The sequence below is a fragment of the Callorhinchus milii genome, unplaced genomic scaffold, assembly GCF_018977255.1.
Source record: "Callorhinchus milii isolate IMCB2004 unplaced genomic scaffold, IMCB_Cmil_1.0 Scaffold1, whole genome shotgun sequence".
Lineage (NCBI taxonomy): Eukaryota > Metazoa > Chordata > Chondrichthyes > Chimaeriformes > Callorhinchidae > Callorhinchus > Callorhinchus milii.
The window spans coordinates 122,838,825-122,983,003 of record NW_024704742.1 but is presented as its reverse complement, the minus strand read 5'-3'; the positions used below and the strand labels follow the sequence as shown (position 1 = coordinate 122,983,003).

The 144,179-nt window shown below is 40.7% G+C and overlaps 3 protein-coding genes across 6 annotated transcripts; 2 read left to right on the top strand and 1 right to left on the bottom strand.

The window, feature by feature from the left end:
- Positions 1–5,555: 5,555 nt before the first annotated feature.
- mier3a (mesoderm induction early response 1, family member 3 a) lies at positions 5,556–33,385 on the bottom strand. Of its 3 annotated transcripts, XM_042335215.1 has the most exons (13): positions 33,334–33,353; positions 32,243–32,267; positions 28,518–28,663; positions 26,961–27,095; positions 26,734–26,854; positions 18,768–18,841; positions 16,126–16,198; positions 15,573–15,724; positions 13,606–13,687; positions 13,391–13,485; positions 12,031–12,158; positions 10,851–11,005; positions 5,556–9,598 (listed from the first exon to the last, which is right to left on the bottom strand). In XM_042335215.1, exons 1-13 carry the CDS (start codon positions 33,340–33,342, stop codon positions 9,138–9,140), a joined length of 1,656 nt encoding a protein of 551 aa, XP_042191149.1. In that variant the 5' UTR covers positions 33,343–33,353; the 3' UTR covers positions 5,556–9,137. The 3 variants fall into 3 exon arrangements, with proteins under 3 accessions (XP_042191149.1, XP_042191158.1, XP_007890358.2); XM_042335224.1 differs by lacking the exon at positions 32,243–32,267 and having other exon boundaries at positions 33,334–33,385; XM_007892167.2 differs by lacking the exon at positions 33,334–33,353 and having other exon boundaries at positions 32,243–32,384.
- Positions 33,386–51,437: 18,052 nt separating this feature from the next.
- On the top strand, positions 51,438–83,800 carry LOC103177814 (vasculin). 2 transcript variants are annotated; one of them, XM_007892164.2, is made up of 12 exons: positions 51,438–51,500; positions 56,524–56,693; positions 56,866–56,984; positions 62,141–62,264; positions 64,166–64,386; positions 65,674–65,737; positions 67,206–67,387; positions 69,893–70,012; positions 71,303–71,470; positions 73,913–74,100; positions 79,449–79,551; positions 83,313–83,800. In XM_007892164.2, exons 3-12 carry the CDS (start codon positions 56,922–56,924, stop codon positions 83,466–83,468), a joined length of 1,389 nt encoding a protein of 462 aa, XP_007890355.1. In that variant the 5' UTR covers positions 51,438–51,500; positions 56,524–56,693; positions 56,866–56,921; the 3' UTR covers positions 83,469–83,800. The 2 variants fall into 2 exon arrangements, with proteins under 2 accessions (XP_007890355.1, XP_007890356.1); XM_007892165.2 differs by lacking the exon at positions 56,524–56,693.
- A 6,566-nt stretch (positions 83,801–90,366) lies between these two features.
- Positions 90,367–120,961, top strand: LOC103177813. Its single transcript, XM_007892163.2, has 6 exons — positions 90,367–90,476; positions 94,653–94,806; positions 98,908–99,020; positions 100,533–100,635; positions 111,186–111,299; positions 119,917–120,961. The coding sequence occupies exons 1-6, from the start codon at positions 90,374–90,376 to the stop codon at positions 119,972–119,974; spliced, it is 645 nt and encodes a 214-aa protein (XP_007890354.1). The 5' UTR covers positions 90,367–90,373; the 3' UTR covers positions 119,975–120,961.
- Positions 120,962–144,179: the final 23,218 nt, after the last annotated feature.

Genomic DNA, 144,179 nt, shown 5'->3' with positions numbered 1-144,179 from the left:
GGCCGACAAGCAGTGAGTTTGCATAGTTGAGCCTCGATGTAATGAAGGCATGTATGAGGGTTTCGGCGGCCTGCGATGTGAGACAGTGTCAGACCCGGGTGATGTTGCGGAGGTGGGGGAAGGCAGAGCGGGTCATGGTGCAGATGTGGGGTAGAAAGGATAGTTGAGGGTCGCACAAGACCCCAAGGTCCCGACTGGCTTAGCAAGGTGGGTGTGCAACCATGGATGGTGATGCTGTCAGCGACTGAGGTGAGGAGGCGCTGACAGGAGCCAATCAGGAGAGCCTCGGTCTTGATGATGTTCAACTGAAGAAAGTTAACTCTCATCAAGCAATATACAAGCCGTTGTTGAAGAACCATAGAAGTGTGTGACACAGCATAAAGCCATTTGGCACATTTTGTGTGTTGGTGTTTGCTTCTCCAAGAAGCCATTCGTCCTAATCCCAATTCCCTGCTCTTTCCATAACTTCTAACACTATATCTGCTTGTGCTTGTCTGTGTTTTTTAAATGCCGTACTGACTTGCTCTAACAGCCACTCAGCAAACAGTTTCATAACTTCACAACTTTCTGCGAGAAGAGGTTCTTCTTCCAAATCTATTTATTCCACCTGATCACAATCCTTTAAGATTTCAAGTGTTCTGTGAAGAGAATGAAAGCCTCCACTGGGAGAACATACTTAGTATGAATGTGCTCAGTGAACAGATCCACTTTATTCTAGCCTCTGCCAATTTGACTGGTGCTCTCATTACTTTATGAAAGGTTCTATACGCCTTTTACTTGTTTTGGTCCCACATGTGTCTCTTATTCCAATTATAGGTGGGGATTTTAATCAAATTCTTACCTCTTGGATGTGGAGTCCTGTAGCTCAGTGGTTAAAGCACTCGCCTCGCAAGTAAGACCTGGGTTTGTTCCCGGTAGGGCAAAACCTTGGGCAAGTTTCCTTACTCCACACGCCTGATAATAATCCCTTAAGAAAAAAAACAATAATGATTTGGTCACTCTATCCACAACTGTTTGTGAGGCACTGCTGTGCGCAATTGGCTGCCGCGTTTCAACAACAACTTGGATTTATATAGTGCCCTCCACGCCGGATGGCATCTCAGAGCGCTTCACAGTAATGGATCCTGGGATCGAGCCAGGGGGAGGAAGGTGCGGTCGAAAAGAAAGGTCTTCAGCCGAGACCTGAAAATAGGAAGAGAGGGAGAAACGAAGGGAGTGAGGAAGGGAGTTCCAGAGCCTCGGAGCTTAGTGGCTGAAGGCACGGCTGCCGAGGGTGGAGCGGAGGACTTGGGACGAGGAGGAGGCCAGACCCAGTGGAACGAAGGCAACGGGCACTGTTTTGAGGAGAGAGGAGGTCAGAGAGGTAGGGGGTGCAGAGGAGTGGAGGGATTTGAATGCAAGGATGAGGATCTTGAAGTCAATCCTCTCTGGGACAGGGAGCCAGTGCAGTCTGGCAAGGACGGGTAATTGGGGAGCGGAGTTTGGTGCAGGTGAGAATGTGGGCGGCAGAGTTTTGTATAATCTGGATTTTATGGATGGTAGTGGAAGGGAGGCTGGCGAGGAGGGCGTTAGAGTAGTCCAGCCAAGAGGTGACAAAGGCATGGACCAGGGTTTCAGCGGCTTTCGGAGGGAGGTATTAGCGGAGAGGGGCGATGCGTCGGAGGTGGAAGAAGTTTTGCCCACAAATATACAGTCAATTCACTTTACAGTATATTCTGTGAAGCGCTTTGAGACGTCTAGAAGACATGCAAAACGCTATATCAAATGCAAGGATTATTATTTATTTATTATATAAGCTGCCAACATTTGTGCTTTCCACCACATTTCTCTTGAGTGTCGCTCACCCCGTACCTTAGATGTGAGGAGATTATTCCCAAAGGCTTTCATCAAAATGTTTCTAATGTCCTGAAGAACATTTTAACTGCAGGCTGAATGACTATCTTAAAAACATACTTTTTGGAAGTAAAGAACCCCAAAACACAGCTATTCTTGCTGCATCTAGAATATAAGACAAGCATTTTGACTTTTGGGGGGCATTTTTCAGTAATAGGCATTTCTCAAGAATAACTAATATTAATAATAATATTATTAATAATAATTAATATTATTGAAACCAAGACTAGATCAACGAGGGGGGCAAGGTCTTGGGGACTAATTATAACAGAGCTCCCTACCCATTTTGTTCAGGCAACAATTCCTTACAGATGGGATTTCATACTCACATTTGCAGTTCACTAAGAAAATTAGTAAATTAATTAAGTCTCAACCTCTTAATGCCATCAAGAGAAGTAAATAATCCATTGGGAGAATCCCAAACATTGATGATGGAGGCCTTAATCTTGATCAAGAAGTAAATTCTCTAGGGGAGGGAGCGAGCAAATTTCACTGTACTTCATCAGATCCAGCTCAGAAAACAACTATCAAACAAAAGTCTGGCGTCCTGTCTCTCACAAGCGAAAGACCTGGGTTCGATTCTCGGCACGGCAAAACCTTGGGCAAGTTTCCTTACTCCACATGCCTGATAAAAATCCCTCAAGAAAAAAATAATAATTTGGTCACTCAACTCAATCCACGACTGTTTGTGGGACACTGCTGTGTGCGTTTGGCTTCCACGTTTTGCCCACAAAAATACAGTCAATTCACTTTACAGTATATTCTCTGAAGCACTTTGAGACATCTAGAAGATGCAAAAAGTGTTGTATCAAATGCAAGGAATATTATAATTAAAAGGAACAACTATAGATAAGGGCGACATTTTCAATTCAAAAAGGAGTAAAAGATCAAAAGTTATCAAACGACAAAACAGAAACCTCCATAGGTTCGCTCACAAAAATACAGTCACTGCAGTAAATTCTCTAAAACACTTTGAGACTCTTCCTGATGTGAAAGGTGCTATATTAAATGCAAAGACGGGCTCGTATGATTGGGAAGACTGCTGCCACCCAGTGGCTGTCTAGAGTTGATGTTTAATATTAATCTTGACTTGTATTTCTATAGTAACTTTTAAGCAAACAAATATAGTATTTCAAAGGACTTTACAAATACAATTGCTTGGAAATAAAATGAATATTACATAGGCAAACACAGCGGATAAGCATGTGTCAGGCATGTCCATAATGTCACGAGGCACTTAATCTGAAATTCAGGAGTAACTTGGATGAGGAGGGGAATATAAAACAAGTTAACTCCGCACAATTAGAGTCTCCGCACATGTCTTGCAAAACAGAAAATGGAATAAAAATGAGGAAAAATAAAATGAAAGATAGAGAGATGGGATCAGATCCAGGGTGCCAGCCAACATATACATGGAGAGAAATAGAGCACTGGATCAGGCAGTTATTTTGCTTTCTGGGACTCTTGGCTGGTACGGAGATGATTACTTGGGTTGATTAAGCTGTGTTCCCTCTGCAATCTTCATTGTCCTTTAGGTGAGATAAAGCAGTGCGCATTTGTGATTACACTCGCTCCACGCTGGGACTTGGATCTCATGTAATCTAAACAGACACAAGGCTTTGCTGCTCTGTTGGAGATGCCATCCATTGACAGAATTCAAAAAGAGATAGGAAGCCTCTCCCGATCTGGGCCAAGAATCCCCTGAATAAAATTGGTCATTCTTTTCATTGGACATTGCTGTGTGCAAATTGGCTGCTGCATTCACCTGTGAAACTCCACTTTACAATACATTATATCCTGTAAAGCACTTTGGAATGTCTTCCTGACATGAAAGGCACTATACCAAATGCAAGGAATATTATCATGAATGTTAAGATCTACTCTTGGATGGATGCGATATAAACTAACCTTAAAACAGCAGAAAAGGATGCTTGGATTCTGAATTTGAAAGTCAGTATCTTGGGGATTTTCATTTTGAAATGGTAACTGTTCCTAATGACCGCAATCTCTAATATTTTTAACAGCAGTTGATTTTTTTTTAAAAAAACTCCTAGTTTCTTAATGATGACTAAGTGCTGCATGAATTAAGGAATATATCTGCTTTCAACCCCTCTCGATATGTTAATAAAACCAATAGGATTTATTACAAAGAAAAGTCTCCACAGAAACAGGAATTGTTTGCTTTAAACATATGGGGAAACTAGTATTTTTAAGGGAAACTCCCTCGCCACCATTAAGACCCACCTCAAGACCCTCCTCTTCGACCATGCTTTTGATCTCCCTGCTTGCTCACCCCGCCTTGGGATGTCCTCCCGACGTGAAAGGCGGTATACAAATGTAATTTTGTTGTTGTTATAGTATAGAATCGGCTCCAATGCTTTTGGGACTATCCTTTCGATTCTACTATCGATACCCTGGACATACTTGGTTTGTAGAGGAATTAAGAGATCTGAATGAATTTCACTGCTCCCATACCTATATGGAATGTTGCAGTTTACAGGAAAAAGTACTTTTTTTGCTAAATTAGGGATTGTCCATTTCTAGAATATAAAATATTGTGAGCTGTGCGATGACAATAACGCCTGGCTTAGCAGTAACAGGAGTTCAGGAAAATTTAGCCCCTGACCCAAACTCCCCCACCCCCAAAAATGTCCCTGCTTCAACTCCCTTCTCCACTAATCCCACCCACATCTGCCCCTCCCTTCCCACCCTTTCTCCCTCCTGGTCCAATTTACCTCCTCTCTATTCCAATCTGGCCATCCTCTGCTGGATTTTTCATTGCACTGATCGATGGCTGTCCCAGAACAGCAAACCCAACCCAAAGAGCAAACCTGCCCCAATTCCAACTTTCCTCTCCTTTCTCCCGTAAACTCCATTGCTGCCCTGCTCCCCACAAACCACTCTACACCCTCCCTCCCCACCACTGCTTCAATCCCTCTTCCTTGCCAGTCTTCAGATGTCACCTTCTACTTCAAGAATAACTATGGTCACCTACCTTTGCTCCCTGGCTTGGTGTGAAGCTCTGCCACTTTTAAACACTCCGAGACTCTACCCCAAATGAAGGGCGCTATATAAATGCAAGTTGTTGGGGGAAGGAATTCTTCTCACTTTAGCTCCCGCTAACCCTGCAAGCCAAAGTCCTATCAAGTAGGGTGATCCCTGCAAAAAGACCACCAGGAAGGTTTGCCAGTGTTTTCAAAGGCAGGTTATGCAGTGTTAGATGGTTCATTCCAATAGTTTGGGGTGCCTAACCCTTGGTTCTTGAATGTTTAATACTCTCTGGAATTAAGTAAGCAGGATCCCTCCATCCAGAGAAAGTGCACATTCCATTCAATACATGGGAATTTCGGTTTTAGGTAGAATTCTGTTTGGTTTGGACGCTCTTAAACATGGGGATGAATTTCCGCACGTCAATCACCCAGTTGAAAGAAAGAGTCCTAGGCTCTCTTATTCTAATCAGCAACTCTTTTCCTTCTGTAAGACCACTCAATTGGTATAACCACAGCAGTGACCATCATAATAGATAGCAATTGTGACCTATAACAAATGGTCTAGATAGATTCACAATTTTTATTTCATTGTAACTGCTATGTCACCAATGGTCTTTGATTTATAGAAAGTCTCATTAATAACAACTGAATTACACTTAATCAGAATAAAAGTGAGATTTCCAGACTTTTATTTCTGGAATGGTGTACACCACATATCAAGGTACAACAGAAGTACAAAATAATGCTGAACAAAACCTTCAGTGTTTATATACAAATATTAAAACCAAATGCAACATTAGAGATTTCCCCATGAATATCTTCAAAAACTAAATGCTGTCTTGATTGTCACTAATTGGGCCATTTTAGTCACAGACAGTTCTATTACTAATCCAGCAACAATACAGTAAAGAGGAGCTGTAGTACTATTTTATCAGAACTGTTTTGTCAGTGGTTTATTCTTTTATGTAAAACATTTACTCTGTATTGATTACCAGTACCAGGTTGCTTTGAGTTTTCACATTGTACAAAACTTCCTTTTCTGTTCAGACCCTTCAACCGTTCAAACCTCTGTGGACAACTTGCCACAGTAAAGAGTGCCAACTAGCCACCATTTTGCTTTCAATAAGAGCAATTTAAATTCATAACTACAGACTTTAGTTAAAAATAAATATTACTAAGTTTGACAAATGAGGTTTTTTGCAATACAGGTCTTTACCTCCAGCCAATAAGGAAAAATTGCACAATTTTAAATGACCTAATCGTATGCACTTCGATATTCTTTAGCCATATACAACCTTCAAGTAAATGGAACAGTTTACATTAGGATGCTATCATTTATGCTAATGTGCAAGCATGGTCTCATCTTGGGTAAAGTATTGCTATATCCACTGCAGCACCAGTTACACTTCTGAATGAATTAGTATATAGAACTGACTTCTCAACATGGAAATGGAAAACAAGAGTCATCTTTGGCCAGCATTTTAAACAAAGCTAGACATTGAACAGCAAGGTATTCTAAATCCCAGTGGTTTAAATGGTAAGATTCTGGTTTAGAAAAAAAATCAAGCATCATTTCATGACACTTCCAAAAACTGAAAAAAATCTACTATATGCAGAAATTCTACATAATTACATTCTGTCAAATTATTGCGCTGTTTAATATGAACACAAAAAATAAGGACATTTACAAAATTCTACAATACCAGTTTCCAATCAGCATTTGGTATTAGTTTTGGTTATCGGTATCATACACATCTCAATGATCTTGGTTTAGCATTTTTGCCACCGAGCTTCAGGCTCCGTATGCCAAACCCAATTCAGAAAAAATAACAAATTATGTCAAATTGATAGCAAGTAACCAATACTAAAAATAACCAAAAATTCTAATATGTGGGAGACACACACCGTTTCCCCCCGTGGCTGCTTTCTCCATCTGTTGCGTTTTAAAATCACAGGCAAATCCATTCTATGAAAATTTTAATTAAACCCTGTAATAATAAAACTACACTTCTGTTTGCCAAGGGAACTCACAAAGTCTGAATGCATAGTTAAATTCTGTATTTGTAATGCACTAGGAATGGTTTTCAAAAATTTCTCAAAAAAGTGCAACCAATGTACAGACTAGCCTTTGCAAATCCAGTTATGCTCAAATATACTAATGAACAGATATGTATAGCATTTCCACGAGTACATTTCTAGGAGCAGTTAACATCAAAAAGAAAAAAAAGAGACAAATGCATAGATCAGCACATAAACACAGCTACAAGAAGCTAATGACTTGGGTTACAATTCCACGCAATACTGGCAAGAGCCGAGGCTACCCGTTACTTCTGTATCATGTACCTTTATGTCTTTATTTACTGTTTTAGAACCCATAGCTTTGTCTATCGTACAAGATTCCTGTATATTAACTGAAAGACCACCACACATTATGGCTGTACAGTCATGCTCATCTATACAGAAAATCAAACCAGCTTCTCAAACCACCTTTGCTGCATTTAATTCCACTAGGGCCAAACCTGGTGTAGAGATTCACCTTTTCAGGTGATTGTGAGAGATGTTCTTTTCAAATACAATAAATATAAAATTTACAAAACAGTATACCAAAGCAGTTCATTATGTTGCCTATACCACCCTCTTCACACTTCAAGTAACTTACACTATCAGCAAATTATTCTCAAACATAATACAGTAAAACCTTCTCAAAATTATTACAAAGGAAAAGGCAGCTTTCTCGATTGGTTTTGGTATTTTGTACCACCTTCATACATATTTTAATGCACTGAAAACAATTTTAATTATCTATGTTAATGGAAGAAAAAATATGCAGATATATTTGAAGAATTAGAGCGTGAAACCCAGAATACTTCTTGCACCATAAACATATAAAATGTATGTATTTTTAGGATATTCAGAAATTTTCCATAAACATCAGATAAATGAGCAATTCCTAAAGGTACCTTACTAATGGATAATTTTCAGCTATTGTTAAAAACAATCACTTGCAAATACTATTTGATTTTCAAAAAGGCTGCCTTTTAAAAAAAGGTGATAGGTATACAAGGTAAGAAAGTCAGTAATCTAAAGCTCAATATTTAATCCTCAATTTAATTATTTATTCCAAAATCTTTAAACTGACACTGTGACCAATTTTTAAAAAATGGAATGCATTAGAAAGGTGTTAAATTAAATCTTGTTTGTCAAGGTTCTACTGTATTATATTTGCTAGGATATAGACACAGCATTCAATACAAAACACGATGAACTGCTGCAAGAGGCTTGGATAGACTGTCAAACAGAATTGTGTCTTAAGTGGCAAGTCCTAAGTTGTGTCAAGACTATTTCAGCTGCCCCAGGAAATCTCATAAGATATACAATGCATTGTGTAGTTTGAGATACACTATAATACAATCTTTAAAGTCTTTTAAAAAAAAATAAACATCAATATACAATATCACAAAATTCAATATTTAATCCAATCAATAAAAGCTTGAAGAGTTTTCTTTTTAAAGTACACAGAAATCTGGCAGTAGTTCCAACCCGTTCACAGATGGCAGCCATACCCAATTCTTGCTAGACACATGCATGCCTGCAGGTTTCCCTCTTTTATTCCATCCATCGATTTTCTTCCAAAAGATGCACTCACGGCTCTGTAAACTGAAGTGCTCTGCTTTGTGTCAATTCAATGGATGAGAGAAGGCGTTGTTTATGCAGGTCTTTGCACTGACGTCCTCCCAAAGTGAAAGGCGTTGTATAAATGCAATTTCTTGTTGTTTGTTGAAGTGCTGCAGTTCATTTCTGAAATGCTACATTAGCCAGGGACAAGGCTAGGTACCTGTAAACATTAATATTCCTCTGTACCAACTACTGAGATAGTAGAGCTGAGGCAGCCATTTTCATTGTTTCCATTGTTCCCCACTGTTGGTATCAGAAGGTGAAATGACTCCTTTGTCTACTGGCTACAAAGGTGGTGCAAAGGCTTGAGTGTTCAAGACTGCACCATGAAGGTTCAAATGAAGTCCCAAACTCTGCTGTACGAACATAATCTCTGAAATTTCTATGTTATCAGGGACTGAAAATAAATGGCTATTTAAACTCTTGAGAAATCAAGATTAGGTTCTATAAGAAAAAGACATCACTGACGTCATAGTAAAAAAATTCAAACTTCCAGTGAATGACCTAAACTCGATGGCTCCCCACCAAGTTCATTGTTACTGCATAACCACTATTTTGTGAGAAGTTTCAATGCAGGAGTCACTCTGATTGGAGAGCTGTGTGCTGATGTAGTGTGTGGGAACTAATGAAGCCATTTGCTTCACTACCAGATAAGTTGCTAAAATCCGCAACTGATACGGACATTTTGGCACTAGTGATATGATGCGTGTGGTTCTCAAAATCCACACCCAGGTTATTTACAGAAACGTCATTGATAAAAGATTCTGGAACCGAGATCCCCATTTTCAATCGCTTTGCAGGTCTTTCTGAGTCTTCATTGCACATGCTGATCTGGTTTAATTCGGAATGGTAGAATCCAGTCTCAAACAAATTTAGACAGTCTGTATCACCATTTGTAGGCAAACCAAGTGACTCTTCTATTAAAACAGGCACATGTGTAGTTGGTCCTTTTGTGTGCAAACTGTCCAATGGAGGAAAATTATATGAATCCAAGCAGCTTACATCTGTAACGTTGCATGCTGTACCAACACTGGTCAATGCTGGAAAAGAAAAATATTAAGATTTAAAATTTTGAGATGTTCTGTAACATTTTTAAGATTAATTTGGAATCAAACAGATAATTCAAAACAACTTCTCAAAGTCCAGCACTGCTTCGCAATGCCAAAATGGTCAATTATTTGCTGCATTCTGCAAATTTAATAATAATCCCTGCACTTGATATAGCGCATCATCAAGACCTCTCAAAAGTGCTTCACGGGATATTCTGTAAAATGGATTGACTGTATATTTTGTCGACAAAATAAGGTAGTCAGTTGTGCAAATTTAGTATCAATTATGTATATAAGATAACAGTTGAAGTTTGCTGGGAATCAGATAAATTCCAAATACTTAGGGTGCCACGTCTCATCTCATATATACCAAGCAGTAATTACACTACTCAGGGTGAATTGGTCCACGTCTATTTAGAAGTATTTTATTTGTAGAATCTGTACAAGAAACACTAGGGACCTTCTGATATGTTAAGCTGGAAAAAATGCCCACATGATTCAACAGTACTATATGTACCAGAGCACTTTGTTGATACATTAGTATAATTGGTGCTGCTTCACAGCAACAGCCTGCTTAATTACATAAGAGCTTGTCCTAATTATGTAATTAAATATTAGTCTCAGTTCACAGATCTGTTAAACATTTTGATGAATAAATTAACAGATGCAGAGCAGCTTTCTGAACATATGAAAATTTCCATTAAACTTGAGGTTATAAGTATCTTTTCCCTAATTGTGTTGTACAGTTTAAAAAGCTAATACAAGCCATCCTGTTGTCCTAAGAACCATTTATTATATAAATGGATCACATACAGTTGTCAGTAGCATTAATCTTAAGATCATTTTCACAAGAGACATTTTGGTTTACTTTCACCTCAACTATGCTGACCATTAGTAAAGTTTTTTTGGTGATCTGACTCACTCAGCTTTCCTCCACCTCTGTAACATTGCCCCCTTCCACCACTGCATCTCCGTTCAGGACCCTGAGAACCTAATCCATGCAATCATCATGTCCAGGCTTGACTACACCAACTTTACTCACCAGACTATCCAGAACTCCTACCCACCCCACCTCAGATGCAAAGCCCGGACATTCCAGTGTCTTGGAACATCCTCCTGATGTGAAGGGCACTATAGATATGTAAATGCGATATTGTGGTTGTTTCTACAGGTTACATATTTAGACCTGATAAAAAAAATTGTAACAGCTATCAATGGACATCTGTCAGTAGCGACTTCTTACCAGAAAACTCACTTCCAATCACAGAGCTCATAAGATTGTGCTGTTGGTCAGAAATTATTTCTGATCTATTGGTAGGAAGATACATGGATGGAGAATTTGCTACTCTATTCAACATTCCCATTTCAGCTTCATCCACTAGGCGATCCATATAATCCCTAAAAACACAAAATACCAAATTAATTCATTGTGCAACAAAATTAACATAAATGACATTCTATAACATCTCATTCACATACGTTTTGATTTTTATACCAGACTCACAAGATACTCTTCTATTTGGCAAAATGCATTTAAACAGAACGCCAATCCAAGAAAGCATTTTCGCTTATTACATCTTTCTAATGTGTTTCAGGAAATCTACCCACAAGAGGAAATGCAAGATATGATACAATTTACACTTATGGAGCATCTTTCATGGTGGGAGGAACATCCCAAATTGGTTAACAATTCTGGCCCAGCACCAGAGCAGACCGGAATGAGGAAGGGAAATATGTCCGAAAGCACTGTCAGAGATACCTTTTGAAGCATACCCTGAAAGAGGGAAGGAAGGAGCAAATTGGAGGGACCAAGGAATAGAGTTCCAGAGAACAGACATCAAGTAGCAGAAAGCCTGCCCATTGACAATGGGGCAGATAGAGCTGGGGACATGAATTGGCCTGTGTTGGCTGAGCGAAGGTATGGTCTGGTTGGCAAGGGTGAGGAAGTTCTTTAGGTAGGGTGAGGCGAGACCATGGAGTAATTTAATTCAATCCATTGGGAGATGGGGAGCCAGTTGAGTCGAGTAAGGATGGGGGTGGGGGGGCAGGATAGGCTCACAAGGCCTGGTACAGGAGAGGACATGGATAGTCTGCAACTTGTACAGTGGAGAGTTGGTGAATCTGGCAAGCAGAGTGTTGGCATATATATGTTATAAAGGCATATCAAAGATACATGTGCGAAACTTCAGGAGACAATATTAGTTCAGTTCAAAGGATCAATATTGTCACTCAAGTAATCTTACCTGAGTGTTTCAATACAAGAAAAAGACTGATTGTTTTCCCAGTGGAACCACTTGTTCCATTCACTGGAAATAAAATGCTCCATCTGTTTGATATGGTTTAGATCTCCCTGTGGTATGATACAGTTTAGTTTTACCATTTCAATCAATATTTTCCCTGAATGGAGTCAATTATCAACTTACGTAACTCCAGGATGAAGATTGTATTTCTTCTTTCCAAATCTGGTTTGTTGGGCAAAGTAGTCATATCGTTCAGATTTCTTCCACATATAATAGAAAGCTACACATTCCCCTACAGAGCGAGTTTGGACCTAGAAACAAAAAAATTAAAAGGATAAGAGCAATGTATGTCGTCAGCTATATTTATATTTTGAAAAAACATCTTTGATCAAATGCAAACATTTAGAAAGTCGCATTCCCTTCTATGGAAGCTGCTATTATATGCCTCCAGACCCAATCAAATCAACTTGGTGTGGGTTATGGGCTCATATGGAGCTTAAAGAAAAACTCACTAAAAACAGAGGATGATATTTTATGTAAGCCCCATCTGAAACGGTTCTCAGTGGAAGAGAAGATGATTTCTGAAACCATAATTTTCTGTACTGGGGTGCAGATTTAAAAAAAATTTAGAATGGCATTCTATGCACTAAACACAGACATCATCTTTAAACAACATTTGTGAGGTCTTCAAAGCTTCGAGGCTGGTTCTTTAGTTCACATTGTGGTCAATTTAACAACGCATTTGATGCTTTTTACATTAAATGTACTGTAGGCAAAGATTTACCTCTCTTCTCTTCCCCTCCACCCACCTACCACCAACCATTTCCACCATTTATCCAGTGAACGTTTACTAAAGAGAGTAATTCTGAACAATGAAAATTCAATAGGACAAAAGATTCACAGGCTTCTATATTGAATCTATTTCAGCAGTATAGTTTCTGCCAAACCACGGCTTCACCGAATTAGGACCACATTCTGATCACGTTATCTACTTCGTACACTTGTCATAAAATCTATAGGAACTTTTCACGTATTAAATATATTATTAAAATCAACACCAATTATCTGATAATTTGGGAGAACACTTTCCTCCACCCCATTATAGCTTATAGCAATCCTGCTTATTTGCAGTAATACATGAAAAAGGAGCCGAACAAGTTTGCGCTTCTTGCTCACAACAAAGGTTTTGTTTTCTAAATTGAGTCGAACAGCATTTAGATTTTGTTTTTGAGTCATACAACTGGTTCTGTAATATAAAAAGATTCAAATTTAAACTTTAGTATGTTTTCAATTCAACTGCATTGCAAATCCCTGAAGTAATGAATCAATTTGATTCCTGAAATCATTTTCTTAAGAGGTTGGGAACCGAGTATCAAAATAAAAAAACAATGCCATTAAACCCAAATATGTACGGCAATTTGTGTTCACTTGAATGACGAGCATTAAATCAACACAGGTGGTACAGCAAACAAGACAAACATAATGAACATTCTGAAGAATTTAAAATGTACAGAAGTATCATCAGCTTGAATTTATATCTCACCTTATTTGCTTGTATAAGGTGAAAATCTTTACCATAGAGTCGAAGGCCAAGTTCAAAGTTTCTGCATTCCTCTTCTGTCCAAGCAGACTGATCATCTACAGATTATAGAAAATGGATTATAATAGAAGAATGGAAATTGAACTGTAGTTCAATTTTTGAATTTTTATTCAAATATTTATTCAAATATTTTAAGATAGATTTAGTAAAAATCTTACCCCGTGCAGCCTTCACATTTAAGTGGTAACTTCTGAGTGCTTCTTTAACAATGTAGTTACATTTTACGAGTTCATATAGTGCCTGAATAATACAGAAAGTATACAATATCAGTGCTAAATGAGCAAAATCATAATATAATAATATTTGCATTTGATGTAGTGCCTAATCCATTCACTCCCGACCAATCCACAATTCGGTGCCTCTGCTCGTCTGGCCCCGGCCTCCTGCTCATCCTTTGCACCCTCTGCCTCACCATCGGAGGTCGTACTTTCAGCCACTATGCCCCAACACTCTGGAACACTCTCCCTCAATCCCCCCGCCTTGCCCCTCTCAAGTCCCGCCTGAAGACTTTCCTGTTCAACCATGTTTACGGCTACATCTCCTCTCCCCCCGGCTCAGAGTCAGGCTCCGCCACTGTTAAGCACTCTGAGACATTATCCTGCGTGGAGAGCCCTATAGAAGTGGAAGTTGTTGTTGTAATCACGTTCTCACGATATCACAAAGAACTTCAACAACAATTTGTATTTATATAGAGCCCCCTTCATGCAAGGTAGCATCCCAAAGTGCTTAACAGTGGCATAGTCTGACCCCAAGCCAAGGGGAGACGGAAGTGACCCCAAGCACGATCAAAATGGAAGGTCTTTAGGCAGGATTTGAAAGTGGGGAGGGAGCAGGCAAGGTGGAGGAATTGGAGGCGAGTTCCAGAGCTTTGGTGTGTAGTGACCGAAAGCATGGGCGCCAATGGTGGAGGGATGAACAGGAGACCGGAGCCGGCCGAGAGGAGATAGCAGATGGTGGAGTGGGGGGTGAGCAAGTTGGAAAGGTAGTGAGGCGTGAGGGGTATGAAGGGATTTGAAAATGAGAGAGGATCTTGAAGTCGATCCATTCAGAAATTGGGAGCCAGTGCAACCCAGCAAGGACTGGTGGGATGGAGGACTAGAGTTTTGTGCTGGTTAATATCTGGGCAGAGGAGTTCTGAATTAATTGTTTTTTATGCACGGTGGAATTGAGGAGTCCAACAAGGAGGGCATTTGAAAAGTCCAGCTGGGTAGTGACAAAGGCTTGAATGAGGGTTTAGGCTGCTGTGGGTGGAAGCTACGGATGGAGGTGGGCAATGTAGCGGGAGGTGGAAAAAAGCAGTCCTGGTCAGGGAACGGATGTGGGCGGAGAAAAGCTGGGGATCGAACCTGACGCCTAGACTCTGCACCGGTTCAATGAGTCTGAGGGTATACTGTGAAGTGGTGTGACTGTGTGTATTTTGTGGGCAAACTTTGCAATCAATTTGTGCACGTAATATTCCACAAACAGCCATGAAGTGAGTAATTAATTTTATTTGGGGGAATTGCAGAACAAGATAAACTCTTCTCTTTTTGAATAGTGCTATTGGATCCTGAAGGTCCACATTTATTGCCAGACAGGACATTGGTTAAGTGTTTCATCTGAAGGACAGCACCTATGACAACCCAACATATCCCAGCACGGCATTGAAGTATCAGCATAAACTATATGGATTCCAAGTCCTGCCATAGGGCATGGTAGTTACAATTTGAATCCAATACAGTATTGGATTGTGCTGTCCTTTAGACAAAAATGTTAAAACTACCTCTTTTCTGCCTGTTTTCAGATGGACATTAAAGATCCCACGAAACTATTCGAAAAAGGAAGAGTTTCTCACTGTTTCCTGCCAACAACCATCTTGATTAATTCGGCATTCACTCGTGGCTTTTTGTAGAATCTTGCCAGTAAACATATTCGCTCTGTTTGCCAACAACAATAATCACCACATTTAACAATAATTATTTGTGAATCACTTTTGACACATTTTAATGTGATAAAGTGCTATAAAAATGCAAGTCCTTTTTTTAAATATGCTTCTAGATGGTCCATAACAAAATCCTATGCACTTGATTGCTTGTTGCCATTCTCTACTAACATCTCATTATTATATTCTACATTAACTACTCACCTGTTCATTATCTCTCACATGCACCCCTTCAGGTATACCACCCACACCTTTCTCATCTCCAGATTTCTCTGCTGCTTCATGCAGGAATTCTTTCACTGTACTTTCAGAAAGGAAATAAGGAGTCCAAAGTAACTGGTCCTCATTTTCATAGACTATGTAAAAAAAAAAGAAAAGGTTATTGTTTTCTTCTTCCATTTTATTGTTTCCAAGTTATTATTTCCAATTGATACATAATATATGCAATACAAAATTGTTTTGGATTAACACAGGTATTTGCCCAATTTAAAACCCTAGAAATTTACAGCAAAGTGACTGGGAATCTCTGCTAGTCTCTTAATAATTATTTGGTGCAAGAAGGCATACCAAAAGAGGTTGACATTATCCCAATGCAACCTGAATATCAGTGTACCCAAGATTCTAAGATAATGTGAAATAGACAGCCATTACAAAAAACTATCAATAAGAGTCAGTGAAGACCTACAAGTATTTAACTAAATAGTCCTTCTTTGCCTCATAGGCACAGAATTTTAAAACAATTAAGCACATGCCTTACCCTTTTCATTATCTTTGTATTTGCAGAGACTGGACGGAATTTGAGCTTGATACTGAGACCCCACCATTATTTCCTAAACAAAACAAAAAAAAATCTATATTCACAACAGTCACATAGGTGACAATACAGTTTTATAAAACACACAACAAAAAACATCTTCTCAAGACGAAATAACTTTTGTTGATCTTTTCATTTCTGTAGCTCATTCCAGTATCAGTCTTGTTGCTCTCCTTTGACCTGTCTCTAGGTCCTGAAAGAATCTCTAACATTGGGGCAAATGGTAGTGTGCACAGTACTCTAAGTGATGACTGACCACAGCACAATACCATTCGAGGACTGGGAATCTGAATTTGTCCAATTGACAATGTAGTCTGGAATTCTAATTACACTGTTTATCGTTTCCTCACACTGTTTGAATGAGTGAGCAATGTCAATTAATATTCTGAAGTCTACATCAATATCTCAATTAGTAACTTTTATTACATCCTTTTACTTCTATTACCTTGCATTTGTGCATAATGGGACTTTTCCCCTTACTCTTCGCCCGATTCCCCATTGCCTTGGTGTATAGTACATGGGACTTTTCATTTGATACCATTAATAATAATTTGGTCACTCAATCCATGACTGTTTGTGTAACATTGCTGTGCACAATTGGCTGCTGCGTTTCACCCACAAAATATACAGTTTACAGTATATTCTGTGAGGCGCTTTGAGATGTCTCAAAGATGTGATAAAGCGCTATATCAAATGCAAGGATTACTACTATAGATGCATTAACTAGATATCCCCAAGGACCATGCCTAAGTGGCATTTTTTCCTCATTCGATTCTTTACAGGGAGTCCTGAAAGGCTATTCAACTCTGGGGGCACCACACCCAGCTCACCTGTCATTCCCACTTGCCTTTCAGTATTCAAACGATCCCCATTTTAGTTGAGGCACATTAATTAATATGTGGCCCATTAATAATCATGGTGACAAACATCTGAACTATTTATAAACATTTGTGATTGATAAGTTGATCACCGAAATTAAGTCAAGATAAGTGTGAAGATACTACGAAGTGACTGAACAAATCAGTGCATTTAAAAGTAGTTGATTGTACCATTCCATGACATTTTCCCAGCAAAAATAACCTTTTTTAAATCATGCACTGTGTTCATGTAGGTAAATTCCAATATCCAACAACTAGAGGACTACAAAGTGTATCCTTAATACAATGGCAGCTTGCACGTCTTTCACATAGGAAAACATCTCAAAAGTGATTCACAAAGATGGATTGGGAAGCTGAGCAAAGTGGAAGATGTGGGAGGGAGGGTGGGTGACCAAAGCAACAGTCAGAGGTAGATTTGCTTAAAGAAGGGTTTGAAAGCAGAGGAAGAAGATCATAAATGTGGGACGGTAGGATGCGGGGGGGGGGGGGAGGCGGGGTAGAAAGAACACAGATCTTGGAATCAATCTGCTGAAGAATAGGAAGCCACTGAAGACTCAAACAACGTGATGGGGTCTCAGAGCATAGTGCGGGAAAAGCTACAGGCTGTCGGTTTCTGGATAGTCTGGAACTGAAGGATTGAGCTTGAAGGCCAGCAAGGAGAACATTACATAAAAAGTTTGCAGGTGACAAAGGTGTGAGTGATAGTGTTGGCTGCATTGAGAATGAGGTAGGCAATATTTTAAAGTTTCAGATAAGCAGACTTTGTCAGGGACTGGATGAAAGGAGGATGGCGGGTCAACAAAATCCCAAGGTTGCACACTGGTTCCATGAGGTACAATGAGAAGGTAGAAAGTTCATGCAATCAGAGTCCAAGATGAAATGCTGAATGGAAGCTTCAGTTTTGTCAACATTCAGTTGGAGAAGTTATGGCTGATCTTGATGTCCGATCAGCCCTGTTATCTGACAGGCAGTCTGTTATGACAGCAGTCGTTCTGGAAACAAGGGTGAAGGTATTGTTGGATGTTATCCGCATAAATATTGAACTGGACCACATGCTTGCATGTATCACAAAGAGGGGGGCAGATCACTGAAAAGAAGGTAAAGAGGAACTGAGAATAGATCCCTGGGAAACACCGCAAATGACCATGCAGTAGCAGGAAAAGAACCAAGTAGAGGAGACATATAGTGATCATGTTGGGACATTTAAGAATGAAACCAGTAAAGGCCAATGTTCCAGGATGAAGCAGGTAAAATGCTATGCTCGACAGTAATCATAGGCTGTGGAGAGGTCAGGCACAAAGAATGCTGGTCGCAAACTAAGAGGATGTCATTGGGGACATTTATCAGAGCAGTCTCAGTGCTATGAACGAGATAGAAACCATATTGGAGGGAGAGTCATACAGGAAATAGTGGAAGAGGTAGAAGTGTAATTGAGGCAACAGATTCCGGTATCTTGGAGAGGAAGAACAAGCTGGAGATGAGGCAACAGCTAGAGTTTGGAGGGGTCAGTGGTGTTTCTTTTTGAGAAGGGAAATGATGACAGTAGTTTTGAGGGATTTTGACAATTTAATAGTTACCACACAAATTATTGCCACATCATATAGTCAGAATATTTTGTGTTTGATTAAGTAGATGTATTAAATGTTCTAATTTGGACTGTTAATTTTGGAACCTTTAATACCATATTGCATAAGATAAATATCATACCTTTTTCAAGTCTTCAGGTGGAGCACAATCTTCTTCATCCTCAGATTCTTTATCACCATCAAAGGTAGTACTTGCTAGATGGAAAAAAAAGTCATGAAAGTTATTTACTCAAACCCTATTTTCATTATGTATAGCTTGAGGGAGATTTCATTCTTGACTAATAGTATAAGCACATAATAATTGCTGATCAAATTTAGAATTTGCACTGAGCATTATTAACACTTAAAGGGTGTTTTGAATTTTTAAAATCACCCACCTTTGAACCGTTCACAACACATTTGCTCGCCACATACCAGAGAACAGGTAAATATACAAAAACTTATGATAAGCCACTGTGGAAGCATCTGAAAAGAGCCAAGGGGCACTCTTGTTGAATCATGCCATTTGTGAATTTTGAGGAGTTTGAAGCTGCCCCCAACTACTCTGTGGTAAAGTAGTACTGTTCAACATGCTGCTAAACTGTTTGGGGTTTAATATTCTTTCAGAAATATTAGGAACACAAGTCAGAAAAATAGCAGGACCCATTTAGTTGTTTTCTTTTGCCCATACAATACAGTATGGAGTCCTGTAGCTCAGTGGTTAGAGCACTCGCTTTGCAAGCGAGAGACCTGAGTTCAATTCCAGGCAGGGCGAAACCTTGGGCAAGTTTCCTTACTCCACACAGAGCCTAATAATAATCCCTCCAAAACCAAAAAACCATAATAAATTGGTCATTTTCAATCTACGACTGTTTGTGGGACATTGCTGTGCGCAATTGGCTGCCGCGTTCGCCCACAAATATACAGTCAATTTACTTTACAGTGTGTTCTGTAAAGCGCTTTGGGACGTCCTCCCGACGTGCAAAGCGCCATATCAAATGCAAGGATTATTATTATTACTATTATTATTATAAATTCTTTTTATAGTATATCTTGTGAAGCGGTTTGAGGTGCTATATCAAATGCAAGGATTAATATTGTTTTGCTTTAATTAGCCACTTTGATTTGTCTGAGTTTTACATTGCTATATCATGACTGCTAAAATAAAAACCTGATAATACAGAAATACCCAACGGGATAACATGTTATAATGACTTTTTAAAAAGTCATCATTATTGTAAATCAAAAAATATTCCATTGATTGGCAATGAATCTTCATTTTTGAAGTTTTTTTCGGAGATACAAGGAAAATTAGTAGTGGATTTAATCATTTTCTGAAGTAACAAGCTAAAACTCAAACACTGCAATTGTTAAGGGAAAATATAAACTCTAAATTAAGCAGGTTCAGAGAGGATACAAGCTGTACATGGGGCTAATGAAGCCAGGAAAGTGAAAACGTCTGTGCAAGTCCTGACAAGCTAGCAGAGGTTATGTCCAATTTTATATTTAAATGGAGAACATAAGGCAACTTTTCAATTAGCTTAGATTGAAGAACTAAAAAAGTAAATGACAAAAAGATCTTTAGTTACAGGAATCAAAGATGGTTTATTGAACTTATTGGTATCTTTCAATAAACATTTTCTTCATCATTCAGATTTCACCAATTGTTCCGTGTACCACAGGAGTCCAAGAAAGAAAGTCAACTCTCTACAAAAACTGTTATTCTATAAATAATCATTGATGAATCTGATTGCTTCATGGATGATCCAACACTATAATGGTTTAGAATTTGCAGAATCTGGATGACTTCAAGTTCATAATTTAAACCCTTAGTATGGAATACCATGTTAGTATAATACTCTGTATGAACCAAACTTTCTGGTTTATGAACCAATCTAATATTGTCAAGATAATAAGAAAGTTCAAAGGCATATCTGTATAAATCAAATCTGCACAATGGAATTAGCACTGTAATTATGATTCACATGATCATACATAATATGGATATTTCTGGCTGCTAAAATAAACTTAGTTAAGCAAATAGGATATGAATCCCTTGTTGTCATATTAAAGTATTGCTGATTGAATTCACTGCAGCAATTTGCTGAACTAAAACCAAGCAATCCTTCTTCTAATTAATATCAGCTCAAAAAAAAGGTTGCATTTTGCTATATAAGCACCAAATTCAAAGCTTAACCAAGCTTATTCAAAGCTCACCCCCTCTGCTCCACCATCAGCAGCCGTGCTTTCAGCTATTATGGCCCAGAACTCTAGAACTCTCTGCCTCACTCCCTCCGCCTTGCTCCCTCCTTGCCCATCTTCAGATTGCATCTGAAGACTTTCCTCTTTGATCGTGCTTATGGTCACCTCCCCTCGCTCCCCAGTTTGGCGTCAAGCTCTGCCACTCCATGAAGTGCTCAGAGATGTTGCCACTGTGAAGGGTGCTATATAAATACAAGTTGTTGTGACTTAGTGGGAGAGTGGACAAAAACTGGTAGATATTGATTCCTAAAATAATTTCATAAAATATGCTAGTAGGGGTGTGCCCCAAGCAAACTTCTTAAGAATGTATAAAAATCTAATCAACAGTTAAGACAATCCAAAGTTAAAATGGTTCCACAACATAAGAAGCAAGGAATTTGCATACACACTAGATGAATACTTTTTTCACAGCTCAGCATAATTTTTGAAAATTATCCACTTGTAGGTAAGAAGCTCTTACTCCCACTTTCATTAATTCAAAAAGTATTGTAACTAGATACGAAAAACTCAAAAAATTGAAATGATAGCCTGTTCTGTGAAAAAGTAATATCAGTTTACTATTGTTGAATGACAATATCAAGAAGATAGGTTTGAGGCCAGTTATAGCTAAAGATTAGCACTGCATGCTCCATCTTTAAGATCACAACAGACTGTTGCATATCCATGTTATCCTGCAACTGTTCCTGGTATAGAACTTGGGAGGGCTTTTTGTTCAAGGGTGCAAACAGTATAGAACTTGGGAGTTTCTTTAAAATAATACTTTCTTTTGATATAGTGTATTTCCCACCAGGAGGATATCTCAAAATGCTTCACTGGATTTACTGGTAAGTGTAGTGGCTGTATTTTGTAAGCAAACATATGCCAACCAATTAACACACAGCTATATCCCATAAACAGCCATGAAGTGAAATATTAATTCTACCTAAGGGATTGTTAACATCAGGAGAAGTTCGTGATCTTAACGTCCAACAGAACAGTTTAACATCTCATCTGAAGGTTGATGGTTCAAAGTTGTTTGGTTCAATGGTGCAAATAGTACCGATCCTTAACAATCCCCAAGTCTTAAGAAAAACTGAAACATTCTCTTATCAACAGCTATTTACTTGGCCAAGAGGATGACCAACTGTTTGGCACCAGCAGCAAAAGTAAAGATCAAGGAGATGATTGTTTTAACTCTCTTTATGTTTATATATAATATAGAGCAGTAACAATGACTGTCTGTAGGTACACAGATTGATTGTGGACCAGAACCATCCAGGGTACCAAAAGATTTGAAGCTTATGTCTAATTTGAGGCAATAGGAGTCCAGTAAATGCATCCTATACAAGGTCAAGTCATTAAACTTGTTCCCATGTTGGATATTATAATGGAGTCTAGCAGAACAATGTTTGGTTCTGTGCCTAAAGCCAAAGCAAAGATTGGTGGTTTTAAATAGCCTTGCACATGGCAATGAAAATATGGCCCCAGCATGAGATGTAGAAAAATGTTCTACCTATGAACTTTGTCCCTTCTGAAAGAGCACACCAACCAAACCGATGGATGGTTGCAGGAAATTGGAAAATTCACATTGCAACTCAAGACAGCTCTGTTCTGCATCCAGCTGCAAATGTTTGTCTGGGAGTGTGTAATGGCAACACTGAATCCCACATCAAAGGGAGAGGCAGACTCTATTCCCCTGTATAGATATCTTACACATGAATATAAAATTCACTTCCACACAATCTCCCAGAAATTTCGAGAGGAGCCATTATGCATGCCTAGTCCCTAAGGATGCTTCAGCTGGTTGTCTACATTGCTCAAATTGAAATATCTTCAAGTTGATGAGAAAGCCTAACACTCTTGAAACTTCAAGGAAGTTGCAAGAGCTATCTTTAGTCTCGAGAGGAAGCTCTAATGAGACAATGAAAATGGATATGCAAACTCTTTAGCCACATAAACGCATTCGAGAACATTCTCAGGTCAGAGGTGAGGCTGGAAGTTTCTCTGCTGAATTAAATCCCTCACTTATTTCTTGTGGTAGAACTACCCAAATACAAACAAATATTTCTGAAGCCAATTAGTTAGCCAATCCTTTCGGCAATCTTCAAAGAACTAGGCCAACACCACCAGGCAGTGAAGGCGGGTTCTCCACAGAATGCCAACTTTATTCTCTCTCCGGACAAAGTGAGAAAGTCCTTATTACTCAACCAAGTATCAATCACAGAAGCAGAGGGAAACATTGTCTTTCTTGTCTCCAACACGTTCCATAGAATGATACAGCATGAAAGCAGGCAATTCAGTCCAACTAGATCATGAGACTCCACCTCTTCTATTCCCCTCCATTTCCTTCTCCCTAATGTATGCATCAAGTTTCCTCCTACTTGTTGATGCTCTTTGCTTCAACCATATCTTCCAACACTTCCAAAGTGTTGCCTGATTTACCCTGTGAAAATGACGCTTGGACAGGATTAGGCTCCTTGAACCTACTTTAGCACGAGAAAACTTTGGTAAAACATGACAGAAGCATTTTTTCCTATAGCAATATTAACGTCTTACATTGAGTGTGAGCGAGTTTACAAAGGAAGATTATCTCCCACCACCGGAGCATTTACTTGCCTTCCTAAAATATTTAAAAGCAATTCAGCTGATTTTACCAGTGATACTGCAAGTAAGAATTGAGAACTGATAAAGTGCTGTATAATCAATCCAATATTCATGCTTGGGGAAAGTGAACAAGCTTGGAATGATCCTGCACTGTAATGACTCCTCAAACGGGCCAGTGCAAAGGAAGTTGAACCAGTGCAGGAGTGATGAAAAGAGGAGGAACCATGCTTTATCACCAGTGCCCAGGTTTGCAATGGTTGGTCAGTGCTTACACCCCCAACTTACCTGGTTCCAAACCTCACTCCTGCAATGGATCCTTCTTGAAGGATTGTTGTAGGCAGCCCCGCTTGGTACGGGAGAGGTCCAAGTGTATGACACACAACGCCAGATTGCGTTTCAAACACAATTGCAAGAACCTGAAGTGACATCAGCCACTGTGAAGACCCTGTTAGATTTTGAACATTGATTAAAATCAGAAGACATCTTGCTTGAAGATTAATGATCTTTCCAAGCTGGAAAACAAGAGTACGAAGACCTCAAAACCACATGACACAATAGTGAAGAGTGACCATATTGGTGCGATGGGATAAGCAACAATATGTCAGTCTGAGAAGTGCCTTTAAATGAATGGGGCGGAGGGAAGGAAAACTAAATGGATGCCACTACAATAACCAAAATGATTTTAGAGGGACAAGATGGATTCAAAACTATTTACCTGAATCAAACTTGTCCTATCCAACAATGATAAATGGATAGTGATCAGACAGACATCTTGAACGATTTCGCTTCCCCAGCCTGAATCATTTGAGACAAATTGTAAAACTCTACTGCTGTCCCAGCTGAGATCAGCCAACTCAGTAGACTGAAATAAAAACTGAGACCTGTATAGTTCCATTACACAATACCCAGTGGCTTTACCAACTCAGGCACAACGACAAAGAACAGTTTATACAGGTATTTTATTAATACAAACTTAATTGTTTATAATTAATGGTATACATACTTGGTATATTTTCACAAGCGCCATACCATGCAGAACATAGAAATCAGACAACCTATCCCCTTGTTTATTTTGTACAAAATTACAAAAATAAACATCTCTGCAGTTTAAAGAAGACACATGCTTAATATTTAAACATTCTATGGTGGATATTGTGATTTCTATGGTTTGCATGTCTACAACAACTGGTGAGAAGGACAAACATCAAGTAACAATACCACAGAATTAAGTTTGCATTAATTACCTGAAACTGAAAAATAGATGATTTGCATAGATTTTACCAATCTTCAGCACCTAATTTCAGTGTTTGTAAAAGAGGCAAACTACATATTTTTGGAGTTAACATGTGATGGTAAGGATCAAATTCTTGGTTTATCAGCAAAGTGAAAAGTAAAAATTATCTCATACCCTTTTCATGTACCTTTTTTATATGAAAGAACAAATACAATGAACAGGAGAGTAAAATGATTGCTGCCTCTAATACCCCAGTTCCAATCTATCCAAAGTAAGTCTCCTCTACACCTGCAAAAGTTCTATTTCAAATTAGTTTTGGGTGTTTTAATACAATCATTAGGCGGAATAATTGGACAGGACAAAAAATGCCTCATAAATTCATCACCAATTGCCACTAGTACCTTATTTCTGTTGAAGGATCACCTGAAATGTTAACTTATCTTTCTGTTTCAGCTGTTGTTCAAACTGCTTTGTCCTGAGTGTTCAATAAAACTGCGGCAAAGAGCACAAAACCACTCCCAAAATAGCTCCTCATTTAGATGAACATAAAAGTTAAAAACAAAGCAAGAAACGTCTAGCGTTAAGTTCATAGGTACAACTATTTACAATTTGCAACTTGAGCATAATTCGCAATTCTGCATTCATAGTAATTAGCTTTATACTATCTCAGACAAAATAGTGTTACAGATCAGAGTGTTTATCTCAGTATCAAATGAATAGCCGCTAGACCGGGGGTGGAAGAAGGGCATGGCAAATAAGTAGGCAATTAAGGAACCAATAGCAAGTTTACCAATTTGTACATTTTAAAAAAAATATTGAAAATATAAAAAATATTTGCTTGCAAATTTTGATAAGAAATAAAAGGTTAGCTTCCTACACAAGTTTGATACAAAGTAATTCCTTGTTTTTCTTTTTTCCTTCTTCTCTCCCACCACCCCCACAAACCAAAGAATTTTATTGGTAAAATATAGCAGTAATTTAGCTAAACCTGAAAAATTCTACGCTTGCCCCAATATTTTCCAACATTATTTAAGGTGAAGGAAAGCAAGGATAGGAAAAAAGAGAAAGTTTTTTTCTGTTCAAAACACACTAGCAACTTGAACTAATATTCTATTGTTTTGCACAGAATCAAGTTTGTTTCCATGTTAGATGTATTCTATTCTTGGTCGTTCCAATCAAGTCATCGATGGCAAAGATTCACACATGTCCTGGCTAGGCGCATTAACATCATTAAACAGATATTTCAGTAGGCTTGGAAACTTTCTGAAGTACCTTGACTTTGGAAAAATAAGAATGACCCAGCTGGAATAGTAGCAGGTGTCAACCTAGCTCAGATGGTAGCATGTTCTTTCTCCTCGTGAGTCAGAAGGTGAAGGTCCAAGCCCCATGCTGGGACTGTGAGCTCACTGTCTCGCTGACACTCCAAAGCAGTGCTGGAGGTATGCTGTATTTCTATGAAACATTAAGCTGAGGTCCCATTTGCCTTTTTAGGTGGACAATAAAGATCACATGGAACTATTTGAAAAGAGAAGAGAGCTTTTCCCGGTATCCTCGCCAGTAAATCCCGAAATAAAATTGGCCATTCACTTCATGGCTGCTGATGGAACATTGCTGGGCACAAAACAGTCACTATACTTACAGTAAATCCTATGAAGCGATCTGAGATGTTAAGAAGCTATACCAAATGCAAAGATCATTACTTATTATACTACTAAGTTTTTCTGAGACTGCTGGGAATCTTCCTAAAATGTCACCCTCTCAACTGAAAGAGTACAACAAATTACATTTGTATAACGCCTTTCACATCAGGTAGACCTACTCTAGGAGATTTACAGGTCTTCCCTGTCAATGTTACCTGAACAGCCTAGGAGTGTCAGATACCCAAAATTGTAGTCTCTACGATTTGACAATTGAAATTATTTACATGATCAAAAATGTATGATATTGTTAAAAATTTTCAGATAGAGCTGTAAGGAGTTTGAAAAGAATGCATTCGTCTTGGACTTTTGTTTCAGGTTCATCAACTTACATCTTAAGTGGCGTGGAAACAAATCTGTTGTTTCATGAGAAGTGACAGATGGTGTCAGGTCATCAGCAGAAGACTGTGTTTCTTCATCATCACCGGATAGTAGGTCTTTTGCTATTTCTTCCTGTTAACCCCAGACAAAAAGATTTGTTACTCCCCAGGTTTCTTAGATGCAAACCATTAATTCACTTTTAATCAAATACATTATAAAATCTCATTTTGGGCACTACCTTATCAAGGGTCATATCAGGTAGTTCATCAGCGAGCTCACTCGGTGAACTTCCTGGATTCTCATTTTCAATCACAGGACCAGAGGGTTCATACCCATAAAGTGCCAGCAAATCATCCAGCGGCATGTTGCTCTCCTGTTAAGCACAAACAACTGTAACCTTTGAATACATTCAACTTAATTAGCTAAGATGACTTTTACAAAGTGTTCAATCTATTATAATATCTACCATTTCAACAATTACAACAACAACTTGGGATTTATATAGCGCCCTCCACGTCGGACGGCATCTCAGAGCGCCTCACAGCAACAGATCCCAGGGCCAAGCCAGGGGGAGGGGGAGGAAGGGGACCAAAGGCATGGTTGAAAAGAAAAGTCTTCAGTAGGAACCTGAAAGTAGGGAGAGAGGGAGCGAGGCGAAGGGAATTCCAGAGCCTTGGGGCATAGTGGCTGAAGACACGGCCGCCGAGGGTGGAGCGGGGGACGAGGAGGAGGCCAGACCCGGAGGAAGGAAGGCAAAGGGTACGGGTACCGGCGCGGAGGGCACTATATAGATCCAAGTTGTTGTTTGCAAAATACATGAGGAAAAAACAAGGTACTGGCTTCAGACTCCGCATCTCATCATTGTATTATGGCTTAGGTAGGGAATGCACCATGCAGGGAATGCACTGCAATCATTATGTACTCCACCACCAGCTGTTTCACCTGCAGTGTTTTTTAAGTAAAGATGGAATTTTTGTGCCAAAATCAATTACATTTTCCCAATAGAAGAAAAAATAACTTCAAAAGGATTTTTGAATGAGAGACTATTCATTTAGTATATTATCGTAACTTCATAATAATAATCTTTACATTTGATATAGCGCCTTATCACATCTGCAAGCCAGTCTCAAAGTGTTTCACAGAATATACTGTAAAGTGAATTTTGTGGGTGAAATGCGGCAGCCAATTGTGCATAGTAGTGTCCCACAAACAGTAGTGGATTGTCTGACTAAATTATTATTATTTTTATTTATTTATTTTCTGAAGGGATTATTAACCCCAGAAAAGCAATCCGACGATCAACTAACAATCAGATTCCTACTTACTGGTAGGTAAATAGAGGCGTGTGGAATAAGAAAACTTGCCCAACTTTTCGCCCTGCCCGGGAATCAAATCTAGGTCCTCTCTTGCGAGGCGAGTGCTCTAACCACCAAGCTACAGAACTCCACTTGTTAGTTTTAATTTTCTAAGTGCAACAAAAAAGCACAAAAACACCCAAAATTGAGGAGAGTAGGTTCTGGAATCTTATGAGGTTAGCAGCTAATAACCCTTTATTATTTGCGAAAATAGATATATGAATATAAATGCGACATTTAACTTTCTCCTTTTTTTCCTGTTCAGATGATTGGGGAGAGAGAGGAACACATGCTATGCTATTTTCCCATAACCTCCTAAATTTGCAAACACTCTTAAAATATTTTTTAAAAATAAACAAATTTTATAATATCAAACATTAAACTTTTTAATTTTGAACTGCTGAAGTTGAGCATTTCTACAAAAAAAAATCTTGACATACCCTTTCCAAATCTTCAATTTCAGAAGTGAAATTCTTCCCTCCCTCTAACATTTCTTCTTCTTCAAGGGTTCGCTCATCATCATAATCATGCACTAGCATTTCTACTGTAGGGTTGAAATCATGATCCTCAGAAGACAACGAGCCAACTACAAAGAAAAAAAAAGAAATGTATGTTGAACATGGGCTGTACAATTACATTTTTTGCTCAAGTATACCACCACTGAAAAATGGAAATACATTCACTCTTACGGATTGGCAATCGATCTAGAGAAAAATCTTTAACCAGTTTCAGACGATTTCATCGATTAACATTGAATCTTAATGTTAAAGCTTCTCCAATGTCAAGAGTAGCTTTATTAATGAAGTAAGATATGTACAAAAGTAAAATATTATTTTAGATCAATATTATAATTCTACAATTTTTTCTACTATTCATCCTCTATTCTTTGTCCTGTTTAAATTGAGATTGTTCTCTATTAAATTAATTTTCTCTCTCTTTTCACTTTCAAAAAAAGTTTAATACCATGTCCTTTTTTTTCCTCGCAGCTCCCACTGCTCATATCAAAGGTGGAAGCAAAAATGGAAAAAATTGCATTTCAGCACTGTTTTTTCAGTCACTTGAAGGCCAAGAAATTGATATCTGGTATAGTTTCCTTTCGACATTGGGAAAGAGGCTGCAGAAACATTTCTCATCAGCCTGTAAAGCTCAATAACATCCAACAAGTACTCATCCACAGCACCAATCTCATTCGACTGCACAAAAGTGTAGAATTTGAACAACTACTTTCTAATTGTATTTAATCTACATTTTAAATGCATATATGTACAGTTTTTTTTAAATGTTTCAATGGGCCACTTATAGTTTAAAATCAGTAAATCAACAGATGGGTTAGAGAAAAATAAAACTCAAACCCATATAGTACATCACAAAATGATGCATCATAATAAATCAGCTACTCCTTTATCAATATTGTTACACCAAGGGAGCATTTCGTCATTATCTGAATCTAGATATCACGGGTCTTCGCTTACTCTATTTATCACACAATATCTTAAAATATACGTAGCTTAATTTTTACTCATGCATCTTGCCAATTCCTTATAAGAACATAAGAATTTGCTTGGCGAAAGTAGACAAAGGTTCATCTAGTTCACTTTCCACCATCCTGGTAGTCACTTAACATGTCGTGTCCCGATCTATATACTGTATCCTGAGATATTATTTTCTAGCAGAAATCTATCTAATTTGTTCTTGAAACTGACAACAGCAAATGACTGTTTGTGGGACACTGCTGTGACCAATTGGTTGCCGTGTTTCGCCCACAAGATAGTCAATCTACTTTACAATATATTCTGTGAAGTTCTGAGATGTCTCAACGATGTGATATGGCACTATATCAAATGCAAGGATTATTATGTTAAGAAAATGTAACTTACTTATTTCATTGAAATGACCATGAATTATTTTAAAAAGAGCTTTAAAACGTCTTGTAACTAAACATGGAAAACAAAAACGGGGGGGGGGGGGGGGGGGGGGGGATTCTTCACACTCACTCCTGTTAACACTGCAAGCCAACAAAGCCCGAATGGGTACTGGTCCTATCTGGACAAGCAACTGGATGTTTTGTTTACGGTGCAATAGTAATTTATGCGGTTTTAACTTATTAATCTCCAGAAACACCCCAACACACACACACAAGCTTTGATCTTGCAAACCTGCTCCTAATACTTTCCAGCACTGGGTAAGCAGGATGCGTCCTCCAGCTCGTGTGTGCATTCCATTCCAGACACAGGGAAATTTCGATGCTTAGGTGCCATGCATATGCAGACCTTCTTAAGTTGTTTGGGTACTCTGGCTGACCCAATAATAATCTTTAGTACTGATGTTTACATTTTATAGCGTTTTTTTGACACTCAAAAGAAAACCAAATCTACAAAGAGTATGAATAATGCTAGTTGATTATAATAGCATTACTGGACCCCATACTGTAAAATACACTGTACCTTGCTGCAATACATATTCACAAATTGAAGGCTTTAATTTCTTTATTCTCATTCTTGATCTATTTTAATTGCACATTTGTTATACTGTATATTCAAGATTAGTTTCAACAGCAATTAAGTGCAAAGCAGCAAACGGTTCAGACATTTAACAAGCTAAACTCCGTTTCAAATGTAAAATGATTGAAAATATTTCCATCTGTAAGTTTTTACTTGTACACCTAGAATTTCTGTCTTCCTTGTATAATAGCTTTCAAAATTAAATATAAACTGCTGGTAAGTAGTACATTAGATTTATTTAAAAAAAATTAGACCCATTCACCCAGATTAATAGCTCAATGGAATCTAATTTGCAAGTTGTGTTAAACATGTATAAACAATATGTACAAAGGGAATTACAAGTTCTTTTAATTATGTAATAATTTTTATTGGTTAATTACTTAATTAAGGACTATCCTGGGGGGGGTGGAGGGAGAGAGAATAGGATTCCTTGAGCTGCCTTCAAGGTGGCATGCTTGGTAATAGAATGATATAATAATAATCCTTGCATTTGATATAGCACTTTGCACGTCGGGAGGACGTCCCAAAGCTTCACAGAATATACTGTAAAGTGAATTGACTATATATTTGTGGGCAAAACGCGGCAGCCAATTGTGCACAGCAATGTCCCACAAACAGTCGTGGATTGAAAATGACCAATTTATTATTGTTTTTTGTTTTGGAGGGATTATGATTAGGCTCTGTGTGGAGTAAGGAACTTGCCCAAGGTTTCGCTCTGCCTGGAATTGAACTCGCGTCTCTCACTTGCAAAGCGAGTGCTCTAACCACTGAGCTACAGGACTCCTATAGATATAGTGCCTTATCACATCTTTGAGATGTCTCAAAGCACTTCACAGAATATACTGTAAAGTGAAAGGACTGTAGTCTATGGGCGAAAGGTGGCAGCCAAACATTCATGGATATTAATTTTTTTAGGGGATTATTACCGCCAGAAAAGTGATCCACCAATTGACTAACAACCGGGTTCCTACTTAGTGCTAGGTAAACAGAGGCGTGTGGAATAAGGAAACTTGCCCAATGTCTCTCCCTGTCCTGGAATCGAACCCAGATCAACTAGCGTGATGCAAACATATTTTGGGTGCTGAAAAGTTGGGAGAATTTGTTTTTTTTTGGAGAAATTTGTTTCTCACCAATCAGCTACTTTATATGATCATATACATATACAGATGGGTATTGATGCGTTCTTAGTAATATATTATGGAGCAAGTCATCCGCATTTGTTACAGGGGATGTAAACATCACAGAAGAATCATAGAGCTATTTTAAACTATACGGGGGAAAATTATGGTGTTCCCAGAGCCTTATTTTTTTGTTTTTGGGAAAAATTATGGTGTTCTCGGACTACCTTTAATGTAGGTAGAAAGTGCAATCAGTTACAGATTTCTACCAATTTTCAATACTGTCACATTTTCACGTGAAAACTCGACCACAAAAAAGTCCAAAAGTTCCCAGGTTTTTATTTTGTGGATTAAAAATGACTTCAATGGTTCTTACTCACAGTTCAGTTTCCAAGAATCTCTGGCATACATTTTTCTTTCAATATCTTTTCAATAAAGTAACTTTTTAAAACCACAATATTGTGTGCAATTAAAAGACCACACCCAAACACCTCGAATCGATTTCCTGCTGAAATCTGGGGGAAAGGGAGCCAGATCACCACGTACCTGGGCTCGAACTTCCATAGGAAGCCTGAAATTGAATTTTTAAGTGTAAATTGATAATAAGTAAACACACGTAACACTTACAACTGCACACAGACACACACATTTGGGTGCAAGTCCAACCACGACCTTCTCTCTCTCCCCCCACCCCGGACAGTTTGTGATCTCTCTATCTCTCTCTACCCGTCTCCTGTCAGTCTCTAATCTCTCCCCCCCCTCTCCCCTCCGTTTACTATATAAGCGCTCCCGGGCCCACTACTGTGCGTAAAGAGCGCTGTACAAATGCAAGTTGTTGAAGTTGTTCTAAAATCTCTCTCTCTCCCCTTCCACTGGTCGGTTTAAAATCCCCCCCCCCCCCCGGTCAGTTTATTATCGCTAACTTTATAACGTGGCCCCTTCCCCCCCTGTGACCAGGTTATAACCCCCCTCCCCTCCCCCACGCCCTCGTTATGATCTCCCCCTCTATCCCCCACTCCCCCCCCAGTCGGTTCATGATCTCCCCCTCTCTCCCCCACTCCTCCTCTGGATGGTTCGGTCTCCCTCTGATCGAGCTTCCTCCATCCCACCAACTAAGTTCCTGGCGGGGGCTCTCCCCTGACCCCCCCACCACCACCACCATCAGCTGAGCCGCCGCCAAGGCCCCCAACCCCCCACCACCACCCGAGAGGCGCGGCCGCCCAACCCCCGCGCCCCCCCGGTCAGTCCCAGCGACTCCCGTTATTCGGTAACGGGGGGGGAAAAAAAAACCCCCGCGCGCAGACACACAGCGCCGCGGGAGAGAGAGAGAGAGAGGGGGGAGAGGGGGAGAGGGAGCGGCGACACCGGGGCCTAGACCCAGAGCCGCCCCCTCCTCCTCCTCCTCCTCCTCAACCCCCAGGAACCCGCTCCGGCGTCTCTCCCTCTCCCCCCTCCCTCCCTCCTCCCTCTCTCCGCCTCTTCCCCCAACCCCGGACACACGGCGAAAAAAAAATAACGAGACGACGCCACTGCTTTTGGTGGGTCTCGCAACCACCCTGTGTGGGCTCGGCCCCGGGGGTCCCTGTCCCGGGCTGTCCCCCCCGCGGCGCCCCCCTGTCCCCGCTCCGCTCTCTCACCTCCGCCATGTTGTTGCCTCTCCCGGAGTGAGCGCTCAGCCCGGGCGGCCGGGACCCGGATGGAAGCGGAGTGCGCGAGCGATTCCCGAGCTCCGCTGTGATTGGTGCAGCCCGAACCCCCCCCCTCCCCCCCCCCCACACACACCACACACACAGCACTACACCTGAACTACACACACACACAGCACTACACCTGAACTACACACACAGCACTACACCTGAACTACACACACACAGCACTACACCTGAACTACACACACACACAGCACTACACCTGAACTACACACACACACAGCACTACACCTGAACTACACACACAGCACTACACCTGAACTACACACACACAGCACTACACCTGAACTACACACACACACAGCACTACACCTGAACTACACACACACACGCACTACACCTGAACTACACACACACACAGCACTACACCTGAACTACACCACACACAGCACTACACCTGAACTACACACACACACAGCACTACACCTGAACTACACACACACAGCACTACACCTGAACTACACACACACACAGCACTACACCTGAACTACACACACACACAGCACTACACCTGAACTACACACACACAGCACTACACCTGAACTACACACAGCACTACACCTGAACTACACACACACACAGCACTACACCTGAACTACACACACACACAGCACTACACCTGAACTACACACAGCACTACACCTGAACTACACACACAGCACTACACCTGAACTACACACACACAGCACTACACCTGAACAACACACACACACAACTATACCTGAACTACACACACACACACACACAGCACTACACCTGAACTACACACACACACACACAGCACTACACCTGAACTACACACAGCTCCACTACACCTGAACTACACACACACACACAGCACTACACCTGAACTACACACACACACACACAGCACTACACCTGAACTACACACACACACACACACAGCACTACACCTGAACTACACACACACAGCACTACACCTGAACTACACACACACAGCACTACACCTGAACTACACACACACACACAGCACTACACCTGAACTACACACACACACAGCACTACACCTGAACTACACACACACAGCACTACACCTGAACTACACACACACACAGCACTACACCTGAACTACACACACACAGCACTACACCTGAACTACACACACACAGCACTACACCTGAACTACACACACACACACAGCACTACACCTGAACTACACACACACACAGCACTACACCTGAACTACACACACACACACAGCACTACACCTGAACTACACACACACACACAGCACTACACCTGAACTACACACACATACACCAACACTACACCTGAACTACACACACACACAGCACTACACCTGAACTACACACACACAGCACTACACCTGAACTACACACACACAGCACTACACCTGAACTACACACACACAGCACTACACCTGAACTACACACACACAGCACTACACCTGAACTACACACACACACAGCACTACACCTGAACTACACACACACACACAGCACTACACCTGAACTACACACAGCTCCACTACACCTGAACTACACACACACAGCACTACACCTGAACTACACACACACACAGCACTACACCTGAACTACACACACACAGCACTACACCTGAACTACACACACACACAGCACTACACCTGAACTACACACACACACAGCACTACACCTGAACTACACACAGCACTACACCTGAACTACACACACAGTACTACACCTGAACTACACACACACACACAGCACTACACCTGAACTACACACACACAGCACTACACCTGAACTACACACACACAGCACTACACCTGAACTACACACACACAGCACTACACCTGAACTACACACACACAGCACTACACCTGAACTACACACACACACACAGCACTACACCTGAACTACACACACACACACAGCACTACACCTGAACTACACACAGCTCCACTACACCTGAACTACACACACACAGCACTACACCTGAACTACACACAGCTCCACTACACCTGAACTACACACACACAGCACTACACCTGAACTACACACACACACACACAGCACTACACCTGAACTACACACACACAGCACTACACCTGAACTACACACACACAGCACTACACCTGAACTACACACACACACAGCACTACACCTGAACTACACACAGCACTACACCTGAACTACACACACAGCACTACACCTGAACTACACACACACACACAGCACTACACCTGAACTACACACACACAGCACTACACCTGAACTACACACACACAGCACTACACCTAACTACACACACACAGCACTACACCTGAACTACACACACACAGCACTACACCTGAACTACACACACACACACAGCACTACACCTGAACTACACACACACACAGCACTACACCTGAACTACACACAGCTCCACTACACCTGAACTACACACACACAGCACTACACCTGAACTACACACACACACACAGCACTACACCTGAACTACACACAGCTCCACTACACCTGAACTACACACACACAGCACTACACCTGAACTACACACACACACACAGCACTACACCTGAACTACACACACACACACAGCACTACACCTGAACTACACACACAGCACTACACCTGAACTACACACACACACAGCACTACACCTGAACTACACACACAGCACTACACCTGAACTACACACACACAGCACTACACCTGAACTACACACACACAGCACTACACCTGAACTACACACAGCTCCACTACACCTGAACTACACACACACACAGCACTACACCTGAACTACACACACACAGCACTACACCTGAACTACACACACAGCACTACACCTGAACTACACACACAAGCACTACACCTGAACTACACACACAGCACTACACCTGAACTACACACACACACAGCACTACACCTGAACTACACACACACACACAGCACTACACCTGAACACACACACACACAGCACTACACCTGAACTACACACACACAGCACTACACCTGAACTACACACACACACACAGCACTACACCTGAACTACACACACACACAGCACTACACCTGAACTACACACACAGCACTACACCTGAACTACACACACACACACAGCACTACACCTGAACTACACACACCACACACAGCTCCACTACACCTGAACTACACACACACACAGCACTACACCTGAACTACACACACACACAGCACTACACCTGAACTACACACACACACAGCACTACACCTGAACTACACACACACAGCACTACACCTGAACTACACACACACACACAGCACTACACCTGAACTACACACACACACACAGCACTACACCTGAACTACACACACACACAGCACTACACCTGAACTACACGCACACACAGCACTTCACCTGAACTACACACACACACACACAGCACTACACCTGAACTACACACACAGCACTACACCTGAACTACACACACACAGCACTACACCTGAACTACACACACACAGCACTACACCTGTACTACACACAGCACTACACCTGAACTACACACAGCACTACACCTGAACTACACACACACAGCACTACACCTGAACTACACACACACAGCACTACACCTGAACTACACACACACAGCTACACTACACCTGAACTACACACACAGCTACACTACACCTGAACTACACACACAGCTACACTACACCTGAACTACACACACAGCTCCACTACACCTGAACTACACACACACACAGCTCCACTACACCTGAACTACACACACAGATCCACACTACACTTGAACTTCACACACACACATCCACACTCCACTACACCTGAAATACACACACACAGCTCCACACTGCATTACACCTGAACTACACAACACAGCTCCACACTACACTGCACCTGAACTACACACACAGCTCCACACTCCACAACACCTGAACTACACACACAGCTCCACACTCCACTACACCTGAACTACACACACAGCTCCACACTCCACTACACCTGAACTACACACACAGCTCCACACTCCACTACACCTGTACACACACACAGCTCCACACTCCACTACACCTGAACTACACACACACAGCACTACACCTGAACTACACACACACACACACACAGCACTACACCTGAACTACACACACACACACAGCACTACACCTGAACTACACACACACAGCACTACACCTGAACTACACACAGCACTACACCTGAACTACACACACACAGCACTACACCTGAACTACACACACACAGCACTACACCTGAACTACACACACACAGCACTACACCTGAACTACACACACAGCACTACACCTGAACTACACACACACAGCTCCACTACACCTGAACTACACACACAGCACTACACCTGAACTACACACACAGCTACACTACACCTGAACTACACACACAGCTCCACTACACCTGAACTACACACACACACAGCTCCACTACACCTGAACTACACACACAGCTCCACTACACCTGAACTACACACACAGCACTACACCTGAACTACACACACAGCTACACTACACCTGAACTACACACACAGCTCCACTACACCTGAACTACACACACACACAGCTCCACTACACCTGAACTACACACACAGCTCCACTACACCTGAACTACACACACAGATCCACACTACACTTGAACTTCACGCACACACATCCACACTCCACTACACCTGAAATACACACACACAGCTCCACACTGCATTACACCTGAACTACACAACACAGCTCCACACTACACTACACCTGAACTACACACACAGCTCCACACTCCACAACACCTGAACTACACACACAGCTCCACACTCCACTACACCTGAACTACACACACAGCTCCACACTCCACTACACCTGAACTACACACACAGCTCCACACTCCACTACACCTGAACTACACACACAGCTCCACACTCCACTACACCTGAACTACACACACAGCTCCACACTCCACAACACCTGAACTACACACACAGCTCCACACTCCACTACACCTGAACTACACACACAGCTCCACACTCCACTACACCTGAACTACACACACAGCTCCACACTCCACTACACCTGAACTAGACACACAGCTCCACTGAACCTGTACACACACACAGCTCCACACTCCACTACACCTAAACTACACACAAACAGAGATCCACACTCCACTACAGCTGAACTACACACACAGCTCCACACTCCACTACATCTGAGCTACATACACACAGCTCCACACTCCATTATTCCTGAACTACACACACAACACACACATCTCCACTATACCTGAACTACGCAAACAACACACACACAGTTCCACCCTCCACTACACCTGAACTGCACACACAGCTCCACACTCCACAACACCTGAACTACACACACAGCTCCACACTCCACTACACCTGAACTACACACACAGCTCCACACTCCACTACACCTGAACTACACACACAGCTCCACACTCCACTACACCTGAACTAGACACACAGCTCCACTGAACCTGTACACACACACAGCTCCACACTCCACTACACCTAAACTACACACAAACAGAGATCCACACTCCACTACAGCTGAACTACACACACAGCTCCACACTCCACTACATCTGAGCTACATACACACAGCTCCACACTCCATTATTCCTGAACTACACACACAACACACACATCTCCACTATACCTGAACTACGCAAACAACACACACACACAGTTCCACCCTCCACTACACCTGAACTGCACACACACACAGCTCCACACTCTGCTACACCTGAACAAAACACACACTGATCCACACTCCACTACACATGAACTACACACACACAGATCCACACTAGACTTGAACTATACACAAACAGATTCACAATCAAATACACCTGAACTACACACACACAGCTCCACACTACATTACACCTGAACGACACACGCTCAACCCACACTCCACTACAGCTGAACTACACACATACAGCTCCACAATCCACTACAACTGAACACACGCTCAACTCCACAACACCTGAACTACACACACACATAGCTTCACTACACCCGAACTACACACACATTCCTCTACACCTGAACTACACACACATACAGCTCCAATTCACCTGAACTACACACAGCTCTACACTCCACCTGAACTACACACAAAGCTCCACTACACCTGAACTACACACTCACAGCTCCACTACACCTGAAATACACACACGCAGCTATAAACTTCACGAAAGCTGAACTACATACACAGGTCCACGCTCCACTACACCTGAACTACACACACAGCTCCACACTCCATTATACCTGAACTACACACACTCCACTACACCTGAACAACAAACACACAGTTCCACAGTCCATAACAACTGAACTACACACACACAGCTCCACACTCCACTACACCTGAACTACACACATACACACAGCGCCACTACACCTGAACTACACACACAGCTCAACAGTCCGTTACTCCTGAACTACACGCACAACACACACACATCTCCACTATACCTGAACTACGCAAACAACACACACACAGTTCCACCCTCTACTACACCTGAACTACACACACACAGATCCACACTAAACTTGAACTACGCACACACAGCTCCACACTGCACTACGTTTGAACTGCACACACACAGCTATACATTCCACTACACCTGAACTACACACACAGCTCGAATACACCTGAACTACACACAGCTCTACACTCCACCTGAACTACACACACACACACAGCTCCATTACCCTTGAACTACAAACACGCACAGCTTCACACTCCACTACACACATACAGCTCCACACTCCACTACAGCTGAACTACACACACGGCTCCACACACCACCTGAACGATACACACAGCTCCACACTCCACTACTCCTGAAATGCACACACTCCACTACACCTGAACAAAACACACACCGCTCTACACTCCACTACACCTGAACTACACACACACAGCTCCACACTACACTTGAACTTCACACACGCACATCCACACTCCACTACACCTGAACTACACACACACAGATCCACACTCCACTACACCTGAACTACATATGCACAGCTCCACACTCCACTACACCTGAACTACACACACAGCTCGAATACACCTGAACTACACACAGCTCTACACTCCACCTGAACTACACACACACACAGCTCCATTACCCCTGAACTACAAACACACACAGCTTCACACTCCACTACACACACAGCTCCACACTCCACTACACCTGAACTACACACACGGCTCCACACACCACCTGAACGATACACACAGCTCCACACTCCACTACATCTGAAATACACACACTCCACTACAACTGAACAAAACACACACCGCTCTACACTCCACTACACCTGAACAAAACACACACCGCTCTACACTCCACTACACCTGAACTACACACACACAGATCCACACTACACTTGAACTTCACACACGCACATCCACACTCCACTACACCTGAACTACACACACACAGATCCACACTACACCTGAACTACCCACACACAGATCCACACTCCAACACACCTGAACTACACACACACAGCTCAACACTCCACTACACCTGAACTAAACAGGCACAGCTCCACCTGAACTAGACACACACAGCTCCACACTACACCTGACCTACACACACACAGCTCCGCACTCCACAACACCTAAATTACACACACGAAGCTCTACACTCCACTACACCTGAACTACACACACTTCTATACTACACAAACACAGCTCTTCACTACACCTGAACTACACACACACAGCTCTACACTACACTACACCTGAACTACACACACACAGCACTACATTACACCTGAACTACACACACACTGCTCTACACTCCACTACACCTGAACTACACACGCACAGCTCTACACTGCACTCCAATACATTACACCTGAAATACACATATTCGTCACCTCAAGGCTCGACTACGGAAACTCCCTCCTTGTCGGCCTCCCCAACTCTTCCCTCCACAAGCTGCAGATCATCCAGATCTCAGCAGCTCGTGTCCTCTCTCGCACCAGGCTCCGTGACCCCATCATCCCCACCCTCACCCAACCCCACTGGCCCCCCATCCCTCAGAGAATAGAATGCAAAATCCTCGTCCTCACTTTCAAGGCGCTTCATGGCCTTGCCCCCTCCTACATATTTGTTTTTGTAAAAATAAATCCCCCCACCCAAACAAAAAAATGTTTTCCGTACACAGTCACTCCACTTCATAGTAAATCCTGAGAAGCACTTTGGGATGTCCTCCCACCTTGAAAGGCCCAATACCAAATGCAAGAATCATTTAGTACTGTTGGGTAGCGGGGTGGGGGTGGGGTGAGTAAAGAGTGCCAGAGAGAAAAATAGTGGAGCCTTGCAACGAGCCTTGCCATGCTGCTCATCTGAATTTCCACACACCTTGCACAAGCAAAACACCACCAACTTCGTGCAGACTTATTTTTTTGCAAAGCGAACAATTCCATTCCAAACACATTCCATTCCAGATACAGATACATTTTTATGTGTATGTTGTCCGCATATCTGGTTTGGAAACTCTTAAATATGGTGATGGGTTTCCGCATGTGTCAGACATCTGGTTGACCAAAAGACAGAAGAAAATTTAGATAGTATGTGATTCATTATCACTTTTGATATTCAGTTCACTAAATTTACCACACACATGTACGTATAAACAGAAACATCCTGAAGCCAATTTCTTTATATATTTGGGATTGGTTATTTCAGGTATAGAAACAGTTATAGTTAGATGTTTCAGCTTTACTCTTTGACTTTTGGGGTTTATTCTGAAAGTAGTTTGCTTTTACTATTTTCAGCAAATTGGGACAACCTTCCGATGTGAAAGGCGCTATATAAATAAAATTTGTTGTTGTTTTAGATATATGGCTGAAACTTCTTATTGTATTGTGACGGTTCTCACCCCTTGTACTTGCAAATTTTAGTAACGCTTATGTACTAAGTGGCTGCTGCTCTTTCCTAAACCTGTCAGTGTGAATCCTTGCTCAAAGGTATCTCAACAGAGCTAGAATCAGTCACTCAGAAAGGTAGTCCCAGATAACTCCAATGCCCGGTAATTGGGATGTCAAATCACACTGCCAGAACTCTGATGTTGGCAGCTACTCTCTGAGTGCTTTTTAAGTGCTTTATTCATTTTCTTGTTTTGGAGTATTACAGGCACTCGAGGATACATTTGGTAGAAACAACTTCTCTTTATGAAGACTTAGCAACCCTGCATATAAGAAATACAACAATTTAAGATATAAAAAAGGATCAAATATAACGAACATACATAACTATAACGACTAGCAGCACAATACTACGTTAGTATAAGGTAATTAAACCAAGCTGATATGTTGGACTCGGTGGACAAGAAGGAGGCCAGACCTGGTGGAACGAAAGCAATGGGCACTGTTGTGAGGAGAGAGGAGGTCAGAGAGGTGGGGGGTGCAGAGGAATGGAGGGATTTGAAGACAAGGGTGAGGATTTTGAAGTCGATCCTCTCTGGTATAGGGAGCCAGTGCAGTCTGACAAGGACTGGGGTAATCGGGGAGCAGAGTTTGGTGTGGGTGAGAATGCGGGCGGCAGAGTTTTGAATGATCTGGATTTTATGGATGATAGTGGAGGGGAGACCAGCGAGGAGGGCGTTTGAATAGTCGAGAGGTGACAAAGGCATGGACTAGGGTTTCAGTGGCTTTTGAAGTGAGGTATTGGCGGAGACGGGCGATGCGTCGGAGGTGGAAGAAAGCGGTGCTGGTGAGGGACTGGATGTGGGGGAGGAAGGATATTTGGGAATCGAACCTGATGCCTAGGTTGTGTATGGGTTCGGAGAGTTTTAGGGGGAGGTCGGGTAGGTGGAGGAGGTGAGAACCATGTGATTTTAGACGTTGACGAGAGTCAAAGAGTATGGTTTCCGTCTTGTCAAAGTTCAGCTGAAGGAAATTTGAGCTCATCCAGCTCCTGAGGTCTGACAGGCAAGCTGACAGAACATCAGGGGGACTGGGGCTCGCAAAATAAGGTGGAAAAATAGAGTTGGGTGTCATCCGCATACATGTGGAAGTGTACCTCATCCCCCAAAAGGGAGCATATAGATCAGAAAGAGGAGGTGGCCAAAGATGGATCCTTGGGGTACCCCGCAGGTAACCAGGTGAGAGCGGGAGGAGAAGCCGTTTGTGCAGATGGTACTGCTGGTGGTTCGTGAGGTAGGACTCGAACCAGGCGACCTCAAATCAAACCTGACCCAAACCTGTCTTTTTGTAAAATATAGCTAACTGGCAGAAAGAAAAGAAAGGAATTAAGTTTAACTTACCATGTCCTCAGAACCCCAAGATTCAATCAATATCTGTCATTTAGTTTTTGTTCCTTACAGCATACACAATTTTGTTTTAGTTATTCTGTCTGGCTCTTTATCAGGGCCTGTGTGTGTAAAGCTACAGATAAATTAGCTGTGCAAAGTGAACATTCTTTGGTGGTATTCTCTATCCAGTGATACATGAAACTGACTTCACATGCTGTATGGGTGCACAACATTTTGCTTTCTTACTGCTTTTGTTAATTATATTGCAATCAGAAGATAAAAGCAGTTCAAAATAATGAAGATAAAATGGTAATGAAGATAAGTGATGATGGATCTAAAGCTATGTAACATGATATAATTATTTAATATGTATAACATGATATAATTAGCTTAATAGGCACAATACAGTAAAATATAGGATCAAGTATATGTTAAAATGGAAAAGGTCATTTATTTATATTCTAATAGCACAATTTGTTTACTTTCAGCCTGGATCATATCCAATTGATACAGAAGAGGATATACTTTATTGCTTTGGTACAGGAACAGTTTTTTTAAAAATTGTGTTGTGTGTTATCAGTAGATAATACAGATTATTTCCAATATTTTCAATTCATTTGTAGATGGCAAATCTGCCAGGTATCTGGTGTGCCCGCTTTTTGGAACTCTGTTCGGACACCTATCTCCTGTTGGAGTTCCAGAGCTTCCTTTGACCACAATCCCGTTTCACAGAGGTTGAAAATGATTTTTGATATCTGAACAGCAATCTAATGGGTCAGCCTGAGAACATGCCAGGTACCTGCGAGATTCAATTTCTTGCAAATCCTGTATTGTAGACCCTAGCAACGCAGAATAGGACAAACCATGTTTTCTGTATAAGTTGTGGAAGCATTGTAGAGGGGAAATATGATCTTGGATGTGTTGCCAAAGGGATAGAACATAAATTACTTGAAGTAACAATGAACTTATACAGAGCATTGGTCTGCCCACCACACTCCACCACCCACACCCCCAAACTCCCCACGGTATTGTGGACAATTATGGTTGTCATATCACAATAGGAAAATCTTGGCACTGGAAAGGATACAATGCAAACCATGAAATTAATAGCTGAAATTAAGCACATTTTAAAGGTGCTTAATTCTAGAACAAAGGGTTATAGTTTCACACTGAGAAGAGAGAAAGTGAACAGATTGCCTACAAAATACAATCACAACAATTTAGAGTAAATCCTGTGACATGCTTTGAGATTACATGAATATCAAATATAAGGATTATTATTATACAGAAAAGGAAGGGAATGGCCTCTATACTGTAAATTTCTATGGTTCTATTAGATTAAAATAAATTATACAGGATTGGTATATATGCAGCTTGGTAAGGGCTAAGTGTCAATAGAAAAAAATCCTTCCTTTGCCAAAGATCTGTTGCACTTTTGGCATTAAATCTATTATTTTAAATGTTATATTTTTTATTGATTTCTTAATATTGTGATCATCAGGGAAGAGATCTCAGTACCTGGAACAAAATGTTTGACACATTAGCAACCAATGTTAGCATTATGACCTCCCAGAGCAAAAATAGCATATCTATAATCAGAAATCTGAGAATCCCTACTGCACCAACATCATTTTTCCTACATCGAACACCAAGCACCTATTCGGTCTGCTGAACTCAGATTGCCAACATGCACACCAAAATCCTTACAGCTTGCAAAAAAGAAAATCTTTATCCCATCAATATTGGCTAGAATCAAACTCGGGTCCTAGATGTGAAAAGACTGTTAACCCACTGCGTCATCCAATCCCCTCAGGGCTTATCATTTCAATGCTCACATTAATGCTAGGATTATTCTCCTTGGAGCAGAGAAGGTTAAGATTTAATAGAAGTTTTCAAAATTATGAGGGGATTCGATAAGGTGAACAAAGAGAAACTATTTCCACTGGCGGGTGGGTCGGTAACCCGAGGACACCGATTTAAAATAGTTGTTAAAAGAAACAGAGTGGCGGTGAGGAGAAATTTTTTCACACAGCGAGTTTTTTCGGATCTGGAATGCATTGCCTGAAAGGGTGGCAGAAGCAGATTCGATTACAACTTTTAAGAGAGAAGTAGATAATTATTTGGGGAGGACAAGTTTGCAGGGCTATGGGGAGAGAGCGGGGGAGTGCAATTGAATTGGATAACTCTTTTGAAGAGCCGGCACAGATACGATGGGCCGCATCGCATGGCTTCCTTCTGTGCTGTATAATTCTATGATTCTATGATATACTTACTGCTGATATTCAGCCGTTTAAACAGCTCAGATGGTGAATACCAACAGCTTAAAGTAAAACAAGGTTCAGCCAACCAATCTAGATTGGATGAAGCAGCTCAATATTTTTAAATCACTCTGCCAGGAAAACAGATGGTTGGAATCCTGCCCTACCTAGGGCATGGTTTCAGCTCTGTCCATGACAGAAAAAAATCATATTACAAGGATGTGCTGAAATAGTAATGTTTTTCTTCTAAAATATATACCCAAATATGAATTCCTGAGGACTCTTGACAACTTTTAAAGACACTCACTACATAAGTCATTTTATATGCAACATTCTGTAAATCTCATCACTTTAATCATCTGCAATCTCACACTTTGGATTTGGTGCTGTGATCTGGTGGCTGCTGAAGAAATTAATGCTGCACCGTACATATCCCCCCTCTGAAGGGGGAATGTAAAGTATATTATCTGGCAGAAAGGAATCCTGTTGTACAGTGGTTAGAACATTCACCTCACAAATGATAGGAACCTGGGTTCGATTCCAGGACAGGGCAAAACCCAAGGCAAGTTTCCTTACTCCACACGTCTCTGTTACCTAGTAGAAAGGAGGAACCCTGGTGATAGTCGATTGGTGGATCACGTTCTGGGGTTAATAACTCCTCTAAGATAAATAAATACAAATAATTTGGTCATTCAATCCACAACTCTTTGTGGTACACTGCTTTGAGCAATTGGCTACTGCGTTTTGCCCACAGTCAATTCACTTGACAGTATACATATTTAGTGAAGCGCTTTGAGACGCTTTGACCAGGTGAAAAGGTGTTATATATATGCAAGGATTATTTAAAGATCATTATCTTGATTAGCTACGGGAGGCAGGGTACCTCCTCCTCTACCTTATTCCTCATCCGTGCCCCCATCCTGAGTGTTCTGATTTTCTAACTTTTTATTTTTTGTCATTCAGGGAGTGAGCAAAGTTTCTTTTGTTTGATTTTTTCTTCTTGGATGAATCTTTAGGTGAGTGGCAAACTTCGCACTCTCTCCATTCCAGAAAATTTAACTTCATAATGAAGTTTAGGACAATCCAAGATTATTATAAATTATAACAAAGGTCGCTTTGTTATCATTTATAATAACCTTGGATTTTATATAGTGTCTTATCATGTCATTGAGGCATTTAAAAAGTGCTTCACCCCCCAAAAAAAACACAATTTATCTGACAGATAGTTCTAAACACAATTTTTAAAACTTTTAAAAATAAAATATAGCAAGTTACGGAAGTCTTTGTGAATCATAGAACAAAAAGGAGAGTGTAATATAAATGAAAATAGATCCATAAATGAAAAGGAGTAATGAATACTCTACAAGCGGTGGTTCAAATCTGGTTCCAATGAGTCTCTCCAAGATAAACAACTGTGAACAACTGTACACAAATATGACACTTTGTGAAGAAGAAAAAACAATTTTAAGGAATGAAACTGTGGATGAAAAACATAATTGGACACATAATAATAAATAAATAATAATAATCCTTGCATTTGATATAGTGCTTTTCACGTCGGGAGGACGTCCCAAAGCGCTTCACAGAACACACTGTAAAGTGAATTGACTGTATATTTGTGGGCGAACGCGGCAGCCAATTGCGCACAGAAATGTCCCACAAACAGTCGTGGATTGAAAGTGACCAATTTATTATTGTTTTTGGTTTTTGGAGGGATTATTATTAGGTGTGTGGAGTAAGGAAACTTGCCCAAGGTTTCGCTCTGCCGGGAATTGAACTCAGGTCTCTCACTTGCAAAGCGAGTGCTCTAACCACTGAGCTACAGGACTCCACATGTGGCATAACCATAAGGTTTCAGGGGATGAGTGGGGCTGGTGGGGGGGTTGGAGCCAGACATGTTAGAATTTCTGTGTTTTAAGTTTTGATCTGCATATCATTTTTTTTAACTGCCATACATCCCAAGATGGTTGCAGCCAGCCATTTAAGTTTGGTGATGTCGTATGTTTCCACAGCTGCAGTGTGCTTCTTCTGGCAATTAAAAATGCTATTTGTGCCGGTTTTCTCATAGTTTTGGGAGCGTGTAAATCAAAGATCAGAGCTAGAAGAAAATGGAAAACTAATCTTATTAAATGCAAGAATTCTTATTATGAGCAAGATAGTTGCTTACTACCAATATCCCCAGTAGGGATACTACAAATATCACCTGCTGATTTGAGCAAATGACAACAATCGTGCTTCAATCCCATTTTAGTCATAACTAAGTACTGTTATAACATTATTCATAAAATATTCTATGATACACATAACAATATTTAGCTGTCTTGTAAATCCTCAGGCATAATGTCCTCTATGCCCTGTGTCTATAACTGGCTGGTTTGCCCGGAGTACACAAAGCATTGTGTGCTACACTGCCCAATTCAACAGTACTTATTGAAAGAGAATCTCCAATTCATGCAGTCCAAAGTCCCACATTTGAAAATAGTCCATTATGACTTGACAAGCGATGCCTCAAATCTGGTTCCAATGAGTCTCTCCTTGTTGAAAGCAAAGAAGGTGATGACAAATCTGAGGAGGGGATTTATACATAATTTAGAAGTCACATGGTTCACTTTATTAAGTCAATGGTCAGAAGATTTCAAGCCGTTAAATAAAACAATTCAGCATGGGAACAGGCCATCGACCCAACTAGTCTGTGCCAATGTTATACACAACCTGAGCCTCCACCCCTCCTAGACTCCTCTTCCATACCCTTCAATTCCAGTCTCAAAAACAACAATAAAAAAAATTACATTTGTATAGCACCTTTTACTTAAGGCGTTGGACAATCAGTGTTTCGGACCTAAGCTGGGGATTGGGATCGAGGAGGGCAGAGTGCAGGGGGTGAGGGAGGGTGATAGTTGAAGAGGAGGGTCTTGAGACAGGTCTTGAAGGGAGGGGGCAAGGTGGTGGGACTATGGGATGGAGTTCCAGAGGGTGGGGGTAGAGTTGTTGAAGGCCCGCCCGCCAATAATGGGACAGTGTACTTCATTCCCCTTTTAGAGGACTGTATTTGTTTGATCTCCCTTTGATGGTAGGTATGTGGTATTGCATCCCATATTGTTTATTTTATTGCCTTTAATCAATATTGGTTTCCATAAGAAATAGAATGAATAGAATGATAAAATGACATTTATTCTAATAATTAAGCCTAGTCTCTCCAGAGTCCAGACAAAACCCATTCCACCATAGATTTCACTCAATCCACTCCAACCACTTGGAGAAACAATTTCTCAAAAAAAACTGCCAGATAGTGAGCCACACGCGCGGAAGGACAGGAGAGGGCCGTTCCCGCTGCCAAATAGTAAGCCGCGTGGCTGATTGAGAGAGGGGCATAGAGAGAACCTCCCTCGGCTCTCACCCGCAGCTAAGGTGCCCAGTCAGCAGTGTCAAGAGCTTTGAGACGCCCTTCCTGAGTGAAAAAGGCGCTGTGTAAATGTTATATTTCGGGCAGGGAAACATGATATTTACGGACGTTTCTCAAACAGGGCATCCGGCCCTCAATAGCAAAACGGTTGGACCACCTTGCTCTTAAGTGATGGTGACGGGTTTCTGAATGTGTCAGGACACCCAGTTGACCAGAATGAAATCTGTGTGTCTCTTTAGGTCTGTTTGTGTGTGTCTCTCCCTCTTTGCCTCTTCCTCTCTACGTCTCTCTCTCTACGTCTCTGTCTCTCTTTTGCTGTGTCTCTACGTATGTGTCTATATCTCTCTGTGTCTCTGTATATGTGTCTATACCTCTGTTTCTCTATGTAGGTATCTGTATCTCCGTGTGTGTCTCGATGTATGCGTCTGTATCTCTTTGTTTCTGTGTCCCTATGTATGTGTCTGTAACTATCTGTGTCTCTATGTATGTGTCTGGATCTCTGTCTTCAGAGCCTTCAGCTCCCCTCTCGACTCTCTTCCCCCTCCTCGCTCCCTCCCTTCCCTCCCCTCACCCTGACCATTTCCCCCCTCCTCGCTCCCTCCCTTCCCTCCCCTCACCCTGACCATTTCCCCCTCCTCGCTCCCTCCCTTCCCTCCCCCTGACCATTTCCCCCCTCCTCTCTCCCTCCCTTCCCTCCCCTCACGCTGACCATTTCCCCCCTGCTCGGGTCATGACCCAACTGTGCAGCGCCTTGGGACGTCCTCCTGACGTGAAAGGCGCTTTATAAATGGAATCTTGTTGTTGTTGTCTCTATCTCTGCGTGTCTGTATCTGTCTCTGTGTGTGTCTGTCTCTCTGTGTGTGTCTGTATCTGTCGCTGTGTGTGTCTGTATCTGTGTGTGTGTATCTATCTCTGCGTCTGTATGTGTGTATCTATATGTGTGTGTGTGTCTATATCTGTGTGTATCTATCTCTGTGTGTATGTATCTATCTCTGTGTATGTCTCTCTGTGTGTATCTATCTCTGTGTGTATCTCTGTGTGTGTGTATCTATCTGTGTGTGTGTATCTATCTGTGAGTGTGTCTCTGTGTGTGTGTATCTATCTGTGTGTGTCTCTGTGTGTGTGGGTGTATGTGTGTATCTATCTCTGTATCTATCTATCTGTGTGTGTGTATCTATCTCTGTATCTGTGTGTGTGTGTCCCTCTGTCTCAGGGTTTGACTGGAAGAGGCTGCTCTCGCGAGGGTTGGCGTGCGGGGCTGCGACAGAGCCGCTTTCCAATTGGCTGACCCCGGGCTGACGTCAGCGCTCGGCGAAAGGTCAGCTGGTGACCGCTTTTCCTCTTTTAATTCATTGCAAACACTAAACACGAGAAGCGGGGGCCCGGCGGCCGTGAGGAGGAGCGGAGGGGCGTGAGGCGAGGCGCGCGGCGAGGCGCGCGCGTGTGTGTGTGAGTGAGTGAGTGAGTGTCCTCGCCGTGTGCCTCCCTCCCTTCTTCGCATCCCCTGACGTCAGCGAAAGCGACCGGGGCGCCGTGTCGTCATCAAACGTCGCCCGAGGTCGCTCAACTTCACCGCACAATCCGGAGGCAGAGCCCGAGTTTCAGGTTTTAATTCAGAATAAAGAAAGGAATCGCCCACTATCCTCCTCCCCCCCTCCCTCCCCCCCACCACCACCACCGACCCCACTCCCCGCACTCCCCGCACTCCCCGCCCGCCCGCCCGCCCCGCACTCCCCGCACTCCCCGCCCGCGCCGCATCTCCACCTCCACCCACGGCTGCGTTTGAATCTACCGGTCATGAAGTCCCGTCCCCCGCCTTGTGCTTGCGCGGCGTTTTAGCTCTCGGACTTGGTCGATCTGCCCGATTCCTTCCATTCATTCCCCTTTCCCAAATGTTTTGACGATGCGGGACGTTTCCGAGGCCTAATTTGTCAAGTGCTGAGAAAGAAGGCTCCACAGTTGCCTCTCCCTCCCCTCCCTCCACACCACCGATTGCTGCCAACACCGTCACCCCCTCTGGGGGCTCTCGGGCTCTTGTCGGGAACTTCCTTTGTGTTGATGGTCCTGGAGGTTTCTGGATTTGCCACTCGTTTACATCATATGTTGCATGAGGTCACTCAACTCCACTGTTATGCCACGGGTTAGCCCCAACGGTGAGTACACTTTGCGATAAGTTTCCAGCAGCAGAATTCAATGAGTAAATGCTGCCTTCGAATTTTGCAGTCGCACTTTTATAACTATAATAAATGACTCGATTGGGTCAATGTGCATCAGAGTGCACTTGTGGTTCAGACTTTGTAACTTTAGGTGCTCCTTATGTTCGCAAACTCATTTCGCTCGAGGTATTTTGCATGTGAAATGGATCTGCCTACTTACTCCCCCCCCCCCCCCAATGGAGTTATTGTTTAGGACTTCAGTGAAATTCCAACGCTATTACTGCTATGAGTTGAATTACTGTCACACACACCATGAGGAATAATTTGGGGAATGAGAGATTAGAGATGGGAAAAATCAGTTTTAGTTGTGTGAGGATTGTTAATTGTGGGTTTACAGTCTTGGAACTCAAGTTGCAAAAATTGTAACTGTGTGCAAATTCACATGTAATTAGCCAACCTGAATCGGCCCAACTTTTACATGAATCATTTGGAGACTGCATTGATTTGGGGGTCAGGCATATGACCTGAATATAACAATGTAAATTCTAAATGGATATTCCTGAATAGGCCCACAGCTTGTTTTTTCGATGGTTAGGAAGGGGGATGAAAATCAAAAGTCTGATCCGGTGACAGGAATACCTGTTGTTCCCTTTTTTTTCACAAAAACTTGAGATGGCACGGTGGGAATTTGTCTTTTCCTTAGATTCAAATCCTTTTAGACATAATAACTATCATGTGAAATGAGCTTGGTTAGTCACAACCCAATATCTAATGGATAAGATTAAGCAGAAGCAGAAACTTTTCTTAATTTATTTAAGAAAATGGCAATCTGACAGACTCCAAGAATGGTTACCATGGGAAATGGAAAGTTCAAATATTTGTATTGAGGGAGAGTATTGGGATAGAGAATAGAAAGCTTTCACTACATCTGCTCATGTTATGGTTTACCTGGGAGTCTTAGTATTAACAATAGATACTTTTAGGTGAGTGGAAAATGTTCTTGGCACTGAAATTCCGCATCTTGATTACATCACAAAATTTCACACATCCACAATTGCTCTAGCTGCATAATACAATTCTTTGCATTTTTGTTCAGCCAATATACAACACATTTTGTGAGTTGCATTGAAACATTTCTTTCATATCTGGTATGAGGAGAGATGGTAGTGAGAGGAGAGTATCATGGATCAGATTTTTTTGTTGTTGAGATATTCGTCTCCAACAAGAATCAGGCAACATGATTACTGTGGAGGAAGGAAAGAGTGGGATTGTGGAGTGCATCCAAATTCCTTGTTGGCCTATCATAAATTACTCCAGCGTAGCTGTACCTGTTGCAACCGAAGGATCCAATATGGAATGTAGATTTCAGTGATACCACTCACAAACCATTTAACATGCCATAAACACTGTGTACACTTTGTGATGAGCCTATTTAGGTCACAGGAGATCCCCTCCAAAAAACAATTGGTGGACAGACACATGTAGTGTGAGCTGCGTGTGGATCTCTCTCTCGTCTCCTAGTACTTAGTCAGTCTGAGCAGGCCTCAGACTTCACTTTAACCTGCTATGCTCCCTCCCTCCTGACACATCACTAAGTCTCCCACCTCCTCACTATTACCCTCGAGAGATTATGGGACTCAGCATATTTTTTGGGGGGGTGGGAAGGAGCGGAGGAGATTTAATTTTAAAAATGTAGCATTGAATTTTTTTCACCACTCTCTTCACTCCTTCCCTCGCTCTGCCCCTCTCCCGATGTATCTCTCTAGAAGGGTGTGTGTTTTCCTCTGTTGCTTGATAGATTTTTGGTAGGTCAGGGTTATAAAGGATATGGGGAGAAAGCAGGAAATTGGAATTGAAAGGATTAGTTGAGGTACAGATCAGCCAGGATCTAATTAAATGGCGGAACAGACTCGAAGGGCTGAATGGCCTCCTCCTGTTCTTATGTTCCAACTCTACTTTGTTGCAGAATACCATGCGTCGGGTACAGCTAGTACCTCTTTTTTAAAAAAATAGCTCATCAACGGTAATTTGGCCATGACAATCCCCCATGCAAGACCTTTCCGATGAAGTATAAATGGTGTTTCTACGTCAATTGGTTATTGCGTTCTTGGCGGACAGACACACACACATAAACACACACACAAACAAACAGGCACACAGATTTTTTTTATTAGTATAGATATACGTATCTCTCTAGAAGGGTGTATGAACTCTGTTGCCATTTTATTGCAGAATACCATGCATACTTTTTGAGGGCTGTAATTAAAGCATTATTAAATATTTTTTATTATCAATGATAGAAGATCCCTGAAAAAAATATGCCCATCACACTTCCCCTTGCAAGACTTTTCCGATAAGATATAATTCATGTCTCTATAACCCCCCAAAAAATTGGTTATTGTGTTCTTAGCTGACAGACACACAACTCACATTTATTAGTATAGCTGGTGGATGAGGGAATGGCCCAAATCCTGTTTATCACCAGTTTTAACTGCAGTTTTTACATATTAATTTCATCATCCTCAACAAATATATCCCATTATGCCATTATGTTGCAGAGATGCAGCTATTTTGCAATGAACCCACTGAAATGAGATAGATATTCCTTTCCCTGTTTAATTTATTGGAAAGTGATCATATTCCCTTGAAATTAATCGACACCAACCATACATGCTTACAATTATGAAATTGTTAGAAACATTGCTTTTGCAGTGGTTATGGAAAGAAGTAAGTTGTTACAATTTGAGACCTAAACAAAGTTGGTTTTATTTGTCTTTATTTAATGAGGCAAAACCGACATTAACTGTACCAGGATCACAAAACATCTTCCTCACACTGTTGCCCTTTGAGGTTGGATTGAGCAAAAAGCCACTATCATCTGCCTTTTTTCCCCGAAATATCTGGAAATCACTAATCTACTCACTTTTAATAAAAAAATCTTAACACAACATGATACAACATCATTCATGTCTGAAGTACTTCTCAAAGCACTTCAGGAATTTACTATAAAGTGTAATGACCGAGTACTTGTGGGCAAACTGGTTCTGAGCGGATTTCAAAAATATAGGATAAATAGTTTTTTTTATTGATATTTATTTTGTTAATTCAAGGACAATTTGAATTTAACATTTTTTTGAGAAAACCTCAAATTCTTGCATTGATTATTGTAATGCTGTACACTGTCCAGCGCCTTGGGACGTCCTCCTGACGTGAAAGGCGCTACACAAATGTAATCTTGTTGTTGCTGTAGTTGGTATTTGGGAATCAAAGACCGATACAATGAGCCATATGCCACGTGCAGTATCTTTTTTTTCAAGATCAAGCATTGATTTGTGCAGGAGCACTTTCATTGTACTCAGCCATTCATACACTGAACCTTGCGTTCAATAACTTTCACATGCTTTTACTTGTGTGCATTTCCTTGGAGGAAGAGAGAAAGACAAAGAGTGACATTAACAAAATATTCTTTGTTCCTCCTGGATGCGTCTTTATTCTCTCATCAATAATCATTACAAACAAACAGTGCAGGTTATATTTCTGGAGGTTTTATATTGACGAGCATTTCTGTGCTGCCTTTCATAAAACAAAAAAAATTGAAGCATTTGATTAGAAGTGATAAAATTGATTAGAGTTTTGTTTGGTTAGCAACCCATCAACATGTTTAAGTGACTAACCTATTGAGAATTCCATGTATGAATGGTTTCAGTTTGTCTGGTATGGAGTACTCACTTTCTCCCCAAAAGAAGCGCCTTGACTACCTAATCCTGGAGAGTTGCGGCATAAGGTTTGAGAACCTCATTAACTAGTTTAACTAGCTAAAATCATGCAGTTTATAATTATAACATGGCAAACTTCCTGCTACTTTTTCAGCTTGGATTTGTTACATGGTTAACCAGTTACATGGTTAACTGGCACCAAGTGGGAACACTCCCTGACGCCAGTGACAGGTTTGCCCTTCCAAGTCCTGCTAAAAAGCCAAGCTAGCTAGTCGGTCATACTTGGAGTACTGCAGGCCTGATTAGCTGAGGTTGAATATGTAGCCTGCCACAGCAGAATGTGTTGATCTGGTCATCCATTGCCAGGCCTGAAACTTTGGAGCCGATTTAGCTCCAAAGCTTATCTCCACCTCCCACCTTCTTGGAGGATTAGAAATAAATGAATAATGTATCAAGAAGTGTACCAGCTCGTATACTCAAACAACTTTCCATAAGCAACAGTGAGATGAGTAGCCAATTAATTTGTTGAGAAGAGGTTAAAGCAGGGCTAGCCCGGAGAAAAACTCAAATGTTTCTTTAAAAGTAAGAAGGAGGGAATGTAACAATTCATTTGTACTTGATTCACAAGAACAAACTTAAATTAATAACCATCCAAAAAGATGGTGAATCTAGAAATATGGATAATTATATATTTAATATAGAATGTTATGTAGGCAAACATGGCAGCCAATCCCACAAAACAGGAATGAATCAAACTTTGTTTGAATTTTTGTGGGGTGAATTTGGAATTTTAAAATCAATGGGGACAATTGAAAATTGAGGAAGGAAGAAAGTGAAGGGAATAAAGGAAAATGTAGAACATGGAAGATTTTGCAGGAATTTTGATAATGGTGTAATTCATCTTGTCTTTGTAAGATGAAGGGAATTGTTTTGCTGTGTTCTTTTACATGTATTCTTCTCGGGCAGCACAGAGTGGGAGAGAATAATGGCATTCTTCCAAGAAGCCGAGATGCACTAGGAGCATGGTATTTGACAATGTTCACAACCTGCATGCACCAAATAATCCACTATGAATAGCACTGTAGCTTGGTGTTTGATAACTACCTTCTACTTATGTTACATTTGATGGACATCTGCCAACATATATGATCGCAGTCACCTATCCTCTCAGTGCATTAGTGTTTGGAATATAGATTTCCAACTGTTGAACACTGTGTTTTTGGCAAATAGTTTTTTAAGTGGAAAGCAAAAATATTAAATTTCATTAAAACATTAAATTCTATTTTAAATGTGCATTCCTACAGTTTTCCAACCTTTCACTGGGTATATACAGCAATAAATGCTGGTGTGCTTAAAATGGAAAATGTTCCTTTGAATGAGCCTCACTTTGTGCTGAAATGAAAAGGAAGCAGAGTCTTGTGGTGGTATTCCCGGAAAGTACATCCTGTGGAATTGCTCCCTTTTCTGAAGAAAGGTATGTTTGTAAACTTTAAATTGCAATCTCTTTTGTGGTTGGTTATTAATCACTGTAAACAAGAGGGAATAAATATTTGTTGTAGGAAGGGATGACTGTGTCATATAATTACCTTGTTTAGTGATTTGCACAAAACTGAATGTATCCTAACAGCATATTTTCATTTTTGCAGGGACTCGCCATGAGGTATTGATACCTTGTTTTAAAACTCTGAGACATAGGACCTAAATGGCGCAGCATGACTTTGCTCCAGCCTGGCTTAATTTTCCAACTCCACCTTCATCAACCAAGGTATTGTAAAACATTTGTCATTTTTACACTTCTGTTTGAAGGTTGAATATGTTTTTTATTTATTTTGTTGTACGTAATATTTTTGTGCAGTAAGTGGTACAAAAGAGTTGACGTAAGCTTAGGAAAATGTTCAGAACTGTTTTTGCGACATTTTACCATAGTTTTAGTGCACATTAGTGGAGAATTTTGTAATGTGGGATTACAGAGTCCTGTAGGTTATAGCTTTGAGCACTCGCCTTGCAAGAGAGAGAACCCAGGTTCGATTCCTGGGCAGGGCAAAAAGTTTTCTTACTCCACGTGTCTCTGTTTACCTAGCAGTAAGTAGGAACCCGGTTGTTAGTCGATTGGCGGATCACTTTTCCAGGGGTAATAACCCCCCCCAAAATAAATAAATAATTTGGTATTTTAATCGACGATGGTTTGTAGGTCACTGCTGTACGCAATTGGCTGCTGCATTTCGCCCACAGAGTATACGGTCAATTCACTTTACAGTATATTCTGTGAAGCGCTTTGATAAGGCACTATATCAAATGTAAGAATTATTATATAATATTATAGAAGAATATTAAAATGGCTAATGAATTTTTAGCAGTTCTGAATTATTTTCTGACTGACTGATGAAGTGCCCATTAAAAGCAGCAATGAGGTACCTCATTTTGGCATCACAAAGCGGTAGCTCCCTACACATCTCTACTTCTCCACTCGGCTCACAGCCCACCGACCCAATTCCCTTGTTCGGCCAGTTCGGACCTTCTGTACCTCCCTCAACCCTCTCTGATCCACCATCACTGGCTGTGCCTTCAGCCACAAGGCCTGAACTCTGAAACTCTACCTCAAGGTCTCTGTCTTGCCCCTCTTTCCCTGTCTTCAGATCACACCTGAAGATTTTCTTTGTTGACTGTGCCTATGGTACTGTTTGTCCCAGGCTCGGTGTCAAACTATACCAATGTTCAGCACTTCAAGATGCTACTATGTGTGAAAGGTTCTATATAAGTGGAAATTATTGTTGCAATGGATCCAGCAAATTCGGATCTGGTGTGTGTTTCTCTCCCCTTTACCCTCACCATCAGCAGCTAAGTTTTCAGTGATTATACCCTTGCCCTCTGAAACTCTCTTCCTAATTCCTGATGCCTTAAATAGAGGTGCTATATGATTGCAAGTTGTTATAAGTATGTAGATCTTCATGCATGTAGTCATCCCACACATGATAAATCTCCATCTTGAAAACTTGGTTGAATTTGATGCCGGTAGCTGTAATTTCCAGCTCTGCTGCCTCTGAGTCAGAAGGTTGTGGGTTCAAGCCCCATTTTAGGATTTGGAACCCATATAATCTATGCTGACACTCCATTGTAATGCTGTGGTGTGTTGCATTGTCAGAGGTGCCATCCCTCAGATGAAACTTAAACCAAGAACCTTGTCTGTGCCTGTTCAAGTGGAGGTTGAAAGATCCTGTGGCATTATTCCAAAAGAGAAAGGAGTTTCACTGAGTGCCCTGGCCAATAATCCCCCAAATAAAATTGGTCTTTCATTCCATGGGTATTATACATTATTAAGCATACATACCGAGTTTATTAATTTGTTGCTATTAAGCATATTATAAGTAGTAACCTTTTACATCTTGGACCCTAGTTCAGTGGAAGCTTTGGTGAAATTGTAGTGTAGTAGGAACCCAAACCAATAACTCATTTTGCCTCATAAATGTATAATGCCAGGCAATACTATCTTTGAAACCGAACCATTCTGTTCCTTTGACCATTAGCTTTGTTTTCCTTCCAGCCCTGGTGCAGATTTACCAGTGTCCTGCTGTTCTTGTACTTGTGGTCTAAGGTTTTCTACCTTAGCATTTTATTATGTATTTTTTGACTGCTTTCCTGGAACATCTTTCAGGTTTCACCTTTCCCTCACTGACTTCATCCATCAAACCACTTTCCTTTTTTGGTTTCCAAGTTTCTATACATAAGCTATCATTATTGTGGCCTTGTTCTGGTGTGTAACTTTGAATTTTGTTTGTCAGATATCATAGCCATTATATGAAAGCATGCAAATGTTATGAGGAAACCACTTTCAATACATGCTTGTGAATCATAACGAAGTATAGGGTTTACACACAAAAATATGAGACACGTTTTCAATCCCCTTCACTCATAAAAGGAAATAAAGCTGTGGAATTTTCTCTTTCCAAATCTTCAAACTGAACTCATCTGGAAACTTAAGCCTCACTGCATTTTTAAAATGTCAAATGCCCTGCAGCTACTACTGCAATGGTTTCAAAATTGAATAGATTGCATGTTACCAAATAACTTAATATTTTCTTATGAATAAATAAGTGACTCTTCATGTGCATTTCATTCTCTGTCATTACTATCTCTTTTTGTCTTACTAATTTTCCCTCAGTGTCAGTCGCCTTCCTTTCTTCTCCCAACCAAATGTTTTGTTTCCTTTTTCACCAACTGGGGGACGGGCTGCCTATGATACCAGTTTGTTGCCATGTTTCTTGTATGAGATTTATCAGTATCCTAGCAGGCAATTTGACTTTGGGGAGAATCACAGCCAAACTCAATCTGGTTTCTCCTATTTCCCTTGTCTCTCTAAGTAGAGCCCCCCCCTCCCACCCTTCACCCTGTCTACACATGCACACCTCTGCAGGGCAGTGAACAGCTGTGTTGCAGAATGGTTGGTTTATTTTCCCTTCCCTAACTCTGGGCTCGGAGACTATTGGTCATGCACCTATTCTGTTGCAGCTTCACTTTTGCATTGTACTATTCAGTCCTAATTTATATTGGCAAAACACAGCAATGTGCTGCAAAAAGGAAGTATAATAATCTAGCCATGAAACCTTTGTTTGGGCTTCCTCCCACAATGACCTATCCTCCTTGGTCACTCTTCTCCACAGCTCCCTCTCTACCACTCTTGATTCCCTTGCTCCTCTCACTTCCCGAACCATCTCCTACTCACGAAAGTCACTATGGTACACCAGCTACCTCCGCTCCCTTAAAGTACAGGTGCGAGCTGCTGACCTTCAAAAATCACCTCAAAAAATCACCTCTGCTAAATCGTTATTCTACTCCCAAGACCAAGGACAACCCCAGGCTCCTCTTCCCCAGGCTCCATTATAACCCGCATGAATCCGATCACCTGTTCCCTCAACCCCATCCCTACCCCTCTCCTTACCTCCCAGCTCCACCTCCTTGCCCCTCTACTCACAGACATCATAAACCTCTCCCTGTCCACTGGTACCGTTCCCACCCCTTTAAAAGCGTCTGTCATCATTCCTTAAAAAACCCTCCCTGAACCCAAACTGCTCTCGAACTACCGCCCCATCTCCAACCTCTCTTTCAAGGTCCAGGAATGAGTTGTTGCTTCCCAGCTTTGCTCCTTCCTCTCCCGCCACTCCCTTCACAAACCCCTCCAATCGGGTTTCCGTGCTGCCCACAGCACAGAAACAGCCCTGGTCAAAGTGACAAATGACATTCTGTCCATCTGCGACCAGGGCTCCATCTGCCTCCTCGTCCTCCTTGACCTCTCTGCTGCCTTCGACACCGTAGACCACTCTATCCTCATCCATCACCTCTCCTCTCACCTCAACCTTCATGGTTCTGTTCTTGAATGGTTCAGATCGTACCTCTCACACTTCCTCCACACCGTCTCATGCGGCGTTCCTCAGGGCTCTGTCCTTGATACCCTCCTTTTCACTATCTATGCTCCCTCTTGATGACATCATCTGCAGACATGGGGTCAACTTCCACATGTACGCGGATGACACCCAACTCTACCTCTCTGCCTCCACCCTTGACTCCAGGACCACTGCTGTGCTGACAGAATGTCTGTCAGACATCAAGTCCTGGATGAAAGCTAACTTTCTTCAGTTGAAAGTCAACAAGACCGAGGCTCTCCTGATTGGCTCCCGTCAGCGCCTTCACACCTCAGGCGCTGACAGCATCACCATCCATGGTTGCACACCCCACCTTGCTAAGCCAGTCCGGAACCTTGGGTTCTTCTTTGACCCTCAACTATCCTTTCTACCCCACATCTGCGCCATGACCTGCTCTGCCTTCCCCCACCCCCTCAACATCGCCCGGCTCTGGCATTGTCTCACTCCGCAGGCCGCAAAACCCTCATACATGCTTTCATAACATCGAAGCTTGACTATGCAAACTCCTTGCTTGTCGGCCTCCCAACTCCTCTCTCCATAGGCTGCAGATCATCCAGAACTCTGCAGCCTGTGTCCTCTTCCGCACCAGACTCTGTGACCCTATCACCCCCATCCTCGCCAGACTCCACTGACTTCCCATCACACAGAGGATACAGTTCAAGATCCTTCTCCTCACCTTCAAAGACCCCATGGTCTTGCTCCCCACTATCTCTCCGACCCAATAAACCCCTACCGTCCTGCCTGCTCCCTCCGCTCAGCGGGCTCCAGTCTGCTTGATGTCCCCTGCCTCACCCGCACCCCCATTGGCGGGCGGGCCTTCTGCCACTCTGCCCCCACCCTCTGGAACTCCATTCCGCCGTCCCTCACGCCTCGCTCCTCCTTCAAGACCCATCTCAAGACCCTCCTGTTTGACTGTGTTTTCGATCACCCTCTCCAAACCCGACCCCCCCCCGCCCCCCCAGCTCGGGTCCGAAACACTAACTGTCAAACGCCTTGGGACATCCTCCTGACATGAAGGGCACTATACAAATGTAATTTTGTTGTTGTTTAATTTATGGAGAAAAAATGGGGTGGCCCTGTAGATTGTGATTGGAGAGTTGAGAGAATCTAGCCTTGCATCATTGTTTAATTTTGTAGTAACTCATTATTGCTCTTCGCCTTCACTGAGCTATGCACTGAGTTTATTTAAATTGAAGAGGTGGAGGGATTACTTGATATTTCTGCTGTGAGTTTAAGGCAGCAATTTAAATCCATGCAGCTTTGTCAGTTCGTTAACCACTTGTACTTCAGTCTCTTAGTTTAAAAAAATACTTGAATACTGGTTTATTACTTGTTAATTGTCATCTATTATGATTAATTGTAGCGTTCTTGAAATTAAACATGCTTTTGTTTAATGATCTCAAACGATTTAAGATGATATTTGTATCAAAAATTCAGCAAAGAATGGGCTACATTTGATTGAATTTTATTTGTTGGTATTTATCTCTTTGTTTTAAACTTGCAGCAGTCCGTAAACGTTGAAAAGAATCCTGAAACCTTTGTCCGACTAGAGAATCGTTATGATGTGAATCGCAGACGGCACAACTCCTCCGATAACTTTGATTCTGCTGGTGGACGTTCTGGTGGAGGTGTGTTAATTCAACTAGTATATGTGGTGAGAAATTTAAAAGCATGTTTAGAGGTAGCATGTGAAAAAGTGTGAACTGCTGTAGTGTTAAGCTTTGCTAAATACAGTGGAACCCCGTTATAGAGTGCTTCATTAAAAGGCAGGTTCACTTACTACCCATTTGGGATTTGGAGCTTGGTGATAACTCCCCTGAAATATCCAAAGTGCACAGGCCCACTCCATTGCTACCTCGTCACATGAGTGCAGAAAGATGAAACGCCGGCTGGGTGGGAAACCACCGTGTTCAAGTTCTCGTTTATGAGGTTGCCGCTGATGTCCTGGGCATACGCAGTGAGCAAGAAGTGACTGTAGCAACCCAATGCCCTGGAAACCGGTGATTTGGGCTTTCCCGTGCCAGTTGGCATTTGATCTTTGTGTGTGCGCAGGCAGTGAATGTAGAACCTCTGTTCAGCGAACACGCCCTGTTATAGTGCTGGTTGGGATTTTATGGATCTCAACTATTGCATTATAACTGGGCTCCACTGTATTGCTCTCATTTTTTAAATCTTGGTGCATATTATGAGGTAACTAATTTTTATAGTCACACGCTCATTCTAGAAGCCAATTACTAACAAACCTCATTAAAAAGTGAAACAACTTTTTAATATAGTTAAGGGTATTTAGATCTACAGCAAATGGGCAAAAAGCAAATGAGTATATTTACATCCTGCGTTACTCTGTTCAGCTGATCAGCAGGTATTGCTGATCAGATATTTAATTTTACAACTCTGTTTCTTAAGTAAAATTTATTTGCTGTTTTTGCTTTTTTTGTTTAAAATTATTAAGTATGGTTACCATAGTTATGTAAACCATGTATCACTTCCTTAGACTTTGATGCTGTGGATCTGTGTACATAACAATTCCTGCTCTGTGTGACATTTCACTTTAGTCAAAATATTTAGAGATTTTTTTAAACAAACCCTGTAAAGAACCGTGCAATTAAAAGAATATTTAATGTAGAATGAATATCTCCAAGTGCTTACGTACATGATAGGGAGAATTAAGGATTTTGATCACAAGGTTTTGAAGTTAGAAACGAGGAAACCAAGCAAAGGGGGAGTGAGCAGGGATGCAGTGACTAAAGACTGGGCCACCAATGGTGGGATGAGGGGACTGAGCCATAGACCAAAATCAAAGCAGTAGAAAATATGGCTGGAGAATAAGGTGTGTAGGAGATTGGGTAGGTGAGAATGATTGAGAATGGGAAGAGATTTGATGTCAGGTTCTTAAAAGAAATTTAATGTTTAGCTTATAAAATGTTAAGATGTTTGACAGACAAATCAATTACCAATTTTTTTTAATAGGACTGTTTTTATATTATTAAGTACTTTAGTACCAGAGAATATTAACTTCCATCAATCTGCATTAATTCTGTTTGTTTTCTGTTTATTGCCAGAACAATTTATACTTGTATAGTTCCTTTCACATAGGAAAACATTTCAAAGCACTTTACGAGGGCTTTAGTATGAATATGTCCATAGCACAAAATATTTTGAGGCCCATTAAAAGTCATATTTATCCATTGGTCAAACAAAATGAATGTACTGGTTGCTTGCGTTTAAGCATTCTTTAGTTATCAAAGTTTTCAAAGATAGTTTTAATGATTAAATGCACTGAGATGTCATCTCCATATATATTTCATGGCAAATCTGTTGTGGCATATCGTACAAGTGGATTTTAACAGCGACCTGACGCATAAGCTCTGTAGCAGCTTCTTGTGGCATGGAGAGAGAAACATCATTTTCTGAGAAGGTGTTTGCATCCCTCCCCGAGCCTTCCCACCTCACCTCCCCTACATTCCTGTTGCTTTATCACTTTCACTGTAGTATATCCAAACTATGGGAAAAAACTGTTTTATTGCAGGGCACTTTGGTAGAAAAGAGAAGAATGGTTGGCGATCGCATGGACGCAGCACAGAAACTGTCAATCCACGCAGTGGCTACCATGGAGGGAATCCTCGACCCCGAAGTGGCACATTTAATGGACGAAAAGCCCCAGTGGTACATGAGAATAACATAACTGAGGAAGAGAATGGAAAAAAGGACGAAAAGGAGGAGCCTAAGCAGTTTGAAGCAGAGGATTTTGTAGGTTAACATTTAAATCTGAGATTTGAGCCTTTTTAAAGTTCTAATGGTATTTCTTTACTTGCTGTTCAACTTCCAAATAAAATTGACTGAGTTACCATCTAATAAAGCGGAAAAACATTTAGGGGAATTGTCCTTTTAAGGCTTTATGCCATAGTTGGCTTTGTGGGGCAGATAACAACAACTAGCATTTATATAGCGCCCCTAACGCAGGGTAGCGTCCCAAATATTCCTCTTCCTCCAATTATATCACCCTGAGCCTATTTTCGATTTGCCTGCTTTACCAGTGATTTTGGAGTTTTAAGTAGTGAACCTATGATGTTGTTTCCTTACTTCCACAACAGTAAGACACATCTGTGCTTCAAACTGGCCATAATGTGTGGGTCAGACTTGTCCAGATCTGTTTTACACATCAGTTTTGTTTAATTAATTTGTTTGTAAAGGTATCTGAATGAGTAAGAATGATTGGCTATTCTAAGTGTGATTTCCTCAATCTTTGAATGCAATTAAGCTTCTACATGGAAAGTTTCATTCCACCTCCTCTCAGTTCTCTTTCTGATCAGATGCATCTTAAAACATCCCAATAGTTTCCATCTGTTTTGCATCCTTTAATTTCCATTTGATCTTTCTATCGGTCGGTCCCTTTGATCACAGACCTAACATGAGGCTTAGTATGGATGTATATTGAACAGGGAGCAAAATAGCACCTAACAAAGATGGCCTTGTGTGACACTTAAAAGGTCTTAGAAGCAGTGTCCTGGTGTTTTTCACCTATTGGTTGACAAAGTTTAAATATTCCATTTGTATATGGAACTGGAAACTGCATGCAGGAAAATGAGGAAGATGATCTCTGCAGTAAGCGACAATACTTTTTGCTCTCTATTTAGTTTATGAAAATAAAGTTGTTTCTGTGGAAAAGTACTATAATTTTAGTAGATTAGAGTATGGTCAAGTGGAGGTTTTGGTTGATTCAAGTAATCTCCTTAAACCTTTTGGTTATCGGTTGTTTTAAACAAAGCAAATACTTAGAGGAATGTTGAATTAGAACATTAAAATAGAGAGCATAATTTAATATCAGTAATCCTTACATTTGATGATATACTGCAGTGAATCGACTGTAGATTTTGTGGGAGGAACGCAATGTTTGACAGTGCTATGATTTAAACAGATTTTTTCAAGAATGGTTTAATATAAATACATTTAGTAATGTGAATTCTAATCTTTAAGACTAGTTAAAATGTTTTCTGTCAGTAGACTTCTAATATTTAATTTTCTTTTTCTTTGTAGCCATCACTTAATCCCGAGTCCAAAAAAGAACTTAGCCAGAGCAAATCTATTGCAGGAGTGTGGGGTGAGTCGCTCTCTAATTATATTCTACAAAGATAACATAATCTTTGCATTTGATACAGAACCTTTCATGCCAGGAGGATATCTCTTAGCAGGATTACTGTAAAGTGTAATTTTTTTAGGTGGATGTATATTGGTATATAAAGGTTTCAGCTGTAAATGTACTAATGAATCTCAGGATTTCTACAGACAGCGTGCTATTCTGTAAGCCAGTAATTTTTACTCACTTTGTTGAACGGTGTGGTTAATGCAATATTCCATTATAAACAACTGCGTCACAAAACATGCTATAATTAACTGAACACAGAGCAACACAGTTCTGCTCAGCTAGTAGTAAGTGAGTTAATTTGCTACATAATAAATTAGCTATAATTCTTGCATTTAATATAGCACATTTAATGTTGATAGACATTTCAAAGCACTTAAAGGTATACTATAAAGTATAGTCATTGTCTATTTTGTAGATGAACGCGGCAGCCAATTTGTGCACAGCAATGTTCCACAAATAGTTATGAAGTAAAAGACCAATTTTATCAGGGATTGCTGGCTAGAACATCAGGTGAAACTGCCTGCTCTTTCTGAATAGTGAAATGGGATCCTTAAAATCGACTTGAACAGCTAGGCAGGACTTCGGTTTAGAGATGTCAGCCAAAGCCACGACTCTCCAATCAATCAATTAGTGCTAGGTGGTGCTTTCTCACACCATCAAAAAGACAAGAGGAAGGAGCGATAAACCTGCGTAGTTATTTAGGCCAAATGAAAATGAAGCCCGATGCACTAAGTATTTCAGGCATCTCAAAATAAAAATGTAAATTTTATTGTTTAAACTGTGATAAATCACTTCACTCCCTGGCACCTCCTTACCTCTCCAACCTCCTTACTCCCCAATGTACCACCCGGCGCCTCTGCTCGACTGGCACTGGCCTCCTGCTTGTCCCTCGTGCCCTCCCCTCCACCATTGAGGGTCGTGCTTTCAGCCACTATGCGCCAAAACTTTGGAACACTCTCCCACAAATCCCCCCGCCTTGCCCCTCTCTCCCCTTTTTCAATTCTCGCCTTAAAACCTTGCTTTTCGACCGTGCTTATGGACCCCCCTCCCCCACCCCCACTGGCTCAGAGTCAGGCTCCGCCATTGTTAAGCACTCTGAGACGCTGCCCTGCGTGGAGGGCGCTGTGTAAGTGCAAGCTTCTTGTAACTGTCGCTCATTCTTCATAGTTTTAATTGAGCATCTGCGAGTCGACACCCAGCGGCCGGTTGGAGACCCTGAGAATGTCCTGGACTCTTGAGTTTCTGCTCCTGAGTTTTTGCTCCCAGCTCAATAAATTCCAGATTAAGGGTGAAATAAAGTGTCTTCCACTTGCATTAAATGTTTGCAATCATAATTTGAGCACCAGTTGTCAGTAACACAGGTGATTTCCCTCGGTCTGGACAGATAAAGTTTTACTAACTTTTTTTCCAATTTTTAATGCAGAAAATCCTCCAAATCCAAAATCTAGAACATCCAAAATGCTGGTCATTAAGAAAGTACTCAAAGAAGAACCTATACTATCTGGATACCCTCTGACAGGGGCATCTCACACCCACCCCATGAAGAATGGAACAGGCAGTGTATATAAGGGATTGGTTCCCAAGCCCACTGCTCCATCAGGAAAGGTAAATTGAAGCACTACCTAAATAGGCATTAACTATCCTAGTTTAATTTGGGTTATTAGTAACTTTATTACCACATTTGTATCACGTGTTTTAAATTTCCATTTCCCTTTTAGCCTTGGGAAGTGAACGTAGAAAATTCTGAGCTAAATGCATCTCCATAACTTCTGCTAACAATATTTGCCGAATGACTGACTCATGATGTACTCTCACACTGGGAACACTCTCCCACACTTCTCCATGCACAGCAACCAAAACTTGTCTGTTAAATGTGACCTTGATCAAACTTGTGGTTCAGCTTGGGGTTCGAAGCTATAGTCTGTTAAGTGGAGTCCCCCTCTCCAATGTTGGATTACTTGAAGTGATGTTCTTTAAAATGAATAGATATTGACCTTGAATAACTGGATAAGTGTTTCCAGTACTTTCTACAAATTTAGCACAGAGCCATTTTATTTGCTAAGCTCTGGGTCGTAAGATCGACATGGATGTACAGTTCCCATGCATGTATAGATGGTATTGTCAGAGCCACTGCTTATGCACAATGCGCAGGGGTACTACGCAGGAAATGATGTCAGTACCGGAAGTTGTTAATTTTTTTTGCTCAAAACATTAAAACCGTACAATACATTGTTACAAGCCTTTTTATAACCTGCTTCATTAGAGCTCAAGTTTAGTTATAATATGATTGCAGTGCCAACCTCTTTCACTGCCTTGCATGCAGCTGGTCTGTTTGCCTTCCATGCTCTGGCAAGTGTTTGGTTAAGATAGGCTGACTTCATAACTGGGTTATTCATCGAGGATATCCCAATTTTGACACTTCGATATTGATACTTGAGGCCTAGATATTATGCTCTTAAAATACTGTGTATTTTTTCTCCTGATTTTAGTTTATAATCACCTTTTGTTAGGATTACTGATTGCAGTTCAGCAACAAACAAAATAATCTAAGTGGATTTATTTTCAATTTGACATGTTCTATGTGTTTGTCTATTTTTACTTGATGGAAGGCACTGATTTATGGAATGGTGCTATTAGTAATATTTACAAATGATCTTGAAGACTATAAAAGCAGGTTTTAGTAGATGGCACCCAGTTTGTGGGAAGAAGCAAGAGGGGAGAGAGGGGCTAAGGTGGAGGGATTGAGGGATGTTCCAGTGTTTTGAGGTGTAGTGGCTGAAAGCACGATCTCCGATGGTGGGACGGACGATACGAGGGGCGAGCAGGTGGCTGATGTCAGGTCGGAAAGGTAGGGAGGTGCCAGGGAGTGAATGGATTTGAACACAAGAGTGAGGATCTTGAAGTCGATCCGTTCGTTGATGGGGAGCCAGTGGAGCCTGGCCAGAACTGGTGAGATGTGGGTATGGAGTTTGGTCCGGGTCAGTATGCGGGCAGCAGAGTTTGGAATGAGCTGGGTCTTGTGAATGGTGGAGCTGGGGAGACCGGCGAGGAGTGCGTTGGAGTAATCCAAGCGGGAGGTGACAAATGTATACATTAGAGTTCTGTCTACATTTGGGGTAAGGTACGGTCAGAGGTGGGCAATGTGGCAGAGGTGGAAGAAGGCGGTCCTGGGACCGGATGTGGGGGAGGAAGAACAATTGGAGGTGGGAAGAGAAATCATTTGCTGTGATGAAATGGAGGTGGTTGGTTAAGTAGGACTCGAACCATTCGAGTGTGGTCCCATTAAGGTTGATGAGGGAGGAGAGCCTTTGGAGGAGGATGGCGTGGTCGATTGTGTTGAACACTGCACAGAGATCCAGGAGGACGAGGAGGCAGAGGGAGCTCTTGTCACAGATAGAGAGAATGTCGTTTGTGACTTTGACAAGCGCTGTCTCTGTGCTGTGGGCAGGGCGAAAACCAGACTGCAGGGGCTCGTTGAGGGAATTGTGTGACCGAAGTTGACCTGCAACAATGCGTTCCAGGACTTTTGACAAGGAAGGGTAGGTTAGAGATGGGACGTTAGTTTGAGAGATTAGAGGGATCGAGGGTGGTTTTTTTGAGGAGGGGTGTGACGACAGTGTTTTCAGGGGGAGTGGAACAGAGCCCGAGGAGAGAGACTGTGTTGGCCAGCAGGGGGGAGAGGAGGGGGGGGTTGAGTGACCAGCAGCTGGGTGGGGAGAGGGTCGAGGCAGCAGGTGGTGAACTTCAACTGGGTGATTGTGGTTGAGAGGGAGGAGGGAGAAATGGGGGCAAAGGAGTGTAAGGAGGGGGGAGTGGCAGAGGCTGTGGCGGAGGGAGAAGGCAGTGTGGATGGTCTGGGTGGGGTGGAAGGGGACATGGATTGGGGAAAGGCGATGCAGCCAAGCGGATGTTTTCATTTTTTGAGGCAAAGAAGTCTAGGACCTCTTCGCACTCAGTGTTTGATGTGAGAGTAGAGGGGGCTTGAGAGGGTGCGCGGAGGCGGTGATGGATGGTGGAAAACAGCGTCTTTGAATTGTTCTTTGCCTCCAGGATGACTTTGGAGTAAGTATTTAATATTTAAAAGGGAATAATAATATCTTTCTTCTTTAGCCTGCTCAATGGAAAGGTTCAGCAAAGGAAAACAAACATGGGACACCATTTGTTAGCTTCAACGCCCTTCTAAAACCGGCACCTCAGAACTTCACTTCATCACCAAACTCTTTAAAGGAGGTATAATGTTTATGTGCTATTTGGCATTTGAAGTATTTCTAAACCATACATTTCCAAAATAGAAACACCAATATTTTTGGACCAAATAACTTTCCATGTAAGTTCCATTTGACGGTTACAGTTTTATGCCGCTATTACAAAGTATGGTGTTCATTTTCAAAAGATAAGTGATTAGCCTTATTCTAGTTGTCATTTTGTTTTCATTCTTAGCTGATTCTGTGTCAGGTACTGTAATGGGTTGTGGGGGAGAACTTTCCCTTTGCCTCCATTCAGAATCATTATAAAATTCTTGTTCAATAATTGAAACATTTATTTAAGCTTTTTACAACCAAACTTTATACAAGGGGCTTTCTAAACACCATACTAAACTCTGCATGCCCATCACCCCAGTCCTTGCCAGGCTCCATTCACTCTCCGTCTCCCTAGGGATTAACTTCAACGTCCTCTATAAATTCCTTCACACCTAGCAACAACAACAACAAATTCATTTGCATAGCACCTTTCACGTCAGGAACTTCCTGAACTCTGTGTCTTTCTCCAACTCCACTGCTTTCTTTTTGCTGCCTCCACTTGGCTAACTTGGCTCTGTTGTGCTCACCATTGATGACTGAGCCTTCAGCTACTGTGCTCCTAACCTCTAGAAGTTCCTGCGTTTATTATCTCTATCTGTCTTTAATTCCCGCATAAAAACTTATCTTTTTGACCAAGCTTATAGTCACCTCCCATTCTGTGAGATTTGATTAGCTTTTAATCAACTTTAGAAATGATGTTCATAAGCATATGATTTGGTAAAACCTTTTGAAATGTCTTGAGTACAGGAACGTACCAGTTTATTGCATTTACTGACCGTTTAAACTCTTGCAATATAGCTCTTTTACAATTGTTTTTTAGAATTAAATGTTACACTCTCTTTGTATTGAGATGTCACATAAAGATCTGTACATTTGCGTGGAAGTACAACTTGATCATTTGAGTATCTAGTAAATCCTCCATGTTGCAATACAATATACAATTTAAATTTGTATCGTGCATTTCACATCTGGAGAACATTAAAAGCACCTCAAATATTGACTAATGTTACTGTTTTCTACTGACATTCACAATGTGAAGTGTTCACTACCCAGGTGCATGTTTCTGCAGTTTTGAATGACCTTCTTTCTGCTGATTTAAAAGGTTTGTGTAATCATATTTTAACACCTGATGAAAGCTTTAACCCTATCGGCTAGCGCAGTACATGTTAGGCATGCTGTCCTGTTTTTTATTCATTTTTCAATTTTTTATTTAAAATAGAGTAGTCGTTCAAATTCCTCATCGCCAATTGATATAGCAAGTCAGCCTCGTATGATGAAACTGACACGTATGCGTTCGGATAAGAAGAGCGAGTTTCTGAAGACTTTGAAACAGGACAGACCCGGTGAAGAGTATCATGATGATGGAGACCACATAGACAAAGAAAAGGTAACTATCAACCCATATACTGACAGTGGTTCAGCTTGCTTAATTTACCATATTGTTTGGATTAATGTACTTTCTGTGCCACTTTGCTACAGTTGATTGATATGTTTTCTTTCTCTGTGGGCAAGTTGCACAATGTAGATTTCAAATATATATTGGAGATGTACAATAATATTTTGTTCCATTGGAAGGAAAATATTAATCCAGGAAATATTCTGTGGTGCAGAAATTGATGTCCTGGTATGAGGGTTACAAACATCAAGCCTGGATTTCTCAGTTCCAAGTTAGAATCAAAATCTCTCAAGGAGTGAACTGGAGACGTAGCTGTTAAAAAATGCCTTGCAGATACTTTGTGATCCATCACACCATTTGAACTACATAGAATCATAGAATATTACAGCAGAGAAGGAGGCCATTCGGCCCATCGTGCTTGTGCCGGTTCTTTGGAAGAGCTACACAATCAGTCCTTCTCCCCCACTGTTTCCCCAACTCCTGCAACTATTTCCTTTTCAAGTACCTATTTAATTCCTTTTCAAAGTTGTTATCGTAGAATCATAGAATTATACAGCACAAAAGGAGGCCATTTGGCCTGTCGTGTCTGTGCCGGATCTTTAAAAAGAGTTATCCAAATCAATCCCACTTCCCTGCTCTCTCCCCATAGCCCTGCAAACTTGTCCTCCCCAAATAATTATCTACTTCTCTTCCACCACCCTTTCAGGCAATGCATTCAAGATCCGAACTAATCGCTGTGTGAAAAAAATTCTCCTCACCTCCCCTCTGTTTCTTTTAACAACTATTTTAAATCGATGTCCTCAAGTTAACAACCCACCTACTGGTGGAAATAGTTTCTCCTTGTTCACCCTATCGAATCTCCTCATAATTTTGAAAACTTATGTCTCCTCTTTACCTCCAGTTCTCCAAGGAGAATAATCCTAGCTTCTCTCGCCTCTCCTGATAACTGAAGTCCCTCATTCCTGGTACCATCCTGGTAAATCTCCTTTGCACCCTCTCCAATGCCTTGACATCCCTCATAAAGTGTGGTGCCCAGAACTGTTCACAGTACTCTAGCTGAGGCCTAACCAGTGTTTTATAAAGGTTCATTATAACTTCCCGACTTTTGTATTCTATGCCCCCATTTATAAAGCCTAGTATCCCGTATGCTTTTTAACGGCTTTATCTACCTGTCCTGCCACCTTCAAAGATCTAATTATATGAGCTCCCAGGTCTCACTGTACCTGCATCCCCTTTAAGATTATAATAATAATAGTCCTTGCATTTGATATAGCGCTTTTCACGTCGGGAGGACGTCTCAAAGCGCTTCACAGAACACACTAAAGTGAATTGACTGTATATTTGTGGGTGAACACGGCAGCCAATTGCGCACAGCAATGTCCCACAAACAGTCGTAGATTGAAAATGACCAATTTATTATTGTTTTTGGTTTTGGAGGGATTATTATTAGGTGTGTGGAGTAAGGAAACTTGCCCAAGGTTTCGCCCTGCCTGGAATTGAACTCAGGTCTCTCGCTTGCAAAGCGAGTGCTCTAACCACTGAGCTAAGATGATTGTACCATCATCTTATATTGCTTCTCTTCATTCTTCCTCCCAAAATGCATCACTTCACATTTCTCCACATAAAACTTCATCTGCCACCTGTCTGCCCATTTTACCAATCTTCAATGTCCTCTTGAAGTCTATTTCTATTCTCCTCACTGTTTACTACTTTTCCTAGCTTAGTATTATCTGCAGACTTGGAAATTGTACTCCCTATACACAAGTCCAGGTCATTTATTTAGATCGAAAACAGCAGTGGTCCCAATACTGATCCCTGGTTATTGAATTTGTTTCCACCACCCTTTCAGGCAGTGCATTCCAGACTGTAACAACTCTTTACAATGCATCTTTACAGCATGAATTTAGCTCTGAAATGGTTGCGCTGTAAACTCCATTCACTGCACAATTGTGCAGCTGGTTCATTCATTTCCTGTTTGTTAGACGATTTCACACTAAATTGGCCAACATTTAGGTTATTGGGTTGGCCGAGGGGCTCCCCTATTGTTCAGTCGCCTAATAACAACATTTACTCTGAGTGGCAATGCTTACAATAACGACAATCCTTGCATTGCATTTGACATAGCGCTTTTCACGTCTTCTCGACGTCTCAAAGCGCTTCACAGAATAGACTGTAAAGTGAATTGATCGTATATTTGTGGGCGAAACGCGGCAGCCAATTGTGCACAGCAGTGTCCCACAAACAGTCGTGGATTGAAAATGACCAATTTATTGCAGAGGAAACCTGTTTAACCAGCAGATTAAATCCCAGAGAGTTACAATTTTTACAACAAAACAGTGTATTTTTAATTATTTGTTTGTGACACACGTACAACTTTTTTGTCAAATGATTTTGGCTGCAATATTTGAATGTACCTTGGTCTGTCGTCCACAGGATTATGAAATGTTTAACCTGCAAAATGACAAGAATATTCATCAAGAGAGGGATGAGAACCGAAATTTTGATAAAAATGGTGACCTAAGGGAGAATGGAAATGCTCGAGTAGTATCCCAGCCAACCTTTCGTCAATCAGCATTCCCCCATGCCAATATTTTATCAAGTTCGCTGGAAGCTGAACATAGGTATGTTCATAAAATCATAAAGAAACACTTTGTACTGCAAATTAGCTCAATTGGTATGATACAAAACTGAAGATTTTAACAATTAAAGTATAGCTCCTATCAAATGCGTTGAGAATAAGCTAGTTTTTAAATGACATAGACTATTTTTAACAGTGTATAGTTATTTTAAAGTTAATTTCTTCTATTTCGGTAAACATCTTCTGTTTATATAAGATTTTTTATTTTCAGTTGCTTAGTTTTGTCATCCAAACTCTTGTTCTCACAATTTGACATATTAACTTAAGCTCTCAAACTCTTGAATTCTAAACCATTTAAGTCATTATTGAATGAAAGCAGCCTTGTTAAACAAATTTATATTTGTACTACAGCAAACGTTCCCTGAAATGTATAATCAAGTTGAGTATAGGACAAAAATCAGTGGTCCCACTGATCAGTGGTCCATCTAGTTCACCTTCCTCCATCCTGGCAGTTGCTTGTCATGTCGTGTCCCTTGGTGTGTATAGCATATATGACCATCATTGGCGGTCGGGCCGAAAGCCTCTCGGCCCCACCCTTTGGAACTCCATCCTCCAGTCCCTTCGTCTTGCGCCCTCCCTGGCCTCCTTCAAAGCAGTCTCAAGGAACTCCTCTTCGGCCACGCAGTTGGCCACCCTCCTACCCCTACCCTCGCTGCCCTCCTTCCCCCCCGGGTCCCAGCCTCCTGCTCGGGACCAAATCCTTGACTGGCCAGTGCCTTGTGGCTCCTCCCGACGTGGAAGACACTTTACAAATGTAATTTGTTGTTGTATTTCTTGATATTATTTTCTAGCAGAAATCTATTAATTTGTTCTTGAAACAAACAACATGTTCTGCTTCCACTAACTCCCTAGGGAGTCTGTTCCATAAGTTTACTACTTGCTCACTGAAGTAGTGTTTCTGCTGATTTGTTCTGAATTTACTGCTGTGAAATGCAAAACTAATAACAGAGTGGTATATTGCTGTTTGTACCATGTATTATGTGCTTTATTCACAGAGGAATTAACAACCAGTGAAAAAGGATTGATTAATAAATCCCATTTTTTTAAATGCATAAGGCTACTTTTAATTTACACACAGTGCATACAAAATTGCATTTACGCATGCTTGATGTTGCCAATTGAATGTTTTCTACTGCAAAATATGTCTTATTCCACTGTCTCTGGCATTAGCAGTTTATTTACTGTATAAAGAATTAAGAACAATATTTCTTTCAGTTGCAATAACTAATCATAAATTTGACCAGATAATTTAATTATGTCTTCCTAGAAGCTAAATAGTCACATTAACACAGTTTCTGAAATATAATGATGTATTTTGGGGGGCGCTCACTGATCTTACTTGAAGACATTTTACAAGAAACAGTCAAATTTGTTTTGAGCAGCTACTCAGGGGACTGGACCAGAGAGGCCTTTATATAAGGGTGTCTTCTGAGTTTGTTGGTGTGTGTAGAATTTCTAAGGGTATAGAAAAATACAGAACACATACAAACCCATAAACCAAACTAGTTTTAATAAAGTAATAAAATTAATTACAAAACACAAATCGTTGCTGTCAAAGCCGTGCTGAGCAGCCCAACGAACTGGATCTGGTGGCTGAGAACACTGATAGGGCTTAAAAACAAGTGGTTGCTGGTTGTGTTAGACGTGTGGTTGCTGAATAGAGGTAGTTTATTATGGAAAATCGGTTCGGACTCTTCCAGGTTGTTGATACCAGGTAGTTGCTGAATAGAACGGTTGCTTTAATGGATTTGACTGTGTTTTAACCAGTCATTCTTAAAGCAAAAAGAATTTCATATTTCATCAATAAGTATACTGAAGTCCTGTGGAGTCTTGTAGCTCAGTGGTTAGAGCACTCGCCTTGCAAGCGAGAGACTTGGGTTCGATTCCCGGCAGGGTGAAACCTTGGGCAAGTTTCCTTACTCCACACACCTGATAATAATCTCTCAAGAAAAAAAAGCAATAACAATTTGATCACTCAATCCATGACTGTTTGTGGGACACTGCTGTGCGCAATTGGCTGCCGCGTTTCGCTCATAAATATACAGTTAATTCACTTTACAGTATATTCTGTGAAGCACTTTGAGACGTCTAGAAGACGTGATAAGGTGCTATATCAAATGCAAGGATTATTATTATATTATACTGGTTTTGCAGTTTTCCTTATGGTTTGACTCATAAAAATAAATAATGTATTAACTCTAGAATAAAGTAAATCCTAAAAAGTTTACAACACAACATGAAAGAAAACTATTCAGCCAACATGTCACTGGAGTTATCTACGCTAGTTTGCTTTTCCTTCATTCCCTTTAACAGTTAACATCTTTCTACGAATTTTCTATTTCACCTACTTGAAATAGTGGATATGGGACCAGACTCTTCAAAAACACATAGTACTGCATTACTTATCATTTCAAAAGACCTAAGATGTTTCAGAACACTAATGGAGGATACAAGGATAGATGGAGACTGAGATAAACACATTTCCTGAGGACAATAATATCTGGGGTGTGGGGGAGGAGTGTTATCTGTTGGGGAAAAGGTAGAGCTGGGTGAGTGAAATTCATTATGGGATAGAGTTTGAATGGTTGTAGAAGGAGTGGGCGAAATCTTTTTCCTTTCTCTCCTGTATTCCTATCCTTTCTTACATTCCTAGGCAAACCTATTTAGTGTCTGGGCTTCTTGATTGCAAAAACAGGTCATCAAATGGTTTGCAGCTAAATCATTTTTCTTTCAAGTTATTCGCAAATCTGATATAGACAAGCCAGAAAGACAGCAAGAAAAAAAATGTAAACTTTGCTTTAAAGTTCAAAAGAGAGAACGAGTTCAAACTGGTTGAAAAAATTAAAAAAAACCTTTTTTTAAAAGCGTACGTAAAAAATAAGAAGAGAGGATAGAAATGAGAAAAGGGCAGGGCAGCAGAATTAAGGCGCTAAAGTGATTTAATTTTGATTCATTTTTGTAGTTTAGGTTTAATATTGCAACAGATCTATTGATGTTTTAACGGCTGTTATTAGTTGACTAAAAGTTATTAACTGAAAACCAAACTGACTAGCTGTACCTGAGACAGTCTGAGAGATAGAACTACACATACAAATTGAAATACCCCACACCTGTTTTATAAGCAGACTACAGTTTGTAAAACTCTGAAACTATCTAGTTTATTTATTCTTGTCCTGAAGACGGGTAACTCTGAAACATCGATAATAGCAGCATTGTGAACGGTAAAGACCATAAACCATTTTAGCAGATAATAATGCAATAACGTTATTATATAATAACGCCATCAATCTACTTTGATGTACTGTTTTTTGAACCGTTTAAAGCAAAGGTTTAAACTGCAACATCTGGCTTCAAAGAGATTTTTCTCATGCCTGACATTAATTTCAATTAGTTATGATCAATAAAATAAAATCTTTTAAAGTTTTTTTTTGTCTTGTTGGACATATGCCAAAAGTTGTGAGGAACTTGCTTTTCCTCTGTTGTCTAGTCGGGTTAGGGCATTGAGCTGCCATGTTCTACGAAAGTGAACTGTGATGTCCAACTGGCATACTAACTCTCATATGTGTTTTTCATGTTCTAAACGTAACCTTCACCTCTCTTTGTTTTGCTTTTCATGTTCCAGTGTTTGCAATTTTGAAGCCTGATCAAATTTCATTTTTTCCTCACACAGACATTTTTTTTCTATTTTAGTCTTTTAGTCTATTTGTCTTATACCAATGTGACCTGTAATTGTCATTAAAACTTGTTTCACCCAGTGAATTTTTTCCTTCCCTTCATCTTTTCTTTCAGATTGTATTGTTTCCTTTGCAATGCTCTTTAGGTTTTTTTTAATGGTGTGTAAAACTGGATCTGTCGAGGATAGAACCATTCAGATAGCCTAGAGTGTGTGAAAGTTGCACTCTGTTTAAGCATCACACTTTGTATTTGTTTGACAATGCTAGCAAATAAGATTAACATACAAAATGCTAGATGAAAACAGACCAAGGTCTCTCCAGTTAGCCTCCACCCTCCTGGTGATCGCACGCATATATGTCCCAAACTACCTATGTACTGTATCCCATAATGTTATTTCATAGAAGAAAACTATCTAATCTGTGTTTGAAGGAATCAACACTTCCTGCTTCAACTGTCTCCCTAGGGAGCCTGTTCCACAGGTTCACCACTCACTCACTGAAATAGTGTTTGCGTAGATTCATTCTGAATTTACCCCCCTTCATGTCCTTTGGTTCTACTATTCTGGACAAGTTGAAACAGCTTGTCATGATCTATTTTGTCTGGCCCCTTCAGAAACTTAAAGACAGCAATCATGAAACCTCTCAATGTTCTCTTTTCCAGCATGAACATGCCCAGTTTACTTAGTCATTCCTCAAAGTCCAGTCCTTCCATTCCCTCAATCATTTTGGTTGCCTTCTGTATCTTCTCGATTTCTCCAATATCCTTTTTGTACTGCGGTGACCAGTATGGTCTCACCAATGAGTTGTACAGTGGCAGAATTATCCCATTATTTCGGCTTGCTATTGATCTGTTGATACATTCCGACATCTGGTTTGCTTTACTCACTGCTTTACTCACAGAGCATTGTTGGGAGAGTTTCAATTTATTGTCAATCAGGACCCCTAGGTCCTTTTCATTTTCCATACATATTGTTTTCCTTCCGTTGAAATAATAGTCTCTTCCATGATTTTTTGTCCCCATAGGGAGTACTTTACATTTCTCCACATTGAATTTCATCTGCCACTGATCTAGTTGACTCCTAGTTCCAGATCATTTATAAAAATATTAAATAAAAGTTATGGGACTCCACTGATAACATTTTCCCAGTCTGATGACATTCCCTGTACCACCACCCTCTGGGTTCTTCCTGTCAACCAATTGCATATCCATTGTAATATACCACCACTGATACCTGCTTTTTTTTTTAACTTTCAATTCCAGCTTCTCAAGAGGAACTGTATAAAAGGCCTTACTGAAATCCAGCTAAACAACATCCACAGCCTTACCCTTATTAAGCTCCCTTGTCACACTGTCAAAGAGAACCAGTAAATTAGATTGGCAAGAACTCCCCTTAGTGAACCCATATTGGCTATCAATTATGATTTTTTAAGAATCTCAAAGATCTGACGATAGCTTCTCAGTAAATGGCAGAACTTTCGATTGGAAGTCTTTTTTTTTTAAGTGTTCAGAAGGTCATAATTAGAATGAGCCACTACACTAGCAGTGAAGAAAGTTTACATACAAACGTGCAGTATTTGCATTGTGAGCCTCCTTCCAATTATTAAAATGCAATGTAAATTAGTGTTCTGGTATTGAATATTTGTTGTGTACTTCTAGGCTGCTGAAAGAGATGGGTTGGCAGGAAGATAGTGAAAATGATGAAACCTGCGCTCCATTAACAGAGGATGAGATGAGGGAATTCCAGGCCATCAGTGAACAGGTAACATCCTGCTCCATCATAGGCTCTGATTGCCATGTTTCTCTCTGTCCCCCTTTATTGATAAAATTAGAAATTGGTCGAAGCATTCAATGACTGATGTTAATTTGGAAACTGAAGCTATTCCTATAAAGCAGAAGAGTGACATTTTGAAAAAAATTGTCTTTCAAGTTTGGTGTGTTCATTTTGAAGTAATTAGTAGCATTACATGATATATGTCGGCTTTTTTGGCTTAGGCTAATATAATTCAATCATCTTGAAAAATTAGCTAATTAGAAAAACGAAACTCAATCCCAACAGTTTAGTACAATCCCAAACTACTGAAACCTCTCTAACCAATGATGACAAATCCTCTTGAGCTTGTGAATGTGATGTGTGAAGTCGTCATTTCAGAAGAAGAGTGCAGAAACGTGGAAGGAAATTAAGACTGCGAAGAATGAAATAACATTGAAAATGAATTACTTGCCAAAAGAAATTGTTGAACTGGTCAATTCTTTTCAAAACAAAATTGGCCTTTTTTCCAGCTGCTACTTTTTTCAAGCTTAGTTGAATGGGATATTGCTTCTCTCACCCACAAGATTGTGCACTCTTGAGCCAATGAGCAGAATCTCTGTACTCGAAATTAGAGATTCTGTGAATGGTATCTATGTCAAAACGTTAGACTGACCCTCAAATAATTAAGTGGCAGCTGACATTCCTTATCCCACGAGTATTGGGATGGGGAGAAAAGGCAGGAGACGTGGGACACTACGAATGGATCTTTAGGGAGATCCAGGCCAAGTGGTCAATAGGCCAAGTGGTCATTTTGCTGTAAATTTGAATGATTCTAAGCTTGGCATCATTGCTCTTAACTGCTCATTGTAAAGCAATCTATTAAGTCCTATAGACCTGTGTGGCTATTTTCTACTAATCCTTGAATTTGATATAGCGCCTTATCACATCTTCGACACCTCTCAAAGCGCTTCACAGAATATACTGTAAAGTGAATGGACTGTATATTTTGTGGGCGAAACGTAGCAGCCAATTGTGCAAAGCAATGTCCCACAAACAGTCGTGGATTGAGTGCCCAAGTTTTTTTTAAGGCATTATTACCCCAAAAAAAGCAATCCGCCAATCAACTAACCACTGGGTTCCTACTTACTGATAGGTAAACTGAGTCGTGTGGAGTAAGGAAACTTGGCCAATGTTTCACCCTGCCGGGAATCGAACCCAGGTCCTCTTGTTTGCGAGGAGAGTGCTCTAACTACTATGCTACAGGATTCAAAATGTCATCCATCATATCCCTAAACCGGCCTTTTGCTGCAGCTAGCTAATCTTTTGCTGACTTCCTTCCATGAAGACATAATCCATCTTTAGAACATGAACATGCTTCAGGCTTTAGCTTTAGTTGAATGTTAGACTGTTGCAAAAGCCTGAAGCATGTTGAATTGATGTTCCCACATTCCAGAATCTGAAAAAGAGTAATACTTTATAACAAAACAATTACATTGAAAGCAGGATGGTGGAGTATCCTTTGCTCCCTTCCCTCGGCAATTAAAATAGCCACATTCAAACTGACTGTTGACAAATTCACTTTGCTTCTCAGCCTTGCTTGGCACATGTCCTGTAAATAGAGGGGACAAAGGAGAAAATTGAGATTCATACCATGGGAAAGGGGAAGTGAGCATTCTATTAGGCTCAGGAGATTGTCAGCACCTTGGGATGTCCTTCTGATGTGAAAGGCGCTATAAAAATGTAATCTTGTTGTTGTTGTTCATCTGTTTGTTATATTAGGGTCCCTAGGAGTTTTAACAGTTCTAAGAAGTTCATAAAATCATCTATTTGTTCACAAGCTGCATCTAAATCTTTAACTTCCTTTACTTAAACTGCAAAAACACAAGCAGTGAGTTATGATGAGCCAAATGGCCTCCACTCCTGTAAATGTCCATGGTTCTGTTTGCCATCACTGCTAATAACCCCTCATCTAAACTGAAATTCCTGGACGCTTGTAGCTTGCTATATTTTTTCTTTTCTAATCTGGAAAAGCAAATGTCCAAATCCCCGACTCTCCAGTGCCTTGGGATTTCCTCCTGATGTGAAAGGCACTTTACAATGTGTTGTTCTTGTTTTTTACTTGTTCAAGTAGTGAGCTACAAAAATAGAATTGAACGTTGAGTTATTTAAGTTGATTTAACATTGATCTTTCAATGATTTTTGCATGCGAGTGTAGTTTTAGTCGCATTTGATTTGCCTGTTCGTCCAAGCACTTCAGAAATTTGAATGGAGAGTCTTTTTTTGTGGTATCCCTTTTTTAAAAATAAAATGTACTTGTGCAGTTTCACAATATTGACTAAAAATCTGAGTTTATTTTAGTCTTCAAATTATTGCACAGGAAGCATAGCCTCAGGCTATAAATCTGTAATCCATTTTTTTTATTGGTTTGAGGAAGATTATTTTAACTGTTAAATTTCACCTAGGTCAAAGCTTTTCATAATTAAGGTTTTTTCTTTTTGGTAGATGATAATTGTTGTGACCTGTAATCTTCATCAAAGGAAAACAGTATTACAGTTTTTAAATTTAAGGCAGAAGCATTGTAATGGATATCTAAGAGTGAATCATAAAACTATATGGAAGAGTGAGATTAAGTGGTTTATAACTTTGCTCTGAATTCACTTCCCTATTCACTATTTTTTAAAAAATAATCTAACCAGTATTCCAGTATTTAACCTTCCCAAGTAGTGTTAACTTCCCTTGTGGGTGACAACTGGGAAATTTTGGATGTAAAAGAGAAATTCAAGTTGAATGATTAGAATGCATCATATGAAAATAAAATTGTAATAAAATGTACTTTTTTTTCTTTTGGCATAATACAAATGCCTAAATTGGAATTAGATTAAATAAGACATTTTTAATGAGCATTCACTCCTCTGTGTACGTGCCTAAAATTCTTGGTGTTTACATGAACTTTTTTGTTCACTAAATTTACTCTGATCTTTCAAAGTATTAGTTACCAATCTCCTTGTTTATATTGATTTTAATATCAGTGATCAGTCTGCACCATGGAAAAGTTGGTTGGAAATATTGCTACTAACATTGGTTGCTCATTTCAGTAGAGATGTTCCGATTTGTTATTTTTAAGTTTTTATTTTTATAAAATGGGGCTATTTTTTCAATATTATCAATAGTAAAAATGATATGAAGCCCAGATGGTGACCTGGTCATGTATTTGTGCTAATGCACTTACATTTTGCATCAATAGTGTGGTAGTACAGCTCCTCAGAAGTTGATGAGGAATGAGCTAAGTTCAAGTGGAACTCTTCCAATCAGTACATTGGTGAAAATTAAATACAAATGTATTGGTCACCTTGATGTTTCTGTCATTTGTGAAGCTGAAACTCAAAGTTTCCTTAATTCACACACCTCTGTTTACCTAGTAGTAAGTAGGAACCGATTGTTTGTCGATTGGCGGATTGCTTTTCCAGGGATAATAATCCCTTGTTTAAAATGTTTAAAAAAAAATGTGGTCACTCATTCCATAACTATTTGTGGGACACCACTGTGCTCAATTGGCCCCTGCATTTTGCCCACAAAATTCGCAGTCAATTCACTTTACAATATTCTATGAAGCGCTTTGAGACGTCTCAAAGACATGTTAAGGCGCAATATCAAATGCAAGGATTATTATTATATTTGCTGACTAAAAGTATTTGAGAAATCTGTTGTTGAAACTTAGTGTTCTCTGAATTCAATTGTGTTTTTTAATTCAAAATTTTTTTTAATTTCAGCTGCAGAAAAATGGTCTTCGAAAAAACGGTCTTTTGAAAAACGGCCTAAGTTACAACTTGAGGTTTAGTACATGGAAGAACACTTATAAACCCACTGTTGTTAATGATGACACTGAGACGAGCAGCAGTGATACATCTGACGATGATGATGTGTGAGAGCTTAAAGAAAGACAGAAAATTATTTCGATATAATAATTCTCAATGTGGGAAAACTGCCAAAACATAAACAGGATTGAAAGCAGTACAGTATCCCACCAGAAGAAATTTGAGAGGACTTCTTTATTCAAGAAAACAGACTGTTGAACTTGGCCTAATTTGAACTTTGCTTTTATGCTTTGTAATGGCCTTTTGTAGTAATGAGGATTTCAGTTGGATTTGGCATTGATCTGCTTCATCACTGCTGATCAGAGGAAACATTACTACAATGTGAAAAAATTTATTGATCATGGGATAATTCACAGATCTAATAAACCGAATTGAAGTTCAAATTGTGTATTGTTCCATGGAGCTTTTGACTTAAAATTGTTCCATTCACTGAGAAACAGCAATTTGAAACGTCAGTATCCTGCTTGCTGAATCATATTCATTACCAAAATAGGACTCTGCAAGTCTTCTGTCTGTGCAAAACCAGGCAATGTAGCATGTGAAAAGTGGAGGAAGGTGCACTGTTTTCATTGCCTATACTTGAGTGCTCTTTACTGTTCCACTTCTTTCTCAAAGTTAATTGCTTTTTTAACCATTTGTAGTTATTGTTTAGGAAGTTGACTTTTTTTATCATCACATTTTTCTTCTTAAATTTACAGAAAGAAAAAAAATCTGAGATCAAGAAATTTATTTCAGCTACATGCAGCCTTGATATTCAGGGTGGACTGTAAAAACAAACTATTGGAAACTGACAAAAGATTATTTTGATAAAAGTAGTTTATTTACAAGTCTTGCAAAGAGGTTATGATCACAGTTGCTGGATCTGTTCACTACATGGAATAAAAACTGGATTTGCAGCAAGTTTGATGCTGGTCTTACTTTGTGCCAGAACTATTGCTGGAGTTTATGCTAATGCAAATCTAATGCCTGCTTTATTGGGCCAATTCAGGATAGCCCCTATTACTTTGCCAAGGGAACTTGAAACCTAATACATTGTGACTGTGAAACTTAAAATGCTTCCAAGGATGTGATTCATTCCGATCGCATGTAGTTTAAAAATACATGCTGAACTGTTTTATGTGACCATTCCAATCTGACTTGTATCAGTGGTTTCTGCTTCTGTTGAAGAGTTTAAAAACATTGCTCTTAAGCCAATACAGTTGTGCCTTTAGATCAATCAAAATGGTAGCCAATTATTGGAAAACAGGTTAAATATCTCTGTTCAGTTTTGTGTGTCACACATTTATCTGGGTAATGGATCTTTCCACAGATTATAAACCTAGCTCTTCCAGCACGACTCCCAAATAATAAAGTCCATTCACGTTTGGTGAAAATTTCAGTTTAAGAAATTTTGCACAATTACTTCCACGTTTTATGATTGCCTTACAGATTTGTCCTATCGGAATAAATATTTTATTTTGTTCGTTTGGGTGTACCAGCTGTCTGAAAATTATTTTTGAGATTTAAAATCCCGTTTTCTTTATGTAAAATGGTGACTTTGTCCAGTGCAAAATCCAAACTGCATCTGGACAGTGTTGGTGGCTTTGTGTATAATTTGGAATCTAATGGAAACACTCTCTTAATGTGGATGAATTGCCAAGCACTATCTTCTGAATTTGTAGGACTTCCTGCTGTGCTCTGTATAGTTTTGCAAACTGCAACCCACGCAATTCTGTTCTGAGTAGTTCTAGTCTTTGAAGTAATTTTTTGTCTTTTATGATTCTATATTTTCATCTGACAGCATTTGAATCATTTTTTTCAGAAGCACTAAGCTTGTAAATTGCATGCCTCAGGCATTTGTGATGGCTTGCGCATTAATCCTTTTCAGTTATGTGTATTCTCGCGCCCTCTGTGAGAATACAGTGGTTCTAATTTGTGCATTTGATGTAATGGCTCATGTCATCGAAACATCTCAGTCATTCGCAGAATATACTGTAAAGTGAATTGACTGCATATTTTGTGGTTCAATTGAAAAAGTATGATAATCCTCACCTTTGGCAGAATGCTTTCCAGGTTGATGTTAAAACTGAGAATATGTGTGTTAGGGAAAACATTACTTTTATTGATGTCTTTCCTTTAGTTTCCAGTGTTTAAGCTTTGATTGCCTCAAATCATATCCCATTGAAGAGACTGTAGACTTTCTTGCTCTTCCTCCCGACGTTTAACTTCTTGTATATGGCCTCACATTTTACTTTTATTACAACACCCTTAGTCGTTGGTTACTCTAGCATTATACTTAATACTTATCCCATTTCTCCAGAAGGTATTTGCTAATCCCAAAATGCTCGTCACCCTCTAATATGTTACCAAGCTGCTATTTTAGCTAGAACTCGCCTTAGTTACTCCCGTTAAGGGGGTGGGGGTGTTAAAAGAAACACACCAACTAAGGTCATGATCGTAATCCAGGTGCTGAATTCTTGATGTTAGTGTTTATATTGGGGATATAACTCTAGCCAACAATCGTGTCCTCGCCCATCAAATGCACAAATGTGGTGTTTTCAGCAGGGATACTGTCTAACAACCAAGACCTTGTTTGGAGTCTTTATTCCCTCCCCTACCCCTTAACAGGCCAATTCTAGCACTCATTCTTCCAACCCAGCAGAGATCAGCCAACTCAGCACAACCAGAGACCTTCCAGGTGTGTATGGTTCAGTTTAAAGTCGGGACAGAAGCTTTGAATTCACAAGGGACCAAACATCCTTCTACTGTGTGGTCAATTTCTATGGTTCTGAATATCCTTATCAATTGAACCATTCGTGGGAAGGAATCTACTCTTATTACTGACACACAATATATATTGATTGTATTGGGAGTTGCAAAAAAATAAAACTAGAAAATCAGCTTCAGCTGATGTAGCAGTGACAAATAAGACTTGGGTGCTGCATCACACAATGGATTTGCAAAGAAGAGGGTTAAGATGTTTCAGGAAGAGATGACGCATCTTTGGCAGAGTTGAGAGAAAGTTATTGTCTGAGAATGAGTAAGCAAGTAATAATAAATAAGTACTTGTGTTATTTCTGGTCTGGCCCACATATTAGTACCTCACCTACACCATGTGTGATATGAATATGGCGCAAAAATATTTGAAACATCTTTTAATTTAATTTTTAAAATCAAGCCACTGCTTTCTTTTACACAGAAATATTAATAAACCTTGCATTTGATATCGCGCCTAATCATGTCTTCGAGATGTCTCAAAGCACTTCACAGCATTGTCTCACAAACAATTGTAAATTGAGTGACCAAATCATTATTTGCTGTTGTTATTTATTTTTTGAAGGGGTTATTACCCCTGAAAAAGTGATCTTCCAATTGACCTTAACAGTCGGGTTCCTACTTACTGCTGGGTACATAGAGTGGTGTGGAGTAAGGAAACTTGCCTAATGTTTCACCCTCCCCTGGAATCGAACCCAGGTCCTCGGTACTTGTTAAGAGTTTTGGTTTGTGTGGGTGCATTTGGGTAGTTATTATTCTCATTTTATGAAAATAGGTTTAAAATCTAGGACTGGATTGTAAATGTTTCACATCCATGTATTTCAGTGTTTGTAAGATTTTGTGCTGCTTATAAGGGTATTTGAGTGCAGTCACCTCGTGTTGAATCAAAAGATCGGTGAGGCCAATCTTATTATAAAATTGGCTTTTTCCACATCTCTAAACCTAAATTCTGTTAATGTAATTTGAGATGATATTTATTATTTCCATATGAAATAATTTTTAATCAAAGTTTGATAATTAAAACTAAATTAGATGTGCATTAGGATTATTCAAAATTGCATTCCCAATGAAATAGAATTTTATATTTAATTGTAGACTTACAAAATGCTGTTCTTTGCCTTACGTTGCAAAAAAAGCTAATTCACTATTTTTCATAATAATAAATTGCATCAAGCAAATCAAATCATCAAAAGTATTCTACAACTTCAAAAGATGTTGCTTTTCATGAGCAGAATATTTCGATTAATACACATTTCAGTCTGACCAAGCAAAAATAATAATTGCATCTGATTTAATAGGTGTCAACTTGGCTCAGTTGGTCCAGTCTTTCTCAGTCAGAAGGTTTTATTACATTAATTTAGAAAGATAGACAAGCATGTTGCAAAACTAATAGGTTCTCTGGTGATATCATTGTTTGATGCCAACATTACCAAATAATGTATTATAAGAGAACTATTTAAATAAGCTTTTTAAGTGTGCAAGTAGAATCTCATAATTATGATGTTAATAGTAACAGAATACATTGGAAAATTTTATTTAGTGCAGTTCCCAAGATGTTTTGCACTGTCTAAATATGCCAATACAAATTTTGTCTTATTTTTTTAAAAGCATTTTAGTGTGTTCAATTAATTTTCTAATTCTCTCCCAAGCTTCTGCACCTCATCCCTGGCTTGGGTGTGGTTCTGAGGTGCTATTTGCTTTTCAATACACACGTGTCACTTGGCTGTAGTGGGTGTTGTAGCCTAGTCTCATTTCTCTTGCACACAGAAGTACTACCTGGTCAGCCTTCACGTTAGGGTCTCGGATTGCTGGATAGTGGTAGGGTTGGAAGGGGAAGGTGACCAAAAGCACAGTTGAAGAAGTAGGTTTTAAGGTGGAATTTAAAGATAAAGAGTGAGGCAGAGGATTGAGGCAGGGACAAATAAACTCGACTGATTTTAATTTCCCTAACCCTGGGAAGGCCCAGTTAAATTTAACCTCTCCATGCAGCCCAAATAGAGACCAGTGAGCTCCCGGTCTGCAATTTACAGCACTATCCACTACTCCATCAGGGCTGCCCTTCCATCATATTTTTAAAAGAGCACATAACAGGAAAACCTGCTGATTGTGCTAAGGGCTGACTGATTTCCTCTTGTTATTTTATCTTATCCTGCTTTTGCAAACTAATTGTAAAATTCACTGTCTTTCTCATTGGAACATGAATAACTTGTTCCATTATTTTTCATCAAATCACAAAGTGGCGAGTCTGGGGGAATGGAATACAAGCTAAACTGATGGAACGGAAGCTCACAATAGATCACATAACACAGAAGATGAACCTGGCGTACCACTGGTAACTTGATAAAAGTATGCATGGCAGGAGTAAATAAAGGGCTTATAGTAATGCATTAAATAAAGTACTTATCAAAGTGCTTCAGTGGTATATTGCTGACAACTGTAGTGACTATATTTGTAGGCAAATGGAACATCCAATATTGCACTCAGGTCCTGTAAACATCCAATGAATGAATGCCAATTATTGGAGCAATATTTGGCTTGGACACTGGGAGGAACACCCTTCTCTTTTTGAAAATGTAGACACAGTCGAAGAAGTAGGTTTTTTGATTTGTTTGAAGACTGATAGAGCGGCTGTGAGGGGATGGAAAGAATTTCAGAGGATAGGCTGAAGGCTATAGCTGCTGAGGGTGGTGGTGGTGGGGAGGAGGGGAGCAAGCAACAGGTCAGAGTTTGCTGAACGGAGGGGTGACAAAATAATTAGGTAAGAGATCACAAAGGTAGAGAGATACAAGAATGTCTAGGGTTTTGAGCTGAGGATCTTGAAGTGAATCTGCTGGGAGATGGGGGAAGGGTATTTTACATGGGTAAGGATGTGGGTGGGTTTGGGATAAGTTGGAGCTGGAAGGCCAGTGAGGAAGACATTCAGAAAATCAAGTCTGGAGGTAATGAAGGTGTAAATGAAAGTTTTGGCAGAGTTCGGATCGAGTTAGCGATAGAGGAGAGTGAACAAAATGCAAAATACTCCAGATGCTGGAAATCTGAAACAAATACAGAAGTCGCTGGGAACATTCAGCAGGTCAGGCAGCATCTATGGAGAAAGGAAAGTGAGTCAACGTTTCAGTCCACGACCCTTCAACAGAACTCAGTTCTAAAGAAGGGTCGTGGACCCGAAACATTGACTCACTTTCCTTTCTCCATAGATTCTGCCTGACCTGATAGAGTAGGGTGATGCGGGTGAAGATGCAGAAAAGAGCTGAAGATCAAATCAAATTCCAGGGTTGCCTACAGGTTCATTGAGTTTAAGAGAAGCTGGGTAGGTCGAGGTAATCTAAGTTGTAAGTGAGGAAGATGGCTTCCATCTTGTGCATGTTTAGACTCTCAACTCTTCCAAGGCTTGATATCTGACAAACTCTCAGAACACCAGTGATCCTGGGATCAAGAATAAAAGTAGAGATAGATTTTGGTGCCATTTGAGTACCATTCCACACATCTGTTTACCAAGCAGTAAGTAGGAACTTGATTGTTAGTCGATTGGCAGATTGCTTTCGGGGGGTAATAATCCTTCCTGTAGCTCAGTGGTTAGAGCACTCGCTTTGCAAGCGAGAGACCGGAGTTCAATTCCCGGCAGGTCAGGGCGAAACCTTGGGCAAGTTTCTTTACTCCGCACAGAGCCTAATAATAATCCCTCCAAAAACAATAATAAATTGGTCATTTTCAATCCATGACTGTTTGTGGGACATTGCTGTGCGCAATTCGCTGCCGCGTTAGCCCACAAATATACAGTCAATTCACTTTACAGTGTGTTCTGTGAAGCGCGTTGGGACGTCCTCCCGACATGAAAAGCGCTATATCAAATGCAAGGATTATTATTATTATATGTGGAAACCTTAGTGGAATAATGCAGATTTGTGCAGAGAGTTGTGCTGATTTGGGGGGGGGGGGGGGGGGGGGACATTTATACATCACCTTTCCTTGTAGATTAAAGGGTTTCATCCTTCAAACTATTAGACAGGGTCAGTGGAAGGGGTGGTTTAATGGGCATTAAATTCCATTCTTTGTTTTCCAGCCTAAGTTTTCTGGCTATAACTGCATCTCTGTTCAGGTTGTGACCTCCTGGACTTGGCTTCAGTATCACATTGGGCGGCTCAGGCTGTGGGTCCGCCTCCCTCACTGAGTGCTGACTGCGAGCCCGAGCCCGGGAGGTGATGGGGAGGGAGGGAGCTGTGCCCAGGAGGCAGTGCCCAGCCCCAGCCAAGAGCCTGAGCCTCCTCCTCCTCTCTCTGGGACACATCACTGCAGGCGGTGAAGGTGAGATTAGCCCTAATTATACAATAACCAGGTCGGTGTCTCTGAGATGACTGAGTCACCCCGAGCTGAGGACCAGCCTCTGTGCTGAGCTCCCGCAGTGATGGACTCGCACAGCCTCCACTCAGGTCCCTCATTTCATTGCCAATGAGAGGCAAACACAGCGCCTCTTCCTGTCTGACTGCTCTCAGCTCATCATTGCTCAGCAACTACTGCATATAACTTTGGTTTGGTTTAAGTTCATGCAACATTAATTGGATCAAGTGTAATTTATTGTAGTTCCTAAATCCTGCAGGTAACTAGTGTAACTTACACTGGTTACAAAAACCTGCAGGTAAACTACAGTACAACCTACTATAGTTACCAAAACCTTGGAAGTAAACTGCAGTGTAACGTACTGTAGTAAACAAAACCTGGAGGTAAACTGATTGCATGCATTAATGTGTGCTATTAACTAACAACTTACATTTGGAATTTCTATCACATTTGCATTTTGGCCTTTTTTATATTTAAAAAAAGGTATTATGTGACCAGAACAATCAGACACTGTGTTTGGGGAAAATTATTATACAGGCAGCTAATTTATGGTCTGAATAGATTTTAGTGGACAAAGTAATTGTTTAGCCTCATAAAAATAGACTGTTTGACTTTGAAAATTGGATGCATAATAAAAAGTAATGGGCATTGCTTTTTGTCACTGTGGGTATTTGTGGGACATTACTGTTCGCAAACCGACTGCTGCATTAACAGCAAAATTACAGTACTTTACAGTACATTCTGTGAAGCGCTTTGAGACGTCTCAATGGACGTGATAAGGCGCTCTATCAAATCCAAGCATTATTATTATTACTGACATACATTGTTATCATATGTTACAATCCTTTAAGCACTCTTATAGCCAATGCGAATTTTCATGTGTAGCTGCCATACGTGGAACTCTGTCTGGTTTGGATATGTTTGGACACGGTGATGGATTTCTACACATGACAGACACCTGTTGATCAAAAAAGAAAATCAATAACTGACTGCCCGCCTCACTATACTGTATGGAGGAATACATACATGGGAACAAGTCAGAGTTGCAAATTATGATAAAAGCAGACTACTTTGTGCATCAATATGTGGTTACAGCATCCATCTTTGGCTGTACGTCTTCAATTTAAGTTCACAAACCGTTAATGGTGCCCAGATGTCTAACAATCAGCTCTTTCTGCTTAGCCACATCTGACATTTGCAACTTTTTTTAAAAAATCTGTCTCGCTCTTTATAATGTCCTTTTTAATCCAGGATTTTTTCTTACGAACAAAAGTCATGCAAATTATTTACAAGTAACATAACTTGGTTGTAATATTAAACTGAATAGCAAACACAGTATCTCTAATGTCTGCATCTCAAAATCAGATGCAGGGGAATGGGGTTACCCCCCACCTCCCCCAGGCTCAGAGTCAGGCTCCGCCACTGTTAAGTGCTCTGAGAAGCTACACTGCATGGAGGGTGCTATATAAATGCTAGTTATTGTTACAGTGCCCTTTGACACAGCACTGCCACAGTTATAGGCTAGTACAGGTATTGTATGTGCCTGCACTAACTTTGCCTAAAAAATGGCTGATTTCTGGGTCATCAGTCACTGCTCATATACTTCATTTGCATTGTGGACTTTGTTCGTATTCTTCATTTCTAGGCTCGACTACACTAACTCCCTGCTTGTCGGCCTTCCCAACTCTTCCCTCCACAATCTGCAGATTATCCTGAACTCTGCAACTCATGTCCTCTCCTGTACCAGGCTCCGTGACCCTTATCACCCCATACTTGCCTGGTTTCACTGGCTCCCCACCCCCCAGAGGATAGAGTTCAAAATCTTCGTCCTCATCTTCAAAGCCCTCCACAGCCTTCCTCCCCACTTACCCCTGTACCCCATTTGGCCCACCCCACCATAGGCTGTCGAGCCTTCAGCCTCTCTGCCCCCACTGTTTGGAACTCCATCCCGCAGTCCCTTCACCTTGCCCCCTCCCTTGCCTCCTTCAAGGCCCATCTCAAGACCTTCCTCATCGACCGTGCCTTTGACTACCCTCCTTTCTCCCCCTTGCCCTCCACCCCTCACCAATCCCAACCCCCAGCTCAGGTCCAAGCTGATTGTCTAGCCCCTTGGGACCTCCTCCCGATGTGAAAGGCGCTATACAAATGTAATTTGTTGTTGTTAATGTTTGTGTAATAAGTGTCAATGATGATGTCGCTTCCTGAACACTATGCATACAAACTTTGTGAAGGAAATGATATCACTGATGTTTCTCGCACCATTAGCAGGAAGTTACATCAGCAGAGCTTGTTGTGAAAGCATCCAGTGAGCAGGAGGTGACATCAACGGTAACCTTACAATCTGGAAGTTGGCTATTTTTTGTGCCTCACTTATAATTCAACTGCTGAGAAATTGGACACAGATGACTGTTACAAAGGAATTTCCCTGTAGTAAACTACTTCTTTCATTTGTAGCAGTAAATATTGTCAACTATTAGTGGCTTCTGAGGATCTGTATCTTACATTTGTGTAGAGTATGAAAGGCATACAAAACATGGTGCCAAATGTCCATGCAGATCTTGAGGGTGGATCTACATAAAGAGATTTCTGATTTAAACTTCATGTTCTTCTAAACATAGTCACAATTTACTCAACTGGTCACTTGCAATGAAGATTGGTTTCAAAGTTGATTGAACCTCTTTAATTCTTTCAAACCTCTTCTCCCCATCCCTACAATTTGCAGAAGTTATAAACTCAAGTTTGGAGTAATCTCACCATTGTTTCCTGATTCCCTAGAATTTCCAAGTGTAGGAAATGGATGCCTGGAGCTCTGTTTGTTTTGGATACTCATAAGCAAGTGGTGGGTTTCTGCATAATGTCATAATGTCAGGTTGAGCAAAAAAAAAATCTGACTCCGAGCTAGAGAGTTACCAACTGTGACAGTCAGGCTGTCACAGACTGACTGAAGTTAAGTGAAGAGAAGATTCAGAGAACATGGACAACAACTATAGAATTATACAGCACAGAAGGAGGCCATTCTGCCCATCCCGCCTGTGCCGGCTCTTTGAAAGGAAATATCCAAATCAATCCCACTCCCCTGCTCTCTCCCCATAGCCGTGCAAGCTTGTCCTCCCCGAACAATTATCTATCTACCATCGGCACAAAATTCCACTGGCAGTGAATTGTTGCTTTAGCTGTTTTATGCCACTGGGAAGGCATTGAAGCAGCTTCTGTGTTTGTATCTCGCTCTTTGGGCCGCCACATTTCATCCACTGGGTGGCGCTGTGCAGTAAACTGCGGTGTGAATCCGGGTCGGCGCAGCGCCACCAAGTGGATGAAATCGGGACCGCGACCACAGGCGATTGGTTTCAGGAATGTAACTGCTCCACCTGGTGGTGAAAAGTGGGTATTAAAAAAAAGTGAGGACATGTGCTGAGCAAAGCAGCACCAGAATACTGAAGAGAAAATTAGCACAAAGAACACATTTGCAAATACAAACAATAACTCTGATCTTAGTTCTGTAAAATCAGTACATTCCTAATTGTACATTCATAATCCCTCCGGTTGGCTTCCCCCTCTTTACCTCTCTACAAATCGCAAGTGAAGACTTTCCTCTTCACCTCACTTCCTCCTTGAATCAGCATCAAACTCCGCCATTATTCAGCGTTCCGAGATGCTGCTCCACATGAAAGGTGCTTTGGAAATTCGAATTGCTGTCGTGAAAAAATATCACTTCAAATGTGTGCAATTGCATCATTTGTAGACTGTAAATGCTCCATTTAAGTCGCTGTGAATCAGTAAAGAAATCCAGATTGACCTAGAGACAGGCGTTTTGCTCACAAAAGTTTCGCCGACCAAAAAATATACATTCAATTCACTTTACAGTATATTCTGTGAAGTGCTTTGAGACGTTTTACAGACGTGATAAGGCGCTATATCAAATGTAAGGATTGTTATTATTATATCAAATGCAATAGAGATGGTGGAGAAACGTGGGAATTTGAGTTTTGTGCAAGTTTGTCTTGATCAGAAGTGATTAACTAAGTCAGCAGTTAGTTAAAGTATTAGTGATTTTTTACAAAAGTTCTATTATCTTTATTGGCTGTTATAGAATCTGGGATTGCTGTTGACCTGTGTGATTAACTTGAACTCTCTTTATTCTAGATGTTGTGGGAGCTCACGTTGATATGGAGGTGAAGGTGAAAAACTCGACCACCCTTTACGTTGAGTGGGATTCACATCTTTGGTCCATATCTGAATGCGTTCTTTTTGTCTTTGTGAAAGGAAGTAAAGAAGATGAAATTATTTTACTGCCCAGGTAAAACACAGAAACGCTTCTGTACCCCATTATCTCTCTTTACTTGAGTTAGAATTAAGAAATACCCTTAAAACTGTCAGATTGCAGAAATCAACAACAACAACTTGCATTTATATAGCGTCCTCCACGCTGGGCGGCATCCCAGAGCGCTTTGGAATGGGACGCTTAGGTCCCAGAGCAAATCGGAGGAATGCCACATGTCATTTGAGTGTCATTTGAGATAATATTTGACTAGACTGGATTATTGTACTAGGATAAGATAATGAAGTGCAGTTTTATAATGCGTTGTGTTTTTATTACAGTAATACTCTGCTCTGTTTAGAATTTTTTTTATTTCCTAGACATGGATTGAACGAATAAAGAGTTATCTTTACATTTAAGTATGTTTAGAAAAAGATCCTCCCTTTTTTAAACACCACACATACTGAGCCATCCTTGATTATTTGGCCTTAGAGTAACCCTATTTACAAGGCATTTGCCCAGATAAAACACGTGCACCCGAGCAATGGGGGAGGATGCAATTAGTCATAGGATCATTGTAATCTCTGGTCTTTGGGAGAGGGTGTAGAGATCGGGATGTCCTGTTTGCAATAGGATTGGTTCATTGGTTGCCCTGATTTATTGTCACTAACATGTTAATGTTATTGTAATATTCATCAATTTCTTGTTCCTCTTCTACTCTGAGGTTATCTGAGGTCAGCTCTAATGACAGAGTGTGAGAGGAACAAGAAATTGATGAATATTTCAATAGGATTAACAACAAGGCTGTTATCTTAGACAAAATAAACCAATAAGGTCCAATATCCATAACTAGAAAAGACACCATTCGTGGAACAACATAACTGCATTGTAGACCGAAGCTGACCAGATTCTGGTCTGGTGTGTTCAGTTGGTGTGTTTCCAGCAGACTGCTTTCTGAAGAGAGTTGCATAGAACTGAACTCGTTAATCAATTGGTCATTCACCTCAGGTCTGTGGGACTGTGCTATGTTCAACTGTCAAGAATTTTGAGAAGTTTCGATGAGGTACGGCAATATAAAGGAGAAAAGGTGATCTTCAGGGGGACATGATCTAGGCCTTGTATGACCCCAGATATTGCAGATTTATTTATATAGGTTATGTCACTTGAGCTATGAGTGCAGAATGGGGGGAATGTGGATGTAAAATGAACAAGCGCCAAGCGAGATGGAGTCAGAAGAAACCCACCTGAATTTTCAGACAGGACAGGACCTCACTTTAATATCTCATCTGAAGGACGGCACTTACGACAAGAGCTGCCATCAGTGCCACACTGACACCGTAACATTTTACCCATGGTTAATTCACTTCATTAGATAAATAAATAGATACAGTTTATGATGGGGATAATTTTCCATGATCAATCAAAATAACATATTTTTGAATCCCTTTTTTAATTTGTTCCGACATGTTTATTTTGTTGCAAAGTTTACCCTAATATCCTTTTTAAGACTGGCTTCAACTAGTTTTGTAATATATGTCTCACCATATATTACAAAATATCACCTCCAGCGCTCAAACAATAATGAAATAAAATCCATTTTTACAGGGTACGTAAATTGGCATTTTCATTTTCCAGCAGAATATTAATGGGATTGCTCCAGGGATTTCCATGCTGTTTGCGTTCTTGAATTTTTCAACAGTGAAATGATTTTTCAGATGCCATGAACTGATTTGTGTAATCTCACACAATCTGCCAAACAAAATTGGTCATACACTTCATGCCTGTTTGTGTGACATTGTTGTATGTAAATTAATTGCCTCGTTCGCCCATAAAATGCAGTCACTACACTTTGCAGTATATTCAGTGAAGTGCTTTGAGACATCTTCACGCTGTGAAAGGCGATCTGTTAAATGTAAGGATTATTGTTACATTTTTAAAACTTTCTATTGAAGATAGTTCCAGCTCCTACAGTAGAGTTTTCCATGCGAATTACAACCTGGTGAGTTGGTTATGCTCTCTCCTGAGTCAAAAGGTTATGGGTTCAATCCCCTTGTCGGGACTTTGAGCCCATAGTTTAGGCTGACACTCCAATACTGTGTGTGCTGCATTGTCGGAGGTGCTATCCTTTGGTTAAGATATTAAATTGAGATCCCACCTGCCTGTTCGGGTGGTCATTAAAGACACTATAGCATTATTCGATGATAGAAGGGAGTTTCTTCCAGTGTCCTGGCCAACAATTCCCCAAATAAAATTGATCATTCACTTTGCAAACATCAGTGTCCCACAAACAGCCATGAAGTGAGTGACCAATTTGAATCTGGGAGGTTGTTGGATGGGATATTAAAACTCTTTTTTTCAATTCAGTTACTTTGCCCTGGAGGGGGGTCATAGAGAATGTAAGAATCAAACATACCAAATAAAGGTCAGGGACAAGAAAGTTAAACACTGCTGACATTTCTCTACGGTCCTCAAAGATAAACTAGCTTAATTATTAATATCAATCAAAAATTACAACCCACATTGTTCAATCCTGACAGGCTGCATTGTACAGTCCCATCATACTATCAACACAGAAGCTTGATCTTGGCAAAGCCACGAAGTTTGATATCAGGCCCTCAGGTACATGAGGTTCTGTCTGAGGAACCTAATTTTCCTGGTTATTCAATCAAGACATCTGCCTGTCAAATAGTGTCTGAGCCAAGTAGCAAGAGAGAACTGGAGTAAAATAGACTGGGAAAGCACAGCAGGATTAAAGAGTCGCATCTACACTTTTAGCAGCTTAACTTCAAAAGGACATGAAGGGAGGGTTCAGAGGAGAACAACAAGATGGCTTCTGGTACTTACAGAGCTGCTTATAAGCTTATGCTGACATAACTGGAACACGATTGAGATGGACATGATCTAAGCCCTCAATATGCAAATAGGGTGTAATTAACGCACATATAAATTGGGTATTTGATTTGAAACTGTGGTCACACGACTGAAGGATCAGGGTTGATCAATTAATAAGGCTGCCAATTAGAAGAAGTGTTAGAAGGCATGGTCCAAAGAGAAGAGGTAGGTTCATGTGAGAGTTAGAGTGGATACAGTACAATACAAAATTACATTTGTATAGCGCCTTTCATGGCAGGAGGACGTTCCCAAAGCCTGGACAGTCAGGGATTTGGACCCAAGCTGGGGGGTAAGAGGGTGACCAAAGGCTTGGTCAAAGAGGAGGTTTTGACACGTGCCTTGAAAGAGGCAAGGAAGGGAGTGAGGCGAAGGGAATGTGGGATGGAGTTCAGCAGAAAGGCTGAAGGCCCGACTGCTGATGGTGGAGCACGCCGGGGCCATGGAGCAGACCAGAGCCTGCTTAGCAGAGGGAGCGGACAGATTGATATAGGGTTAGCAGATCACAGAGGTAGAGAAGGGGCAAGGTCATGGAGGGCCTTGAAGGCGAGGAGATGGAGGGGTGCAGAGAGGCAGTTGTAGAGGTAGGGGTTATAGTTGCTGAAGGCTCAGCCACCAATGGTGGGATGGGGTGCATAGCAAACCCAAGTTTGCTGAGTGGAGGGGATGAGCAAAAGAGTGAATTAGGACAGGATCACAGAGCTAGGGTGTGAAGGGATGTAGAGGTGAGACAAGGTCCTTGAAATCAATCTTTTGAAAGATAGGGAACCAGTGGAGCCTGATAGGCAAGCGGAGTTTGGCACAGATTAGGAGGTAGGCGGTGGAGGTTTAAATGTAACAATATAGTTTATGTGGCCAGCTGGCTTTTTTTCCCTCCTCTTTCATCATTTCACCGTTTTGCCCACAAAATAAATTGGTCATGTTCAATCCACGACTGTTTGTGGGACACTGCTGTGTGCAATTGACTGCCGCGTTTCGCCCACAAATATACAGTCAATCCACTTTACAGTATATTCTGTGAAATGCTTTGAGATGTCTCAATGACGTGATAAGGTGCTGAGTCAAATGCAAGGACTATTATTATTATTTCAGAAAAACTATATGTTGAACCCATTGTTACTGGGTTGCAGCTTGCCTCTTTGCAGAGTTTAAGCATGAATGTCTGCACTATTAAACCCACCTCAGTGTATTTTGCATCTAATCCTTGCTGTTGTTCTTTGAATTTCAACACAATTTTCAACAATATTTCAGAAATGGAAGCCTGGAGCTGTTGGACCGGAAGCCTGGGACACTTTACTCCATCAGCCTGACCTGTTTTAACAGTGAAACATTCCTCAAGTCTTCAAATGTCAGCATTCAGACAGGTATGGAAGCATCACTTTACTATTAAATAGCTTTCAACTCAATGAGCATTTGGACAGAAGGAATCTATGTTGCACTGTTGTTGTCCAAGGGGTCTATATTGCATTGCATGGAAACCGCATGGAAACCATGATCACAAAGGATATTACAGATCTGCTCCCAATTGCATAATTTCAACCAGTGAAAGATTTATTAGTTATGGAATTGACCAATTCATTGGTTGTTGATTATAATAATAAATAATCCTTGCATTTTATATAGCACTTTTCTCTCTGTATACTGTAAAGTGAATTGACTATGTTTTGTAGGTGAAACTCAGCAGCCAATTGCCACAGCAGTCATGGATTGAGTGACTAAATTATTATTGTGTTTTGTTTCTTGAGTGTTTATTATCAGGCGTGTGGAGTAAGGAAACTTACCCAAGGTTTCACTCTGCCAGGATTCGAACCCAGGTCTCTCGCTTGCGCAGCGAGTGCTCTAACCACTGAACTACAGACTCCACCTCTGATTATAAAGGCACCTGTATTGGTTTACACCTGGTGGATGATAGAGCACATGTTGGCATGCTTCTATTACCACTTGTTTGAGGTTCTACAGTTGGCTTTAGTGCTCTTCGCCCCTGGACGAGGAAGGGGGGAAAGTCGTCCATTCTCTGAGTTACTTCATTTTGTGCCGAGGAACAAATGTAATCTCCATTTTTCCATTTTCCACTCATTTACCTCTGCAGTGAACAGAATATGTGGTTTGTCTGCACAAGCGGCATTAGGCACATGCAAACCACTCAATTGCACCGTGTCCTGAGATAGCGGGGGGGGGGGCGGGGGCTTGGTGTGATGGACAGGTGGACTCCGAGCCCAGCCTCCAGCCAATAGCCACAGCACCAGGGCAGGACATCCACCCACTAACACTGGTAGGGGCCACGGAATCGAGTTTTGCAAGAAGCAACCGCTGCTCCAGTTTGTCTGTTCAGGTGGATTGTAAAGGGAAGGGAGTTCTTCCCGGTATCTAAGCTGACAATCTACCAGATATATATATAAAAAATTGGTCATTCACCTTCATGGCTATGGGGTGGGGGGGGGGGGGCACGGCTGTGTGGGGTGGGCACGGCTGTGTGGGGTGGGCACGGCTGTGTGGGGTGGGCACGGCTGTGTGGGGTGGGCACGGCTGTGTGGGGTGGGCACGGCTGTGTGGGGTGGGCACGGCTGTGTGGGGTGGGCACGGCTGTGTGGGGTGGGCACGGCTGTGTGGGGTGGGCACGGCTGTGTGGGGTGGGCACGGCTGTGTGGGGGGGGCACGGCTGTGTGGGGGGAGGCCAGCTGTGTTTGGGGGGGGCACGGCTGTGGAGGGGCGGGACACGGCTGTGGTTCAAATTAGCTGCTGAGATTGCTAGGAGAAACAGAGTCATACACTTTATAGTAAAGCCCTGTGAAGCGCTTGGACAATTTTCAATGATGTGATGAGGCGCTATATGAAATACAACGATTATTGTTATTTATATGTTTTTTGTCTTCCAGATGTTTGGCCAAGTTCTCTGCCTTCAACTGTACAAAAAACATCAGAAGCAAAGAGCGGTTCCAGTGAAGATCGCCATTTGAACAATGCCAAGTTACTCAGCTCGTATGTACACGTTGCCATTTTAATATAGTTTAACAGGAGATAGTTTATACCTGTGTGGGATGGACTGCAAAAGGCACATGCGTCAGATTATTTTATTGAGTCTAATTAAATAATTATGAAAATTCATCTCTCCACAAAGGTCTTTCAAATTGCAGATCATCTTATGATGTTCTACTGCTGTGTCAGTGTGGCTCAGTTGGTAGTGCTCTCATCTTTGACTCGGAAAGTTGTGGGTTCAAGCTCAACATTGGGACTTTGAACTTGTATAGTCGAGGCTGACACTCCAATGATTATTGGAGGGTTTGCTGCATTGTGGGAGGTACAATATTGTCCTGTGGATTAAACTGAGGTCCAGTCTGCCTGTTCAGATAGCTGTTGAAGATCACACGCAACTACAGTAAACCCCCGGTTTACCAAAACTGAAATTGTAAAAAAAAAACACAAATCCACGAGTCCACACGTGTGTAAACTCCCGCCAGCCACTCTCCTCATACCCCCTCCCACTTCACCATCTTTACTGGCCTTCAGTGGCCAGGTGTACCCACTTTGACTCAGGTTGAATCCTGAAAGCACAAGATAGCTTATTCACTATCTTCTGCTTATGGAATTCAAATAATTATAATGACGGTATTGGCATTTTTTGCACTGAAGAAGGTTGGCATTGTAATTATGCTGAGCCAGACCTGACCACCCCATACGTGGCCACCCAATTAGTCTGGTTAACGAAACGGAAGTTTCTCCCTGTGTCACAGCCAACATATAAATTGGTCAATGGTTGTTTGTGGGACATTGCTTTGCTCAAATTGGCTGTCGCATTCATCTATAAAATATGCAGTCACTGCACTTTTCAGCATATCCTGTGAAGTGATTTGAGATGTGAAATACATCTTATAATTACATTGCACCATGGCATAAGCACAATATTTATGCCTTCCATTTAAAGTGCAGAAAAACATCCAGTTATTCAAAAGACTAATTACCGATGTTTTCTTTATCATTTAAAGGCTTAGTTCCTTCGAATTTACCATGGCGACAGCTTCCTTCTCCTGGGTTAACCATTAAGTTTTGTTAAATCTTGTACATTTTGGTTATTGTGTACAAAATGTTGTCATTACAGTGTCTGGTGCAGGATGTTTATGTAATCTGAGTGACAAATGTACAGACTGGACTTGGGAAAAATGTAACCAATCCTTTTCTGAAGCAGAATAAGTTGATGAATTAGATTGAACTGGCATCTCACTCCCTGGTGGGCTCTTGTGTAATGACATCACTTAGTGCAGCACTGAGCCATACAGACTACAATAACAACTTGCACTTAAAACAAAACAATAATAAATTGGTCATGTTCAATCCACGACTGTTTGTGGGACACTGCTGTGTGCAATTGACTGCCGCGTTTCGCCCACAAATATACAGTCAATTCATTTTACAGTATATTCTGTGAAGTGCTTTGAGACGTCTAGAAGACGTGAAAAGCGCTATATCAAATGCAAGGATTATTATTATAGTACCTTTCACAAAGGGTAATGTCTCAGAGCGCTTCACAAAAACAGCGTCAGATGCCGAGCCAGGGAAGAGGGGGTGGAGCATGGGGAAAGTGTAAGCATGGGTTAAGTGGTAGGTTTTTAAGGTGGGATTTAAAGACTGATAAAGTCTTTTTAGAGGGCTAGAGGGAGGGAGTTCCCAACTGCAAAGTCACAGGTTCAGGTCTGTGCAGTGCCTGTTGATCTCAGCTGGAGGCCCAATGGTAAAAGAGCGGGGACGGGGTTTCCCTGGGGTTCAGATGACTCCGAGAAGATTTATAATCCAGGACAGATTAGGAAATATAGTCTTGTCTTCAATTCCCTAAACTAAAGCCTTTATTAGGATAGTAATGATCTGCTGGTTATCAATACCGGCGATTTGTTCTCTAGTTTGAATGACATTATGTTATTACCCTGTGTATATTTTATGGATGAAGTACTTCATAGTCAGAATGTAGCGTGTGGAAGGGACATGATATTGGCGGAATACTGACCTAAGAGCATTTTGCAACAACCCAATCAGTGTTGTAAACAGGTTTACAGCTTCATAAGCCTTGATTTTGTTTTAACCGCAGTGTCACTTGCAGGCTCCAAACACTGGGACAGCCAGTCTGTCTGCTCAGTCTCCACTTATAATAATAATAATAATCCTTGCATTTGATATAGCGCCTTATCACGTCTTCGAGATCTCTCAAAACGCTTCACAGAATATACTGTAAAGCGAATTGACTGCATATTTGTGGGCGAAACACGGCAGCCAATTGCGCACAGTAGGGTCCCACAAACAATCGTGGATTGAGTGTCCAATTTTTTTAAGGATTATTACACTCAGCAAAGCTATCCGTCAATCGACTAACAACCGGGTTTCTACTAACTGCTGGGTAAACAGGTGTGTGGAGTAAGGATACTTGCCCAACGTTTCACCCTGCTGGGAATCAAATGCAGGTCTCTCGCTTGCGAGCGCTCTAACCACTGAACTACAGGACTCCACTTCAAAATGTGTTTTCAGTGTTAGAGAGAGGTAGGTAAAACTGCCTCTCAAGTGTGCATTTGAGACAAATCTGATGGACATTAGATATCGGGGTTAGGTGCATAGTAATGGTGGTTGGGGGGTGGGGGGGGTGAGGGCAGGGGTGGGGGTTGAGGTGTGGAGATCTCACATCATTGGCTTCCCATCACACAGAAGATACAGTTCCTCACCTTCAAAGCCTGCCATGCTCTTGCTCCCCCCTACCTCTGAGACCTCCTTATCCCCTACCATCCTGCTCGCCTTCCACCTCTCTGTACCCACCCTCTGGAACTCTATCCCGCAGTCCCTCCGTCTCGCCCCCCTCCCTCGCCACTTTCAAGACCCACCCTCCTCTTCGACCGTGCTTTCGATCTCCCTGCTTCCCTTCCGCCCTACCCCCTCCCCGACTTTCAGCTTAGGTCCGTAACTCTGTCTGTCCAGCGCCTTGGGACGTCCTCCCGACATGAAAGGCGCTTTACAAATGTCATTTTGTTGTTGTTGGGGAAGATGACTGCTACTGTTTGCTCTGCTGGAGTCAGAGCTGGATTTATTTTGAAGCCACTGACTGAATAATAATAATAATAGTCCTTGCATTTGATATAGCGGTTTAGCAGGTGGTTGAGGCATTTCAAAACACTTCAAAGTTTATACCGTAAAGTGATTGTCTGTGTATTTTTGTGGTTGAAACAGACTTTATTCTGTCTGAGATGTGCAGCTCCACAGGAGCACAAGCCACACTGTAGGTTTTCAACCCCAGCCGGAAAATAATCTACCCCTTCCACTTGCTTTGCTCTGATAAACCCACTGTTATAAACTTACCCATTGGGGACAACTCCACACGTGAGTTTTTTATAGGTGCTAACAATAATAATAATAGTTCTTACATTGATATAGTGCCTTTCACGATGGGAGGACGACTCAAGGCACTTCCACAGAATGTATATATATTTAAAGTGTAGTAACTGTGTATTTTGTGGGCAAAGATGGTGACTCCTGCAATCATTGGGTTATCAGCTAATTGAAATGCAAAGACCTGGGAGAGTAGTTTCCATGCAAAAAAACAAATTCACAGTCACTACACTTGACAGTAAACCTTGTGAAGTGCTTTGAGACCTTGCATCGATGTGATAAGGCTTTATATCAAATATAAGGATTATTTTCATTATTATTAATTTTAATATTTTTTAAACATCTCCTTTCGCTTCCTTAGTATTATTTATACATGGCTGGTATGGTAGCTTTGAGGAAATGCCCTCAATTGTATGGAATATTCTCAGGCTCACAGAGACTTGTGAAGTCTCTGCTCCTAGCTTTCCAGGTTACTTAAAAATAATAATAATAATAACCCTTGCATTTGATATAGCGCCTTATCACTTCTTCGATACGTCTCAAAGCGCTTCACAGAATATATTGTAAAGTGTAGTGACTGTATATGTTGTGGGTGAAACACGGCAGCCAATTGCACACAGCAGTGTTCCATAAACAGTTGTGGATTGAGTGACCAAATTGTTGTTATTTTTTGGAGAGGGATTATTACCCCGTAAAAGCGATCTGCCTATCAAGTAACAACCGGGTTCCTACTTACTGCTAGATAAACAGAGGCGTGCGTGTCGAGTAAGGAAGCTTGCTTAACGTTTCGTCCTGCTGGGAATCGAACCCGGGTCCTCTTGCTTGCGAGGCGAGTGCTCTAACCGCTGAGTTACAGGGCTCCATAACGCTAGGGATTCTTCCACCCACCACTTGGGGGAGTTCTCGCTCCTGACAGGATATTACTGCACACTCAGACCGTTATGGAAGTTGATGTTTTTTAAACCACATATATTTTCTATGTCTTCATTTATGTGCTCTATCACCTCTCTTTATTTCAGCTTTAGATATAGAAGCATTGGGGAGTGATGAGCTTTGGGTTTAGAGTGCAGCTGGTTCCCTAACCGCATAATTTCTCCATGTAATGTTTTCAGTTTCGGACTTAATGGCAAAGTGTCCCCTCTCCTCGCCTCTCTCCGCCATTCGCTCTTTCCCCACTGTCTTCTTCTCGCACTCTCTCTTTCCTGCACCCACTGCAGATCTCTGGGCCTTGGGACATCCTCTTGACGTGAAAGATGCTATGCAAATGTAATTTGTTGTTGTTGTCGTCGTCTTCTCTCCTCTCTCTCCCTTTCATAATAATAGAGACATCTCAAAGCGCTTCACGTGACATAGTGCACAGTAAAGTGGTGTGACTGCATTTGTGGGTGAATGCAGTCGTCAATTTTGTGTGCAGCAATGTCCCACAAACAGCCATGGAGTGAGTGACTAATATTGTTTGGGGGGATTGTTGGCCAGGGAACCGGCAGAAACTAACTCCCTGCTCTTTTCGAATAGTGCCGCGGGATGTTTAATGCCCACCTGAACAGCCAGACGGGACCTCAGTTTTAACGTCTCATCTGAAGGAAGGCACCTCCAGCACTGCATTGGAGTGTCAACTTAGACTATGTATTCCATGTCCTGACATGGGGCTTGAACCCACAACCTTCTCAGAGGTGAGAGTGCTACCACTCTCTAAATCGCATTCTATCTTCTCTTCTTTCTCTCTGCTCTCCCCTTTCTCTTTCCCTCTCTCTCTCTACCCCTTACTTAAATAAATTAAAATAAATCTTATACAAAGTCCATGTTTAGAGGAAATTAAATGTAACATTTTTAATTCATACAGTTTAAGGAAATGTATAGGTAAATATAAAATCTTTATACTAAATGCTACCATTAGGGGACAGCAAATCATTAACTTTAGATGCACTTTAACATGATACACAGGAAGACTTTGTATTAAAAAAGACAGCATGAATTGGATGCAAAAGGTTTCTTAAGATGCCGTTCATTGCTGAATGAGAAGTGGTATCATCGTGCAATACATTTCTGTAGACAAGGAGACAGTAAAAACAGGAATGCTTAAATTTCCATCTAAAAGATAAAAATTGGCGAATGTTTCTGGTGCAGGGATGCTACTTGGAATATTTAACTGCCTTTCCCTGTCAGGCGCTGAATGAACCAGTTTTTCCCTTTTAATTTTGAATTTCCAATGTCAGTGTTTTATTCATTTTTCTGCTTTCAACTATTGACTCATGCAAAACCTGTTTGCAAAATTATCTTTTTCTCTTCCAGTTACCACTGAATTATAATTGTAGATTACTCTTATTCTCCATTTATTGCCATCTACTCTTTCTCCTTTTTTTAATCACAGCTTTCAATAGGTTTCATTTAAAAAAAAATAGATGATCTTGTTTTCTGCCAACTGAGATCTAAGAAGTGCTCCACTTTGGACAGAAGCAAAAACTCCTCTGATATAATCTGTGTTTTCACCAGGGAATACCCTACACTCCACATAGCCATGAGGTATGATACAATATTATTGAGTATTGTTTAGGTCCAGTGTCCTAACAACCCTTTGATTCTATCAGACTGCTGGGAATGTCCAAATCAGGTTTTGGTAGTTCTGTTCCTCATCCAGGCGGGTCCACAATACTCCAGGCACTGCTAGTGATAGGCCAGCCAGCCTGGCTCATCAGTAGTGCTCGGAAGGATAATACAATACAATACAAAAATTACAATTGTATAGCGTCTTTCATGTCGCGAGGACATTATGGAGGCAAGGATTCTTCCCACTCAGCTCCTGTTAACCCTGCAAGCCAATACCCAATGGTTAGGGAGGTCCTAATTGTATCAGCAGTGGGTAGCTTGCCAAACAATGCTTTCAATGAATGGCAAGCTATGCGGTTTTAGCTGGTTGGGCTTGGCTCTTGCCAACCTGCACCTCATATTCTCAGGAATTAGGTATGGAGGTTGAGTTCCCCTCCAGGGGCGAGTGTGCATTCCATTCCAAAGAGGGGAATTTCCATGTTTAGTTGGTATGTGTGGAATCTTCAGTTTGGTTTTGATATTCTTTTTAAAAAAAGTTGAAAATTTACATACAATGCGATTCATTCAAACTTTTGTTATTCAGTTTGTTAATTTCACCAACACCCTCTAAACATTTAAACAGAAACGCTTACAGAACCATTTCCTTTCCATATTGAGCTTCGCAAGTTTCAGACACCGAAGAGTGGAGTTCGCGCTCTGGGACGCTACTGTGCATGAGAAATGTAAATGTAAATGCAAGCTGTTGTTGTTGCTGCAGGGTGTGAACTGAACGAAATATTTGCACACATAAACACAAGAGCCCCTGCTTGTTTTAAGAACTTGCTGTTGAAACATAAGTTTTATATTTATTTTTTGTGTTATTTTTGATGTTGTTTATTCCCTTTACTCAATCCATAACAATCTGTGCCTTGTATCGTATCTTCTCTAGTAATTTAGCAATTCAAGTAGTCGAATTGGAAAACCTCACAATTGTTGAGGTTGTTGGTATTTGTAACTCCTATGCACGAGATGGAGAAATCCCAGTGTGTGACTAGTCTGTCTGAGAACAGACTGTGATTCTCAGTGGGTACTGTACCTACAAGAAAGCAAGACATGTTCCAATAGACTGGAGAGCAGTGACTAAGTGTAGCTGACGTTGGTAAACTCCATGAAATAAATAAGGATAATCCCCACATTTGATATGGTGCTTTGAATGTCAGGAGGACGACATCTTGAAGTGCTTCACAGGATTCATCGTAAAGTGTCCCAAGTTCTGCACGGCCTATTATTATTTTAAAGCCCGCATGAGGACTTTTTTAACGCACTTTTGTTCACCTTCTCCCCTCCCCACCCACCCCCCCCCCCCGCTTCCTTAGCTCCCCCCACCCTCAGCTCAGTCTCCCAGAAAGTTCTGCAAAGCCCTTTGAAACATCCTCCAGACATGAAAGGCTGTACATAAGTGTAAAATTGAGATTATTATTATAGCGAGATAGTATTACTATAGCGATATTGGTTACTTCCCCTCTTGTTCCAGCTCGGCATCAAATCATACCCCTGTTAAGTGTTCCGAGACGTTACCCGCGTGAAGGGCGCTAAGTTAATGCTAGTTGTTGTTGTTGTGAGTTTGACTGAGCATTTGTGCAAAGCGGGAGGTCTAAGCTTCGTAAAATGCAAGGATGCTTTCACTTTAATTCAGAAAAAACACAGTTGGAACTAAGTTTATTCAACTTTTCTTAGAATTGGGAACTTGTTTACTGCGTGCGTTGGCGATCACATCTGCTTCAGTTTAGATTAAATGCGATACAAAGATGATCTTGGCAAAGTGGGCGTTGGATTTTGAGTTGCGCAGTTTGATTTACAGCAGCTGAGTAACACGCTGTGCACACTCAGAATTTTGTCTACTTTAAAGGTTATGTTGCTGTGCCCTCTGCACTTGTTGTGGTTGTGTCCTGACCTTCAATAGGACTGTGTCTGGCAGTAAGTGCCTTCAACTACATGAATGCTTATTTCTTGGAGGTTTGTTATTGCTACTGATTTGCAAACGAGGTCTGCAATAGATGCAAATGTTATTGATGCAAGACCTTATAGTAAATTTTTTACGTCACAAAAAAATACATCATCCGCCTTCATGTTGTATTTGACTGTTACTGTCTAGGTCTTTAACTGTTGTAGGGTCATCATCATTCCCTCCTCCACGCCCCGCACATCTTTTCCCCTTCACATACCAATGTATCTGTCTTGTTCCCTCTTGAAAGCCAACATAGATTTTGACCTTTGGTCCTTGTTCCAGCCAAAAAGAGTAACAGTATCTCTTCAGTATCTTAATGTGTTATGTTTCCAGATACTACTGTAGAGATTGAACCCATTTTTATAAATTCCTCAAATCTTCCCTGATCTATTTAAATAAACGTTTCCTGTTTACATATCATTTCAAAGTTTCTTTTTCAACAAAAACACGAAGAAATGCAATACTACAGGGAGCTGATGCACGCAAATGCCACTAATTTCCAGCTCATGCAGTTTCTGATAAACACTCAACAAGTTTTGAAACATCAGCCTTTTACACATAGATATGAAAGCTTTAGTCACAAGATGAACTGCAGTACTGAGGAGGATATACACATTTATTTCCAAGTAATCAACTGTAGATTATTACTGGATATGTTTACAATAAGTACACTGCATATGTTAGTCCCATTGTGTGGACATCATTCACATCTAGTCTGATACTCCAATAGCATGTTACATTGTTGGAAGTGCTATCCTTCGGATGAGACGATAACAATTTGCATTTATATACATCCTTCACACAGGATGGTGTCTCAGATCCCTGGGACTATTCAAAAACAGAATGGAGTTTCTTCAGGTGTCCTGGCCAACAATCCATCCATAAAAATTGGTCAACCACTTCAGTAAATCTGTGAATTGCTTTGAGATGTTTCAATAACATGATACGTTGCTGTATCAAATGCAAGGATTATTATTAGTTTTCAGATGCTGATTGATCTGCTGTGAATTTCCACCTTGTTTTGTTCTCATCTCAGTCCTGTGGTAATTGTGAAATCTTTCTCTTGAGATAACCAGACTGGAAACTGAGCTGTTGGTATTTCACTGTAAGCTTAGCTGCTGCTAAGAGGATGGTTGTGTTATTAAATGTTGTATACTGTAGACAACACATCCAAGATATTTAAGTGCAAATAACTCAAATTGGATATTTTCGCTTGGCTGAACTATGGTTTATTTATATTTAAATATCTGATCACAGAGATGAACATCATTCTGTCTTGCACTGAATGAGGCAGCTCTGGAAACTTTATCCATTATCTCAATGAGACAGATTTTATGCTGATGGTTACTTTTAACAACAACAATAATAACAACAACAACAAATTGCTTTTATATAGTGCCTTTCATGTCTGGAGGACATCCTAATGCGCTGGACAATGCACCTGAGCTATGGGTTGGGATCAGACAGGGATGGAGGGTAAGGTGGGTGGAGGAGAGAAGATGACCAAAGGCACAGTTGAAAAGGAAGGTCTTGGGTTTGCCTTGAAGGAGGCAAGAGAAGGAGCGAGACAGAGTTCCAGAGGGTGGGGTCAGAAAGGCTGAAAGCCCAATCGTCAATAGTGGAGCAGGCTGAGCGGGGGACGTGGAGTAGGCCAGTGCCTGCAGAGTGAAGGGAGCGGACAGGGTTAAGGGGTTGCAGAGGTACTTTTAGTGGAGCTGGTGGAGTGGGGGACATTGTCTGTGATATACACAGAGTGTCAAAGGACTTTTTGTACTGTTGGGAAAAAAGACTCCAAACTTCAAAACAACATCACTTAATGTACACTCTGGCATCTAGTTTTTAGCACCATTTCTTTATTAACATTTTTTTAATTGTGAAATTTAGGCATAAGAGACCACGAAGGATGACAAGAGTAGAAGAGGGGGTGAGGTAATAATAAAAAGCTAGTCCTTCCATTTAAAATAACACCTTTCATGTTGAGAGGTCATATCAAATGCTTTACAAGATTTATTGTAAAGTGCAGTGAATATTTTAGACATAAAATTGGCAGTCAATGTGCATATAGCATTATCCCAGAAACAGCCATGACGTGAATGACTAACTTTATTTGGGGGATTGTTGGCCAGGGCACCAGGAGGAACTCCCTTCTCCTTTTGAATAACGCCATGAGATCTTTAATGTCTACCTGAACAGGCAGATGGGTCCTCTGTTTAATGTCTTATCGCTGACATTGCAGCACTCCCCCAGCACTGCACTGGAGTTTCAGTCTAGACATGGGATTGAACCCCCAACCTTTTGATTCAGAAGGAAAAGTGTTACCAACTGACACCTGGCTTATAAATGGATTTTAGAGAGTAACTGAAGTAGTAGTCTTGGTTATGCCAAGTAGACTCAGTGAGATACAAACTCAGACTATCTGGTAACAAGTCAACTCAATGTATTGAATGACAGAGGATGGGAAGATCGAGGTTGGTAAAGCTGCCATTGCAGAATAATTCCTTTACATGAGTGTAGTTTTTGAACGTATCTTTATTTCTATAACTTGCTTCTATCAGAAGATTACAAGTTGAAGTAGACTCTGCTTGGAATTTGTGAACCTCTGCTAACTACCTCTTTCATTATTCCTCTTACCCAGGGATGTGCTTACTGGAGCAGTGTTTGGCTGTATCGGGAGTGTAATTCTTCTCTACCTGTCTTATTCCTTCTATAAAAAGTGGAGAAGAGATGAAAGGCTTCGAGCGTTCTTAAGGTAAAGCACACCCCACAAAGTTAATAATGTTTGCCCATAAATACAAGGTCACTGCACTTTCACAGTAAAAACCTCTGAGATATCTCGACAAAGTGCTATATCAAATGCAAGGATTATTTATTATTATTATAGGACCCAAAAGTTTGAAAAAAATTCCTGCGCTAGTTCTCTCTCAGTCTATTAATTAATTATTCACTAGATACCTATCTAATTCTCTCTTGAATTTGCTGAAATAATGTGTCTCCCTGGGTAGTCTATTCCAATTATTTACTACTCTCTGAAAATTAATTAAACATAAACTTTCTGTTCACTTTCTGAGCATGAATTTGTGTCCCTTTTTTTGACCTGTTAAATATATTTATGTATGAAAACCACCAACTGCTCCCTCGAGCCCATCCCTACCACACTCCTTACCTCCCAGCTCCACCTCCTTGCCCCTCTACTCACTGTACCTGTCCTCTGGTACAGTTTCCATCCCTTTAAAAACCACTGTCATCACTCCTATCCTTAAAAAACTCTCCCTTCTCTATTCCCTAACTACTGCCCCATCTCCAACCTCCCCTTCCTATTCAAGGTCCTGAAACGAGTTGTTACTTCGCTCCTTCCTCTTCTGCTACTCCCTTCTCGAACCCCTCCAATCGGGTTTCCGTGCCGCCCACAGCACAGAAACCACTCTGGTCAAAGTGATCAATGACATTCTGTCCATCTGTGACCAGGGCTCCCTCTGCCTCCTCGTCCTCCTTGACCTCTCTGCTGCTTTCGACACCGTCGACCACTCTGTCCTCATCCACCGCCTCTCCTCTCACCTCAACTTCCACGGCGTTGTCCTTGATTGGTTCAGACCGTACCTCTCACATCGCCTGCACTTCATCTCCTCAAACAGCTTCTCCTCTAACCCCCGCACCGTCTTGTGCAGTATCCTCAGGGCTCTGACCTTGATCCCCTCCTCATCAATATCTATATGCTCCCTCTTGGTGATATCATCCGCAGACATGGGGTCAATTTCCACATGTATGCGGATGACACCCAACTCTACTTCTCTGCCTCCACCCTTGACTCCAGGACCACTGCTGTCCTGACAGAATGTCTGTCAGACATCAAGTCCTGGATGAGAGCTAACTTTCTTCAGTTGAATGTCAGCAAGACCGAGGCTCTCCTGATTGGCTCCCGTCAGCGCCTTCGCACCTCAGTTGCTGACAGCATCACCATCCATGGTTGCACACTCCACCTTCCTGAGTTCTTTAAAATTACAATGGGTTTTGAAAGAGTCAGTGTGGAAAAATTATTTCTACTGGTCGGTAAGTCAGTAATTGTCGAGCCTTGGGATGACCTCCTGATTTTTAAGGCATTATATAAATGCAAATTTGATGTTCTAGCTGGCATCAAGCTAGCAAACAACAAATGGAGAGGTTAGGATATTTTTTCATAGAGAGTAGGATATCGAATGCCCTGCCTGGAGTGGTGGTTGAGGCAGAAATCCATATTGGCTTTCAAAAGGGAACTAAATACATACCTAAAAGGAAGTAAACTACAGGGGTATAATAATAATAATAATAATCCTTGCATTTGATATAGCGCTTTTCACGTCGGGAGGACGTCCCAAAGCGCTTCACAGAACACACTGTAAAGTGAATTGACTGTATATTTGTGGGCGAACGCGGCAGCCAATTGCGCACAGCAATGTCCCACAAACAGTCGTAGATTGAAAATGACCAATTTATTATTGTTTTTGGTTTTTGGAGGGATTATTATTAGGCGTGTGGAGTAAGGAAACTTGCCCAAGGTTTCGCCCTGCCTGGAATTGAACTCAGGTCTCTCACTTGCAAACCGAGTGCTCTAACCACTGAGCTACAGGACTCCACCAAATAACTCCACCAGTCCAAATAAGACTGAATGAATTGCTCTGAAAAAATCCAGCAAATACGCAATGGGCTGAATGGTCTTCTTCTGTGCTGTAAATTTCTATTGTTCTATGATCCTAATACAAATGGTTATGCCAAGTTTTCAGCTACCATGCCCCTAACTGCCTCCCCCTCCATTTCACCTCTCTCTCTGTCTTTATGTCCTGCCTAAAAACTTACCTCTTTGACACCGCCTATGATCACCTCCCCCTCTCCCTTCTCCCCGTCACAAGATCACAAGATTGGTTCAGATGAAGAAGGCCCTTCAGCCCATTAGATCTCATCCTTCCAGAATGCCCACCCCAACTACAGGAGTCCTGTAGCTCAATGATTAGAGCACTCGCCTCGCAAGTGAGAGACCTGGGTTTGATTCCCAGCAGGGTGAAACCCTGGGCGAGTTTCCTTACTCCACACTCCTGTTTACCTACCAGTAAGTAGGAACCCAGTTGTTAGTTGATTGAGGGATTGCTTTCCCGGGGATAATATTTCCTTCAAAAGAAAATTGGTCACTTAATCCATGACTGCTTGTGGGACAATTGACAATTGTGAGTGTTTTGCCCACAAAATATACAGTCAATTCACTTTACAATATATTCTGTGAAGCGCTTTGAGACATCTTGAAGACATGATCAGGCTCTGTCAAATGCGGGATTATTGTTGTTCTATCTTCCATTCACAGCACCAAGCTTTTTTTTTAATAAGTCCATTGACCTAGCTTCAACAACTCTTATTGCCAACCTGTTCCAGTTGTTAATTGCCCTCTAGGTAAAGAAAAAAACTTCTTGGTATTTGTTCTGAAACTGGTGTTTGCAACTCTAAAGCTGTATTCTCTTGTTCTACTGTTTTGGTGCAGCCTCAAATGGATTTACTTTTTAATCCCATTTTAAATTTTATATACAGTAACACTAAATGTCCCCTTTCAAGACTGATAGCCATTATAAAGAGCTCCGATTGAAGGGAACTATGTAAATGCAGGAACATTTCACAAGCATATATGAATAGTACACATTAGACCCAGTCAAAGGTCAATGCAATACAATGTTTTCAGCACTGGAACACAGCAGTGTCCAGTGTGTGATGTATATTGTTGCCATTCTGCATGTTCTCAATTTTTCACATGGGAAAATGTTGCTGAAAATAACTACGGATAGTTCTTTTAAAAGTGTTAATTAGCTTTTGCTGCTTGCTGCACTCCCTTTGATCAGACATTGCAGAAAGGAGAGCTACTGGCACATGCTTGTACGTAGAGAAAATAATATTGGGATAATGAATGCCGTGGGGACACAATAAGACAGTAGCAAGGATTTCAGAGGAATTTCTATATCTCGAGAGGCTGAGAGGCTGATTAATCATTTACCAGCCGAAAACATGTTCTTTCCTTAAAATCAACTTTGATATGATATGTGGTACACGGGAAAGAAAAGGTCAATCTGAAGAAAAAGAGACCTAAAATCTCTTAAGATTTAGCAATGAAATATTCACAGGAATCTATAGAAATGAAATGTTCGTTCATTGTCTTGTGTGTAGTTATCCTGGGAATTATCATATAATCCACACGAATAGTAGTTTTTAAAGGTTATTGCTATTGGTTTTCTGGCTTTACATGAGGCTACAGAAGAAGGTCGGGGTGGGGGAAGGGTGGGGGTGGGGAATTTACATAGATTTACATGAAATGTACAACATGGAAACAGGCTATTTGGCCCAATTGGTCCATGCTGGAATTTATGCTCCACAAGTCTTCACCCACTCCTTACTCCCTTACATACCCTTCTATTCTCTTTTCCCTCATATCTAGTTTCCTCTTAAGTGCATCTCTCGTATCTGAATCAAACACCCCTTCATGCAGTGAGTTCCACAATCCCACCAATCTCTGCGTGAAGTGGTTCCTGCTAAATTCTCTTTTAGCTCCCCTAGTTGCTGCCTTGTTCTTGTGTCTCCTGGTTATGGACTCCAAAGTAAATGGGAACAGCTCGTTTATAATAAAATATCCTATTATTCTAGGAGAGAGATATTGGATACCACTGGCGTGGGTTAAAAGTGATGGATACATAATGTTGGATACATAAGAACATAAGGATACATGACATAATAATATATGAAATGCTAGACAACCAAAGTCCATTTAATTCCCCTTCCACCTTCCTGGCGGTCGCATGCACATATGTCCCAAACTACCTATGTACTATATCCATAATGTTGCTTCCTAAAACAAAACTATCGTATCTGTGTTTGAAGAAATCAACATTTCCTGCTTCAACTGTCTCCCTTGGGAGCCTTTTCTACAGGTTTACTATTTGCTCACTGAAATAGTGTTTCTGTAGATTTGTTCTGAATTTACCCCCATTTTAATTGCAGGCCATGTCCTCTGGTTTTATTATTCTGGACTAGTTGAAACAGCCTGTCATGTGTTGCCTTTCATGGATAACACTATGAGGTGGACCATGAATCAGTGTGGTAAAGAGGGGAAAGGATCTCTGTTCATCTTTATTATTCTAGTTACCAAAAGATAGAAGAACATTAAATGGGAATGCGGACAGATGGCACTGGAAATGTCTGCATGAATTTAAAAAGGGTTTACTCCTGTTCAAGCTGTTAGTGATAGCTTCTGCCGTCTAATGTTATATCATTAGTGCTGTTCATTCAAATGCAGTGGAGGGTAAGCCACAGTCTCTCATTGTTGGATATCTGTTTTGCAGCAGCTGGTGAAAATTACAGTCTGGTAGTGCTGAATAAATGATTATGCAGAGAAAGTGTTAAATGGCATGAATCTGTTTATTAGGCAGAGTTCACGATCTGAGGAGAAAAGTGCAAGATTGCATCTCATTATATGCATTTAGCATTTAATTCAAGCAATCAATATGAAAGCAGACAAAATTACCTTTTCCAAATAATTAGTTCCGGATACTGTTCATTGTTGATTTTAAAATTCCTTGCTGAGGAATACTTAGAGAAAGGATAACCCAGACAATCACGAATCATACAATCATGAATCTATGTAGCAAAAAGGCTAAGGAGAGCGTGGCAGAGAATAGAAAAAGAGAAGACAGAAATGTAAAATATTTATATTGAACGACTGATGTGAGTTATGTGTATAGTTTTCTCCACACTTAAGATATTCAGCCTACTCCTGCATTCTATCAATCTTTTAGTTGATAGCCTGGCACAGTTGGTAGCACTCTGAGTTAGATGGTTGTAGGTTCAAACTCCACCTCAAGCTGAAACTCACTGTGGGTGTGCTGCATTGTTGGAAGTCTTGCCTTTCAGACAACAATTTACGTTGTTGTAGCCCCTTTCACGCGGGGTAGTGTCCCGGAGCACTTCACAGTGGTGCAGCTGCCAATGAGCCAGGGGGAGAGGGAGAGAGGGTGGTGACCATAAGCACGATCAAAAACATTAAAGATCAGATGGCAATATTTGAAAAGAGAATGTTTCTCTTGTTGTCCTGTCCACACCCCCCAGATAAAATCCACACAGTCACTTGCCAATCCTGTAAAGTGCGCTGAGACATGTTGATGACATAATAAAGTTCTATATCAAATGCAATGATTATTATATTCACTTGGAATTTTGTAGCAGCTCTTATGTTCCAGACAGAAAAACAATTGTCTGTTGTTGTCCAAGCAATTCTGATGATGATTCTCTGGACATAATCTTGATGCCTAGCATTATCGCAGTGTTATTAGAGGCATGAAGCACATCATCTGCATCAAGCCTAGTTGCCTTCATGGCATTGGCCTGTGCTGCACTGAGCTTGTTTGTAAAGAGAGTACAGCATTTACTTAAGGAAGGACGATGAACTTTTGACTTTATGTAAATTTCTGAATCACAATTTCCAAAATGATTTTGAGGCAGGGGAAAGAAGGCAGCATTGAGAACCAGGTTTGTGTGCCTGAGGATATGGTTTAATCGGTCCATGTTTCCAATTTCCTGTATTATGTTTGAGAAGTGCAATAGATCACCAACAGAGATGTGTCACATCTGTGGGTTTTAAACAATATGTGGGCATACAGTTTAGACACAGGTTTAGAATTAAGATGTCTTATTTGTTTCTCAACAGTCACTGCTGGCAGGCAAGCAGCTTTCTGTGTTTTTTTTCAACTTGTTTAGAAAATTCTTTCCAGGAAATAGTTGAGCTGAGTCTTAGCTTTCAGTTGCATATTTGGCAGAAAGAGAGAGAATGAACGGAAACAATGCAATCTCAACTGGTAGCAGATTGAATAGGAAGTTTAGGAGTAACGTGAAGGGCACTGTTGAAATGCAAGTTGTTATTGGTGCTGTATGTGTGAGGGAGAAGGGAAGATGCTGTGTGTTCAGACCTGACTTAAATATTCTTCCTCTCCCCGTATTTCTGAAATGTTTTTGAGCGGCTGCTTAATTGTAGAGACTTTAGCAATTCCTACTCACACAGCTGGGTTTGAGTTTGCATCTTGAAGGATGAATTGGTTTAATTACAGAGCATATTGTATAAGCAAGAAATCACTGGCATACTTCATTGAAAATGGACATGTATCTGGTTCGAGTCCCAAAAATAAGCATTTGTGCTGCCAAGTTAAATCTTGCGTTGCTTCCTAACCTATGATTTTCTCAATGGGCACCAGTGACATGTTCCCATTTCATGTCCTGCAGTTAGTGATCTTTTGAATGAAGCCACATCGATTTGTTTGCAGTAGGACCTCCTGCTGATGGAGTTGGATGTAATAGTTTACACCCCCATTTTAGTTAAGGACTTGTTGTCAGATATATCTGGGTACTTGGCAAATCTCAAACCTTTTTTACACATAGTTTGATGCTATGATGGGGGGGATGGAAGGGTTGGTGTTCTGGAGGATGGGATCAGATGGACTGAAGGGCTTTCTTCTTCTGAAACCGATCTGGTGATGTATTTTTTGTAGAAAGCAAATTGGCCTGTATTAGATTTGTTTCAACAACAACTTACATTTATTTAGCACCCTTCACGTAGAGTAATGTCTCAATGCACTGTACAGAGGCAGTGCCAGATCACCAAGCAAGGAGAGGAAGGAGATTTGTCTTTAGTCTGACTGCACTCTGATTTCTTAAAGAGCAGCAATTAATGTAGTAACTTTACCTGTAGCTCAGTGGTTAGAGCACTCACCTCGCAAGCGAGAGACCTGGGTTTGATTCCCAGCAGGACGAAACCTTGGGCAAGTTTCCTTACTCCACACGCCTAATAATACTCCCTCAAGAAAAAAAACAATAATAAATTGGTCACTCCAATCCACGACTGTTTGTGAGACACTGCTGTGCGCAATTGGCTGCCTCGTTTCGCCCACAAAAAACATAGTCAATTCGCTTTACAGTGTAGTCTATGAAGCGCTTTGTGACGTCTGGAAGATGTGAAAAACGCTATATCAAATGCAAGAATTATTATTATTATTAACAACAGCAACAGCAAAATTACATTTGTATAGTGCCTTTCACGTCGGGAGGTCGTCCCAAGGTGCTGGTCAGAGTTACGGACCTGAGCTGGGGGTTGGGTTGGGGGAGGGTGGAGGACAGGGGGGGGAAGCAGGGAGATCGAAAGCACGGTCGAAGAGGAGTGTCTTGAGGTGAGCCTTGAAGGTGGCAAAGGAGGAACTGCGGGATGGAGTTCCAGAGGGTGGGTGCAGAGTGGCGGAATAGCCCACCCATAGTGGGCCGAGCAAGGCGGGGGACGTAAAGCAGGCCGGAGCCTGCTGAGTGGAGGGAGCGAACAGGATGGTAGGGAGTTAGAAGGTCGGAGAGGTAGGGGGGAGCAAGACCATGGAGAGCTTTGAAGGTGAGGACCAGGATCTTGAATTGTATCCTCTGTGTGATGGGAAGCCAATGGAGCTGGGCAAGGATGGGGGTGATAGGGTCGGGGAGCCTAGTGCGGGAGAGGACATGGGCTGCATCAATTAAACTGACATCAATGAAATGCTTTACAACGTGGGAATAATATGCACTCCAGGACAGCTGCATGATGCTAGAAATAATTGTTTCATTGAAAGTAGGTCAGAAACAAATAACTTGTATTTTTCCGATTTTGCATTGGGAGTCGTTTCGTGATGATAATAATAATAATCCTTGCATTTAATCTCGTGCGTTATCATTGAGATGTCACAAAGCGCTTCACAGAATATACTTTATAGTGAATTGACTGTATATTTTGTGGACAAAGTATATTGATTTCTTGCATATCTATGAATTCTAATTGTTCTCCTGGCCTGTAAGACCATAGAACTATAGAAATTAACAGTACAGAAGAAGGCTGATCATCCCATCATGTCTGTACCGACTTTTAAGAGCAATCCGTTCAGTCTCATTTACCTGCCCTTTTCTCAAATTCCTGTGGTATACCATTTTATCTTAAAATTTTAAAGTGTCCACAATTGTGAAAAGTTCTTAAATCCAGTCCTGATTTGAATGAACTGACTTCCAAATAGAGACTGAATTAAACAGTGTCTACATTTGTGTGCATTTGTAAATTGTAAGACGAAATACATCAGTTAGAAGTTTGGGTTTCTGGTGTCTGCAACAATAAAACAGTAGAAATGTAACAAATAAATTTTATTATTTTTAAAGTAGCCAATTGTTTTGCTGGTGTAAACTGTGGAAGCATATGCGATGGAGTGAGATTTTCTTTACACTTTGGAGGGAGCAGGTCAGTTCTATCAGTAAAATGCTAGATGTGGAGCTTGATGAACAGTATAATCATTTCATTTCTTTCCTGTCCTCAGACTCCACCGCAATGCAGAAGTGGCACCTTACTTCATCTTCGGAGATCATGCTGGATGAAGAGTCCATCCATCAGTAACGTGACATAGACTAACTTTTACTGCCTGCTTTGATTTTTTGATTGTGCAATTTTGCCTAATACGTACCTGCATACAGTTTTAGATAAAGTACAGTAGGTGTATGAATAATGACTGAAATATTCATGTGTATTTTACGAAGAACTGCCTGATACCTCCCTGGTTATTGACAATCACTGACATATTCACAACTCTCTTGCATGGATCTCCCAGGGTCATTTGCTTCAAATGTTAATTGTAATTGTAGGATGTCGTTGTGCATAAATTAGCTGTGAAAGGCTTTGAGACGTCTCGATGACTTGTTAGGGTACTATATCACCTGCATTATTTACTTTGATGAAGAAGGGGTTATAAGTAAAGGAGAATAAAGAAGTCCAGCATTTTGTACAATGTCATACTTCTGTGCTTCATGGCAATCTGCAAAGTTAATAAATCTTTATAGTAAAGAAGAAGGAAGACACTCTGGCTCAGTGGGTTTTGCAATGATCAAGAAGATCTTAGGTTTGATTCTCTGTATGCACTGAATTAATTTATCTTGTGCAACTACAATGGGGAAAATCTAACTGGGCTCTTACTCCCCTGAGTTAAGGAGCGGAAAAAACTCATCTCACTCCCCATTTACGATAACTATGCCCCGCTCGCACAGGGAGCATCTCTCGCAAATTCAATATCACAAAATCCTTACACTTTCCATATATACCTTGTTACATCTTCCTCCATCTAGTTTGCAGATGCCCATCCCTGAGAAATCCACCTGCTATTTCAGATGATTTTATAGCATAGGCAAAAATGTTAAATGTTCTCATTTTTCAGGCTAAACTCTATTTTGTAGGTAAAGTTTTTTTTAATTGAACAAAGAACGGGTGAGATTCTGATATATTTCTGTCCTAATTTCATGAAAACTAAAGAGTAATTTCCCAGTGTTTTATTGTCGACCTGGGTTAGTCTGACCGGCACTGCCTACCACCACCTCCGCAACATTGCCAGACTCTGCGACTGCCTCACCCCTCAGGCTGCCGAAACCCTCACCCATTCATTTGTGACATTAAGGCTCAATTATGGAAACTCCCTCCTCATCGGCCTTCCCAACTCTTCCCTTCGCAAGCTGCAGATCATCCAAAACTCTGCAGCTCATGTACTCTCACACACCAGGCTCCGTGACCCCATTACTCCCACCCTCGCCCGACTCCACTGGTTCCTCATCCCTCAGAGGATCAAATTCAAGATCCTCGTCCTCACTTTCAAGGCCATCCATGGCCTTGCTCCCTCCCACCTCTTTGACCTTCTGACTCCCTACTAACCTGCCCGGTCTCTCCTCAGTGGGATCCGGTCTGTTCCATGTCTCCTACCCTACCATCGGTGGCTGGGCTTTCAGCCTCTCTGCCCCCACACTGTGGAACTCCATCCCACGGTCCCTTCACCTTGCTTCCTCCCTTGTCTCCTTCAAGGCCGGTCCCAAGACGCTTCTCTTCGATCGTGCCTTCAGTCGCCCTCCCACCTCTCTGCTTTTCCTCACCCCTACCCCACCCCTCCCCCATGCTCGGGTCCTGACCCCTGACTGTCCAGCGTCTTGGGACCTCCTCCCAAAGTGAAACGCGCTCTATAAATGTAATTTTTTTGCTGTTGTCTGAGCATAATTAGTCTGCGTTAGCCTGAGCATATTCTGCGCACACTGTAGAATACGCTGAGAAGGAGCATAGCAAGGTGCAGCTGCAGGAGGCTAACAGGAGGCTAACAGGTAATTTGATAGCAATAAGCCAGACAATCAGAATGTTTCTGATATAGGGTTAAGAGACAGGATTAGGAGAAGTGGAGTTTTGTGTTGTGCTCTGAGATGCTACCCTGCATGAAGAGCACCATATAATTACAAGTTGTTGTTGTTGAGTGTATAAACACTGGCAAGGACTAGTTGACCCGAATGTAATTCTATGAATGTAATTTATCATACTCTTGGTATTATTTGGTCTAGTGCACTAGTGCTGGGATCGATAGGATAACTGGAATATATGAGACAATTCTGTTCAGATCAGGCTTTACTATCTTTTCATGCGGGCCACACGATCCACATTTTGTCAGTGGAGGACAACAAAATTACATTTTCAGAAATGGTATTATAATTTGAATGCAAAACACATGCAAGAGTTGTGAAAGGGTTACAGGTGTGTACCAAGCCTTAAAACCTTGCTATAGCAAGATTAAATGAACGTTGCAATAACGAGTTTAAATGAAAAGAAAATCGAGTCCATTCTTCTCTAAATACTGATTTATTTGAGTATACAGTGGGCATTACATGACTTGATTCAGCTACAGAATGATGAGCAACAACAGTTCGTGGATCATGTTGCTTGCGTCCTTTCTAGCAACAGGCTCTGTAATCCAATTACCTCCATCATCACCCACCTCTGTTGGCTCCCCATCCCCCAAAGCATTGAGTTTAAGACCCTGAGCCTCACTTTTAAATCTCTCAACGGTCTTGCCCCACCCTAGCTCTGTGACATTCTAAAACACTACCAACCCACCCACTCCCTCCACTTGGCAGGGACTGACCTGCTTCAAATTCCCACCCCACCTGCTCCACCACCGGTGGTCAGACCTTTGGCTTCTCTGCCCTATTCTCTGGAACACCATCCAAGAGTCCATTTGTGTCGCCCTTTTGCTCACCTCATTCAAGGTCCATCTCAAGACCTTCCTCTTTGACCATGCCTTCGGCCATCTTCCCATCCCCACCCCCTTGTCACCACTCCTCCTGACTCCAACCCTCAGCTTGGGTGCAAATCCTCAACTGTCCAGTACCTTGGTATGTCCTCTTAATGTGAAAGGTGCTACATAAATGCAATTTGTTGTTGTCTTTGCATTAGGGTTGCACCAGTGCCCATGATCATTTCTTTTTTTAAATCTCTACTGTGCAGTGTCTTACGGATGAAAACTAGTTCATTCATGAGATGAATCTCCTCTCTGGTGGCTGTAAGAGTATCGAGCAAATGTGTTCAGATTGTCAGTCTGCAACCCATCTCCTAAAGGACCAAGTCTGCAGATATAACTTCTCCTAATGTAACACCCTCATGAGAGTCAGTGATTGCTTGCCTGTGACAATGCTGCTATTTCTGAAAAATGGATATTGCTCTGTACTGATTAAACTTGGATCGAACTGTCTGAGGATATCGTACATACGCAGTCGGTCTGTCTAGAATAGGCAAGCTCATTGGTGTTATTTTACCAGGACTACAATTTTTTGATTTGGCAAAGAAGCAAGCCATTTGGTCTAACTCATCTTTGTCAGTGTTTATACTCCACCTGAGCCTCCACTCTTCCTTTTCCCCCTTTCCTATACCTCTCTCTTCTCCCCATGATTAAGTCAAGATTCCTCTTAGATTTGTTTTGCTACAATCACAGAATGAGTTTCACATTCTCCAGCCATTATGTGAAGAAAGTGTATGTGGAGTTTAGCTAGCCAGTGATGAACACTTATTGATTTACAATGGAGTCTAAAATGCAGGTTGGGCTAACAACCCATGATATTCAAACATGTGCCTTTAATTATGGAATCAATGAAAAGGATGTCAGTGGATAGTTATTTATCACGGATTATAGTTACCCATGAGGTCTTTAATAACACTGGGCTCTATAGACCCAACTGTTTATATAATCTACAGGATTTTGCTACAAACTGTAATGACTGTATTTTGTGGGCAAATGCAGCCATTGATTGTACACCACAAACAGCCATGAAATGAATGACCAATTTTATCTGAGGAATTGTTGTCCAGGACATTCGGAGAAGCTCCTTTCTCTTTTCAAGTAGTGCCATGGGATCATTAATGTCCAACTGAACAGGCAGATGAAACCCCCATCTCTTCGGAATTGTGGCACCTCTAACAATGGAGCACTCCCTGAGCCCGACATTATAGTGTCAGCCTGGACTGTGACTTCAAAGTCTCTACATGCAGTTTGAACCCACAACCTTTCGACCCAAAATGACATCAACTGAGCCAGGCTGACACCTAAATTACTTTTGCAATATAACATTGCATGACTGTCTCTGAATATTCCAGCTTGTTCTTTTGAAGGTTATAGAAGTACATTTTGATAATATGTTCTGTCTTTTATTAATACATATGTTGTATAAATAAAATCTATAAATGAGATTTGCACAACTTTTACTTTTGGTTATTTAATTATTCAGGCACAAATCATTAGGCAGTTCTTGTATTGCTGTGTTGTAAATGACCTGAAAGGTTCTGGAAAAAAGTGAAGCATTACTAAATTTAAAGGCTTTTACAAAGTTTATTAATCGGGCAGAACCCCCTACCCCCATCAGACATAATTAACTTAAGGAGGGGGAAGAATGTGATCAGATTGGTTGTAAGTTAGATAAACATTTTCATATTTCAGTTTGTTTAGCACCTGTATTGTGGGGTGAAGAATGTGGCATAGGATGTGATAATTATGACTTGTAATAATGATAACACATTCATCATCAAATCGCGATCAAACAGGTCAACAACTAAAGATGGTGTGACAACCGTCCCCCTTCCTTTCCCTTTCAAATTTTGGGGCAATGATTTGAGTTGGTCGTCCAGGGAACATGGTGTTTGAGTGATGCTCCAGGCGATACAGACCCAACTGACCCAATTGAGTTAAGAAGTAACACTCAAATCCACATACAGTACTTCTGATGGTGGTTCAGACCCAACTTTGGGTCCAACCTTCGTCCTGAAATTGGAGAAGAGGTGTTCTCACCTTAATTTACACATTCAACCACAATGTTTGGAGTTGTGTTAAAAACCACATCACATGTTGAATTTTCCACTCCGCTTTTTTTTTTGGTGGAATGGCATGTTTTACTGTGCTGGCAAGAATCTTCTGGCCTATGGTGCAATCAACAGATACTGTCCCATCTTTCACTTGAAATCTTTTATTATTATTTTAATAATAATAATATTTTTATTGCAGGGATTATTATTATTGTTGGATACTTATTAATAAATAAGAACCAATTGACTAAGACCAATAGAAGGGGATCAGAAGGCAGAAAAAGCAGGAAGGACTGGGTAGAGGGTTTTTGGTGTGACTGATTTTGTAACTGGTGAGCTGAAATAAAAGAGTATTCTACACATTATTGAGAACATAACAATTATTATTCCTGACCCCAGAATGAAACACCCCATGTTGCTTTCAAGGCAGGCCTGTATTTCAAATGCTGCCTTGTTGTTGATGGTGTATTTAATGGTATATCATTACAACTGAATAGTCAGTCATATGTGATATTATGTCTAAATAAAAGCAGGTGGTGTGATCCAAGGCAAGGATGTGTTCTGTGGCCTGGAGGGAAACATGGCTGTTTTGGAATGCATGAAAAACATTTTTTTTCTGCTTCAAGGAAAGCGAAGGTCAAGGGCTGTTTGTCCAAGGACTGGACAAGAGTATTCAATCAAGATTTATAAAGTAACAGACAAGGGTCTCTAGACATTATGTCAACTACTGGAGTTACAAGGCGTTCAGCACCTTCACTAGAATGGCTGAATAAATTGCGACCCACTTACAACACTTACATGTTGTAATGCAAATCTCTTTACATAGTGACTCCAACTTCATGGATAGACAAGGCAGAAAGGCTTGCTGAAAACAATGTTTCGGAATATGTATACGGTGAGTGAGTGAGAATGATTAACAAAGACTCATAATTTTCAAACTCATTGAGTTTCAACAGTTCAGGCTCAGTTGAGTCATGGAGAAAAACATTATTGCCCATTTGATTGCCAAATGGCCTCTTTAAAGCTCTCCCTGTGTGGAGTGCGCTGCATAAGTGCAAGTTGTTGTTGTCCCTGCACTTCTATAAATCTATGATTCTATGTGCTTTAATCTGAATCATTTTTCTCTACCTCCCTTTCCCATGGCCGGGCCAGCATAGAGGTGACAGTCCATCAGTCTTAACTCATGTCACCAAAATCAATCTTAACATTATGGTATATTGCATTACATTCTAAGTAAATCAGCATTTACTGTGCACTAAAAAGAGTGGGGTCTTCAATGATTTAATGATGTTTCCTGGTGTATTTTTTTTCTTTCCAATACTATTTGTTTTAGTCTTCTGATCTGTACGGAAAAGCTCTTCAAAGTAATGCTGATCTGAGAGCTAAACCTTCCCTCCAGCTCAGCCTAAATTTTTGCATAAAAGGAGAAGGTAGCACTACGATATTAGTTTCATGGCAGCTTTTATGATTCTCTGAATTGTTCTTTGAGCCACTGACACAAATAGCACGATTTATAACTCCAGGAATATTATTTATTCGTGTCAGCCTGGTTCAATGGTAGCACTCTCTACTGTGAGTCAGAAGGTTGTGGGTTCAATTCCCAGCAGGGCAAAACCTTGGACAAGTTTTCTTACTCCACATTCCTAATAAAAATCCCTCAAGAAAACTAACAATAATAAATTGGTCACTTCAATCCACGACTGTTTGGGGAACACTGCTGTGCACAATTGGCTGCTGCGTTTCGCCCACAAATATACAGTCAATTCACTTAATAGTATATTCTGTGAAGCGCTTTGAGACATCTAGAAGACGTGAGAAGCGCTATATGAAATGCAAGGATTATTATTATTAGTTTCACCCACAAAATACACAGTTAGTCTACTGTGAAGCACTTTGAGACTTGTGACAATGTGATATGGCGCTATATCAAATGCAAGGATTATTATTATTAAATAGCAAATTTTTGGGCAGCCGAGTGTCTGACACATGCAGAAACCCATCACCAGCCTTAAGAGTATCCAAACCAAACTGAAATTTCTATGTATCCCACCTACACATGGAAATCCCAGAGATAGATTGTTGGAATGGAATTTGCACTCTCTCCCTGGGGGGAGCATCCTGCTTACCTAATTCCAGAATGTATTAGGTGCAAGGTGGCAAAAGCTAAGGCTTGAGGACCCCAGGGTATGCGTTGGGGTACTGCTAGAGTCTGACCAGCTAAAACTGCATAACTTGCCATAGGCATTGCTGTCGGGCAAGCTTTCCTGCTAATTGTCCAGCTAGAACTACCTTACTCGTTTGGGCTTCGTCTTGCAGGGTTAACAGGAGCTGAGAGGGATGACTCCCTGCCCCAGTGACTGGTCTTCCCTTCCAGGTCCTGCTGATGAGCCAGGCACCAGCAGTGCCTGGTACTATACTGTCATCAGCAGTGCCCTGGAATACTGCGGACCCGCCTGGCTCAGGAACCGGACTGCTGAGACCGCCACAGAGGGCCGGCTCGATTCCAACATCCATTGCCAGGCTTGTCACCTTGGAGCCAGTTCAGTTCTAAGGACACCCCACTTATCTTCCCTCAAGGAGGATAGTCACTAGTTGGTCATTCGACATCCAACAAACGCGGGTTTGAGCCCCCACTAGGTGGGAAATATCAACATTGATTATCAATGCATTTTCAGAAATCTTTGCACACATTTTAGGTACTGTCAGGAGATAAACAATAGCTCTTTGTTCTGATAAATTATTCTGTTTGGATGATAATTTGACCTTTAAAGATGCATTTGATTGTTACCCAGCAGTTCTGGCTGTTGAAAGGTTATGATCTCACTGAGTCTCAACAAGTGCCAACCTTAAGTGCATCCAAATTATCACATCAGGTGATGTAGTTGACAGAAAGTGGATATTAATGTGGATTTGAAATTAACCTTGATTAGTGACTGGTCAATTGACTAAAATTTAAATTGATTGAAAAATATACAGACAAACCTAAGGGTAGCATTTCAGAAGCACATTTTCTTACCTCGAGCTTGGAATTAGTAGCAACTATTTTGTGCTGTAAAACCTGGTGGCATTTTGTTATTTACGCTGGTTCCGCAGACCTAGACCAAGCAGGGCATGTTGAAAGTGGCTCATAATCCTCCCTCAACATCAGCTCCTCCAAGTTTGTGATGTGGGTGTTTGAAAAATCCGTTATAGGATGTTTTGGGATGTGTGTGGCAGGACGTGGAGAGGGTGTCAGTTTAGTTTATGGTCAAAGAATCCTGTTGAACAATCTGACTCGTTGCCTTGTGATGCTTCAATATTTGCAGTTAGCCCAGTGTTTGGTAGTTTCTTACAGTCGATCCTGTGTTAGGAGGAGAAGGGAAGTGTGTGGGAGTGGGAAATACTTTCAAGGTAAATTACTCCCTGTTTAATCAAACAAGTTTTTCACTTTATAGGAGAAATGTAAAGTTGAATGTCAATCTTACAGCTTCTTGAAACCTTCCGTTTTGAGAGTCAAATATGCCGTCATGATAACTATGTTTTGTCAGTCTTATGGAAGCTGTTAAAGATCAGCAACTGAAAGAATCAGTACTGGTCAGAGTAATGCTGTGTACTTGGATGGTATTGAGCTTTCCAGATCGCTGGGGGCCATCAGACTTTATAATGGAACTCTGGTGGATCATAGCGTTATTAGTTAGATAAAAAATAATGGAGAGCAATACTAAGTTCCATTTATAGCACTTGTATATAATACAGTGACTTATCACATCAACATTTAAAAGTGCTTCTTGCAATTAGTTAATTTTAAGTGTAGTAACTTTGTTATATAGGCAAAGAGGAAGCTAATCTGTGGCAGAAACATCCTACAAGCAACAATGAGATGAATAACCATGTGTTTTTGGTTGAATCTGGATGGGGCAGGAGCATTGGCTAGGATACAGGGAGAGCTCACAGGTTTCACAAAACCTAATAATGAAAGGGATTGAAGGTTGTAAAAGGAATTAAAAATTGTGAAGGTCAAGTATCAACTTTAATGATTGAGTACTCAATGGCACAGAACGGGTCCAGCCCTTTAAATGAAATTCATCCTGACAGGGGTGAATAATGTTGATTTTAATTGTGGTGGAGACCTGCCAGGATCTCCATTCTTCCACCAAATGAAGAGAGCACTGGGACCTCATAGGGAGAAGGATTCTGGTTCCAGGCCAGTTGTGGAATAAGAAAAGATACAGGCTGAGAGTTTAGGAACTCATCCAAACATTACTAGAGCATGACATATAGACCAAGACTGAACGGTGAGGCTGAACAGTAGAGTGCCAGAGCTGAGGCCTCAGCAGAATGGAAATGCTCAAAATAGGGCAAATAATCTACTACATTTGGTGATCAGTGTAAAGTAGATTTATTTCTGTGATTTGGGGACAGTGGGGTCTATTGTGTGAGTTGTGTGGAAACCAGGCTGGCAAAATGCAAGTGTGAATTCATTGAAAGTTTAAAAGAAAAATCAGACTATCTCTGTGTATCTTAAAGCTAAATCATTTGATACTGTGCCTTGCAATCTTTTTACGTAAGGAATGGATAAATGTGCTGAGATGCATTGGATCCATTGAAGGCATAGTTATTGAGGAAACACTGTATAGAACACAATAATTCCTAAACCCATGGAATATGCTGCCAATGGAAAGCAAAGCTTTCTAAATTACATTATGATTATGTAAAAATATTATAAAGTTGATTGACTGTGTATTTTGTGGGTGAAACCCAGCAGCCAATTGTGCAGAGCAGTGTCTCACAACCAGTCATGGATTGAATGATCAATTTTTTTGAAACAAGGTTAGATCGATGTTCTACAGTTAGTTGTTAGTTATATCATACTCATCTGGGCTGGGGGAAGGGGCTGGGCTGGGTAGGGCAGGAGTGGAGGGAGAGAGAAACTTTGAATAACTTTTTCCCACAACAGATTAATCCATTTGGTGAAGTAAATGAAAGACAAAAATGTATACAGTTCATGAAAGAGATGAGTCCGTTGAGCTGGATAGACTTTTCTCATTCCAATCTCATACCCATTATAACTCTTCCAGAACTAAGTGAACAGTTAATCGAGTGAACAGAGAAAACCGCAGTGCAATTAATCAACAATACAATTACAATGAAATGGAGAATATGAAACCATTTAACAGAGCTCAACAATTAAGTCAAAAGAAGCCAATAAGTTGTGTAACAGGGTAAGAGAACTGGACTGTAGCTAAAGTACCAGATGGGTTAAGATTTAAAGTGCTGGGTGCAACAGGGTGAAAAGTAAGAATTCAGCAGGAATGAGCTGAACTTATTTAAACAAGACAGACTCGCCAAAAAATAGATAAGGAGGAGCCAGCCTTGGACCTGAGTTGAACAGACGGCGAGATAAGATGACCTGTTTTTAACTGTACAAAGCCAAATTGGGATAAATGTAAGATGCCGAGCTTAACGATAATTTTAGAAGGAGCAGCATGCTCCTGGAACCATATTTAGGCAACTTTTTTTGCTTGAAAACAAACATATTAAAAGGATTGCTCTTAAAAGAGCCAGCACAGAGACAATGGGCCAAATTGCCTTCTTCTGTGCCATAAACATTTATGATTCTTTGGTTCCAAACAAGAACTTGAAATACTATGTTTAAACAAAATGTCATCCCCATTTAACTTTACAGATGCTTCGACCGTCCTTGACCACATCTATGGCCATCTCCCCTTCTCCCTCTCCATCGCTCGGCGTCTGTCCCTGCTACTATCAAGTGGTCTGAGACTTTGTCCTACGTGAAGAGTGCTATATATATTCAAGTTACTGTTACTTTAAGTAGCAATATAAAGCAATACGGTGTGTATTCTTCCACAACGTGGTGTAGTACAATAAAAGCATATATTTATTGTAGGTTTGATATAACAGTGGAATTGACCAGATAATGCTGGCAAAGATGTTTGTTGAGGAGAGAAGTTCATACAAGTTTGTGGATGGGGAGGGGGAAGTGTCAGGGGCATCACTGTAGAGATATAAGGGTTACTTTTATGCATCTCCAAGTAGCTGACGCAGCTACTTGGAGATGCATAAACCCTCTTTAACCCTCTGGTACAAAGCCTTCTCCCCACCCCTGGAATAGGGGGTTTTCACCTGTGTGGCTTCTCACATCCTTTGGTGAAAAGAGCTGTGACCAAGGCTATCTCCTACGCTATGGCACAGTAAGGTCTCAGTACCTCTGAAAATAATAGGATGTCTCACAGACATCACGGATTGTCTCTTGAAAAGTAAATAAAATTCACAGTGAATAAGTTATTCGTATTGCCACCACCAGAAAAAATCTGTTTCTATTTTAGCAGGAAATACGATTTTGAAATTTACCATTCTACCAATCAAAAGAAGGGAATTGACCTACGTAGATGAGTTCAGATGTAGATCTGGCAGTGATAAAGAGTGTAAAGTAAGCAGATCTGATGAGGCACATATGCTTTATATCCACAGGGTAAGAATATAATCCTTACAATTGATTTAGCACCTTTCACATCAGGAGGGTGTTTCAAAGTGAAAGCAGCAGCCAATTTGAGCATGACAATGTTCCACAAACAGCAACAGAGTTAATAACCAATTTTATCTGGAGGAGTTGGGGGAGAACCCCTCTTCTCTTTTTGGATACTGTCATGAGACTTTAATGTCCACGTGAACACCGCTAGCAATAGTTTAGGTTTGTAGGTTTGATGAGCCAAAGGACTCCCTCCTCACCTTGTGTTGTAGTTTCAATGATACTTTGAGATTGAACTTTTAGCCTTAGAAAAGAGAACATCAGATAAAAGGAACGCTTCCTATAGCTAATGGCTACAGAGAGGCCTCATTGATATCAATGACTGTGATGTGTTACACGTGAAGAATTACTCACTAAAGGAAATATTTCTTAATGTCAGAGGGAAGTCATAGGCATCAAATATGTCTTTTAAAGCTCCTTGCACAACAGATCCAATTTGGTGAGGAGGACGGCATATCATTACCTAACTCTGCTGCCGAAACTGGTCAGGGATGAAATAATGGATGAAAACTGCAATATGTGATGTGATAATTATCACTGTTGTTTGCATTATGACACCAATAACACCATTGGATATCTCTTACTTCTCTGGGAAACCTAGAGCAGTGACTTACTGCATATCACATCACATACTGCATTTTTCACCCCAGTGTTTTCTGCATTTTCACCCCAATGTTTTGACACAATCAATATCTCTGTCCACTGGCATCATTCCCACCCCCTTAAAACAGCCATCATCACCCCCACCCTGCCCTCTCCCCAACTGCAGTTGGGCCTTCAGCTTTCTGCCCCCAGCCTCTGGAGTCCCTTTGCTCACTCCATCTCTTGCCTCCTTGAAGGACCATCTCAAGACCTTCCTCTTTGTCCATGGCTTCAATCATCGCCCCAATCCCCTGCACCCCATTACTCTTGATTGCAACACTCAGCTCGGGTGCAAACCCTTCATTATCCAGCGCCTTGGGACGTCATCCTGATGTGAAAGGAGCTCTGTAAATGCAATTTGCTCTTGTTATTTCTAGTAGAATACCATAATACTATCATAGCAGTGCTCTCAGTTTGCTATAATATATAAGGCTGTACTTTATAGTTATAATGAGAATTTCCTCTCCTCCTCCCCCTCACCCCCGATAAGCAAATTAGATTACTGACAGCAAATGCTTATTCAAACATTCAGGGAACCCAAGTAAGTGGGAAAGTGGGAACAACGAGGAAATGATGGTATATTTGTAATTCTAAAATTAAAAAACCTCAGTTTCCCTTACAAAACAAATACAAATATACCCTTCCCTCGTGGAGAAAAAAAAGTTGATTGCTTTACTTCAAAATGATAACATTCACGTTATTTATTAGAAGAAACTATTATTTTCTGTATCCTTTACCCTACTGAGAAATCCACATTCCTCTGTCATTTACATTCATATAGTGTTCCCAGACCAGTTGCAGCTTTGAAATTAGAAACTGCAGTATATTTTACACGAGTTAAATCTAGAGTAACTCAGACAGCCTCTTGTGACTTTACCAGATGTGCTATAAACAATGAAACCTCTGTGCAGGTCTTCTGGAAGTTCCATGAGAGCAGGATCCTAAAGGGGCGGAACTGATAAATGATTTGTCTTGTTCTGTGGCCAACAGGACCCGAAAGTCTCTGAAAATATAAGAGTTCTATCCACCCAAATCCCATTTAAGCTATTGAATTTTCTTTCACTTCTTGAAGTCTATATTTTACACTGGAATGAAATTGTAATCTTTGTGAACAGGTTACAATTAAAGATTTATTAACAGAGGCAGAACTGAAATGGAAAGCTAATTTATTTGTAGTATTGAATGCTTTTGAGTATTCTCTTTACTGTGTGGGCGGGCATGTAGATATGACCAGGATTTCTGATCTGTTACAGATATATAAATCTGTTACAGATATATAAAATACAGACATAAGTAGCAAGCATATGGTATTGTGTTCACTTTTGATTACCTCACTTTAGGAAGGATAAAACTAATAATCCTTTACAATTGATATAGCATCTTTCACGATAGAAGGATGTCTCACAGGATTTACTGTAAAATATGGTGACTGTGTACTTTGTAGGCAAACAAAGAAGTCACCTTGCATGCAGCAATGTTTCAAGTTTATCTGCACGATATTGGCTAGGTCATTGGGAGAAACTCCCTTAACTTTTTGAAGTGTCAATACAGGTAAATGGAACTGAATAGATTGCTCTTTCAAAGAGCCATCACAGACATGATGGGCCGAATGGACTTGTTCTATGCTGTAAATTTCTAAATCACGTTACCAAAGGCTAATTAAACATTTACATAAGTTATATATAACCTTGACTACCACCATGTTTAACTCTATAGCAATTGCATTAATAGTGTTGTCTATGTAAAGTAAATGGAGTAAATCTATGGTATAGGTGGACTCAGTAAATTGTGGAATGATGCCAATGAGTGGACATCACCAGAGCTGATCAAACTAAACTATCCCACCTCCTACATCCAGCAAGAAATATTTTGACAGTGTTATATTGAGTTATTTGTAATTGCATTTTATTTCGAGTCGACACATGGAATACTAAATGCTTCCTTTTTAATATGTGATAATGATGTTCCAAGATAAGCATTACAAAATTTACTTGATTTATAGAATTGATAAATTAAAACTTCCATACAAGATACTTTCCAAAGTATTTTCATCTTGCTCAAATCATTGTTTTATTTGGGGTGGAAGGGATGCGGAGGAGACACAAGGACCTACAATGGTGTGATTAGTGTTGCAGTCATATCCTTGTACCCCTGATTTATCTGCCTGTACATTTTGATGTACAAGCAGTCCACGCCACTGACATTATGCTCCAAGAATGAGTCATAGTCTTTGTAGACAAACATTACGGATATGATAGAGCACATATCTAGGCTGTAGCTTCTAAAGTGTTTTTATACCTCTGAGAACAATAAATTACCATAATGATGTCCTAATTCTGCTTTAATGATAAAGATAGCACAGAAACAAAACAGTCTACAGTTTGCTATAAAATACATAATGTGTTTATAATCAACAAAGCAATACAGACAGTGAAAGCTAGGTTTCATTTTACTCATAAACACTGAGGATGTGCGGTCTTTCTCTCCAACAAATATATATTAATTTTCATTAAATGAATGAAAATTCTCACCACTCTGTTAACAATGGGGTAAAGGTTGAGGTGTTTTCTAATGGGTTCACACAGGGAACATGTTATGAAAAGTTGCAAACTTTACCCTACAGTTCCTATCTTTTTGTTTGTGTTCTACAATGAATCACAAGCAATAGTCTTACTCTTTCACTTCCAAAAGCTGTCCAAGCATAGCAAATACCACATTGTGAATACTTTACAACATTTTGTGAACTCCAGACATGTTGTGCAGAAGATTATTTTGTGCAAATATACAATGTGCTGCCCTAGAAGACCATAGAAGATACATAATTAATCACTATGTTAAAAGAGAGATAATAATAACAATAGTAATTCTTGCATTTGATATATTATATATTATAATATATCTATATATATATATATTATCACATCTTTGAGACGTCTCAAAGTGCTTCATAGAATATACTGAAAAGTGGAGTGACTGCTTATTTTATGGCCGAATGGATAGATACTTGGCAAACTACAGCATTAAGGCAAATTGAAACAAATGGAATTACATGATCTGATAAAATGTTAGAACAGGCTTGACAGGCTGACTTGTTTAACTGTTCCAATGTTTCTATAAATTGTTGTTCTTTCCAGTTCCTGGTTTTGATATCAGTTATTAAGTTAACTGAAAGACAGACACATTGTTGATTTTCATGGTCAGATTGTTAACCGTGATCTGATTCCACCCCCTTTAAATCTGCGTTGGCCTTGCATAAAATGCATCAGATTGTAGCACACAGATAAAGAAGTGGACAGGGTTTAACAGTTCCTGCTAATAGTTGAAATATGCTAGCTTTGGCCTAGTTGCTAGCCCACAGTAATTTGGCAAGAAGCCTCTCAATAGCCTTGAAAATGTTGGGAGGGCTTTGGACAGCAAGTTTGGAAGCAAAATAATTGAGTACTTTGAGAACATCCAGTGAGTATTAACAAATCTTATGAAAGAGCATTTGTGCATCACAATTTAGTCTCTGAATCCCCACTTGGTTCTAGTTCCATTAGTGAATATTGCTAGACAGAGTAGAGACAACAAACTGGTGCAGTTTCCACCAACATTCCCCTGAAGATTCATTAGGAAGAAGACTATAAAAACTCATGAAGGACTCAGGAGTCCTGTAGCTCAGTGGTTAGAGCATTCGCCTTGCAAGCGAGACCTGGGTTTGACTCCCCGCAGGTCGAAACCTTGGGCAAGTTTCCTTACTCCACACGCCTGATAATAATCGCTCAAGAAAAAAAACAATAATAAATTGGTCACTTCAATCCACGACTGTTTGTGGGACACTGCTGTGTTGCCACATTTCGCCCACAAATATACAGTCAATTCACTTTACAGTATATTCTGTGAAGCGCTTTGAGACATCAAAAAGACGTGAAAAGTGCTACATCAAATGCAAGGATAATTATCATTATTAAAATGCCACAAAGTGCTTCCTAACTCATCACTGTCAAATAACCAGAGGAAATCTGACCAAATTAGTTGTTATTGGGAGAAGAATTACTCTGACATGGTAATTTTTATAGAATCATAGAATGCCACTGCACAGAAATGGGGCCATTCAGCCAATCAAGTCAATGTAGGGCTTATTCCCCACTTAGCTAATTGTACTCTCTCAAACTCAAAGAAATCCCCAAGGATAATTGAAACGTGAATATTGAAAAGCAATTATAGATGAACAATAAATTCACCTGCAAAAATACAGTCAACACATTTTACAATAAATTCTGGGAAGCTCTTTGAGATGTCCTCAAAATGTGAGAGGCGCTATATCAAACAGAAGGAATATTATTATTATATGATTACCTGGTAAGGAAAGGATCAAACTAGGCTTAGAAATTCCAAAACTCATCTGTGACTTTTTTTGCTGATTTATATTTCTTACTGTTTTTGCATTGCTTGCAAAGTCATTTGGTTATTGAGGATCATCTCTACGCACTGAAATGGAAGAATTCGATCTAATGGGGTACGATATACTATGTAATAATACAATTTTGTAAAACAAGCACAGCCCAGTTTCTGACATGCATACATTAAAGCCTCCTGATTGTCATTCCAAAATGTAAATTATAATTTATTTTATATTTTGTCTAAGGAATTAATCCTTATTTCAGATATTTCAACGTTCGATTATTTCTAATGAAATTCCTTTTGCAGCAGCCTTGCCATTAATATGACCTCTCTTAAATAGATTTGGATTACTTATTAAAAATGATTTCCCAACACTGTCCAGTGCAATTATTGCTTTGAAATGAAACGTGCATCGATGTAAAGTATATCTGCCATTTATATACATCCAAGCATTGATCTTGCATTCATTTCTAGAAGGTATAGATTTCTGATTGATGTATCCATGTAACAGAGTAATCACAGTGAGCTTTACTGTTGGACCTGACATTGCACTGTTTGAGTGGTGTATGTTTAAGCTTTGAAAACCAATCCGTTCTCCGTGCACTGATTAATAGTAAGCCATAAATTGTGCCTGAAATGAGATCTTTGGTTAAAATATCCCCAGTGCGCTATAATCTCCCTCTACACCNAAAAAAATACTCTTGAAATCTAAGGACTTTTTAAGGTTAAAAAAAATACTGCCCCAGGCATCCTCTTCAAAATAGTGTTTGCATATTTTATCCTGAGAAGGATATTTCAGGTCATTTTCTGTACAATTTTAAAATATTGTTATTCAAATCCAAAAGTAAGAAGTAAAGTTACATTTTACCAGTCCATCTCCTCGGCAGCATGCACAGAATGGCTGAAGCTCCTTAAAACACAGTAAGTCTGCAGTCAAAAGTTCACCATAATGTTTCTCACTAACCATTACTACATACAGGTCTGTTCAACACAAAATGTCCATGCTCCTTGGTAATCCCATCTAATGTAGACTTGGGAACACAAATGGTAAACATTCTCATAAAGGCTGGTAGCAGGCATATCTCAAGAAACTTGCAGTCTTAACACAATTGGCAAATTTAAGCTTTCTGCAAAGGTTTATCCTCTATTGTAGACCAATGATGAAAGTACTCCAGTGTCTAACATTACTTTCAGATATGTCAAGGCAGTAGAACAAGAAGTGATAGGTTCAAGATTGCAAAAGATAATCTTAGGACAGCACCAGGGCAGATTTCTTTACACAGAGAATGGTCAACATTTGGAATGGAGGCTAGACACTGGGGTTGGTATTCTTCCCATTTGGTTCCTGTTAACCCTCAAGACAAGTCCCGATATGTAGTTGGAATAATGCGAAGCTTGTTAATCAGTCTTTGCATGGTTTTATCTCATTAAACATCCAAACACTGCCTGGGTCCCCAAGCTTTGGCTTTCACCAACCTGGTCCTAAACCTTCTGGAATTAAGTGAGCAGGTTGAATCCCTCAGGGAATGAGTTCAACATCCATTCCAGACAAAGGGAAATTTCGATCTTTACACTGAGAATGGAACTCTTAAGTAGGTTGGTTTGGATACTCTTAAGCATGGTAATGGAATTCTCCATAGGCCAGACACGTAGTCGGAACTCATTTAAAACATTTCTTGATGCTGGAACGTGAAGCTAACGTTTCACCCACAAAATAAACAGTCAATTCAGTTTACAGTATTTTCTGTGAAGCATTTTGAGATGTCTATAAGACGTGATAAGGCGCTATATCAAATGCAAGGATTATTATTATTACTATTATTATTATTATAGGGTTGGTGTTCTGGAGGGATTACTTCAAAAGGGCTTCATCCAAACCTCTCTTACTGACCTGAGATGTTGATTACAGTGATAACATAAGACTTGTTCAGACTTAAAGCAGATCCCATGGTGAAGCAACGTAGAATCTGGTACAGTATAATCTCATCTCATCCTTTTGTGAAAGTGAACATAATTTTTTCCTGCATAAGCAACTCTCTTTCATGCATTTAAATTGCCTGGAATATTTTCTCTGTGTCCAGACATTAAAAGTCTTGTTTTTTTCAGTTTTGTCCCGTCCCGTCTTCCCTTACTGAAGGAACCAGACTTGTTTTCCTTTGAGACACTTCAACTTAATAAGGGAGCATGAAAATGCATGTTCCTTATTGAAATATGTTTTTCTAATGATTGAGGTTGAACATTTTGTGATTTCTAATGGTAATCTTTAATAAGGAAAGCTTAACTACTTCACACTGACCCGTGCCAATGCTGCTTTGCAACAATTTACTTTTTGAGGAGAGTTCCCCACAGTTAGCTAGATGTACTTCCAGTGACCAGAAGTTCCCCACTCAGGATCTATAGTTAGAAAATGGCTGGATGTTAGAGCCCGTTATCTTTGTCTAAATAATTTATTTACACTATTGGATTAGTTCTAATATGTGAAGGCACAATACAGACTTCAGGAACAAGAACACACAAGGCTCTTGTCAAGTTAGGATTTACTGATCTCTTCACATACCATGATATCTGAAGCTGACTTTTAGTGTCTTATTGTTCAACTAACTCCTTGTTGAGGCAGTTTCTGTTGTGATGCAAGCTCCTCTTGATGAGGTCTGGTAGCCTTGTACATTATGCTCTAAGTTGGTGCTGACAGTTGAAAGAGATGGAGCATTTTATTCTACTACGAACTGTTAAGTATAATGATAAATAATATTCCTTAGATTTGATATAGCGCCTATAATGTTGAAAGGGGTTAGTGGAAATCAGTTCACGGGTAATTGCTATCAAGTAGAGTGATTGTATATTTGTAGCCAAAATATGGCATGAGTCAGACAAAAGAAAGAAATTGTGGTAAGCAATCCTACCTGAATCTTCAGGACCACAAGTCCACCTGGACCTCTCTTCTCTTTCTCAACTTATCTTTGTCCATCGAGAGCACTGGTGCAACAATAATAATAATCCTTACATAAGACATCCTCCCTGAAAGGCACTATACCAAATGTAAGGATTATTATTTTATTTACATTTATGTAGTGCTTTCACATCAGGAGGCTGTCTGAAAGCGCTTTACACAATGGACTGAGAACCTAAACTGCTGATAATTATCACATATCATGTTTTCCTGACATTGTGTGGTGCATTTTCATTCTCTACTGAATTAACATTTGTTACAGTCCCTTTAATAATACAATTATAATAATCCTTGCATTTGATATAGCGCCTTATCAGTTGCTGAGACATCTCAAAGCACTTCATAGAATATACTGTAAAGTGAATTGACTGTATATTTTGTGGGCGAAAGGCACCAGTGAATTGTGCACAGCAGTGTCCCACAAGCAGTCATGGATTGAATTTATATAGATTACATAGTATACTTGTACCTATGTGGCCATCTTGCAAGGAGCAACCATTGTTTATGAATTATCATAAATTCAGCGAAAGCTGCAGCAAAGTTTTTGTTAGTAAATTGCACAAACTTGATAAATGACAGCACTTCCATATGCAGCAGATCTATGCCAACATTTCTATTTGTTTACAGAGGGAACTGCTAAGCCTTACTTACTTACGTTGGGACATCCTACCGATGTGAAAGGCGCTATACAAATGTAATCTTGTTGTTGTTGTTACTGTAAATAGGTGCTCAGAAAAGTAATGTAGAATGTTTACTGGACTTAAAACAGGCCAGAAGGTTTGTAATCTACAGGCTCTGGCCTGCTCCACATCCCCCATCCCACCCGCCCCACCATTGGCGAGCCTTCAGCCACTCTGCCCCTAACCTCTGGAATTCCATCCCCCAGTCACTCCGCCTCGCCCCTCCTTAGCCTCCTTCAAGTCCTGCCTCAAGAACCTCCTCTTCGACCATGCCATCAGCCACCCCCCTTCCCCTCCCTTACCTCCCCCAATCCCAGCACGGGTCTGAAATGCTGTACTTTGTCCAGCGCCTTGGGATGTCCTCCCGACATGAAAGGTGCTATACAAGTATAATCTTGTTGTTGTTGAATAAGAGAGCAAACAAGAAGGACTTTCTGGTGTTAGTGGTATGTATACATGTGACTGTTGGTCAGTGTTACCTGTGAGTGTTTGCAATCAAGGAGCTCCCATTTGGCCAGTGTGATTGTTTACAGTACACAGATTGTGTGTTTATAAGTACTGATCTGCCATTTGGATTCAATAACGGGGGAGTGTTTACAATTACTGTACAGAGTATCTGGGGGTGGAGAGGAGGGTGAGCCAGTGTTTCTGGTGACTGTGTACAAATAGTGTCTGGGGTGGGCGGAATGAGCCAATGTATCTGCTGACTGTTTATCAGTTATGTTTTATGTTACTATAAAAGTAAACAATAATAATAATATATAAAAGCAAATATATAAATGTTTGACTCTAAAAGTAAACATGTGTTCATAATAGTAATCGCTGCATTTGATATAGCACCATCTTAAAACGCTTGACAAGATATACTGTAAAATTTCATGACTGTGTATTTTGTAGGTGTTTGCGCAGCTCATATATAGCTGTGTGAAGTGCTTTGAGATGTTTTCCAACGTGAAAGATGCTATATAAAGATAAATTGTTGTCTTGTTCAGAATATTATAGCACAAAATTATGCCACATATTCCACCAGGGATTTAATAAATAATGAGCATGAAATAACAAGCTATCTAACTGTTAAAGGGACGGTCTCCTTTCCTCAATGTCCAGTTTATACTGCTGGATGTACAGCAAGCGATTTGGTTTATGCTGGTCCAAAATTGCATTGGTTGAGAGTACTGTGTGAATGCAACACAAGCTGATGAGCCAAGCTCCCCAGCTGTATATGTATTGGCTCTTTACTACATAAATATGGCACTTTGTGTTTTGTTGTTATTTAATTGGGTCAGCCTCAGTTGTCTTTGACTCAGAATGTTTTGGGTTCAAGTCCCATGTTGGGAATTTGAGCTCAGAGTTTCAGTCGATATTCAATTGCAGTGCTGGGGATGTTCTGCAATGCCGGAGGTGCTGTCCTTCAGCTGAGACCTTAAACCAAAGTTTTTTTCTGCCTGTTCAGGTGGATGTTAAGATCCCATGGCACATTCAAAAAGAGAAGGAAGTTTCTCCCAGTGTCCTAGCCAACAATCCCCCAAATAAAATTGGTGATTCACTTCATGACTGTACGTATCGGGTGCCGTGTTCATCAAGAAAATGCACAATAATTACAGTTTACAATAAATCCTGTGAAGTGATTTGAGGTGTTTTCCTGGTGTGAAAAGCGCTATATCAAATGTAAGGATTATTATTGTTTACACAGATCATTATTGAGTGAAGAGCTGAACTTATCAAATTCATCTCCTGAGGAAAGAGATCTATGCTGATTTTTCAGGAAAACGACCACAAAAAGTAAAGACTAAACTTGGCATAAGTAAGCCACTGATATTCGGATCTTTTAAATGCCTCGTACTACCATAGCCGTAAGTCAATTTGAGACAGGTTTCATTTCCCCAGCAAACATAAAAGAAAGGAACCTTGAGGTCAATACTTTGTCTTCAAAGCACTTCCTCAATTGTTCTAGAAAGTAATATAATTATTAACATACAGTATTTCCTCATGGTTGCCTCAGTAACAGCCCTGATTGGGAAGAGCCTTGTAAAAATCTGATTTCTATACCTCTTCATCCTGCCTTTACTTTGTATGACTTAGTGGTGTGCAAGTATTGAGGTGACATTTGGTTTGACTGGAAATCCTATTCAGATCACTGATTCAACCCAAAAAATTAACTAGCAGGGAGATCTTTCAAACATAATGTGCTATAATGTTACCGGTCTGCGATAAGCTTGGAACCTGGGGCATCAAGTGCTGACATGCATGATTGAAAGCTTAAATGAAGTGAGCAGAGACGAGAATCAAAATGAGACCGTGACATAATTCCAATCATTATGTGGAACTCTCTGGGTTTCAGGCGAATATTTCTGTCTCAGCTACATTATCATTAAAGGATTATGAAAAAATTATCTGCCAAAATGATTGAAAAAATTGTGCTTTACTTACATTTGGCAAATAATCAAATAATCCTTGCATTTGCTATAGGGTCTGTAGCATCAACATGTCTTCAATCTCTTTGCAGTATTTCCTGGTAAGTGTTGTGATTGTGTATTTGTAGTTGAACACAGCACAATTTGAGCACAACAAAGTTCCACAAACAACCAAGAGGTGAATGGCCAATTTTAACTGGAGGATTGTTGTCCAGGATGCCAGGTAAAACTCTCTTCTCTTTATTGAATTTTTTACTGTCGATTTGAACAAGCCTTGGTTTAATGTCTCATCCAAAGAACAGCATTTCCGACAATACAGGGCTCCTCCAACACTGCATTGTAGAGTCAGCCTAGACTATGAGCTCATTAACATCATTGACAACTCTTTAACCCATCATCCCCTGTCCTGTACCCCATTTTCTCCCTTGTCTTCCTTGCCCTGCTTCCCCCCGCTCTGTTAGCCCTTAAAAGCATCTCCCACCCAACATGACCCAGTTCCGACGAAGGGTCGGGGACCCAAAACATTGACTCACTTTCCTTTCTCCATAGATGATGCCTGACCTGCTGAGTGATCCCAGTGACTACTATTTTTACCCTTTCTTAGTATTACTATTCATTCTTTGTGTAAAGGGCACTAGATAATTGCAAGTTGTTGTTGTTCCTGCTATCTGTCTAACATTGCTCTTTGAATCCCTGAACCTGTCCTGTCTGAAAGTATTTTTTTTGATTAGCCAGGTGTCTGACACATACGGAAACCCATCACCATGCTTCAGAAATTACCATGCATCCCACCTATCAATGGAAATTCCAAAGATATTTATTGGAATGGAATGCATACTATCTCCCTGGAGGCATGCATCCTGCCTACCTAATTTCAGAAAGTATTAGGCGCAGATTGGCAAGAGCCAAGCCTTGGGGATCCCGGAGTGTACGATGGGATATTGCTGGAGTCTATCCAGCTAGAATTGCATAGTTTGTTAGTGTGATGCCACCTGCTTGCCATATCCAGCGGCAGATCTCTATACTAGCAAACCGGTGTACAGGAGGGAGAAGAGCTTCTAGCTTCTCTAGTATAACATTGCTGGCACTTTAGCCAATAAAAGACATTATTGGATCAAGCTCCAGGAGTTTGTTCCCCGAGAGAGGATTCTCCATGTAACTAATGGGGATGATTCATGTTGGAAAAATCCATTATACAAAGTGCTTTTTTTATTGGCTATGAGATTATTGAATAGGAGCTGGTATATCTCGACATTACATGGGCAGTAAAAAGATTATGGGAAAAGAGATGAAAAATTAGATTAACAAAAATTAAAGTGATTTACTAATACCAGTCATTGCATAGACTCAATGGGCTGCATAGCCTTTTGTACTCGAGTTTCTATGTGTTTACCCTCGCAAATGGTAATGTGTATCCTCAACTCTCACTAATGACGCAGGGCAAAACCTTAGGCAAGTTTCCTTACTCCACACGCCTCTGTTTACCTAGCAGTAAGTAAGAACCTGGTTGTTAGTCGATTGGCGGATCGCTTTTCCGGGGATAATAATCCCTTCAAAACATGATAATAATAATAATTTTGTCACTCAATCCACGACTGTTTGTGGGACATTACCATGCACAATTGGCTGCCGTATTTCACTGACAAAATATACAGTCACTTTACAGTATATTCTGTGAAGCACTTGAGATGTCTCAGCAACATGGTAAGGCGCTATATCAAATGCAAGGATTATTACCTTTCAAGCGAGAGGCCTGGGTTCGATTCCCGGCAGGGCGAAACGTTTGGCAAGTTTCCTTACTCCATATGCCTGATAATAATCCCTCAAGTAAAAAAA

Bases quoted from the DNA above. Each gene is read 5' to 3' on its own strand.
- mier3a (XM_007892167.2), bottom strand. From the start codon at position 32,345: ATGTGTGTGTCTGTGTGCAGTTGTAAGTGTTACGTGTGTTTACTTATT. The intron at 27,096-28,517 runs GTATGTCAAGAT...TGTGCTTAACAG, and splicing joins AAATTGAAGATTTGGAAAGG to GAGAGCAACATGCCGCTGGA. The intron at 13,688-15,572 runs GTGAGTAGTTAA...TGTATTATTCAG, and splicing joins ATGTGAGAGATAATGAACAG to GCACTATATGAACTCGTAAA.
- LOC103177813 (XM_007892163.2), top strand. From the start codon at position 90,374: ATGGGGAGGGAGGGAGCTGTGCCCAGGAGGCAGTGCCCAGCCCCAGCC. The intron at 100,636-111,185 runs GTATGTACACGT...CCTCTTACCCAG, and splicing joins AATGCCAAGTTACTCAGCTC to GGATGTGCTTACTGGAGCAG. The intron at 111,300-119,916 runs GTAAAGCACACC...TCCTGTCCTCAG, and splicing joins AGGCTTCGAGCGTTCTTAAG to ACTCCACCGCAATGCAGAAG.
- LOC103177814 (XM_007892165.2), top strand. From the start codon at position 56,922: ATGGCGCAGCATGACTTTGCTCCAGCCTGGCTTAATTTTCCAACTCCA. The intron at 64,387-65,673 runs GTAGGTTAACAT...TTTTCTTTGTAG, and splicing joins AGTTTGAAGCAGAGGATTTT to CCATCACTTAATCCCGAGTC. The intron at 79,552-83,312 runs GTAACATCCTGC...TTTTAATTTCAG, and splicing joins TCCAGGCCATCAGTGAACAG to CTGCAGAAAAATGGTCTTCG.